The 144179-nt window shown below is 44.7% G+C and overlaps 1 protein-coding gene across 1 annotated transcript; it reads left to right on the forward strand.

The window, feature by feature from the left end:
* The first annotated feature begins 20318 nt into the window (after positions 1-20318).
* Positions 20319-96325, forward strand: LOC126426597 (mucin-5AC-like). The gene is made up of 4 exons (XM_050088491.1): positions 20319-20325; positions 20375-21273; positions 79835-81245; positions 96060-96325. The coding sequence occupies exons 1-4, from the start codon at positions 20319-20321 to the stop codon at positions 96323-96325; spliced, it is 2583 nt and encodes an 860-aa protein (XP_049944448.1).
* The last annotated feature ends 47854 nt before the right edge of the window (positions 96326-144179 follow it).

Here is a 144179-nt window from a genome sequence, read left to right on the forward strand (position 1 = left end):
TGCGAACCTTGCAGAACTTGCACTCCTGAAAGAAAGGATATTGCGGAGACATGGCTTAGCCACAGCCTGGGGTATGTAGATGGTAGAGCACTTGCCCGCGAAAGGCAAAGGTCCCGAGTTCGAGTCTCGGTCGGGCACACAATTTTAATCTGCCAGGAAGTTTCATATCAGCGCACACTCCGCTGCAGAGTGAAAATCTCATACTGATCAACTTGCTTTAAAAAACACTCTATTTTGTATCATCTCTCATATAAATGTAAAAATTAGCCCACCCTTTTCCATATATTACAAGTATGTGTCACGCTTAAAACTTCATTATATGCCTTCGTTACATGTTTAATACAGAGTGTTTGCGTAAGAGCGCGCGCAAATGTAACAGGACATAGAGAAAGCTCCACTGAAAAATTTGAGCTAGGGAACTTGGGGTCAATCTGGAAATTTGTAGTAATTTCCTATGGGAACAAACTGCTGAGGTCATCGGTCCCTAGGCTTACGCACTAATTAAACTAGCTTACGCTGAGGACAACACACACACACACACACACACACACACACACACACACACACACACACCAGGGAGGACTCGAACCGCGCGAAGCGTGGAACCTCAGGTCAGAGAAGCCAGGTTAACGAGACGTGGAAGTAAACTTGCCTACCGCTTTGTCTAGCATTACTGTTTTCTAGCTCGTTTATCACTGACATGCGTACAAGTTTGCACGTCCTGTGCTGTTTGTTTACAAGTGCATTCTAGATTTCCTGCAAGGAACCAGGGAGGACCGGCCTGATGAGCAGAAAGTCACGATGCAGCTCTTGTTTGCTTCAGTCCTAGCCGACCTGTTGGAGAAGGTACCCTCGGCTGTTGGTGAGAGGATGTGGATACAACATGGCGGTCGATCGCCTCACACCAGTATGGATGTCCGCAACCATCTTCGCATTCGGGAGGACGACGGTTCAATCCCGTCTCCGGCGATCCTGATTTAGGTTTTCCGTGATTTCCCTAAATCGTTTCAGGCAAATGCCGGGATGGTTCCTTTGAAAGGGCACGGCCGATTTCCTTCCGCATCCTTCCCTCCCCCGAGCTTGTGCTCCGTCTCTAATGACCTCGTTGTCGACGGGACGTTAAACACTAACCACCACCCACCACCACCGCAACCATGTCAGTGCTGTTTTTTCCTGGTAGCTGGATTGGAAGAAGAGGTTCTATTCCATGGCCTGCTAGCTCACTTCACTTGAATCCCCTCTCATGGGGATATCTCAAACCACTCGCGTATGATACCCCAGTGGGTACGGAGATGGAATTAGTTGCCAGAACTGTAGCTGCCTGTGATGTAATTCGCAACACACCGGGGGTATTTATCAGGGTGCGTCAGAACCTTGTTCTCCGAAATCATGCTTGGACTGCGGTTAACTGCCGACAGTTTCAGCATATTTTGTAAGATACAGTACAAATGGTACGCCCGTTGTCGCAATGATGGTATTAGCACTTAATTAATGCAAATAAAAAAGTACACACCAGTGTGATTTTATTCCTCTTATCTCGTTAAGCCGGCTCCTCCGAACCCAGGTTTCCTACCTAAAATTGTTCACCGAGGTACGCAACCGACTCTGCTATAGATCTAGCGTGCATTTTTGTGTTAGCTGTATGTAATAAAATGCCTCGTTTCCGAATATCTCTGTAAATTCATGAAACACGTTAGGAACACCCTATTTCTCGGCACTTTTTAGCCGTGTTACAGACGCGAGTTTCACTGCGGAACGGAGAGCAGCGTCAGCCATTTTCATACTGCGCATTGACAGCGCGACAATCAGAGCACAAAAACACAGAAACTGTGACTGTAGATGATGTTCGAAATAAAAGCTACGTAGCTAAAGCGTGATGAAGAACAACGTTGAATGCTGTTCATACATTTGAATGTCTTGAAGTTTCATGTAACGTAACTTAGGTCCTACGTATGTATTACGTACATTGGTCCTACTTCCAAGAGCGTAACAACGCCGGCGTGCGAATACTGAGGCTGCCGACGAATCATCGCGTTTATGTTTGTGTACACTAGGTTTATTCTTACGATGAGCGGAATATACAAACGTGACACACAACTGACTGTCCCGTGTGCTGGCACACAATGCGGGTAGCCGGGCTAGCGTAACTAGTCCACTTGCTGCAGCCGGTCCGGCCGGTGGTGGCCGATCGGTTCTAGGCGCTACGGTCTGGAACCGCGCGACCGCTACGGTCGCAGGTTCGAATGCTGCGTCGGGCATGGATGTGTGTGACGTCCTTAGGTTAGTTAGGTTTAAGTAGCTCTAAGTTCTAGGGGATTGATGAGCTCAGAAGCTAAGTCCCGTAGTGTGGTAAACAGTTGAAAGCACGAGGTAAATGGACGCCTGACATTACCGCCCTGCGGTAGCTTACATTCTCGACAGATCAGTAGCGTTTATACAGACCTTCTGTCTGTTGATTTATGTTGTGCCTCGGACGAAACTCCGACTGCAGGCAGTTGACGGGACAGCCGGCTAGCATAATGTTTCCTGTCACCTCCGGTAAGTGGACCGCTCATGTCCACCCCGGGTGCCTGACCTGATTGCAAGGTCGCTAACATGGTACCCCACGAACTATGGAGAAAGGGCAACAGGCTAGATTCCATATGTCCCATCAATCGGTATCTCCTTTCACACAAGTTCAGCCACGGATTTCCCTTTCCTCCAATTCTTTTCAGCACTCCCTCATTAGTTACTCGATGCACTGACCCACTTCTAAGCGTTCTCATTGTATTGGAAAATAAAAAAAAAAAAATAAATGGAGAAGAGGGACCGTGAAAAAGGGAAAGAATGAAAGAAATGCAGATCGGACTTTGTATTACGGAAAAGCTATCGGACTTCGTTATTCGGAAAAGCTATTGTTGGGGTGGTCCTTGTGGCGTTTTTGAGCAAAAGTTAAACAAATTTTCGCTACAAAAGTTATTGGAAAGAAACAGAGAATAACAGAATGTAACTGACAGGGGGAAGTGGCGTAGACGAGAGATCATCCTTTACCAGATTAACTTATCTTCTTTCGGGCGGCGTCCACGTCTTCAAAAATCTCCTTCATTTCAGCGTGAAAAAATCTGCTCCGAAATCTTGTAATAGTCCAGGGATCACTAATTTATACCAATTAAAATCATCTTGATACTGTATGCAATTTAATTCACTTTGCTACTTCCATCCACCGAATTTCTTAATAACTTCCACAATGTCTACACATTACAATCAGATCAAGATTAGCCATTAAGTTTTTACGTCAGCATCCGATCACGCCTGCCTTAAGCTACCGCTATCAACAGACAAATGAAACGAAAAAAAAACAAAAAACGGATAGAAAACAAAAAAGTGTTACCATTTTAGTATTTTCTCTGCCGTCGAGCGCTGATACCGCTGCGACGGGATATTTTTTATCTGAGGGAACGAGTGTAGCGCGGCGAAATTCAAAGTCCCGCTACATCATGTAACACCAGGTTTCTGTGGCTCCCGTTCTCTTCTTCTCTGTGCCGTTTGTCGTTCAAGTTTCACTTCTACACAAGGCTGCACCCCCGACAAACACCGACGAAAAAGACTTGCTAACAATTACAATGCTAGCGAGTCTCACAAACTTTTCTTGCTATGGCGCGTCAACATTTAATATCTTCTAAACCTCAGCCATCATATTTTACCGGCAAAATATGGACACATGAAAAGAAGTTTTGCATCACTCGGGTTCACGGAACTCCTAAAGATAACCGTCGACTGTGGATATTGTATGACAGACAAACTCCCTTTGACTGTTCACAGATGTCACTAAACCTGCCCAAACATGTAAACAGCCGTACACGAGCAGCGCCTGTTAGACGGAGGGGGTCCGACAGCCGATCAGTTGCAGTCATTCCACCAGGGAGGAGGTACACGACTCGTGTTGTCTGTAGTTCAACCATGCCGCGGTTCGATCGCGTCCCCATTGCTACTTTGTGCCAGGAAGGGCTCTCAACAGGGGAAGTGTCCAGGCGTCTCGGAGTGAACCAAAGCGATGTTGTTCGGACATGGAGGAGATACAGAGAGAGACAGGAACTGTCGATGACATGCCTCGCTCAGGCCGCCCGAGGGCTACTACTGCAGTGGATGACCGCTGCCTACGGATTATGGCTCGGAGGAACCCTGACAGCAACGCCGCCATGTTGAATAATGCTTTTCGTGCAGCCACAGGACGTCGTGTTACGACTCAAACTGTGCGCAACAGGCTGCACGATGCGCAACTTCACTCCCGACGTCCACGGCGAGATCCATCTTTGCAACCACGACACCGTGCAGCGCGGTACAGATGGGCCCAACAACATGCCGAATGGACCGCTCAGGATTGGCATCACGTTCTCTTCACCGACGAGTGTCGCGTATGCCTTCAACAGGACAATCGTCGCAGATGTGTCTGGAGGCAACCCGGTCAGGCTGAACGTCTGGGACACACTGTCCAGCGAGTGCAGCAAGGTGGAGGTTCCCTACTGTTTTGGGGCGGCATTATGTGGGGCCGACGTACGCCGCTGGTGGTCACGGAAGGCGCCGTAACGGCTGTACGATACGTGAATGCCATCCTCCGTGTGATAGTGCAACCGTATCGGCAGCATATTGGGGAGGCATTCGTCTTCCTGGACGACAATTCGTGTCCCCATCGTGGACATCTTATGAATGGCTCCCTTCAGGATAACGACATCGCTCGACTAGAGTGGCCAGCATGTTCTCCAGGCACGAACCCTATCGCACATGCTTGGGGTAGATTGACAAGGGCTGTTTAGGGACGACGCGACCCATCAGCCAGTCCGAGGGATGTACGACGAATCGTCGTTGAGGAGTGGGACAGTCTGGACAAACAGTGCCTTAACGATCTTGTGGACAGTGTGCCACGACCAATACAGGCATGCATCAATGCAAGAGGACGTGCTACTGGGTATTAGACGTACTGGCGTGAACAGCAATCTGGACCACCACCTCTGAAAGTGGTACAACATGTATGGTCGTACAACATGAAATGTGTGGTTTTCACGAGCAATGAAAAGGGCGGAAATGATTATCTAGATTTCTAGTCCAATTTTCTGTACAGGTTCCGTAACTCTCGGAACCGGGGTGACGCAAAACTTTTTTTATGTGTAAATAATACACTTTGAAAAAAGCTTACTTGTCAGCCCCCCCCCCCCTCTCGCCTCATGTGGTGTGTACGTGTTTCTGTCGCCACAACACGACGCCGGTTACCTCGACAAGACGCTCCAGCCGTGTGCCCCGTTTCTCTGCCGGCTACGGCAGGCTCACACCTTGCGGTAGGTCACGGGGCCGAGAATTCCCCGCATTCCCGCTGGTGCGGAGTTCTGCACTCGGGACACGCGAGACTAAAGGGCCCATTCCATAAATTGACCGCGCGCGCTCCAAGCCCGGCTGTGGCAACTTGCCTCGCCGATCGGATTTAGACTTGAAAATATCCGTGCCCCGGGCTCGGCATCGGTCCTGCTTTGCGTCTTCACCACTTCTCAGGGAGCCCGCATCTCGTGGTCGTGCGGTAGCGTTCTTGCTTCCCACGCCCGGGTTCCCGGGTTCGATTCCCGGCGGGGCTAGGGATTTTCTCTGCCTCGTGATGGCTGGGTGTTGTGTGATGTCCTTAGGTTAGTTAGGTTTAAGTAGTTCTAAGTTCTAGGGGACTGATGACCTCAGATGTTAAGTCCCATAGTGCTCAGAGCCATTTGAACCATTTGAACTTCTCAGGGTTACTGTTTACTTGCTACCGGCTCTTTACTTCAAGACCCCTCGGCGTATTCAGGCCGGTTGAATTTCGCTAGTTATTTCTGCAGTCACCTACCATCCATTGTCCCAGTGACACAGGGTTTGCGTATTAAAGATATAACCCGCAAAGTATTCGGAGTGAAGCACCTAAAACTCGCACCGGAGATATTGCGGACATGGAAACACCTGTTAACGTGCGGTTTTCGCACAACGGTTTGGTACTCAAGCACTGGTTCTGTTAACCAAAAAACAGATTGTAAGTCTTATTACAAAGTCTATTTTTCAGGAAATACATATTTTTACACTACTGGCCATTAAAATTGCTACACCAATAAGAAATACAGATGATAATCGGATATTCATCGGACAAATATATTACAATTGAACTGACAACTGATTACATTTTCACGCAATTTGGGTGCATAGATCCTGAGGAATCAGTACCCAGAACAACCACTGGCCGTAATAAAGGCCTCGATACGCCTGGGAATTGAGTCAAACAGAGCTCGGATGGCGTGTACAGGTTCAGCTGCCCGTGCAGCATCAACACGATACCACAGTTCGTTGACAGTAGTGACTGGTGCATTGTTACGAGCCAGTTGCTCGGCCACCATTGACCAAACGTTTTCAATTGGGGAGAGATCTGGAGAATGTGCTGGCCAGGGCAGCAGTCGAACATTTTCTCTATCCAGAAAGGCCCGTACAGAACCTGCAGCATGCGGTCGTGCATTATCCTGCTGAAATGTAGGGTTTCGCAGGGATCGAATGAAGGGTAGAGCCACGGGTCGTAACACATCTGAAATGTAACGTCCACTGTTCAAAGTGCCGTCAATGCGAACAAGAGGTGACCGAGACGTGTAACCAATGCCACCCCATACCATCACGCCGGGTGATACGCCAGTACGGCGATGGCGAATACACGCTTCCAAGTGTGCGTTCGCCGCGATCTCGCCAAACACGGATGCGATGATCGTGATGCTGTAAACAGAACCTGGATTCATCCGAAAAAATGACGTTTTACACCATCGCAGGCGCTCCTGTCTGTGATGCAGCGTCAAGGGTAGCCGCAGCCACGGTCTCCGAGCTGATAGTCCGTGCTGCTGCAAACGTCGTCGAACTGTTCGTGCAGATGGTTGTCGTCTTGCAAACGTCCCCATCTGTTGACTCAGGGATCGAGACGTGGCTGCACGATCCGTTACAGCCGTGCGGATAAGATGCCTGTCATCTCGACTGCTAGTGATACGAGGCCGTTGGGATCCAGCACGGCGTTCCGTATTACCCTCCCGAACCCACCGATTCCATATTCTGCTAACAGTCATTGGATCTCGACCGACGCGATCAGCAATGTCGCGATACGATAAATCGCAATCGCCATAGGCTACAATCCGACCTTTATCAAAGTCGGAAACGTGACGGTACGTATTTCTCCTCCTTACACGAGACATCACAACAACGTTTCACGAGGCAACGCCGGTCAACTGCTGTTTTTGTATGAGAAATCGGCTGGAAACTTTACTCGTGTCAGCACGTTGTAGGAGTCGCCACCGGCGCCAACCTTGCGTGAATGCTCTGAAAAGCTATTCATTTGCATATCATAGCATCTTCTTCCTGTCGGTTAAGTTTCGCGTCTGTAGCACGCCATCTTGGTGGTGTAGCAATTTTAATGAGCAGTAGTGTAGAATGGAACAATGCCTATTGACATTAACAAACTAAAAGTAGGGTGAATCAGAATGCCAGTGGTGTTTGTTGCATGATTCTAGAGCGAGACGTTTACGAGATACCGTATGTTGAGAAACTGCCACAGCTCTTGCAGTGAAGTTGAGACACGATGCGCGATGACGTAGGTCCCCGTTGGCGAACCGGAGACAGAAATGCGAATTCGTACGATGGATGATTCTTGTGAGTTGAGATTGCCCGGATATGCAGTAGTTGTTAAATCTTACCCCATCCGCATCGTACACACCACCAATTGCGAGGAAACATTGTAATTATCGGTCTTCTGGTACGTTGTTCGCTCGTTGCTATGGAGTTGTTGAAGCTGTATGAAGAGAGTTCCACAGATACTCTTTGATCACGTCTGAGTGAACCTACGCCGTAATGTTAAAAAAAATGTTCAAAAGTTCTCTTTTCAATTAATGAAGTAGTAGGTGTTTTGATATTGAGATTAAATTGTCCCTGCTGAACATTCGTTTGTTAACTATTATTGATTAAATCGTTTAATAATGTAGTCCACGCTAGATATTTCACTTGGAACGAACAGTTTATTGTTCCTTGGCCACTAAATACTTTATAACTTTCGCACCACACGCAGTTGGTTGGTAAAGTCAGTTGTTGTTAAAATTACGTTTCTTGACAATTGCGACAACTTGACTCGTCACCGTAATTGTATGATCTTCCTGAAGTCGTGTAATTGTGTGCTACTCGAGACTAATAAGACTGTAGTCCTATGATATACTATTCACTCTTCTTTTAGTTCCAACTGTTTGAAAGTCAAGTCCAATATTCACTAGTTTCGTCAATAAAGTTCAATTAGCCCGTTGTGCACGGTTGAACGCGTCCGTCAGTTCCTGTCTGCGCTTTTAGAAAATCAGTTTCCGAAGTTGGTGAATGACGTCACGCAAGAAACACTTCTGAGCGCGAAACAATCTCGTCGCGTTCCGGACTCTCAATAACTAAGACAAGAATTGTTCTCGCACGTCTTTACAGGACGAAAGAGCATTGTAGGCGCATTAAATTTATTCGTTGCGCTTCCAACTGTCTTCAACATAAAAGTTACCTCTGACTAACATCACGTTGTACTTAGCTTTCAAGTTGTTAATTGCGATTATCACTTGGATATTTGTCCATTAATTAAATCTGAGGTTTCTTGCTCCTCTTTTCACAACAAAAACTCTCAGTGGTGTATAATGTTGTTGTTATCAAAACTTCTTGCTGTTAGCTTATCGGTATACATGTCGTATTTGCCAAGGTAAGTCTTCCCTACTTCATATTACGATATTCTGTCTTAATTGACTTCAAGCGCGTTGTTGGGGTCTTATACTATAGTTGAATTCTTTTATCTTGGCGGCTCGCGCATGCCCGCCCTGACGCGGGAGATTGCTGCGTTGCCAGTTGTACGCGCCAAGAGAAGCAGCGCCATAGTATAGTATAGTATAGTATAGTTCGCAAACTTACGTTTAGGGGGGAGCGCGCAGTTTATGAAGTGTTGCCACCACGGCCGCATTATCCCTTTCGCTGCTACAGAGACGTGCTCCCCGCATTTTGTCGTCACTGCATTGCTCGCCTGTGCAGACACATCGTGTTCCGACTGTTTTGACATACTTATCATTCGATTTCACAAAAACTATTTGGCCCAAAAATTTGATTTCTACTCATCTTCTTGACTGATACCTTCCCCCCATAAATGACTTAATTTTGTTTCGATCTTCAACGCAGTTATTGTGCAGCATTAAATGTAGTAAACCATTGCACGAAATTTTGAAGAGTTTGCAGAGGTAAAAGTCCATAGCGTATACTTCCCGTATGGTCGATTTTAGTTCCGACAGTGTTGAGAATGAAATGTGGACAAGATACCTAAATTTCATATAAAATTTACTGTATAACAATACCTCGTTTAATTTAAGTACCAGATAGGTGTCGTATGTAATATTGAGAAATATTCGTCCGCATCTCGTGGTCGTGCGGTAGCGTTCTCGCTTCCCACGCCCGGGTTCCCGGGTTCGATTCCCGGCGGGGTCAGGGATTTTCTCTGCCTCGTGATGACTGGGTGTTGTGTGACGTCCTTAGGTTAGTTAGGTTTAAGTAGTTCTAAGTTCTAGGGGACTGATGACCATAGATGTTAAGTCCCATAGTGCTCAGAGCCATTTGAACCATTTTTTTGCGAAATATTCAGTCTTTCGCGACTGTAATAAAACTTTTATTTATACCGTAATCATTTACCTTTTTTCTAAAAAGTTCTGATTAAAACAAAGTTGGCGAAGTACACAAACCTGAATAGTGGACGTAATAAAGCGTAGAAACTAAAATATATTGTCAATGAGACGCAGTGCGCAAACAATTTGTGTTTGTCACAACGGACAGCAAATACTTGCCAAAACATAGACCAGCCGACGGAAACATTGAATATGACGTTGCCAAAGCAGCGAAGCTAAGAATTGCGTCAGACAGTCAAGTATCTCGGCAACGTACGAGCCGAAATTCTGCTGTAAATAGTAGTTTTAATACTGTCGCAAAAGAACATGTCTCAATATGAATAGTAAAACAGCGACTGCGGAAGAGAAGATATACAAACAAAACAGACAACATGAATATTGTATGTGTGCCTTTTCATGGTTTTTAATTGCCGTGAAAAGAAATATTGGAGTAGAAAATTAGAAAAACCGAAAACTTATTATGATTATAATGAAGAGACAAAGCACTAGAAATTTTAAAAAATTACACTCAAGCGAATAAAATTCATGAAGTAAGACACTTCGATATTGTTTTTAATAAAGAAAATATTAAAAACCAAACGAGGTTTGAACTCAGAATCTTTCACATAGCAGCCAAACACCTTAACCATTACGCTAACGCAGCTAGCCATTCAACAGAAATCCTGGAGGACTCTAAAAATATCACACAAAATACCGACAAACACTGTTGGTATGACTATGAATTACTGACGTTTGGTCGAAGTACAATAGGAAATAAACAATTACCGCTGTTCTCTATTGCGAAAAAGCGGTTCGTGAGAATGATACAAACACCTTTCCATGCTATCGCCTGAATTAGGAGGCTTATTGCTTGTTTGGTTTAATTAATTAATAGAATATGAAGCAGTTGGTATAAAGAATGCTTTTTCCAAACTTTCTACAAAAGAAAGCCTGCTATCAAGACATTGCTTCTGTTCAGTTACTTTATTTATTACTGAACGTTTCTAAAACTGAAGCCACTTGTCCGTGCTCTGCACTGCAGTCGAGCTCTGGCAACGTCGTTCTCTGTTCATTGGCTGACTGTTTTGTGACGTCAGATGCGCAGAACGGACCTAAACTCGGCCGCCGTCGTAAATGACGCGCACATTAGTCACTTAGTGTGTGTCAGTCCAAACAGTAGGACGTCTGTGGCCGATGCGGTTTACCAGTGCATAAAAAGCCATCATGCTAATTCTGTATGGAGAGTGTAGGAAGGACGCAGTTCGTTCTCGTACGGTGTATGGGCCAAGATACCTCAGTCGATGTAAACCATCTCGGCAATTATTTATCAATTCCTTCATCCACATTGGTGTTGTAACAGCTTAACAGTAGGAAACAAGCGATTTCAGAAGAGGGTGGAAATCTGTGTTGTTGTTGCTCCTGTTGCATTTCATCCGCACGTCAGTTCCCGCAGGTGGCCGAGCGGTTCTAGGCGCTTCAATCTGAGGTTCGTATCCTGCCTCGGGCACCGATGTGTGTGCCGTCCTTAGGTTAGTTAGGTTTAAGTAGTCCTAAGTTCTAGGGGACTGATGACCTCAGATGTTAAGTCCCATAGTGCTCAGAGCCATTTCAACCATTTTTGTTAGTTCCTGTGCAAGTGTTCGCGGAGGTGACATGAGACAGCCAAGTGTCCAGCGCTTTCTCCATCGACAGGGGTTCCATACTTATCACAGCTCTCTCCATCAAGAGCTGCATGGAAGCGATATAGAGAATAGTGTTAATTTCTGCACATCGGCATTGAGACAGGATCCTCCAGATGTATCACGCACCTTCTCTAGTGATTTTTGTGTCTTCGTCGCCGCTGTAGGGTCTTGCACCAGGGGAAGCAGGAGAGAGCAAATTGTTTGGTGGCAGGAATCCCCTCTCTATAACACAACTGCACACATGTATTAGCGGGATTCCTTATGTACCAGAACAGAGAGCTACTTACACTATGTGATCAAAAGTATCCGGACACCTGGGTGATAGTGACTTAGACGTTTGTGGCGCCCTCCATCGGTAATGCTGCAATTCAGTATGGTGTTGGCCCACCCTTAGCCTTGATGACAGCTTCCAATTCCTCAGGCTTACGTTCAGTCAGGTGCTGGAAAGTTTCTCGGGGAATGGCAGCCCATTCTTCACGGAGTGCTGCACCGAGGAGAGGTATCGATGTCGGTCGGTGAGGCCCGGCACGGAGTCGGCGTTCCAAAACATCGCAAAGGTGTTCTGTAGGATTCAGGTCAGGACTCTGACATCCCTGTAATGGACTGGCCTGCACATTTTCGTGTAACCACTTCGCCACAGGCCGTGCATTATAAACAGGTGCTCGATCGTGTTGAGAGATGCAGTCGCCATCCTCGAACTGCTCTTCATCAGTGGGAAGCAAGAAGGTGCTTAAAACATCGATGTAGGCCTTTGCTGTGATAGTGCCACGCAAGACAACAAGGGGTTCAAGCCCCCTCCTTGAAAAACACGACCACACCATAACACCAACGCCTCGGAATTTTATTCTTGGCACCACACGCGCTGGCAGATGACGTTCACCGGGCATTCGCCACAGCCACACCCTGCCGTCGGATCGCCACATTGTGTACCGCGATTCGTCACTCCACACAACGTTTTCCCACTGTTCAGTCGTCCAATGTTTACGCTCCTTACACCGAGCGAGGCGTCGTTGGCATTTACGGGCGTGATGTGTAGCTTATGAGCAGCCGCTCCACCGTGAAATAAGTTTTCTCACCCCCCGCCTAACTGTCACAGTACTTGCAGTGGATCCTGATGCAGTTTGGTATTCCTGTGTGACGGTCTGGATAGATGTCTGCCTATTACACATTACGACCCTCTTCAACTGTCGGCGGTCTCTGTCAGTCAACAGACGAGGTCGGCCTGTACGCTTTTGTGCCTTACGTGACCCTTCACGTTTCCACTTCACCGTCACATGGGACCTAGGGAGTGTGGAAATCTCGCGTACAGACGTACGACACAAGTGACAGCCAATCACCTGACCACGCTCGAAGTCCTTGAGTTCCGTGGAGCGCCCCATTCTGCTCTCTCACGATGTCTGATGACTACTCAGGTCGCTGATATGGAGTACCTGGCAGTAGGTGGCAGCACAATGCAACTAATATGACAAACGTGTGTTTCTGCGTGTGTCCGGATACTTTTGATCGACAGCAAGTGCAAAACTGCTGAGCACGTATGGGTTGAGGACAAATGTAAGAATTCAGAACACTAGGGAAAAGACAAATGCCGTCTACAGGAAGATTGAAGAGACCTTTGGGGAAAAGACAGCTCACATCGAGTAGTCGTTCGAAGCAAAGAAGGGAAAGCAGAAAGGTGGAAGGAGTATACAGAGGGCCTATACAAGGGTGAGCGGCAGTATTATGAAAATAGAAGAGGACTTGGATGAGAAGGCTTACATGCTACTGCGTCAAGAATTTCACACAAGTCGGAAAGACAAAACAAGACCCGAGGAGTAGACAACATTCCGATAGAGCTACTGATAGCCTTGTGAGAGGCGGCCATGACAAAACTCTTCCATCTGGTGTGCAATGTGGAGGAGGCAGACGAAATACCCACTTACTTCGAGAAGAATGTAGTAATCTCAATTCCAACGAAAGCAACTTCTAACAGTTGTGGAAATTACCGAACTATCAATTTAATATGTCGCTGTTGCAGAATACTAACACGAATGCCTTACACGAAAGTGGAAAAACTGATAAAAGCCGGCCTCGGGGAAGGTGAATTTGGCTTTCGGAGAAATGTAGGAACGCGCGATGCCATACTGAACGTATAACGTATCTTGGGAGACAGGTTAAGGAAAGGCAAACCTAACTATATAGCATTTGTAGACTTAGAGAAAGCTTTTTCCGATGTTGAGTGGAGCACTCTCTTTGCAATTCTGAAAGTTGCAGGGATAAATACAGGGAGCGAAAGGCTGTTTACAACTAGTACAGAAACGAGATATCAGGAGCACGAAAGGGCAGCAGTGGCTGAGAGTGGCGTGGCGTGTTTGTAGCCTATCCCCGATGTTATCGGATCTGTTCATTCAGCAAGCAGTGTAGGAAACAAAAGGAAAATTTGGAGTAGGAATTAAAATCTATGGAGAAGAAATAAAAACTTTTGAGGTTTGCCAGGGACACAGTAATTCTGTCGGAGACAGCAAAGGATCTGGAGGGCAGTTGAACGGAATGGACAGTGTCTTGAAAGGAGGATATAAGACGAACATCAACAAAAGCAAAACGAGGATAATGGAATGTAGTACAACTAAATCAGGTAATGCTGAGGCAATTAGGTTAGGAAATGAGACACTTAAAGTAGTATAGGAGTTCTGCTATTTGGGGAGCAAAATAACTGATGATGGTCGAAGTAGAGAGTATATAAAATGTAGACTGGCAATGGCAAGGAAAGCGTTTCTGAAGAAGAGAAATTTGTTGACATCGAGTATAGATTTAAGTGTCAGGAAGTCGTTTCTGAAAGTATTTGTAGGGAGTGTAGCCATGTATGGAAGTGAAACATGGATGATAAATAGTTTGGACAAGAAGAGAATAGAAGCTTTCGAAATGTGGTGCTACAGAAGAATGCTGAAAATTAGATGGGTAGGTCACGTAAGTAATGAGGAGGTATTGAATAGAATAGGGAAGAAGAGGAGTTTGTGGCACAACTTGACAAGAAGAAGGGACCGGTTGGTAGGACATGTTCTGAGGCATCAAGGGATCACAAATTTAGCATTGGAGGGCAGCGTGGAGGGTAAAAATCGTAGAGGGAGACCAAGAGATGAATACACTAAGCAGATTCAGAAGGATGTAGGTTGCAGTAGGTACTGGGAGATGAAGAAGCTTGCACAGGATAGAGTAGCATGGAGAGCTGCATCAAACCAGTCTCAGGACTGAAGACCACAACAACAGACCTGAATTTTTTTCTGGAGAAAGAAAAATTTTCGTTTATGGTTCAAATCTCTTAGGTGATTCTTTAATGATTTTAGGTGCAGGTTTTTTCCAGATATGCTTACCTATCTTGAATACATATTTTCAACTTTTGGCTTCTTTCTAAGTGTTAAAATAAATATTTTTGAAATATTCACTGATGTCTTAAATAAAATAATAATTTAATTAGTACGTTGCAAAAAAAAAAGATAGTAATATTCACTTATACAGTGCAGGATAAGTAACTAACTTCCTTGATTTCTGTCGGTCACAAGGTGCTAACACCGCTACATCCACTTGTTGATGTTTTTACAGTGATGCGCAACAGGTGGCAGCACTTGTGTCTGACGGAAATACTGAACATTTACAAATGTGCACACGAGGTTTCAATTCAGGAAAAATATTTCTATTGCAGCTAATACAACTAAATGTTGATGTATACAATTGTTGGGAATGGGTCTGAAAAAGTTAGAAGTTTGATTTATAAAGCGTAATAAAATTAAATTCCAGTGTTAGGTTAAAAGCACAGAATTGCCTGAGATTTTACGAAATTGCTGAATTTCCCTGTGGTGTCACCGCCAGACACCACACTGGCTAGGTGGTAGCCTTTAAATCGGCCGCGGTCCGTTAGTATACGTCGGACCCGCGTGTCGCCACTGTCAGTGATTGCAGACCGAGCGCCGCCACACGGCAGGTCTAGAGAGACTTCCTACCACTCGCCCCAGTTGTACAGCCGACTTTGCTAGCGATGGTTCACTGACAAAATACGCTCTCATTTGCAGAGACGACAGTTTAGCATAGCCTTCAGCTACGTCATTTGCTACGACGTAGCAAGGCGCCATATTCAGTTACTATAAGTACAGATAATATTGTGACTCATGTACAATCAAGAGCGACGTTTATCGTTAATGGATTAAAGTTAAGTATCAAACTAATTACGTCCGCTTTTCTGAATTCTCATTCCTTGTCATGTTCCAGACCTCACGTCAGTATAGTCCTTCCCTCCTCACGCCAGCCTGCGTGACCTAAAACGCGTACATTTCGGCCTCCACTAGTAACACGGTGTTGGCACTTCTGCCAACACGACATTCCCTGAGGTTTCGTTGTTTTTTTTTCTGGGTAAAATGGAGTTCCGTGAGGATTCCAGGTTTTCCAGGGGTATCGGCAACCTGATGCTCTGCGGAGTGGAACATTTTGACTCCGAAGGTTTGCGACACCCCCGTGGGGAAGGGAAGACCCGGGAGCTGAAAGTCTGCGACAGATCGGATAGCTCGCAAGGGCCCTCTGCGGGCGTTGTTTGGCGCCTGGCTCGCCCTTAAGGGCCGGGGAGGGCCCTCAGGGCTGCGGGGCGTGCCCTATCTGCCCTGCCGCGCGCCGCGCCGCCACGACCTGCCCTTCGCGGTCGCCCTTTGCGCAGGGCGCGTCTGGAACCAAGAGGCAGGGAATACTACAGAGAGGCAAACTCGACAACCCTTGACCATGTATTATGTTGTCAAAACAAATGGGCCATGGTAGATAAACCGCGAAAAGAATACACAACTGTTAACGTTCAGCAATTACGCTGAACAATGTATCTGATCGTATGGACTCTAAATCACAGAGGTTGCCAACCTGTCTCTGACCATTACCTCTGTGTGTAATCGGGTATTAGCTATTACGGCCCCCTCCCCTTTCCTCCCATCACCCCTTCACCACCCCCACATTCTCCAGCACCACCAACTTCAGCAGTTAACTAAATGAAAAGGAATTCTCTTAGAACTCTTACTTTTTAAATTATGAAAGTTGAATGATATTTAGATTCTGTAGGAATTAATGAGTCATTGAGACAGTTTGCACTGCTCATGTCCAATAAGATTCTTTATCCTGTACTCTGCCGTTGCACATCATATCGTGCTCCTGTTCAGTTCTTAGTTTTTGTTTTCATTCCTCTCATCCACTTTCTGATGTAAATTTTGAACACCGCTATTGTTTCCCATTTGTTCTGCTCGGCTGGTGTTCTGCTCGGCTGGTGTTCTGCTCGGCTGGTGTTCTGCTCGGCTGGTGTTCTGCTCGGCTGGTGTTCTGCTCGGCTGGTGTTCTGCTCGGCTGGTGTTCTGCTCGGCTGGTGTTCTGCTCGGCTGGTGTTCTGCTCGGCTGGTGTTCTGCTCGGCTGGTGTTCTGCTCGGCTGGTGTTCTGCTCGGCTGGTGTTCTGCTCGGCTGGTGTTCTGCTCGGCTGGTGTTCTGCTCGGCTGGTGTTCTGCTCGGCTGGTCCAAATCCAAATTCCAAATCGTGAAACTCGTCATTCAGCCATGGTCTGAGACTTCTGAGAATAGAGCCCTTGACGTAGGGGAAAAAATCCATGGGCGTGATATCTGGTGACCTTCGAGGCATGTCATCATCTGCTCTTCGACAAATCGTTTTTCTTCGCGAAGTTTCGTTTAAATAATCGTGGACGGCAGTGAAATAATGTGGTGGATCAACGCCTTGTTGCAAGTATATTTCTTGCAAGTTTTCAGCAAGTCCTGCTACCACGTAATTCTGAAGCATATCCAAATAGTTATCACCTGTCACTGTCTCTTAAAGAAAGTATGGTCCAAGTACTACAAATGATGATATTGCTCCCCAAACACTCAAACCAGGTTGATTTAGTGGTTGTTCTAACAAAAGTTCTTAATTGTCAGTATACCATCAAGTGCAGTTCTGTCAGTTAACTTGTCCGCTTAACGTAAAATAGGCCTCGTGAAACCATTCAGTTTTATTGACTAGGCTAGGGTTGCGTTTCTGTTGGTCAAGTATCAATTCACAAAACTGAAGGTGTGACCTGGATTATCTTCAAGTAACCAATGTCCTAAACGTGGAATGTGAACTTCAAATTTCTATTGGTGTAACGTTGGTGATCAATCCAGCTCAGTTTATTTTCGCGGGCTCTGGGTCACAGCTAAACATACCCGCAGTTCACTTTCGTCAGTTGTGATTGTTCCTAGAATGAAATTTTCACTCTACAGCGGAGTGTGCGCTGATACGAAACTTCCTGGCAGATTAAAACGGTGTGCCGGACCGAGACTCGAACTCGGGACGTTTGCCTTGGAAGGTAGGAGACGATGTTCTGGCGGAATTAAAGCTGTGAGGACGGGGCGTGAGTCGTGCTTGGGTAGCTCAGTTGGTAGAGCACTTGCCCGCGAAAGGCAAAGGTCCCGAGTTCGAGTCTCGGTCCGGCACGCCGTTTTAATCTGCCAGGAAGCTTCAGTTGTGATTGCTGTTGGCCGGCCAGATCTGGGTGCATCCATAACAATTCCATGCTCTTCAGAGCTATCTCGTATGTGGTACGCTGTTTGCCTAGAAGGTGGTTTTGATCTATAGCGTCTCCCCCGCTGAATAACAACTGCAGTAGCGCCACTTTTATACAATGTTTTCAACGCGAAAATCCTTTCTTCTTTCACTAACATCGTAACTACAGTTGCAAGCTTGCCCCACAGACCACGTTTTTCAACAACTAGCTGGTTTGGTTATTGTTTGTTTTGTTTCTCATTGCATTGTATCCCAACTTCTCAAGGCGTAATCACCACCATTCGGCAATAACAGCTTAACGGGTTAAAAATTCCTACTGTGCTACGCCTCGCTGTTACTTCTGGCTTCTTTTAACCAACTGCCCAGTGACGTTTTGGCAACGCTACATAAGACGGTCATTCAGTAATTAAATAGACAAATTGGTCTGGAGAAAAAACTGTTAGTAGGGCAAGTTTGGCACTTTTATGGCTTGAAGTTGGCATCAGTGGGATGAGCCCTGACGAGCTGATGTATCAACATTCTTTTGTTTATAACCTCAAAAATACATCTCAAGATGGCGAGTCCGCTTGAACCGTCCACATTAGTTGAACAAAGTTCTGTTATCCCATTTTTTACTTGCTGAAGGCGAGAAACTAGTGAATATGTAATGTAGAATGTCTACAGTTTATGGCGAAGGCTGTATGAATCATGCAAATCTTTTACAAGTGGGTAGAGCGGTTCAAAAATGGTCACGACTCAGTGACTGACGAACACCGTTCTGGACGACCAGTTGCAGTTTCAACTCCCTCACTTGAAAGTCGAATTGGTGACGTCATTCGTGCCGACCGCCGTGTGACTGTGGAAATGATGGTTGATTAGGTTCAAGTCAGTACTGGTGCAGTTCGTAACATTATCTGTAGCAAGCTGAAGTACCGCAAAACATGTGCAAGGTGGGTCCCAAAGGAGTTGACGCGGCTACACAAGGAAACAAGGTTGAGAGTGTGCTCACAGCTAAAGGAACGTTATGAAAGAGAAGGTGAGCACTTCCTCGAAAAATTGTAACTTGATGAAACTTGTGTTCACTGTTGTGAGCCAGAATCAAAAAAACAATGCACGGAGTGGAAGCATACCAACTCACCTGTCAGCAAAAAATTCCAAACACAAGCATCAGCAGAAAAAGTCATGTTGACGGTGTTTCGGGATGCTGAACGTCCAGTTTTTTTGTGATTATCTCAAAGAGCAGCGTGGAATGAACAGCCAGTACTACTCGGATTTGCTTTTAAACAACGTGAAGCCAGCCACGAGAGAGAGAGAGAGAGAGAGAGAGAGAGAGAGAGAGAGAGAGAGAGAGAGAGAGAGAGAGAGAGAGACGTCGTGGACTTCAGAGGAGAGGTGTGATTCTCCAGCAAGACAACGCACGTCCCCATATTGTTCAACGGACCCGTGAAACCATCGACGAAATGGGCTCGGAAGACTGCCTCATCGCCGTTACGGTCCTGATTTAGCACCAGGAGTTTTCCTTTTGTTTGGTGCATTGAAGGAGGCATTATGTGGGAAGAGGTTGCAGGACAACGAGGACGTGAAAAAGTTTGTTGGAAATTGGTTCAAACATCAAGATAAAGAGTTCTCTGCAGCCAGAATAAAAAAGAATATATCCCTTTGGAAAAGTGCATAAATGTTAAAGGGGATTAGGTTGAAATCTAGAAAAACCATTGTTTTGTAAAGAATAAACACTTTTTTTCGGCATACCAACTTGTCTCATTAATTACGGAATGACCCTCGTATATAAATGAGCTAGTGGATAAAGCTGGAAGTTCCTTGAGGCTTTTCGAACAAGGTGTTGGTGGATACATAGTAGTACCAATGCTAGAAAATTCTAGCAAAATGCAGAAAACCTGCAGCGGTTCGATGCTTGCTGTAGGGACTGGCTATTCACCCCAAACACACATGATGTACTGCTCATAAATAGTAGGCGAGAGACTTGTTACTGCACGATTAGACAATTGCAGAACGATCCCTAGAAGCAGTTCACATCCTTAAAATACCTTGATGTGTCTGTACAAAGTGGAGCTAATCGGAGGTAAGACAGATACCAGACTGAGATTGATTCGAAGAATCCTCTGGAACTGTCGACCATCCACAAAGGAAGTAGCTTACAAAACCCTCATTAGATCAATACTCGAATACTGCCTGCCAGTCTGGTATCTATACCAGATAGGCTTGACAGCAGAGATCGACAAAAAGTCAGTCAATAAATTGTTTGCTGCTACGTATGCGGCATGAAAAAGATCATCAAAATTGTTGGTGTTGGAGTTCTCACTGGCGCTTACCTCAATCGTTCTCGTGACCCATTTGGGACTGGAACAGGAAAGTGAGAAAGTGAAGGAGGGCCCAAGGTACCCTCCGGCACACACCATAACGCAGCTTGTAGGTTTAGACTAAAGAACATGTCTGGTAAATTGGGCTCTGTGTCTCAGGAAGACTTTTCTTATCTCGGTTGCAGGGCGGTGCGATGCAGAAGCATCCGGCAGTCGCCCACTAGCCGTGGTCGAACACCGGGGGACCACCTCACCGACGCAGTCTTCCAGCAGCGATTCACCACGACGCCGGCACCACCAGACGCAGCCCGCTCGAAGCACCGATCACACTGGAGAAACTTCCGCACCACCTCGGCGAACTGACGTCACACGGCAGCCGGCTTTCGAGACACCTTACACCAGCCGCTTGGTAGCGACTCTCGAGCCAGCCTGTGGCGAGAGGCAGACAGCGACCTACGACCTCGGGGACGCCACCTGCGCGACTCCAGTTGGAGTACCGCCACGCTTCACCCCACTCAGTCCATCTCAGAGTGAGACTCGCGTGTGGGTAACCTCGCTCCACGGTCTCGGACTCCACTCTGGCCAATCGTCGTCAGGGGAACGAAGTGCACCCTCTGTTTGGGCTTCCGAATGCAGTCTTCCAGGGGAGCCTCTGAGTGAACCAGAAGCGGAGTCGTCTGAACGTATTCGCTGTGTCTGCTCAGATTCGGATAGCCCTTGCGATTATTCGTCGCCGACTCCTGAAGGGAGGGAAGTCGAGTCTGAGGCATCTCCCACTGGAGACGCTACTTCCTCGCCAACTCGTACCACCCCAGCGCCGGACAGCGAACCTCCCGGTCACTACCGTGACGAGTCGGGGCCTCCACCGCAGAGTCGGCGAGCAGAGGCAGTCGGGACTCAGACGGCAGATGGTGGAGACGCTGGACTTGAGCCCCTCCTGCTGGCCAGAGCCGCCGACTCTGCCGCCATCAGAGGCGGCGTCTACATCCTCGTGAGTCCTGCCCGACACCTGCTGCGACAGGAGCCCGGCGAAGGACACGTCCACCACCACTGCTGTTGCTACGCTTTCGGTGGGCCGCTAGAGGTAGGTCACGTCTACGTCTGCATCTGTACTGTCACAACCACTGTGAACTGCATGGCAGAGAGCACTTGCCATTTTAACACATGTAAAATACCAGGTGATCAAAAAGTCAGTATAAATTTGAAAACTGAATAAAACACGGAATAATGTAGATAGAGAGGTACAAATTGACACACATGCTTGGAACGACATGGGGTTTTATTAGAACAAAAAAAAAAAAAAAATACAAAAGCTCAAAAAAAGTCCGACAGATGGCGCTTCATCTGATCAGAATAGCAATAATTAGCATAACAAAGTAAGACAAAGCAAAGGAAATGCTCAATATGTCCACCATCATTCTTCAACAATAGCTGCAGTCGAGGAATAATGTTGTGAACAGCACTGTAGAGCATGTCCGGAGTTACGGTGAGGCATTGGCGTCGGATGTTGTCTTTCAGCATCCCTAGAGATGTCGGTCGATCACGATACACTTGCGACTTCAGGTAACCCCAAAGCCAATAATCGCACGGACTGAGGTCTGGGGACCTGGGAGGCCGAGCATGACGAAAGTGGCGGCTGAGCACACGATCACCACCAAACGACGCGTTCAAAAGATCTTTAACGCATCTAGCAATATGGGGTGGAGCGCCATCTTCCATAAACATCGTACGTTCCAGGAGGTGTTTATCAGCCAGTCTGGGGATGATGCGATTCTGTAACATATCGGCGTACCTCTCACCTGTCACGGTAGCAGTTACAAAACCAGAATCACGCATTTCCTCGAAGGAAAAAGGCCCGATAACGGTAGATGTGGTAAATCCGACCCATACCGTGACTTTCTGGTCGTGCAGTGGAGTTTCCACGACAGTTCTAGGATTTTCGGTAGCCCAAATTCTGCAGTTGTGGGCGTTGACAGACTCTCGGAGCGTGAAATGAGCTTCGTCGGTCCACAACACGTTACTCAACCAATCGTCATCTTCCGCCATCTTTTGAAACTCTTTCACCGCAAATGCCCTCCGCTTCACTAAATCGCCAGGTATCAGTTAACAATGCCGATGGATTTTGTACGGATAGCATCGGGGGGTACGCCTCAGTGCCAACCAAACAGTAGTGTATGGAATACCGGTGCGACGTGCGACTGCACGAGCGCTGACTTCCCCGTGCATAGACGGACCCGCTACAGTCTGCATTTCTTCCTGAACTGTCTCAGCAGCATTACGCCTTGTGTTCGGTCGACCACTACGGGGTCTATCGTCTAAAAAACCCGTCGCTTCGAACTTCGAAATCATTCTCGCCACAGCTGCATTTGTCAACGGACATTTACACGTTTGATTCCCCTTCCCCATTCTGATAATACAGCTTCACTAAAAGCGCCTTTTCAGGTAGCGTCAGCATGCTGCGACTGCTAGTGCATCTGATTCTCTCTCTCTCATTACAGCTGCTTTTATACACGATTGTCATGCGCAGTCACTGACATTTTGCTGTCCAGCGCCATCTGTCGGACATTTTGTGAACTTTGTTTTTTTTTTTTGTTCTAATAGAACCCCATGTCATTCCAAGCATGTGTGTCAATTTTTACCCCTCTATCTACATTATTCCGTGGTTTATTAAGTTTTCAAATTTATACTGACTTTTTGATCAGCCTGTACGTTAAACATAAAATTCACGATACATTTCCTCCACTGGCACTGCCGACCACTAATTACCACCGTGTAATTGCGCGTATAGCCCTACCACTACTATTGTAATTTAGTATGTTTTTGTCTAAATAACAGAAAACCCTGTCTCTGTGTTGCCACGTACACTATACCCCACCAGAACAAATAGTCATGTCACGGGAAAAGCCACGTATAACCCCCTTACTGAATTTAGTTTAGTTTCCAAATAAAGTACACTACGGGAGGATATTCCCGCTAATAGTAAAAGCTAATCACTAGAGTTACCCGTTTGACAGGATTTGTCTGTGTGTTGTGTCTAATAGAAAAGTAAATCACACTATTCAATTCTTTTCCTGAGATCTTACCCAGCGGTTAAATAGAAATGCAATATCAATAATTTTATACTGAAGCTAGGACAACTCAGTTCGAAGTTCATTTAGTGGTGTTAATATTGTACTAACGGTCATCAGCCTATCCAGGTAATGAAACAGTGAATTATTGGAAAAGCACAAGTATGAATTTTGCCTACTTTCTTGCTACTGTTTAAGCTGCTTCTTCAAATGAATACTACTCGACGTAAACAATGTTGGGCTGCACCCCTATACATTACGTTTTTAAAAGAGAAAAAGCCCAGCAGATAACTTCAAGAAAGCTAAAAGGAAATTTGGCCAGGGAGGACCTTTAGAAAAGCATTTACTATACTCAACAAACTGAAATACTAAAGTACTTAGATACCAAACCACATACTTCTTATATACTGAATATTTCACTTCGAGAAAACCTCTTTCTTACAGGAATTTACTTTCAAAAGCTATTATTTGAACTAACTCTGTACAGTCATTTAATAGATTCTAGTGACTTGGCTACACTCAGATTGAATTTTTCATAAGCAAACTTTGACTGTAACACTTTGCAATAGTTGAATCTCTCTACATTAACTTGTTACTTAGTAAGGCCGTAACACAGGACACTTGGATTAATCAAACACCAGGAAGGAACCCTATATAGGTGCATCATTAGGATGAAATAACAGGGCGATCCAGTTTCTTAAAACTTCAAGAATGATTATTAAAACACAGTTTAAATGAATGGTTAACGCTGTACAAAAGTAAAAATACAAAAAATCTTATCTTACGGCTGTAGGCTTTGGTGTGGCGAACAGTTATGGCGGCTACACTACCCACAATATGACCTGCAAGTATTTTGCTGTGGGGGCTCAATATCTCTTCTTGCGGTCGTTCAATTTTACGTACAGTATCCCAACAACTGGCAGCTATGCCGTAAGCCGTTTGCAGTCTCCATCCGAGGCATTTTTGTGCAAATTTGCAGGCAAAACTTCTCCTGCTCCGCAAACGTGTTGCCTCAATCACTTCTGCCTACAGACTGCGTGACTTACTTCCCGCGCTTGCTCGAAAGGTAGCGCGCCAATTCGCCCTTGCCACCTTTTCCACTCCGCAGAGCCACTTTTATTTTAAACAAAAGCACACTGCTTGTAGGCAACACCTATTTCTTACATCGTTCCTAAGCATGACCGTCCCATAAATTGTCAAATTTACGTCAACATGAACAGTTTATAGACACAAATATTTTACATAGAAAATGTCATCAGAAAATTATTTAACGTAATAAACAATTTACGTATTTTACATACATTACTCACATACAATGGAAAGAACTTAAAACTCCGGTATAGCACACTTTGTTGTACACCTACAGAAAATATTGTACCAACATACGAAAATTTTAAAGCAAAAAAATTATAAAAATTTAAATGAACCATAAACAAATAGTTTTACATGTGGTCATATCGTGATTGTATTCAGTGGTATTGTGGGCTACATTGCAAGCGTCTGGCCGCATCTCATTTGGCTGAAGAGCTTGAAAGTTCGTTATATGGGGTGTAACGTAGCAACTACGTTACGTAGTCCTGTATAAATGTTTCACTCTGTTTAGCAATTTTATGTAAAGCCTTAATAATAATAGTAACGTTGAGAGGCACCCACATGCCTTGCTCATACTGTGGCATCAAGCAGTCAGGCCTGCAAGATGAGTGGTCTGCCAAGCGAGTGGAGCCATTCTTAATTTATCGAGTAACATGAACTCCAGTACTCACACTCAAGTTACAAGTTATCCTCCTGTATGAATAATACGCAACGGAAACACGCATCTGACCTATCAGTAATTTACAGAACTCTGACTGAACACTACGCACTGGCAATACCACATTTTCTTCCTTATTTTATTTAGCGGCTTTTGTTAACACGTGGCCACCGCACTGGATATGAATGGCGCACACATTATAAATTCGGGACATTATGACAACATACAATTCGAAGGAAACATCCACCAATCTTTTTCTTTTCACTATCTTATTTATTCCGATAAATTCTCTAACCTAAACACACAAATTCTACAACCTACAACAATAACACATGAGAAATTCCACCCAGTGGGCATGGCTTTACAATGGTGAATCTCTATATTATGGTCTCGTAACTATTTTAACGCTACTGTGCACTTTCTGGATAGGATGGTGGATCTTTTATTATACCTCACACTTCGACTCTCACAATCATCACCACGAAACTTTCCTCCAGACCGAGCGGTACCGAAGGAACAAGCATAACCCACTAATCTTTTGAAACTACCTCGCTACTCTCCCATGCAAAACCACACATACCCAAATTACATGACATACACCACACTACAATATGAAATACTACACAAAGAATGGTTACAACATTTTCACTTTCAGCTTTCCCACTTCAATTAATATTTATCCCAGTTTCACACGACACTGCCCCACTTTGTAATTCTACTTTCCTACTGTGAACTCTGGAGATATATGCACGTCTTCCTGTGCAATGCAAGCCAAGTGGCGTTGCTGGATAGACGGCCGACTCACCTTGCTTCTCTCTAAGAGTTTGAATCTAGCGTCACACGGAATCATATCACGCAAAGTAATATTAAGAACGTATTCATCACACACGCGAGTCCTCAACTGATACCATGGACGAGTACTTCTCTTTATCCTTTGTCTCATACACAGATTGAGACTCACACAGTACTCACCACGTGGAAGTACTCGTCTCTAATTTCAAGTCCTGCACACGCCATTTCTTAAATATTTCCAACTTACAGTACACACGCTAGTAATTCAGCTTACCTTAAGCACTCGGAAGTATTTCAACTTGTTGCTACACCTGGTTTCATTGTGACCGTTGGTCACTTCCGAAGATTACTACGATCCCATTAATATTACCTGCCTGACATTTAATTCTCCCCACAAAAGTTCCTGAAATAGAGAAATTAATATTTCAAACTACTCTTAAATATTCCACATGCATACCATGTCTCCACTCTTTCGTCATTACGGAGCACAACTAAAACAGGTCTTAACAGCACAAGATCCAGCGGCAGAGTGCTGAAACATGGCCGTTCTTTTAGGTTCTCTCACACCTCTGTCGAAGTGGGGGGAGCACCTTCTTACCGTATTGGTCAGCCACATTTCAGGCGCTCAAAGCTCTGGTAAATTTCATCTCTTTGGTCCCACCAAAGGTGGCCAAAGGATCGTCTCAAAGATGATCATATATCCACATTCACTATCTGCGGTTAGCAGACGACCATACATTCATTCATTTCACAGATCTCACCAAACTGGATGTAGGGATTTATTTTGTGGGAGTGCACATGTGATCAATTAAATAAATAGTCATTCTTTCCCACACTGGTATCCGGCTTCGCTGTATTAATTGAAATTGAGTTATTTTACAAAATAAATGTGGTGTTCTGACAAAAATAATGAAGTATGTTGTACCTATTTTCAATGTCGGGCGGTACTGTACCCTTTCAACGTAAGGACTTAACCCAAATTCAAATCAAAACAATTCACGCCAACCGTAAGGCGACGCGAATTAATATATTTTCGTTATTATTCAAATGAAATGCGAATGAGATTATGCAGAAGGCAGTGGGCAGGTACACGTCGAACGGTCGGTATAGAAGGCTCCGAGTCATCTCGAGCGGGAATGCGAACTGGTTGATGTTGCCAGATGTAGATGGCAGTGCCAGTTGCCCAGGAAAGTAAAATGAATAATTTCAGCGTAGTAATAGCTTTCCGCTATCAGAAAGTGCGCGTGATTATGAATGCGAATTAATATATTTAATATATTTTCGTTATTATTCAAATGAAATGCGAATGGGAGTATGCAGTGGGCAGGTACACGTCGAACGGTCGGTATAGAAGGCTCCGAGTCATCTCGAGCGGGAATGCGAACTGGTTGATGTTGCCAGATGTAGATGGCAGTGCCAGTTGCGCAGGAAAGTAAAATGAATAATTTCAGCGTAGTAATAGCTTTCCGCTATCAGAAAGTGCGCGTGATTATGAATGCGAATTAATATATTTAATATATTTTCGTTATTATTCAAATGAAATGCGAATGGGAGTATGCAGTGGGCAGGTACACGTCGAACGGTCGGTATAGAAGGCTCCGAGTCATCTCGAGCGGGAATGCGAACTGGTTGATGTTGCCAGATGTAGATGGCAGTGCCAGTTGCGCAGGAAAGTAAAATGAATAATTTCAGCGTAGTAATAGCTTTCCGCTATCAGAAAGTGCGCGTGATTATGAATGCGAATTAATATATTTTCGTTATTATTCAAATGAAATGCGAATGGGAGTATGCAGTGGGCAGGTACACGTCGAACGGTCGGTATAGAAGGCTCCGAGTCATCTCGAGCGGGAATGCGAACTGGTTGATGTTGCCGGATATAGATGGCAGTGCCAGTTGCGCAGGAAAGTAAAATGAATAATTTCAGCGTAGTAATAGCTTTCCGCTATCAGAAAGTGCGCGTGATTATGAATGCGAATTAATATATTTAATATATTTTCGTTATTATTCAAATGAAATGCGAATGGGAGTATGCAGTGGGCAGGTAGACGTCGAACGGTCGGTATAGAAGGCTCCGAGTCATCTCGAGCGGGAATGCGAACTGGTTGATGTTGCCAGATGTAGATGGCAGTGCCAGTTGCGCAGGAAAGTAAAATGAATAATTTCAGCGTAGTAATAGCTTTCCGCTATCAGAAAGTGCGCGTGATTATGAATGCGAATTAATATATTTTCGTTATTATTCAAATGAAATGCGAATGGGAGTATGCAGTGGGCAGGTAGACGTCGAACGGTCGGTATAGAAGGCTCCGAGTCATCTCGAGCGGGAATGCGAACTGGTTGATGTTGCCGGATATAGATGGCAGTGCCAGTTGCGCAGGAAAGTAAAATGAATAATTTCAGCGTAGTAATAGCTTTCCGCTATCAGAAAGTGCGCGTGATTATGAATGCGAATTAATATATTTTCGTTATTATTCAAATGAAATGCGAATGGGAGTATGCAGTGGGCAGGTACACGTCGATCGGTCGGTATAGAAGGCTCCGAGTCATCTCGAGCGGGAATGCGAACTGGTTGATGTTGCCAGATGTAGATGGCAGTGCCAGTTGCGTAGGAAAGTAACATGAATAATTTCAGCGTAGTAATACCCCTTTCCGGTATCAGAAAGTGCGCGTAATTATGAATGCTGAGAGGGGATCCCCCGCTTCCCCCCCCCCCCTCCCCCCCCTGCAGACTTCGATGACGATATAGCGAGATATCGGAGTCGAGAGAAAATAGTCCCACTTGTTCTTAACCATTCAGCTTAAAAAATATATATATATTTTAAATGTAACCTAAAGCACGTAATTGAGGACGGGGCTTAAGAAAACGATCTCGTCTCGTACAAGCTATTTTCTTCGCCCTAGATCCTTAATGATGGACAGGTCTGTATATGACTGCTCCGATGAAATGCTGATTTTATTCGGCCAGTAAGTACTTTTGCAGTACAAATGGCTTTCCAGGCACTGCTCAGAGTGTCTGGAGTCTGGAACAGCAGTTGTGTTTACGACAGATTATTCCGCAATTTAATACGCCAATAAAAGCGTACGTCACGCACTGAGTTGTTTGACTGCGTGATAGGAAGGCTCATTGGAACTGTGATGAACTTTAGAACTACGAGAGAACGTGAAATCAACGTGCAGTCTCATCTTCATGGAGAAGTGATTTCATCCATGGCTCGGCACCAATGACAATTTCCGATAAGTCTTCAAGGTTTTACTGTGCGATAGATGGCCATAGAGTCGACTGCAGTTGAACGAACCTAAATTCATTGTGTAATGTGGTGATGTTCAGGCGAGCGTTTGTGTTTGTTGTAGTTGCATTATTATAAGTCCCTCGTGTCAGTGCAAAATGAACTGTTTTAAGGTGCTCCGGAAAGGCTCAACATCATGAAAAGTTCAATTTTTACTTTTTTGCGTTTTCTGAATCTGCAGACTATTACCTTTTAATAGATATATAATTTATTCAATTCCGAAGACTACAACTATTTTTAAATTTTTTTTGAAATGTGTTCTACACGGGCGTGACCCACTGTGGCGCTGTTAAACTGCTGTCAAATGGTGTTATTATTAACGTCCGTGTTCATCAGGTACATTTTAGTGATGTGAGATAAAGTATGTGTTGTGGCTAACCTGTGATGGTTCAATATATATCGCTGGTGTGATTGTCGATTGTTTCATGTTTATTCACTCTGTCGTTATCTCGAAAATATTCGTAATTAATTCTGTTTCTTGAGTCTCTGTTTTGTTGAAGTATAATAGTGAGTAAAAGTAAAGTTATTAGAAATCCTCTGAAGGCTTTTAAGAAAAGGAGAAATGTTGGAAAGCCAAAGGTATGTGTTATTACTGTAAAGAATAAAGACGATAACCAAGTGAGTGAACCTAACCTCTCAAGTACACCTGTCCATAGCAGTCAAAGTGGGAAAGAAAATACTTCACAGAAGAAGCTCGGTTCAATGAGTGAAAACTATGAATGTTTTATGGGCGAATCGGATGTGAATGAAATATTTGATATGTCGGTTCTCAAAGGAATTTTTTCAAACTGTGTAAGATGTATTCATTGTAGTGAAGTTGGTCTGGAACTCTCCATAATAAAGCACGTAGGACTTGCTAGTGAAATACAACTGAAATGTGATAAGTGTTCATACATGACCACCTTTTGGAACAGTGTTGCAGTAACTGCAACTGAAGAAAGTGGTAGCAAAATCTACGAACACAACAACGAGCGATGCTTGCTTTAGACAAGGAACGCCTTCGGGCTGCAGACAGGGCTGTAGAGAGTCTAGAAATACAAACAAGAGTAAACAGGACGAGGAACAAGAGGAAGCTGGAGGAGGAGTTTGCAGAGGATGAAGATAATCCATCCTATGGACCTGGAATGCACTAAAAAGTTAATCCAATCTTTGTCGCTCGATTCCCAAAACTTTTATTTTCTCATACTAATTACATGTTTTCTAAGGATCTTCCAAACACATTTGTTTCAAACTTTCAGTAAATGCTACACAGTACCTTCTGCATAATTTAACACAGCCTTTTTTAAAAAAACTGTATATTTTTGAATATATAAATAAAAAATTGCAAAAAAATGTTGTGGATTTTCATTACAATTGAAAAAAAATCATCTTTAATAACTGAACTAAAATTTTGTAAAATCCCTGTGTTAAGTTGTAGCCCATATTCCAATAAATAATCTGTAAAAAGTTCAACTTCCTACCTCAAGTACTTTGTGAGGAAAGATGTAATTTATAAGCGTTATTTTAACATTGCAAGTATAGGGCGTTCCGGAGCCCCTTAACTCTGAGTGAAAGCGGTATATAAATTTTTTGTACGTAAGGAGAAGAAAAACCGCTCTAGAAGGGGCTAGCGTATATTGCATTGTTCTGGCGGATAGAGCCTGATTCAATGTGAAGATAATTTATGAACATAAATGAGAGAGGTGTCATCCTAAGGCGCGTTAGGGAAGAAGTTGTCATTCGTGTGCTCTGGCGTTGACTACAGGTGCCAAACATCACCGTAATAGCAATCCCTTGCAGTTGTAACTCGGGCTTTATTCTAGGAGACTGCGCCTTTGGATTATACAGGGTGATTCAAAAAGAATACCACATCTTTAAAAATGTGTATTTAATGAAAGAAACATTACATAACCTTCTGTTATACATCATTACAAAGAGTATTTAAAAAGGTTTTTTTCACTCAAAAACAAGTTCAGAGATGTTCAATATGGCCCCCTCCAGACACACGAGCAATATCAACCCGATACTCCAACTCGTTCCACACTCTCTGTAGCATATCAGGCGTAACAGTTTGGATAGCTGCTGTTATTTCTCGTTTCAAATCATCAATGGTGGCTGGGAGAGGTGGCCGAAATACCATATCCTTAACATACCCCCATAAGAAAAAATCGCAGGGGGTAAGATCAGGGCTTCTTGGAGGCCAGTGATGAAGTGCTCTGTCACGGGCTGCCTGGCGGCCGATCCATCGCCTCGGGTAGTTGACGTTCAGGTAGTTACGGACAGATAAGTGCCAGCTCTCTGCTAGCTCTGCGAGTCGATTTTCCTGGGCTGCGAACAAATGCTTGCTGGATGCGTGCTACATTTTCATCACTCGTTCTCGGCCGTCCAGAACTTTTCCCTTTGCACAAACACCCATTCTCTGTAAACTGTTTATACCAACGTTTAATACACCACCTATCAGGAGGTTTAACACCATACTTCGTTCGAAATGCACGCTGAACAACTGTCGTCGATTCACTTCTGCCGTACTCAATAACACAAAAAGCTTTCTGTTGAGCGGCCGCCATCTTAGCATCAACTGACGCTGACGCCTAGTCAACAGCGCCTCAAGCGAACAAATGTACAACTAAATGAAACTTTATAGCTCCCTTAATTCGCCGACAGATAGTGCTTAGCTCTGCCTTTTGTCGTTGCAGAGTTTTAAATTCCTAAAGTTGTGGTATTCTTTTTGAATCACCCTGTATTTTACTTATCACTGTAGGTCCGTGTTCTTGTTTGCTGCAACACCCTTTTTCCTTCCAGTGTTACTTGGTTGATTTGTTGCTTACACCGAGTAGCATCAAGAGCAGCAGAGCATAGGTCTGTGGTGCTTGCGACACGTAAAAAACGTTAGGTGGACGTTGCCAGCTGCGCGTCCGATTTAATGCAATCTACACTACGTGATCAGAAGTATCCCGACACCCCCAAAAATATACATTGTTCATATTACGTGCACTGTGCTGCCACCTACTGCCAGGTACTCCATATCAGCGACTTCAGTGGTCATTAGACATCGTGAGAGAGCAGAATGGGGCGCTCCGTGGAACTCACGGACTTCGAGCGTGGTCAGGTGATTGGGTGTCACTTGTAGTCATACGTCTGTACGCGAGATTTTCACATTCCTAAACATCGCTAGCTGCACTGTTTCCGGTGTGAGGGTGAAGTGGAAACGTGAAGGGACACGTACAGCACAAAAGCGTACAGGCCGACCTCGTCTGTTGACTGACAGATACTGCCGGCAGTTGAAGAGGGTCGTAACGTGTAATAGGCAGACATCTGTCCAGACCATCACACACGAATGCATCAGGATAAACATTGGAGGATTGAACACTGGAAAACCTGTTGTGTGGAGTGACGAATCACGGTGCAGAATGTGGCGATGGAATGCCCGGTCAACTTCATATGTCAGCGTGTGTAGTGCCGACAGTAAAATTGGGAGGAGGTCGTGTTACGGTGTGGTCGTGTTTTTCATGGAGGGGGCTTGCACCCCTTGTTGTTTTACGTGGCACTATCACAGCACAGGCCTACACTGATGTTTTAATCACCTTCTTGCTTCCCACTGTTGAATAGCAATTCGGGGATGGCGATAGCATCTTTCAACACGATCGAGCAACTGTCCGTAATGCACGGCCTATGGCGGAGTGGTTACACGACAATAACATCCCTGTAATGGACTGGCCTGCACGCGGTCCTGACCTGAATCCTACAGAACACCTTTGGGATGTTTTGGTACGCCGACTTCGTGCCAGGCCTCACCGACCGACATCGATACCTCTCCTCAGTGCAGCACTCCGTGAAGAATGGGCTGCCATTGCCCCGAGAAACCTTCCAGCACCTGACTGAACGTATGACTGCGAGAGTGGAAGCTGTCATCAAGGCTAAGGGTGGGCCAACACCATACTGAATTCCAGCATTAGCGATGGAAGCCGCCACGAACTTCTAAACCATATTCGTCCAGGTGTCGAGATACTTTTGATCACATCACGGCTAAGTGGCTAAACACTGCCACCGATACATTAATAAAAGCATGCAACTCATGTTATATCGCATTTCAGCAGTGGTGATATAAATCTTCTCCACCGACCCTGCTAACTGCCAAGGGTGAACATTAATAAAACCAACAAACTACAGGGACGGTTTCCTGACTTGAAATAGAGGGGAGAACGGCCCTATGAACGTGGTCCAGAAATGTATCGTTGCCACGGTAGATTGCACTGACGAATGAACTTTCCTCCGACTGCCGACGATAATTCTTACTCTTTGCCAATTGACACGGATAGTAGTGGTTGCCATACTGGATACACGGAACCGTACTTTGGCTTACACCGTATTGGTGGGTCCGTTGCTTGGAGCCTGGACCGGGGTTCGTCTGGACATCCTGGAGAACCCGGTCCTCCAGATCTGGTGTAGACTCAGTCGGCCGCCTCCCTCCTCGTTCGTCTGTCTAGGACCCTCGACCAGACAGACGCCCAAAAAGGACTCGAAATGTCGTGTGGTGTGGTGTGGTTGGTGTCTGTGAAGGTACTTGTTCTGGTACAGCCGTGCTGCCTCTCGGCCGTTTCCATCTACCTACCCGTACACAAACACCACCTCTGCTTGTTCCCGACACCAATACCGGACCAGTCTTCTGCCTACAGTACGCTGAGTCAATGACACTCTGTAACATACAAGCAAAACACGGCGTGTGGTCACAGCAACTGTCATTCGTCAGAGCCGTCAACCGTGACAACGATGCATTTCCGGACACATTTTCAGTCAGGAATCGGTGACTGCAGTTTGTAAGTTTATTGATGTTTACCTTAGCTGGTGGCCTTGCTGTAGCGTTCTCGCTTCCCGCTCACGGGGTCCCGTGTTCGATTACCGGCGGGGTTACGGAGTTTTTCCTGCCTCGAGATGACTGGGTCTTGTTGTCTTCATCATCATCATCATCATCATCATCATCATCATCATTCATCCCCATTACGGTCGGAGGAAGGCAATGGCAAACCACCTCCACTACGGTGATGTGCGTCTCCTGCATCGTCCCCTACGCTCCTCGGAGTATGGGACCTCATCTCCATCATCATCATCATCATCATCATCATCACTTTGTACTAGTGGTGGGCAGGAAATCGCGTATCTGTTACAAATCACAGTGATTGAGAAGTCACAGATATCACAATAACAACTTTACAAAATCTAACTGCGATTTCAGTCACAGTTAGCAGTCGCAAGTAGCATTTCACATTCAACGCCGTGAGCCATCTGTTGGCCGAATTCCATACTCCTTTCTGCGATTTCAGTGACAAGTCGCGGCTAGAAGTCGCAAGTAGCAACTAAAAAGCGCAGTTAACATACTTTTCCTAGTGTCATCTGTTGACCGACGTACGTACTTCGTTATGAGAGCCTTGTGGCTCACGAGATCGATGTGCTGTGTGTGCATATGAAGGGCTTATTTCAATAGTGGTACAAGTCCATTTTTGTTCATTTTGAGATACAGAGTCGTAAAGTTAAATGACCGCTGAAAAATCTGCGGTTGAGATACCAGAAATATTCAAGCATATGGCTTCTTGCTAGAGATGAACCTTTATTTATGTTTGTTAGGATCATTAATTTCAGAAGCATTATAGACAGAAAAGTGGAGGTAATGGACTTGTACCACTATTGAAATAAGCCCTTCATATTACGAGGGTTATTCCAAAAGTAAGGTCCGGTTATAAAAAAAAAATCAAAACTAAAATGTTTTTTCAAAACAATTGTTTTATTTACATTCCTTACATCTTTATCTATTTTTCTACATAACTTCCATACTTATTTAAACATTTGTCACATCGTTCAACAAGCTTTTGAATGCCCATGTTATAGAAATCGGCCGCCTGTGACGATAACCAGTCCTTAACTGCTTCTTTCACTTCATCATCTGTGTCGAAGCGCTTGCCGCCGAGAAACTCCTTTAAGTAACGGAACAGGTGGAAATCACTTGGCGCCAGGTCCGGACTGTAAGGAGGATGGTCCATCTGTTCCCATCCAAATTTCTTGATCAGAGCTTGCGTTTCATTTGCAGTGTGGGGTCTGGCATTGTCATGCAACAACAAGATTCCAGACGACAACAGACCACGTCGCTTATTCTGGATTGCACGTCGAAGTTTAGTCAGGGTAGCGCAGTAGGCGGCTTTATTAATCGTTGTTCCTCTCTCCATAAAGTCGACTAACAATACTCCACGTCTATCCCAGAACACAGTCGCCATAACCTTACGTGTTGAGATTGTCTGCTTTGCCTTGACCTTGACTGGCGATGACGTGTGACGCCATTGCATTGACTGACGTTTAGACTCTGGAGTGATGTGAGAAACCCATGTCTCATCCCCTGTGACAACATTGTCTAAAAGACTGTCACCTTCCTTACGATATCGCTCCAAAAAATCAAGAGCAAAAGCCATTCTTTTCATTCGTTGGGGCTCAGTAAGCAGCCTGGGAACCCAACGGGCACACAATTTGTGAAACTTCAAATGTTCAGACACAATTCTGTACAAAGTTGTTCTACTCACATTCGGGAAATGCATGTCTACGTCTGTAATAGTGAATCGGCGATCTTCACGAATTTTTTTGTCAACCGCATTGACCAAATCGTCTGAAATCACTGATGGTCGGCCACACCGTGGTTCATCGTGCACATTATCCCGTCCTTCATTAAAAGCTCGCACCCACTTGCGCACTTTACTGTCGCTCATTATGTTAGGACCGTACACTTCAGTAATCTGCCGATGGATTTCCGCCGCTGAATTGTTTCTTGCAGACAAAAACCGTATCACTGCCCTTACTTCACAATCGGCGGGCTGATCAATTGTCTTAAACATTGTAAAGTGACACTGTGAACTACACTCAGCAACAGTAACAAAGCGAATGGCGGCGTTTGACGCGCAAGGCTTGCCGGGAGTCGGCGCGCATGCGTGTTTTGTCATTGGCGCCAAATTTCAATAGTTACGGCGAATCGGACCTTACTTTTGGAATAACCCTCGTATATGACGACATGCACATTCAGCATCAGTTATGGTTCGTCAAATACTGCTGTGACTTTGAATGTATTATATTAATAAGAAGCAACATTGCCTTTTTCTCCTGAAAATATCAAGTAACGTAACAAATGTGTTTGATTCTGCTTCCAATATGACAGTTTTGGTTAATACTCCACATGCCTACAGGACTTTGCAATGTTAACACAGCAGAACTCAGACATCTGTATAAGTGTAGAGAAATGAAAACAGTCATATGAATGCCTCACTTTTGTTCCGACACAGTTCAAGACTCGGGAGAAAAGTTTTACACCTGGTGTTCTACATGGCAACTTCACACACAAGAACTTTTTGCCGACACTGCTACCACCTACATAAGTAAGCTTTTCCTGTGCTACTTTCAAGTAATGCACTTAAGCTATTCCCTATTTACCTGGAAGATCTGTACTTCCCACTTTCACATCAACAGCCTCAAAATGCATATTGTAGACTTCGGGATATGTTACAGATCAGTGTCACACCAAGACTGTGGAGAAAGGGGGGGGGGGGGAGGAGGGGCGGCATGTCACTCTCTAACAAGTGTTTACCAATAAATAAGTGGCGGAAAATTACGGGTATTGGACGGCTTAACATGTGGAAAACGAGATTTTTATTATTCACTCACTGTATTTAACATTTATTATGCCTTTAAAATCGCACAACAACTTCAATAAAACACAGTTTAATCATTCACACACTTATTTCACAATTATTTCACTTTTAAACTGCAAATCCTCTAAGAGCTGTCTTGAATCTTCACGAGTCTCTCTCAACAGCCTTGATGGGGATAGATACGTACAGTAACCAGTAATCAGAGTCAGAACTGCGTCTGCAAAAACACAAGGATTATTAAACAATATTTGCTGTCACTAATTACTAGAAATATAATTGACAGAGTAGATTGCTAATATTCGCTATAATGAATGTCACATTTGCAAGAACGATCTCACTGAAGTAATTAAGTCCATCGAAACGCTTAGAAACTAACCTCTCGTCTGACGAAAACGGTCTAAAGACGCAGTGGCAATTTCTTCTGATCAGTTGACAATGATATTTTGAGTTATCACTTTAGTGAGTGACTGAAATGTAGTTCAGGTACCTGTGAGCATAACAATATGTTAGAATTCATTTTCTAAACACGAACTATCACGGTACTGTACGGCTACTTACATATTAATTACACTATTAATATTTTCACAGTTGTTTCTTTAATACAAAATGAAAGCCAACGGAAGAAAAAACGTAAAACATACTTGCCAATGACAGGTTTGTTGCGATGCAATTTTCTGTGTTGACAGATGTAACTTTTTCATACGGTGGTAAGTCACAGAAATCGCAGAAGTAGCAGAAGTCACAGAAATCGCAGAAGTAGCAGAAGTCGCAGAAGTAGCAGAAGTAGCAGAAATCGCAGAAATAGCGGTGGCGGAGGGATACACGACCTATGTTCCTTAACTGCGACAAATCACAGTTAAGAATAACAGATACTGAAAAGTAGCATTCACAGAAATCACTGATATCGGAAAATCGCAGTTTAGCCCATCACTACTTTGTATATTCAAATTCATTTTTGTGTCAGGTTGGTATTTGAGAAATGTGTCGAACTTACAGCCGCAACAGAGCTGTGGGAAAATTTAATTTTGAACAGAAATATGTGGAGTTCAACGCTACACTGGTGCGAAATACAGACTAACCGGCACATCAAACAATTCGACTGCGAGAAAGTAACCTGTCTCCAGTGAAATTTACGTACGCCATTTGAAATATTATGGAAATGGAAGAGGATGTAGATGAAGACGGTATGGGAGATATGATACTGCGTGAAGAGTTTGACAGAGCACTGAAAGACCTGAGTCGAAACAAGGCCCCGGGAGTAGACAACATTGCATTGGAACTACTGACGGCCATGGCAGAGCCAGTCCTGACAAAACTCTACCATCTGGTGAGCAAGTTGTATGAGACAGGCGAAATACACTCAGACTTCAAGAAAAATATAATAATTTTTACCCCAAAGAAAGCAAGTGATGACAGATGTGAAAATTACCGAACTATCAGCTTAATAAGTCACAGCTGCAAAATACTAACACGAATTCTTTACAGACGAATGGAAAAACTAGTAGAAGCCAACCTCGGGGAAGATCAGTTTGGATTCCGTAGAAACACTGGAACACGTGAGGCAATACTGACCTTACGACTTATCTTAGAAGAAAGATTAAGGAAAGGCAAACCTACGTTTCTAGCATTTGTAGACTTAGAGAAAGCTTTTGACAATGTTGACTGGAGTACTCTCTTTCAAATTCTAAAGGTGGCAGGGGTAAAATACAGGGAGCGAAAGGCTATTTACAATTTGTACAGAAACCAGATGGCAGTTATAGGAGTCGAGGGGCATGAAAGGGAAGCAGTGGTTGGGAAGAAAGTGAGACAGGGTTGTAGCCTCTCCCCGATGTTGTTCAATCTGTATATTGAGCAAGCAGTAAAGGAAACAAAAGAAAATTTCGGAGTAGGTATTAAAATCCATGGAGAAGAAATAAAAACTTTGAGGTTCGCCGATGACATTGTAATTCTGTCAGAGACAGCAAAGGACTTGGAAGAGCAGTTGAACGGTATGGACCGTGTCTTGAAAGGAGGATATAAGATGAACATCAACAAAAGCAAAACGAGCATCATGGAATGTAGTCGAATTAAGTCGGGTGATGCTGAGGGAATTAGGTTAGGAAATGAGACACTTAAAATAGTAAAGTACTTTTCCTGTTCGGGGAGCAGAATAACTGATGATGGTCGAAGTAGAGTGGATAAAAAATGTAGACTGGCAATGGCAAGGAAAGCGTTTCTGAAGAAGAGAAATTTGTTAACATCGAGTATTGATGTAGTCAGGAAGTCGTTTCTGAAAGTATTTGTATGGAGTGTAGCCATGTATGGAAGTCAAACATGGACGATAAATAGTTTGGACAAGAAGAGAATAGAAGCTTTTGAAATGTGGTGCTACAGAAGAATGCTGAAGATTAGATGGGTAGATCACATAACTAATGAGGTGGTATTGAATAGAATTGGGGAGAAGAGGAGTTTGTGGCACAACTTGACAAGAAGAAGGGACTGGTTGGTTGGACATGTTCAGAGGCATCAAGGGCTCACAAATTTAATATTGGGAGGGCAGCGTGGAGGCTAAAAATCGTAGAGGCAGACCAAGAGACGAATACACTAAGCAGATTCAGAAGGGTGTAGGTTGCAGTAGGTACTGGGAGATGAAGAAGCTTGCATAGGATAGAGTAGCATGGAGAGCTGCATCAAACCAGTCTCAGGACTGAAGACCACAACAACAACAAATGTATAAGCTTAGGGACTGATTACCTTAGCAGTTACGTCCCATAAGATTTCACACACATTTACGGACTGCAATTTGTAAGTTTATTAATGTTTACCTTAGCTCGTGGTGTTGCGGTGGCGTTCTCGCTTCCCGGGCACAGGGTCCCGTGTTCGATTACAGGGTCCCTCATCCCCATCCCCATCATCACTTTGTATATTCAAATTCATTTTTGTGTCAGGTTGGTATTTGAGAAATGTGTGGAACTTACAGCCGCAACATAGCTGTGTGAAATTTTAATTTTGAACAGAAATATGTGGAGTTCAACGCTACACGGCCGCGAAATACAGACTAACCGGCACATCAAACAATTCGACTGCGAGAAAGTAACCTGTCTCCAGTGAAATTTACGTACGCCATCTGACTACAAAACAAAATATATGAAAGATTAAAATACTGGCCCTGAATATTGCTAATCTTTATCTTTAGTCTTGTAAACAATCACCGTACGAGAGCTGTTACTGAAATTACTCAGCAAACGAACATAAAAATTACCCTACCTGACTTTCGGTTAAAACTACTCTTTGCAAGATAGCACTTTACTGAAATGTTTTACTGGTATTAAGCCTCCGAACTGGTATGCTGTTTCCACAGATATACTCCGTCAGTCACTTTGCCTTACGGTGGACATGAACTTTGATAGTAATTAAATTTGTTGACCTACCTGTGCACACAGAACGCTCTCCTGCTATGCTACTTGTTGCTACTAGAAATATCATGTGTCCGTTGAAAATCAAATTTCATTTGCCGTACTTCCGATGTCCGATGCAAGATGGTATCTTACCAATTCTTATAGAATGCTCCTGACATATACAACTCCAGATGCTACGGTCGCAGGTTCGAATCCTGGCTCCGGCATGGTTGTGTGTGATGTCCTTAGGACATCTGGTGACCTCAGATGTTAAGTCCCACAGTGCTCAGAGCCATTTGACTCATTTTGAACAACTCGAGATTTGCAAAGCCATTGTTCAACCAGAGTCAGAAAGTAAATCAAAATGGGCAACTAATCTTCACGATTGATAACCGACAGCAAAAACTCCACGTTTAACTGTGCTTCATTAAGCCATAACAACAATATACCCTTTCATAAAGTTCTCACACCTACACAAGTTACCGAAAAATGTTTCTTAATGAATCCTCTGTGTACAGTTGCATTCCTCGATACTTGCTTCAACTATAAGACAAGGACATAAGTTGCATTATAATATTTCTACAGCAAGCTTCAACCTTACGCAATGTTCTAACAATAAGAAACTACACGGTAACAAATATAAAAAAACTGGATTAGCTTAAAAGTTGACTTTTATCATTCTTCCATTAATATTATGGGAGCCTTTATATTTTACGAAGTAACAGCTTTTTCAAGAGATGAGAAAACATTTTATTTTCCAAGCACAGATCAAAAACTCACAAGAATAAACAACTCGTAACCAAGCCGACTACGGCAAAGATAAATATCTATCAGCTGCAGCTTTCACCCGCTGTTTTTGGCGCAGTGGATAAATGACGTCGCCACAATATCTTTTCTAAAAATATATGCTTAAAAGATCATTTTTAAGTAATGCTGCCTCCATTACACGGCGGGCCAGCCTCCATCTTTTTTTGAACGAAGTTCATCGCCGCATTGTCCGACACGCATTGCTAATCTCTAACTTACTCTAACATCTCTGGCCTCAAACATAGAGTAAACATCTCTGGAGTCAGCATTGACATGCGCAGAACATATTTTGTGTTGTCAACATACATTGCCGGCTTGGTCACGTGTTTTCGGGACGTCGTGTTTTTGTCCGTATAGCGCCCTGTATATTTCGAATGTCACTACATCCCTAGTACAGATGGATTCTTCTCGTACGTGTCGTGGATTTTATATATATATTGCGCAGACATTTTAACAGTATCCATTTGATACCGGAAATAAACCAGCTATGTAAATTTTAAGGGCAAGTGATATTGTATACTGCTTCTTTGCGATAGGTGTCACAGTTCAGATGCACTCGATTTTTGGTAGTTTTCGGTATGATACGGCACTTCATAGTATTACAGGGCCTGACGTACATTTTTGCAGTGATAGTCTTGCAAAAGGACTTGACAGTACGCTAGTACTTTTGCAAGTGTCCGAAAAACACCGAATTTGCCACACATTAGCGATTATATCCCTGCTAATTCGTCTTTTTTGTGCTATTTCTGCGTATTTATTTTCTCGTTTTTGCGACCTAAAGCACAATTTTCCTTCCTGGTGCACTTTGAAGTGTTTATGTAACGCATTTTACGTACTTGCTCCCAGTTTATTAAATAAATAGTAGCCTGAGTAATCTATATACATAATCGACAACTCATCGATAAATGCATGGAGGATTGTATTTACTGAAATAACTAACCATTCCTTTTCCTGTTTCACTAGCAAATTTACGAGAGGAAGCGATTGTTTGTAAGCTTTTGTACGAGCCGTAATATCTATTATACAGGGTGAGTCACCTAACGTTACCGCTGGATACGCTTCGTAAACCACATCAAATACTGACGAATCGATTCCACAGACCGAACGTGAGGAGAGGGGCTAGTGTAATTGCTTAATACAAACCATACAAAAATGCACGGAAGTATGTTTTTTAACACAAACCTACGTTTTTTTTAAATGGAACCACGTTAGTTTCGTTAGCACGTCTGAACATATAAACAAATACGTAATCAGTGCCGTTTGTTGCATTGTAAAATGTTAATTACATCCGGAGATACTGTAACCTAAAGTTGACGCTTGAAACCTCCGACGTTCAGTTGCGTGTTGTAACAAACACGGGCCACGGCCGACGAGCAGCATCTGCAGGGACATGTTTACGATGACGACCGTGTTTACGAGTGTGGCTGTAGTGCACTGTTGTGGTTTGGTCTAGCTGTCGCAGTGTCCGCATGTAGCGCTTGCTGTTATTGTTATTCTGCATTCGTCTCCGCACGCAGACCAACTGTAGTACACCGTGTTATTCTGCATTCATCTCCGCACGCAGACCAACTGTAGTACACCGTGTTACCAGGCGTCTGTGATAGTGTAGTGTTGTAGGAACTGTGACCATGGTGTATTCGAACTCTGAAAAGGCGGAGATGATACTCATCTATGGTGAGTGTCGACGAAATGCAGCTGAAGCCTGCAGGGTGTATGCAGAACGGTACCAGGACAGAGAGCATCCAACGTGCCGCACATTGCAAAACATCTACCGCCAACTGTACGCAACAGGTATGGCCGTAGCACGCAAACGGGTCTGTAACAGGCCCGTCACAGGAGAATCGGGTGCAGTTGGTGTGTTAGCTGCTGTTGCCATGAACCCACACATGAGTACACGGGACATTGCGAGAGCCGGTGGACTGAGCCAAAGTAGTGTCATGCGCATACTGCATCGTCACCGCTTTCACCCGTTTCATGTGTCGCTACGTCACCAATTACATGGTGATGACTTTAATCATCGAGTGCAATTCTGTCAATGGGCATTAACAGAGAATGCGTTGCAGTTCTACCTGTTTACCGATGAAGCGGGTTTCACAAAGCACGGGGCAGTGAATCTACGGAACATGCATTACTGGTCCGTGGACAATCCTCGCTGGCTCAGACAGGTAGAGCGACAGCGACCGTGGACTGTAAACGTATGGTGCGGAATTCTTGGCGACCACCTCATTGGTCCTCACATCATTGCAGGGGCCCAAACAGCTGCAACATACATCGCGTTTCTACAGAATGATCTGCCAACGTTGCTCGAAAATGTCCCACTGGAAACGCGTCGACGTATGTGGTATCAGCATGATGGTGCACCTGCACATTCCGCAATTAACACTAGGCTGACCCTTGACAGGATGTTCGACGGGCGTTTCATAGGACGTGGAGGACGCATAAATTGGCCAGCCCGTTCTCCTGATCTTACACCTCTGGACTTCTTTCTGTGGGGTACGCTAAAGGAGAATGTGTACCGTGATGTGCCTACAACCCCAGAGGATACGAAACAACGTATTGTGGCAGCGTGCGGCGACATTACACCAGATGTACTGCGGCGTGTACGACATTCATTACGCCAGAGATTGCAACTGTGTGCAGCAAATGATGGCCACCACATTGAACATCTATTGGCCTGACATGTCGGCACACACTCTATTCCACTCCGTAATTGAAAACGGAAACCACGTGTGTACGTGTACCTCACCCCTCATGGTAATGTACATGTGCGTCAGTGAACAAGACCAATAAAAAGGTGTTAGCATGTGGACGTAATGTGCTGTTCCAGTCTCTTCTGTACCTAAGCTCCGTCACCGTTCCCTTTGGATCCCTACGTAATTCGGTGCTCTCCGATACACACGATCGAACAGCGGAGGAGTGGTACTCAAGCGTCAACTTTAGGTTACAATATCTCCGGGTGTAATTAACATTTTACAATGCAACAAAAGGCACTGATTACGTATTTGTTTATATGTTCAGATGTGCTAACAAAACTAACGGGGTTCCATTTTAAATAAACGTAGGTTTGTGTTAAAAAACATACTTCCGTGCATTTTTGTATGGTTTGTATTAACCAATTACACTAGCCCCTCTCCTCACGTTCGGTCTGTGGAATCGATTCGTCAGTATTTGATGTGGTTTACGAAATATATCTAGCGGTAATGTTAGGTGACTCACCCTGTATAGTCATAAAATCGTAGAAAAATAGGTCTACAGAATCAAGCCTTCATTATAATGCGTCTCGAAATTTTTAAACATAGTACCCATGAAAAGTTACTATCCCTCATTTTCGCTTATTTTTCTTTGCATCCGTAGCAACAACAGTAATTCACCATCGCTATTACACTATCAACAAACGGTGAAACACAACAAAAACTCTTCACATTATAAACTTCAAACGCTGCAGAAAGCACACACGCACAGGTAAGTCCCGAAAACACGTGACAATCCTGGTTTAATGTTGACAACATGCGCAGAACGCAATGCTCACTCCAGAGATATTTACTCTATGGCCTCAAACGCAGTCTAACAAAGAATACGATTACATCGATATTACAGAGTACATTTATCAAATTCTCGACTTCATACGCATTTGTAGCCAGAAGTTCTTGAAAATCCTCATGGCAAATCGAACAGTATCCTCTTCCAAACCTGCCAAATGTCGGTGTGGACGGAATGTACGCACTTTATGGCAGTGGTACAAATTACGAGCCGGTACAATACAGTAAAGTCTGCCCTATTCCAATCCCTGTCTTTCCCCTACACTGTTCACCCTCTGCAACCCACCTCAGTGCCGTTAAAGTTATTCCCTTCATGTCTTAAAACAGGTCCCATCATTCTGTCCCTTCTTCTGGTCAGTGTTTCCTATGTATTCCGTTCCTCGCCGATTCTATGCGAAGCTCCTCATCCTTACCTTATCGATCCACCTAATTTGCATCACTCTTCTATAGCACCACATCTCAATACATCAATTCTTTTCCGATTTTCCCACAGTCCATACTTCACTACCACACAACGCTGTGCTCCAGACATACATTATCAAAAATTTCTTCCTCGGCCGATGTTTGATACTAGTAGACTTGTTTCGAATTTGCTTTTTATGCTTTTGTGAGGCGTGTGTGATTTCGCTCCCAAGGCATCAGAATTCCTCAATTTCGTGAGTACGAAGTATACTCACCTACGTTGACCCCAATCTTCTGACTGATCTCATACCTGCTATTCCTCATTACTATCGTGTTTCTTTCTTTTACTCTCAATCCATACTCTCTATTGATTAGGCTGTTAATTTCATTCAACAGATGCTGCAGTTCTTCTCTGCGACTGAGACTACCAATGAGATCACCGAATACGCTATGATGATTGATATCCTTTCAACCAGAATTTGCCGGCCGGTGTGGCGGAGCGGTTCTAGGCGCTACAGTCTGGAACCGCGGGACTGCTACGGTCGCAGGTTCGAATCCTGGCTCTGGCTTGGATGTGCGTGATGTCCTTAGGTTAGTTAGGTTTACGTAGTTCTAGGGGACTGATGACCTCAGATGTTGAGTCCTATGGTGCTCAGAGCCATTTGAACCATGTTCAGAAAAAGGCTCTGAGCACTATGGGACTTAATTTCTGAGTCCATCAGTGCCCTAAACTACTTAAACCTAACTAACCTAAGTACATAACACACATCCATGCCCGAGGCAGGATTCGAACCTGCGACCGTAGCGGTCCCGCGGTTCCAGACTGTAGCGCCGAGAACCGCTCCGCCACACCGGCCGGCGAACCATTTTCAACCAGAATTTTAATCCCACTCCTCTATTTCTGTCATTGCTCTTTTGTACAGATTTAACAGTAGTGGCACAGTCTAGTAAATACAGCCACGGCACACACTGGCCCAACTCCAGCGCTCCAAGTGCCGAAAGAACAGACTGTAACATGCGTCGTCAGGATAATGTTTGTTTTTAATGAGTTTATATTTAACTAATGAATTGGTTGTTACAGTTGTGCCTTAGTAAATTACCAAGTGACATGAATTACCGTGAAATACATTTAAAACCAGTCGAATATCGCTAGTTCAGTGAGACAAGCCACAAGTTATTCATCAAGAAGGTAAGATAATGCACCGAAGACCCAAAGAAACTGCTGCACCTGCCTGATATCGTGTAGGGCCCAGCGAGCAGTCAAAAGTGCCGCAGCACGACGTGGCACGGACTTGACTGATGTCTGGAGTAGTGCTGGAGGGAACTGACACCACGAATCCTGCTGGGCTGTCCATGAATCCGTAAGAGTAAGAGGAAGTGAAGAGATCCTGTAGTGAAGTGGAAGTGGATAGTTCCTGCGAATTATTATGGGTGGAGGTTACACTAAACAACCGAACTAGGTTAATAATTGGCTCCTTTTACCGACCTCCCGACTCAGCAGCATTAGTGGCAGAACAACTGAGAGAAAATTTGGAATACATTTCACATAAATTTTCTCAGCATGTTATAGTCTTAGGTGGAGATTTCAATTTACCAGATATAGACTGGGACACTCAGATGTTTAGGACGGGTGGTAGGGACAGAGCATCGAGTGACATTATACTGAGTGCACTGTCCGAAAATTACCTCGAGCAATTAAACAGAGAACCGACTCGTGGAGATAACATATTGGACCTACTGATAACAAACAGACCCGAACTTTTCGACTCTGTATGTACAGAACAGGGAATCAGTGATCATAAGGCTGTTGCAGCATCCCTGAATATGGAAGTTAATAGGAATATAAAAAAAGGGAGGAAGGTTTATCTGTTTAGCAAGAGTAATAGAAGGCAGATTTCAGACTACCTAACAGATCAAAACGAAAATTTCTGTTCCGACACTGACAATGTTGAGTGTTTATGGAAAAAGTTCAAGGCAATCGTAAAATGCGTTTTAGACAGGTACGTGCCGAGTAAAACTGTGAGGGACGGGAAAAACCCACCGTGGTACAACAACAAAGTTAGAAAACTACTGCGAAAGCAAAGAGAGCTCCACTCCAAGTTTAAACGCAGCCAAAACCTCTCAGACAAACAGAAGCTAAACGATGTCAAAGTTAGCGTAAGGAGGGCTATGCGTGAAGCGTTCATTGAATTCTAAAGTAAAATTCTATGTACCGACTTGACAGAAAATCCTAGGAAGTTCTGGTCTTACGTTAAATCAGTAAGTGGCTCGAAACAGCATATCCAGACACTACGGGATGATGATGGCATTGAAACAGAGGATGACACGCGTAAAGCTGAAATACTAAACACCTTTTTCCAAAGCTGTTTCACAGAGGAAGACCGCACTGCAGTTCCTTCTCTAAATCCTCGCACAAACGAAAAAATGTCTGACATCGAAATAAGTGTCCAAGGAATAGAAAAGCAATTGGAATCACTCAAGAGAGGAAAGTCCACTGGACCTGACGGGATACCAATTCGATTCTACACAGAGTACGCGAAAGAACTTGCCCCCCTTCTAACAGCCGTGTACCGCAAGTCTCTAGAGGAACGGAGGGTTCCAAATGATTGGAAAAGAGCACAGGTAGTCCCAGTCTTCAAGAAGGGTCGTCGAGCAGATGCGCAAAACTATAGACCTATATCTCTTACGTCGATCTGTTGTAGAATTTTAGAACATGTTTTTTGCTCGCGTATCATGTCATTTCTGGAAACCCAGAATCTACTATGTAGGAATCAACATGGATTCCGGAAACAGCGATCGTGTGAGACCCAACTCGCCTTATTTGTTCATGAGACCCAGAAAATATTAGATACAGGCTCCCACGTAGATGCTATTTTTCTTGACTTCCGGAAGGCGTTCGATACAGTTCCGCACTGTCGCCTAATAAACAAAGTAAGAGCCTACGGAATATCAGACCAGCTGTGTGGCTGGATTGAAGAGTTTTTAGCAAACAGAACACAGCATGTTGTTATAAAAAAAAAAAGTGGCACGTAAAGTGCCCTCCGCCACACACCGTTGGGTGGCTTGCGGAGTATCAATGTAGATGTAGATGTAGATGTAGATCTCCTCTGAACAGCACGTTGCAAGGCATACCGAATATGCTCAATAATGTTGACGTCTGAGGCGTTTAGTGGCCAGCGGAAATGTTTAAACTCAGAAGGGTGTTCCTGTAACCACTCTGTAGCAGTTCTGGGTGTGTGGGGTGTCGCATTGTCCTGCTGGAATTGGCCAAGTCCGTCGGAATGCACAGTAGACGAGAATGGATGGAGGTGATCAGACAGGATGCTTACGTACGTGTCACCTGTCAGAGTCGTATCTAGACGTATCAGGGGTCCCATATCACTGCAACTACAAACGTCCCACGCCATTACAGAGCCTCCACCAGCTCGAACCATTCCCTGCTGCCATGCAGAGTCCATGGACTCATGGTTACTTACTTACTCGTTCGGCATCACAGAGGCATAATTTACAGTATTCTTATCACTATATACTAAAAAAGAAAAAAATATAATTCTACACTACATAGATATGTTTTTGAGCCACTCTATGGCTGAGTCACTGAGTCTATGTATGTCCATGAGTTCACCACCATAGCCATACACTTTGCACACGAGTAGATGGTCCATTGTCTGTATTTCACCCCACTCACATACACCGCTGTCTGGCAGGCCCCACTTGTTCATCGGGTGTTTACATCTCCCAACACTCGTTCTGACCCGGTTTAGAGCTGTCCATACTCTTCTTGGTAGGTTGAAGCCATCAATCTTCTTGTTCGGATCGTGTACTAAATTTTTGTTCTTAAATTCACTTGCCGACCATACTTCGTTCCAGGCCGTTCTCGGCTCAAAGGCGTGTAGTTCTTCACCGATTTTCCAAAAAGGTGATCTGGATTTAAGCCTGTTTGTCGGTGTCATGATGATTTCTCGATACCCGTACGCGTCCATCCGTTTGATAAAATTTGAAACTTGACCAGGCAACATCTTTCCAGTCATCAACAGTCCAATGCCGGTGTTGACCTTCCCAGGCGGGGCGTAAAGCTCTGTGTCGTGCAGTCATCAAGGGTACACCAGAGGGCCTTCTGCTCTGACAGCCCATAATGACGATGTTTCGTTGAATGGTCCGAACGCTGACACTTGTTGATGGCCCAGCACTGAAATCTGCAGCAATTTATGGAAGCGTTGCACTTCTGTCACGTGGAACGATTCTCTTCAGTCGTCGTTGGTCCCATTCTTTCAGGATCTGGCCGCAGCGATGTCGGAGATTTGACGTATTACCGGATTCCTGGTATTCACGGTACACTCGTGAAATGGTCGTACGGGGAAATCCCCATTTCATCGCTAACTCGGAGATGCTGTTTCCCAACGCTCGTGCGTCGGCCGTAACACCACGTTCAAGCTCCCTCAAATCTTCATAACCTGCCGTTGTAGCAGCCAGTAACCGATCTAACAACTGCGCCAGACACTTGTTGTCTTATACGGGCGTTGCCGAACGCAGCGCCGTATTCTGCCTGTTGATATAGCTCTGTATTTCAATACGAAAGCCTATACCAGTTTCTTTGGCGCTTCAGTGTATAGACAAATATTTCATGCATGCGAAGCCTATATTTCAGTTATTATTATCATCGGCAGTCTGCTTGACACTTCAACATTTTTCAGACAGTCTAATGATTCATCTGTTCTTACGCTGCAGTCAGCTTTCTAATACGGGAATATTTTTGTACATGTAATTATGTTTGCTTCGGAAGCGAATGTGTCGGTGATTCTTGCCGTTCGTGAATCAAATGTAGGACATATTGTGGAACTGGTTTCTTCTGTGTTGGGAAAACATTTAAATTGGTTTTGACGATTTGTTATCACGTTTGTGTAGTTTTCTCTTAAGCTACGGGTGTGGTGACGTACTTCGTAGGCTAAATAATTCAGATGTTAGATTCCATAGATGTCTTACGTTACAAATTCAATTATTTGTCTGAAAGTGTAGCGAATAAAATTCTGATTTATTGGGTAGAAATACAGTGTCCTTCTGCAAAAGATCAGGTCTTCTGGTGTTAACTAACAGTTTATTGTTATTAAAGGAGAAAGACATTATTCATTAAATAACACTACGTTACACGAGAACCGTAAATAAACTGTCCTCTAATATACCGTTCCGTATATTCGACGGCCAAATTTAGAAAGCCAAATAATCATAAATGTGATGTTATTTTGTAGCTCGTACGGAAAGATATAATTGTTCATTCTTCCCGCGCGCTGTACGAGATTGAAATAATAGAAAAGTGTGAAGGTGGTTCGGTGAACCCTCTGCCAGGCACTTAAATGCGATTTGCAGAGTATCCATGTAGATGTAGATGTTAATGGCGCTACGTAGACTGCCTATTATAAAAATTGTGTTAGGAATCATGATAGATGTTAAGACTCGCATTTATCCGCTATCGTATTCAGCAGTGTGGCTTGCCGACCGCTTGGGGCGGTGCTATCGCTGTAACAAAAGCAAGTCGCAGTGTCGGGACTGTTACGTTAGACTGTGGCAGTGGCGGTAGATTGCATCCCTGTTGTACACTCCTATTAATTCGAGCAGTTTGTTCTCTGCCTTTCAAACCTAGTGAAAGACAGACGCTCATTATTTGGTAACCGTGACTGGAAGAGGCAGAAAATAAATGTTTGTGAAATAATGTAGACCCGACTTCCTTCGCTGCAGTTGGCACAACCGCCGCAGTCGAATGCACTTACACAGCGTCAATCATATAAAATTTGTACGGCAAAAATATTGCGGAAATGGAAAGTGCTCTTGATGTGCGGTTTTTACAGAATGGATCGGTAGTCGTGGCTCATACAGTTAGCCAGTCAACGGATGGTAATAATAGAGTATTTTTTGTGCAAACGCACTTCTTTAACCGCAACAATAACCTCTGACGTCAACACACTAAAGGTTCTGTAAATGTGAGTGAGTGTTGCACGATTCTAGTTAGAGTGCTTTAGAAGATAAGGTATTTTGAAAAGTTCCCACACTGTCACTTGTAAAATACTACGGTAGCCACACACATCATAACAACACAAGTACATACACTCAGTTACGTGCAATCTGACCAGTATCGAGAAAAGTGATCATCACAGGTTGTGTTCAGAATGACCACAGGCAGCGACAGTATACAAGGGGCGTTTCGAAACTCCGTCCGTCTACTTACGCGTTAGGGTTAAACATTCTTCATTTTTCGACGTAGTCTCCTTTTAGACTTAAACATTTTGTCCAACGCTGTTCTAATTTGTTGATCCCTTCCGAATAATAGGAATTGTCCAAGTATGCAGAATAGCTATTATTTCCTGCAATCACCACCTCGTTTGAATAAAATCATAGGCCCACCAGCGATTTCTTTGAGTTGAGGAACAAATAGTAGTCCGAGGGAGCCAACTCTGGAAAATAGGGCGGATGTGAATCGAGTTGGAATCCTGTTTCCATTAATTTTTGCAACCACAAATGCTGAGGTGTGTGCTGGTGCATTGTCGCGATGGAAAAGGACTTGTTTTGCGGTCCAGTCGCCGGAGTTTTTCCTGCAGCTCGGTTTTCAAACGGTCCAGTAACGATGAATACTATGCACCTGTAACAGTTTCACTCTTTTTCCAGATAGTCGATGACGATTCTTCCTTGCGAATCCCAAAAGACAGTCACCATAACCTTTCCGGCCGAAAGAATGGTCTTCGCCTTTTTTGGTGCACATTCTCTCTTGGTAGCCCATTGTTTAGATTGTTGTTTGGTCTCAGGAGTATAGTAATGTACCCACGTTTATCGTCAGTGACGAAACGACGCTTAAAGCCCTGCGGATTCTTCCCAAACAGCTGCAAACTATCGTTGCAGCACTTGACACGAATCCGTTTTTGGTCAAGCGTGACCAATCGCGGAACCCACCTTGCGGATAGCTTTCTCATGCCCAAATTTTTATGTAAAATATTATGTACCCGTTCATGCGAGATGCCCACAGCACTAGCAATCTCGCGTACCTTAATTCTTCTGTCATCCGTCACCAGTCATGGATTTTATCAATGATTTGTGGAGTCGTAACCTCCACAGGGCGTCCAGAACGTTCAGCATGACTTGCGCCCATATGGCCACACCGAAAATTTTGAAACCACTATGAACTGTTCTAATGGAAGGTGCAGGGTCACAGTAATGTTTATCAAGCTTCTCTTTAGTCTCCTGAGGCGTTTTGACCTTCCATAAAGTAATGTTAAATCACCACACGAAATTCTTTTTCGCCCATTTTTTGACAATCAGTCGATTTCCTTGATTCACGCGGTTGCCAAACACTAAGAAATAAACCAATATGGCTGAAACTTGGTGTGTGTTCAGAATGAGATTTTCACTCTGCAGCGGAGTGTGCACTGATATGAAACTTCCTGGCAGATTAAAACTGTGTGCCCGACCGAGACTCGAACTCGGGACCTTTGCCTTTCGCTGGCAAGTGCTCTACCAACTGAGCTACCCAAGCACGACTCACGCCCCGTCCTCACAGCTTTCCTTCTGCCAGTATCTCGTCTCCTGCCTTCCAATCTTCACCTGCGAACCTAGCAGAACTAGCACTCCTGAAAGAAAGGATATTGCGGAGACATGGCTTAGCCACAGCCTGGGGGATGTTTCCTGGATGAGATTTTTACTCTGCAGCGGAGTGTGCGCTGATATGAAACCTCCTGGCAGATTAAAACTGTATGGCCGGCCGGTGTGGCCGTGCGGTTCTAAGCGCTTCAGTTTGGAACCGCGTGACCGCTACGGTCGCAGGTTCGAATCCTGCCTCGGGCATGGATGTGTGTGATGTCCTTAGTTATGTTTAAGCAATTGTAAGTTCTAGGGGACTGATGACCTCCGAAGTTAAGTCCCATAGTGCTCAGAGCCATTTGAGCCATTTGAAAACTGTATGCCGGACCGAGACTCGAACTCGGGACCTTTACCTTTCGCTGGCATGTGCTCTGCCAACTGAGCTACCCAAGCACGACTCACGCCCCATCCTCACAGCTTTACTTCTGCCAGTACCTCATCTCCTACCTTCCTTGTGTGCGTTCTTTCCAAAGATGCTGCTAACTAAACATGCCCTCGATACGCGCCGGTGGTGCCATCTCTCGGACTTTGCACGGACTTTTCAAACGGCCCACGTACGCTTTCAGTCTCGTATGGAACAACTGCGGCACGCACGAGTCCGCCGCTCGTGGTCTCGCGGTAGCGTTCTCGCTTCCCGAGCACGGGGTCCCGGGTTCGATTCCCGGCGGGGTCAGGGATTTTCACCTGCCTCGAGATGACTGGGTGTTTGTGTTGTCCTCATCATTTCATCATCATCCAGGAAAGTGTCGAAATTGGACTGAGCAAAGATTGGATAATTGTACGGGCGCTGATAACCACGCAGTTGAGCGCCCCACAACCCAAACATCATCATCACAACTGCGGCACGCTGCTACAATTTCAACGGAGACGTCCGACCAGGCTGCAGTAACACGTCGTTGCGTTACCATTGGGTGTCGTTGGTGTGTCCTTTCACGACACCGTCTATCAGCGTTCCCCACAGGAAAAGAGTCTACAAGCGTCAAATCCGGGGAACGGACCAGCTACAGTCTTCTGCGTCCAGTCCAACGATTTTGATACAATTCTGAAGAAGACGCGCCGCAGTAATTCGTGCTCTATGGGCTGGACAGCAATCGCGTTGGTACTGCAGGTTCTTCCTACTCTGAAGGGGAACGTCTTCTAGCATCTGTGGAAGATGGTCTGTTAGGAGGCTGCGATACTCCTGCGCATTCAGTATCCCTTCTATGAAAAACGGGCTCGTACAGCTGGTGGTTCACCATCCCACACCAAACGGTTACACTCCAATACGAGCCCCGAACTAACGTCCCACGTGTCGAAGCCAACGGATATTGTGAAAATAGCTATTGTTTCGGCGGTTTACCTCACCACAATTGGTAAATGTGGTTTCATCACTAAACAAGATACATGATACTTCTGGGGTTGTTGTTGTTATCTTCAGTCCTGAGACTGGTCTGATGCAGCTCTCCATGCTACTCTATCCTGTGCAAGCTGCTTCATCTCCCAGTACCTACTGCAGCCTACATCCATCTGAATCTGCTTAGTGTATTCGTCTCTTGATCTCCTTCTACGATTTTTTACCCCTCCACGCTGCCCTCTAATGCTAAATTGGTGATCCCCTGATGCCTCAGAACATGTCCTACCAACCGATCCCGTCTTCTGGTCAAGCTGTGCCACAAACTCCTCTTCTCCCCAATCCTATTCAGTACCTCCTCATCAGTCACGTGACCTACCCACCTAATCTTCAACATTCTTCTGTAGCAGCACATTTCGAAAGCTTCTATTCTCTTCTTGTCCGAACTATTTATTGTCCATCGTTCACATACATGGCTACACTCCATACAAATACTTTCAGAAACGACTTCCTGACACTTAAATCTATACTGGATGTTAACAAATTTCTCCTCTTCAGAAACGCTTTCCTTGCCATAGCCAGTCTACATTTTATATCCTCTCTACTTCGACCATCATCGGTTATTTTGCTCCCCAAATAGCAAAACTCCTTTACTACTTTAAGTGTCTCTCTCATCTGGAGTATCTTACCTTAATTCCAGTGTACACAAGTTAACATGATTCTCATAATAGTTTCCATACAACTCTTGATGGAGAGCTACATGTGATGGGTATGGAACCTGTGTCGATGGAGGATGCATAAGACAATTTCCTAACTCATGCCACTTTTTCTCGTGTGATTGCGCGGGGCATAACGAGCGGATCAACTGCAACTGTAGCAGGAACAGCTGTTTCCCCCCTCTTCTGTTGTCACTTGTTTCCTTTTTTTACGTTGTCTAATTGAAACTGTAGAACTTTAACGTAGCTGTTTAAAGAGGTCGAGATAGTAACTGCCGACATGGTTGACGCCTGTTGGCATTCCTTGGCACATACACCGTACTGCATTCTTCCTACGCTCTCCGTACACCACAAATATGTAGGCTATTTCTGCATCGGTAAATCCCATTGTCCGCTTACGACCTAGTGCTTGGACCGTCACACACGAGTAGAATGTCGCAGTGCACACTCCAGGAACACAAAACCACACTATAAGCAAACGTAACAACATCGTACTTAGTAACTACGCAGGTTGAATGGCACCAGCAAATGTCGGTGTGCAAACTTTTCAAAATGCAATATATCGTAACCGACTCACGCCACAATCCAGCAGCAAACACCACACACACTCTAATTAACCCTACTTCTAGTCTTTTGCCGGCCGGGCTGGCCGAGCGGTTCTAGGCACTTCAGTCCGGAACCGCGCTGCTGCTGCGGTCGCAGGTTCGAATCCTGTCTCGGGCATGGATGTGTGTGATGTCCTTAGGTTAGTTAGGTTTAAGTAGGTCTAAGTTCTAGGGGACTGATGACCTCACCAGTTAAGTCCCATGGTGCTCAGAGCCATTTGAACCATTCTCTAGTCTTTTAACGTCAGTAGGCATTTTCCAGAATGAGATTTTCACTCTGCAGCGGAGTGTGCGCTGATATGAAACTTCCCGGCAGATTAAAACTGTGTGCCCGACCGAGACTCGAACTCGGGACCTTTGCCTTTCGCGGGCAAGTGCTCTACCATCTGAGCTACCGAAGCACGACTCACGCCCCGTCCTCACAGCTTTACTTCTGCCAGTACCTCGTCTCCTACCTTCCAAACTTTACAGAAGCTCTCCTGCGAACCTTGCAGAACTAGCACTCTTGAAAGAAAGGATATTGCGGAGACATGGCTTAGCCACAGCCTGGGGGATGTTTCCAGAATGATATTTTCACTCTGCAGCGGAGTGTGCGCTGATATGAAACTCCTTTCTTTCAGAAGTGCTAGTTCTGCAAACTTCGCAGGAGAGCACCTGGAAAGTTTGGAAGGTAGAGACGAGGTACTGGCAGAAGTGAAGCTGTGAGGACGGGGCGTGCGTCGTGCTTGGGTAGCTCAGATGGTAGAGCACATGCCTGCGAAAGGCAAAGGTCCCGAGTTCGAGTCTCGATCGGGCACACAGTTTTAATCTGCCAGGAAGTTTCAGTAGGCATTGTTTAAAAAAGTGTATATTTCCTCAGAAATACACTCTATAAGTGTTAGTACAGTCTACCTTCTGGCTGACAATGAGCCCCTGTCAAAACCGCACATCAATAACACATTAATAAGTTTTAGATTCAAAACGGTTCAAAAGGCTCTGAGCACTATGGGACTTAATATCTGTCATGTCCCCTAGAACTTAGAACTACTTAAACCTAACTAACCTAAGGACATGACACACATCCATGCCCGAGGCAGGATTCGAACCTGCGACCGTAGCAGCAGCGCGGTTCCCGACAAGTGCCTAGAACCGCTCGGCCACAGCTGCCGGCCTAAGTTTTAGCTGGTTCAACCTTTACAATGATAGCGACCGCATTATATGCATCATAAAAACCTTAAAACATACATGTAAAAATCCCTGAAAAATTCTGCAGACGCATGAAAAGAGTCAAAATATGAAGATAAAATAATTTAAAAAAATACAGGATAGTTACTGCGTGCATTATATCTCAAAGTCGAATATCAGTGCATATCAATTACGAGGTTGATTTCACGGCCGACTTCTACACTGAGCCACACATAACTGATTGAGCAAAGAGTACCGGCCTGAAGATAGCGTTGACGCAACGCCGAAACTAGTAGCGAAGTAAACTAAAAAATCTTAAATACCGCTGGAGGAATTAAATTTTTAATGAAAATTATACCAGCTAAGTTTTCTTTAATTTACGTCTATAGTCACAAACGTTTTGTTAACAGATTACCGTTTTCGGTCTATAATGACCATCGTCAGGTCTGTTATTACAAAAACAAAGCCCTGAAGTACTGCAGCCATAGTGGAATTAGGACTTGCTTTTTATAATAACAGATCTGATGATAGTCATCAGAGACCGAAACCGGTAATCTGTTAACAAAAAGTTTGTGACCATAGACGTAAATTAAAGAAAACTTATTATATATACGGGTCACTGTTTTATTCGCGACTATGTCACAGCTTGTGAAATTATACCAACTGTGTCCCACCTTCATCCAATTTAAATATGGATGTACGAAAATTACGAGGAAGATCGCCGGCCACGCGAAAAATCGGTACGCTTAGAACGCTGATATCATTTTCTGAATAATTTCTGGTAGAGGTTAGGAAGGGGGCCTTTCTGGGATTGCAAAATGGGGACGCAAACCGTGTTTCAAGAAGTCTTCCATCTTTGCTATTGTTGTCGGTAACAAGCGGGTGCGATGCGAGTAGGTCGCGGCGAAACAATCAATATCTACGATCAACTTCGAGATATATCTACATCTACATCCATACTCCGCAAGCCACCTGACGGTGTGTGGCGGAGGGTACCTTGAGTACCTCTATCGGTTCTCCCTTCTATTCCAGTCTCGCATTGTTCATGGAAAGGAGGACTGTCGGTATGCTTCTGTGTGGGCTCTGATTTTATCCTCACGGTCTCTTCGCGAGATCTACGTAGGAGGGAGCAATATACTGCTCGACTCCTCGGAGAAGGTATGTTCTCGAAACTTCAACAAAAGCCCGTACCGAGCTACTGAGCGTCTCTCCTGCAGAGTCTTCCACTGGAGTTTATCTATCATCTCCGTAACGCTTTCGCGATTACTAAATGATCCTGTAACGAAGCGCGCTGCTCTCCGTTGGATCTTCTCTATCTCTTCTGTCGACCCTATCTGGTACGGATCCCACACTGCTGACCAGTATTCGAACAAGCGTACTGTAACCTCCTTCCTTTGTTTTCGGATTGAATTTCCTTAGGATTCTTCCAATGAATCTCAGTCTGGCATCTGCTTTACCGACGATCAACTTTATATGGTCATTTCATTTTAAATCACTCCTAATGCGTACTCCCAGATAATTTATGGAATTAACTGCTTCCAGTTGCTGACCTGCTATATTGTAGCTAAATGATAAGGGATCTTTCTTTCTATGTATTCCCAGCACATTACACTTCTCTACATTGAGATTCAATTACCATTTCCTGCACCATGCGTCAATTCGCTGCAGATCCTCCTGCATTTCAGCACAATTTTCCATTGTTACAACCTCTCGATATACTACAGCATCATCAGCAAAAAGCCTCAGTGAACTTCCGATGTCATCCACAAGGTCATTTATGTATATTGTGAATAGCAACGGTCCTACGACACTCCCCTGCGGCACACCTGAAATCACTCTTACTTCGGAAGACTTCTCTCCATTGAGAATGACATGCTGCGTCCTGTTATCTAGGAACTCCTCAATCCAATCACACAATTGGTCTGACAGTCCATATGCTCTTACCTTGTTCATTAAACGACTGTGGGGAACTGTATCGAACGCCTTGAGGAAGTCGAGAAACACGGCATCTACCTGGGAACCCGTGTCTATGGCCCTCTGAGTCTCGTGGACGAATAGCGCGAGCTGCGTTTCACACGACCGTCTTTTTCGAAACCCGTGCTGATTCCTACAGAGTAGATTTCTAGTCTCCAGAAAAGTCATTATACTCGAACATAATACGTGTTCCAAAATTCTACGACTGATCGACGTTAGAGATATAGGTCTATAGTTCTGCACATCTGTTCGACGTCCCTTCTTGAAAACGGGGATGACCTGTGCCCTTTTCCAATCCTTCGGAACGCTACACGGCTCTTCTTTTAAAGCGCCAACAATTAAATTTTCAATTTAACGGCGACGAGTGTCTATAGTTTTGTCAACTGAAATACAGTTAATTCTGTTCTTGAGCACGCAGAGGGCACGCTCAAAAACTTCATAATATTTTACTTAAAAAAGAACATACAATCATGATTTTTTTTGAACAGCATTAACTTTTAATTACTACAATTGGACCTAAGCATCAGTCACAATTTATTTTACATTTTTGTGCTATTGCAAATATGAACGACCGAGTACTGTTCCAAACGTTCGCTAGTGAGATTGCGTCTTCGATCACTCAAAACATTTCTGTGAGCGGAAAAGGACCGTTCTACATCAGCTGAGGTAACTGGGCAGTATTTCAATTTGGGTGCTATGTTGGCACTTACTGTTTCTGGCAAGAAGTTCCCTGTCCCATTAATGAAACTGTCAATTTGGAACAAGGGTTCAAAGCCTGGGTTATCGTTTAAAAGGTTTTCAAACTTCTCTTTAAGTTTTCTTGGGAACACCTCCGGCAATGAGGAGTTAATTAGAACAATTTTATAGTTTCGTTCAACGCCAAACCGTGAGTTTCAAGCTCTTTAATACTTGCAGGTATGTGGGAAAAATGAGTACTAATTGCGGCAATGTCTTTTTTTTAATACCGGAATCGTTAAAAGCTTCCTTGCACTGACAAACTGCCAAAGCACCTGCACTATCGAAGTCGTTTACTACCCCTCTTATAGCCTCGAAATGTTAATTGCACAACGACACAGCTTCGACCCACGTACCCCAGCGAGTTACCACTCGTTCGCGAGGTAAAGCCACATTTAGTAGGTCTTGATGCTAGCAGGAGCCTGTAGAAACAGTTTCTTTGTGGATGAAATCAGTTTATTCACATTCTCAAACGTGGAAGTTCTTCTCCAGCAAGGCGATGTACTCCACGAGCAAAGCACGTCACGTGAATCAAATTGAGATAAAATACTCGGATGGCTTTTTCTGCTTTGATCATACAGGAAGCAGCTTCTGAAATAAACACAAACACCCTTTAAAATCCACGGAGAAGAAATAAAAACTTTGAGCTTCGCCGATGACATTGTAATTCTGTCAGAGACAGCAAAGGACTTGGAAGAGCAGTTGAACGGAATGGGCAGTGTCATGAAAGGAGGATATGAGATGGACATCAACAAAAGCAAAACGAGGATCATGGAATCTAGTCGAATTAAATTGGGTGATGCTGAGGGAATTACATTAGGAAATGAGACACTAAAAGTAGTAAAGGAGTTTTGCTATTTGGGGAGCAAAATAACTGATGATGGTCGAAGTAGAGAAGATATAAAACGTAGACTGGCAATGGGAAGGAAAGCGTTTCTGAAGAAGAGAAATTTGTTAACATCGAGTATAGATTTAAGTGTCAGGAAGTCGTTTCTGAAAGTATTTGAATGGAGTGCATAGCCTTGTATGGAAGTGAATCATGGACGATAAATAGTTTGGACAAAAAGAGAACAGAAGCTTTAGAAATGTGCTACAGAAGAATGCTGAAGATTAGATGCGTAGATCACGTAACTAATGAGGAAGTATTGAATAGAATTGGGGAGAAGAGGAGTTTGTGGCACAACTTGACAACAAGAAGGGGTCAGTTGGTAGGACACGTTCTGAGGCATCAAGGGATCAGAAATTTAGCATTTGAGGGCAGCGGGGAGGGTAAAAAGCGTAGAGGGAGACCAGGAGATGAATACACTAAGCAGATTCAGAAGTATGTAGGTTGCATTAGGTACTGGGAGATGAAGAAGCTTGCATAGGATAGAGTAGCATGGACAGTTGCATCAAACCAGTCTCGCGACTGAAGACCACAACAACCACCATTTCATTTGCAGAAGAGTCTGCAAATACTTTTCTAATACCCTCATTCACAAATCTGGCGATCGTAGAATGACTTAACTTTTCAAGTTCTTTGCAGGCGGCTAAATAGGAAGAAGAAGGCTCTCCTTTTAAAGCGCCAACAAATAAATTTGCAACGTGATGGCCACGTAGTTTTGTCAGCTGAAATCCAGATAATCCTGTGCTTGAGCTCTTTCATCCACACCTACATCTACGTGATTACTTCGCTATTCACAATAAAGTGCCTGGCAGAGGGTTCAATGAACCACCTTCAGGTTGCCTCTCTACCGTTCCACTCTCGAACGGCACGCGGGAGAAACGAGCACTTAAATTCTTCTGTGCGAGCCCTGATTTCTCTTATTTTATCTTGCTGCTCATTTCTCCCTATGCAGGACGGTGCCGACAGAATGTTTTCGCAATCGGAGGAGAAAAGTGGTGATTGAAAACGCAGGAGGAGATCCCCTCGCAACGAAAAAAAGCTTTGTTTTAATGACTGCCACTCCAATTCACGTATCTTGTTTCTGGCACTATCTCCCCTGTTTCGCGATAGTACAAAACGAGCTGCCCTTCTTTCTACTTTTTCGATGTCATCCGTCAGTCCCACCTGATGCGGATCCCACACAGCACAGCAGTACTCCAGAACAGGGCGGACAAGCGTGGTATAATCAGTCTCTTTAGTAGACATGTTGCACCTTCTAAGTGTTCTGCCAGTGAATCGCAGTCTGTGGTTTGCTCTACCCACAATATTATCTATGTGATCGTTCCAATTTACGTTATTTGTAATGGTAATCCCTAAGTATTTAGTTCAATTTACAGCCCTCAGATGTGTGTGACTTACCGTGTAATAGAAATTTAGCTGATTTCTTGTAGTACTCATGCAAATAACTTTTTCCTTATTCAGGGCCAATTGCCACTTTTCACATAATACAGATGTCATATCTAAATCATTTTGCAAGTCGTTTTGATCATCTGATGACTTTACAAGAAGATAAATGACAGCATCATCTGCAAACAATCTAAGAGGGCTCCTCAGATTGTCTCCTATGTCGTTAATACAGATTAGGAACAATAGAGGGCCTATAAGACTTCCTTGGGAAACGCCGGATATTACTTCTGTTTTACTGGATGACTTTCCGTCTATTACTACGAACTGTGACCTTTCTGACAGGAAATCACGAATCCAGTCGCACAACTGAGGCGATACTCCGTAGGCACGCGGTTTGGTTAGAAGTCGCTTGTGAGGAACGGTGTCGAAAGCCTTCTGGAAATCTAAAAATATGGAATCAATTTGACATCCCCTGTCGATAGCACTCATTACTTCATGAGTATAAAGAGCTAGTTGTGTTTCACAAGAACGATATTTTCTGAAACCCTGCTGACTATGTGTCAACAAATAGTTTTCTTCGAGGTACTTCATAATGTTCGAATTCAGTATATGTTCCAAAACCCTACTGCAAATCGACGTTAGTGATATAGGCCTGTAATTCAGCTGATTGCTCCCACTTCCCTTTTTTGGTATTGGTGTGACTTAGCAACTTTCCAGTCTTCAGGTACGGGTCTTTCTGTGACCGAGTGGTTGTATATAATTGCTAAATATGGAGATATTTTATCAGCATACTCTGAGAGGAACCTGACTGGTATACAATCTGGACCGGAGGCCTTGCCTTTATTAAGCGATTTAAGCTGCTTCGTTACCTCGAAGATATCTACTTCTATGTATCTCATCTTGGCTGTGCTTGACTGGAATTCGGGAATATTTACTTCGTCGTCTTTGGTGAAGGAGTTTCGGAAAACCGTGTTTAATAACTCTACATTAGTGGTACTGTCATCAGTGACGTCACCGTTGTTATCCCGCAGTGAAGGTATTGATTGCGTCTTGCCACTGGTGTGCTTTATGTATCACCAGAATCTCTCTGGGTTTTGTCCCAGATTTCGAGACAGAATTTCGTTGTGGAAATTATTAAAAGCATCTCGCATTGAAGTACGCGCCATATTTCAAACTTGTATGAAACATTGCGAATCTTGTCGATTTTGCGTTCTTTTAAATTTGGCACTCTTTTTTTCGTTGCTTCTGCAGCAGCGATCTGACGCGTTTTGTGTACCGTGGGGGACCGGTACCGATCACTTATTAATTTGTGTGGTATGTATCTCTCAATTGCTGTCCATACTATCTCTTTGAAATCATTCCACAACTTTCCTACGCTTACATGGTCAGATAGGAAGGAGTGAAGACTGTCTCTTAAAACGGCGTTAAGAGCAGTTTTGTCAGCTTCTTTAAAGAGATGTATTTTGCGTTTCTTTTTGATGGTTGTGTGTGTTACGGTATTAAGCCTAGCAGCAACTGCCTTGTGGTCGCTAATCCCTGTATTCGTCTCGACACTCGCTATATGTCCAAGATTATTTGTTGCTAAGAGGTCAAGTATGCTTTCGCAGCCATTTACGCTTCGAGTGGGCTCATGAACTAATTATTCAAAATAATTTTCTGAGAAAGCATTGAGTACAATTTCGGATGACGTTTTATGCCTGCCGCCGGATTTAGACGTATAATCTTTCCAGCCTATCGGGGGTAGATTGAAGTCACCACCAACTATAATTGTATGAACGGGGTACCTATTTGAAATGAGACTCAAGTTTTCTTCGAACTGTTCGCTAACTATATCTTCCGAGTCGGGGGTCGGTAAAACGATCCAATTAATAGTTTAGTCCGATTGTCATTGCGTGTGCCTTCCAGAAAATTTACCTAAATTGTCGGTGTGTACTTTTTACGCATTGTTGTTTCACCTGGTGCATTTTGATTTAAGCAATATTTGCGTAGGAAGCATTTGAGGATAGGGTTTGTAAGTTCGTGTAGAGTAATATTGCATAGATCCATGTTAAATCGACTTTTTGGTTACCTTTGGATAAATCCCTGATCCATCTACATCTACATTTATACTCCGCAAACCACCCAACGGTGCGTGGCGGAGGGCACTTCACGTGCCATTGTCATTACCTCCCTTTCCTGTTCCAGTCGCGTATGGTTCGCGGAAAGAACGACTGTCTGAAAGCCTCCGTGCGCGCTCTAATCTCTCTAATTTTACGTTCGTGATCTCCTAGGGAGGAATAAGTAGGGGCAAGCAATATATTCGATACCTCATCCAGAAACGCACCCTCTCGAAACCTGGACAGCGAACTACACCGCGATGCAGAGCGCCTCTCTTGCAGAGTCTGCCACTCGAGTTTGCTAAACTTCTCCGTATCGCTATCACGCTTACCAAATAACCCTGTGACGAAACGCGCCGCTCTTCTTTGGATCTTCTCTACCTCCTCTGTCAACCTGACCTGGTACGGATCCCACACTGATGAGCAATAGTCAAGTATAGGTCGAACGAGTGTTTTGTAAGCCACCTCCTTTGTTGATGGACTACATTTTCTAAGCACTCTCCCAATCAATCTCAACCTGGTACCCGCCTTACCAACAATTAATTTTATATGATCATTCCACTTCAGATCGTTCCGCACGCATACTCCCAGATATTTTACAGAAGTAACTGCTACCAGTGCTTGTTCCGCTATCATATAATCATACAATAAAGGATCCTTCTTTCTATGTATTCGCAATACATTACATTTGTCTATGTTAAGGGTCAGTTGCCACTCCCTGCACCAAGTGCCTATCCGCTGCAGATCTTCCTGCATTTCGCTTCATTGCGACTTGCTGTTGTCAGAAGTTATCGTGGTCCTTTCTTCTGCATTCGCGCGATATGAAGACTTGCCTTGACATGCTGGTCTATTTGAAACTTTCTTGTGCGCGAAAGGTTTTTCTCGCAAACTCGACAATAGAAAACGATTCCGTTATATGTACGAGGGTGACTCCAAAAGAAATGCACACTATTTTTTTTAAAATCCGTCTTTCATTCTACATGTTTGAAAGTTTTACAGTGTGTAGATACATCCTTTAGGAACAATATTTTCATTTCTCCACATAATTTCCATCCCTCTCAGCTGCCTTACGCCATCTTGGAACCAGCGCCTGTATACCCGCACGGTAAAATTCTGGACCGAGCTGTTGGAGCCACTGTTTGGCAGCGTGCACAAGGGAGTCGTCATTTTCAAGCCTTGTTGCACGAATAGAGTCTTTCAGTTTCGCAAAGAGGTGACAGTCACACGGAGCCAGGTCAGGACTGTAAGACGGCTGTTTCAGTGTTGTCCATCCGAGTTTTGTGATCGCTCCCACGGTTTTTTGACTGGCATGTGGCCGTGCATTGTCGTGCAACAGCAAAACATCCTGCTTTTGCCGATGTGGTCGAACACGACTCAGCCGAGCTCGAAGTTTCTTCAGTGTCGTCACATATCCATCAGAATTTATGGTGGTTCCACTTGGCATGATGTCCACAGGCAAGAGTCCTTCGGAATCGAAAAACACCGTAGCCATAACTTTTCCAGCAGAAGGTGTGGATCTGAAATTTTTTTTTTCCTTGGGTGAATTTGCACGATGCCACTCCATTGATTGCCTCTTCGTCTTATAACAACCCTACCACAACAAAGGTCAAAAAATTAATTATGATTGTAGTGTTGCTCACGCTGCTAAATATTGCATTTTCGGGCAACAACAAAGTTATATTATGTGGCAGGTGTCATTAGAGCTCAGCTAATAAAGTCATTTCATGTAATAAAGTCGTTTCTTGAAATAATGGATAAAGTAGGCACTCATCTTTTCGTGTTTCCCGCGCTGGTCTCGTTGTGAACTCGTGGCTCAATCGTCGAAACTCTAGGTGGTCATGATTCCGAGCTCGGATGCAAAGAGGCCTAGGTGTTACTCTGCGATATTCAAAAGTTTTATACATGTGTTCCATAAACCATTCTTGAAGATTAAACTTTTGCAAGTTAGGACAATTCTGATGTAAAAAAGTAATCAGCACTCCGAATTTGTTACACTTCTTTTTTATTACTTTTGTTGCAATATCACTACACACTATAAAACATACTTGAAAATATCTTCCTCACTGTTAAAGTTCACATTTCATAAACTGACTACAATTTGCGTCTTTTTAACATCACGACCAAAGCTTGACACTCTAATAACCGCTTACGCGCCCAAAAATCTGAGTTACAAGTACGTCAAAGATCATAGTGAGAAAAGAAAGAATACACATAAGAATAATATCATTGCAATATATACACATCGATGTATCAAAGTACCTCTACATTAATGAAATCAAATCTGAATGTTGTCACAGAAATGTGTTAACTATTTTACAGAAACACAGTAGAATATTGCTGGTATCGAGAGGTTGAGGTGAGGTACCACAATGGTTACGTAAAAATGATGGAGCCATGTTTCGTCAGCTGTCACAGTTCTTCCAAGTAATTCAACTCCACCATTCTCGTACTGTTCCAAAAGTTTGCTGCATACCATTTCTCTTGTTTCTTTGTGAACCACCGTCGACATCCCGGGAACCCACCTGGCACAAACCTTTTTCAACGCCAACACTTTCAGTATTCTGCACACACTTCCAACGTAGCGAGACAATTCGTTCACTGTGACGCGTCTGTCAGCAGTCACCAATTCGTTAACTCCCTGCGCATTGTCTGGAGTGTGTGCAGCACGAGGCCTGCCGCTGCGAGGACAATCCTCAATATTGCCGTGCCCGCTTTCGTCACGTAACCTGCTCGCCCACCGACTTACTGTACTGCGATCGACAGCAGCATCTCCGTACACCCTTTCCAACCTCTTGTGGATGTTTCCCACTGTCTCGTTTTCACAGCACAGGAATTCTACGACAGCACGTTGCTTCTGACGAACGCCAAGTGTAGCAGCCATTTTGAAGACATGCTGCGACGGCGCCTCTCACGGGAACAGGTTGAACTAAGTTTGAAAACAAGTGGGAAGGATGTATCTACACGCTGTAAAACTTTCACACATGCAGAATGAAAACTGTATTTTTACAAAACTGGTGTGCATTTCGTTTGGAGTGACCCTCGTAAGTTTTCCGCGATGGTCAGCCATCCACGACGCGACGTTTGTTTTTTCGGGTGACATGGCGCACATCACGTTACACGCTACACGTCGTAAGCACGTTAAACTCTGCTCAAGTAAATAGAAAGCTAAACTGAAACAATGGACGTGCGACTAAAAGCTTGTGTAGTTTAATTTAACTGTTGCTGACGCGTTTCGCGGTCAATCTGTGAGACATCAAAATTAGATGGAGCTAGAGACCGCCGCCCGTCAGAATTTCTAAAATATTGTAAACAAAGAGCGAAAATATGCATTGGCCCTAGTCTTTTTTTTTAAATATGCAGTAACCAGTGAAAAGGAGCTAAAGTGCAAATGTGTTTGCAACGTGCAAATGCATATAATTCGGTCTCTTAATAATGAGAATGTAAGGTCCCCCTTCCCTTCTATCGACAATGTTAGAAATATACACTCCTGGAAATGGAAAAAAGAACACATTGACACCGGTGTGTCAGACCCACCATACTTGCTCCGGACACTGCGAGAGGGCTGTACAAGCAATGATCACACGCACGGCACAGCGGACACACCAGGAACCGCGGTGTTGGCCGTCGAATGGCGCTAGCTGCGCAGCATTTGTGCACCGCCGCCGTCAGTGTCAGCCAGTCTGCCGTGGCATACGGAGCTCCATCGCAGTCTTTAACACTGGTAGCATGCCGCGACAGCGTGGACGTGAACCGTATGTGCAGTTGACGGACTTTGAGCGAGGGCGTATAGTGGGCATGCGGGAGGCCGGGTGGACGTACCGCCGAATTGCTCAACACGTGGGGCGTGAGGTCTCCACAGTACATCGATGTTGTCGCCAGTGGTCGGCGGAAGGTGCACGTACCCGTCGACCTGGGACCGGACCGCAGCGACGCACGGATGCACGCCAAGACCGTAGGATCCTACGCAGTGCCGTAGGGGACCGCACCGCCACTTCCCAGCAAATTAGGGACACTGTTGCTCATGGGGTATCGGCGAGGACCATTCGCAACCGTCTCCATGAAGCTGCGCTACGGTCCCGCACACCGTTAGGCCGTCTTCCGCTCACGCCCCAACATCGTGCAGCCCGCCTCCAGTGGTGTCGCGACAGGCGTGAATGGAGGGACGAATGGAGACGTGTCGTCTTCAGCGATGAGAGTCGCTTCTGCCTTGGTGCCAATGATGGTCGTATGCGTGTTTGGCGCCGTGCAGGTGAGCGCCACAATCAGGACTGCATACGACCGAGGCACACAGGGCCAACACCCGGCATCATGGTGTGGGGAGCGATCTCCTACACTGGCCGTACACCACTGGTGATCGTCGAGGGGACACTGAATAGTGCACGGTACATCCAAACCGTCATCGAACCCATCGTTCTACCATTCCTAGACCGGCAAGGGAACTTGCTGTTCCAACAGGACAATGCACGTCCGCATGTATCCCTTGCCACCCAACGTGCTCTAGAAGGTGTAAGTCAACTACCCTGGCCAGCAAGATCTCCGGATCTGTCCCCCATTGAGCATGTTTGGGACTGGATGAAGCGTCGTCTCACGCGGTCTGCACGTCCAGCACGAACGCTGGTCCAACTGAGGCGCCAGGTGGAAATGGCATGGCAAGCCGTTCCACAGGACTACATCCAGCATCTCTACGATCGTCTCCATGGGAGAATAGCAGCCTGCATTGCTGCGAAAGGTGGATATACACTGTACTAGTGCCGACATTGTGCATGCTCTGTTGCCTGTGTCTATGTGCCTGTGGTTCTGTCAGTGTGATCATGTGATGTATCTGACCCCAGGAATGTGTCAATAAAGTTTCCCCTTCCTGGGACAATGAATTCACGGTGTTCTTATTTCAATTTCCAGGAGTGTATGACCGTGTAAGCATGTGCCTAAACAATTGGAATAAAATTTTGGAAAGGCTATTGTTCCGATGATTCAATAATAAAGTCGATAAATGAGGGGGAGATTAACAAGAAGATGCCTTCTGTTGTTGTTGTTGTTGTCTTCAGTCCTGAGGCTGGTTTGATGCAGCTCTCCATGCTACTCTATCCTGTGCAAGCTTCTTCATCTCCCAGTACCTACTGCAACCTACATCCTTCTGAATCTGCTTAGTGTATTCATCTCTCGGTCTCCCTCTACGATTTTTACTCTCCACGCTGCCCTCCAATACTAAATTTGTGATCCCTTGATGCCTCAGAACATGTCCTACCAACCGATCCCTTCTTCTAATCAAGTTGTGCCACAAACTCCTCCCCAATTCTGTTCAATACTTCCTGATTAGTTATTTGATCTACTCACCTAATCTTCAGCATTCTTCTGTAGCACCACATTTCGAAACCGTCTATTCTCTTCTTGTCCAAAATATTTATCGTCCATATTTCACTTCCATATATGGATACACTCCATACAAATACTTTCAGAAACGACTTCCTGACACTTAAATCTATACCCGATGTTAACAAATTCCTCTTCTTCAGAAACGCTTTCCTTGCCATTGCCAGTCTACATTTTATATCCTCTCTACTTCGACCATCATCAGTTATTTTACTCCCCAAATAGCAAAACTCCTTTACTACTTTAAGTGTCTCATTTCCTAATCTAATCCCCTCAGCATCACCCGACTTAATCCGACTACATTCCATTATCCTCGATTTGCTTTTGTTGCTGTTCATCTTATATCCTCCTCTCAAGACACTGTCCATTCCGTTCAACTGCTCTTCCAAGTCCTTTGCTGTCTCTGATAGAATCACGATGTCAACGGCGAACCTCAAAGTTCTTATTTCTTCTCCATGGATTTTAATACCTACTCCGAATTTTTCTTTCGTTTCCTTTATTGCTTGCTCAATATACAGATTGAATAGCATCGGGGAGAGGCTACAACCCCGTCTCACTCCTTTCCCAACCACTGCTTCCCTTTCATGCCTTCGAGGACAACTTATTTCGCCTACTTAATTACTGTAAAATTTAGTATGTTTATTCGAAATGTTTGTGCTATCATTCAAGTACTGTTCCAACGAGAAGGGGTAGCACGTGGATCGGAATAGAATAATAAGAGTTACTGAAGTAATTACAGGTAAAAGAAATACGGTCGCCAGCGCCAGTTGGGCAACATTTCTGTTCGGTAGGTGAATTAATGAGCCGAACGGTCAGTGTCAAGAACTACTCGAACACGCGGGGCAACAGAGGGCTCCACGCACGTTAACAAAAACAATTTACGTAATAAAGCGAGAAAGAAAGTAGTTTGCACTGGAAATATCAGTAACTAGTAGAGCTGAAATTTTGAAAGCATACAAGGTAACACTTAGATTAGTGGTTACTTACTGTTGTAAGTCACAATGGCGCTACCTCACAATAACGTCTACTATTTTCATATGAATTTTGGAAAATGGCAAAAAGTAATTAAAAGAAGCTCTATTGGTAATTACTGTATCAAAAGGTAATTATTATATTTTTGAATACATTATGGGAGAGGCAGTGATGATTGTCTTACAAATATTTGCTATTAAAAGCAGTCTTGATCACGATTTATTTAGCGAGGTGACCGGTTTCGACCACTACTGTGGTCATCTTCAGACCTACAAGTTGTATACAAGGCTTTAAGCCTCCATTATACAGGATGAGTCACCTAACATTACCGCTGGATATATTTCGTAAACCACATCAAATAGTGACGAATCGATTCCACAGACCGAACGTGAGGAGAACGGCTAGTGTAATTGGTTACTCCAAACCATACAAAAATGCACGGAAGTATGTTTTTTAACACAAACCTACGTTTTTTTTAAAAATGGAACCCCGTTAGTTTTGTTAGCACATCTGAACATATAAACAAATACGTAATCAGTGCCTTTTGTTGCATTGTAAAATGTTAATTACACCCGGAGATATTGTAACCTAAAGTTGACGCTTGAGTACCACTCCTCCGCTGTTCGATCGTGTGTATCGGAGAGCACCGAATTACGTAGGGATCCAAAGGGAACGGTGATGGAGCTTAGGTACAGAAGAGACTGGAACAGCACATTACGTCCACATGCTAACACCTTTTTATTGGTGTTTTTCACTGACGCACATGTACATTACCATGAGGGGTGAGGTACACGTTCGACGGGCGTTTCATAGGACGTGGAGGACGCATAAATTGGCCAGCCCGTTCTCCTGATCTTACACCTCTGGACTTCTTTCTGTGGGGTACGTTAAAGGAGAATGTGTACCATGATGTGCCTACAACCCCAGAGGATATGAAACAACGTATTGTGGCAGCCTGCGGCGACATTACACCAGATGTACTGCGGCGTGTACGACATTCATTACGCCAGAGATTGCAGTTGTGTGCAGCAAATGATGGCCACCACATTGAACATCTATTGGCCTGACATGTCGGCACACACTCTATTCCACTCCGTAATTGAAAACGGAAACCACGTGTGTACGTGTACCTCACCCCTCATGGTAATGTACATGTGCGTTAGTGAAAAACAGCAATAAAAAGGTGTTAGCATGTGGACGTAATGTGCTGTTCCAGTCTCTTCTGTACCTGAGGTCCACCACCGTTCCCTTTGGATCCCTACGTAATTCGGTGCTCTCCGATACACACGATCGAACAGCGGAGGAGTGGTACTCAAGCGTCAACTTTAGGTTACAATATCTCCGGATGTACTTAACATTTTAAAATGCCACAAACGACACTGATTATTTATTTGTTTATATGTTCAGATGTGCTAACAAAACTAACGGGGTTCCATTTAAAAAAACGTAGGTTTGTGTTAAACATACTTCCGTGCATTTTTTATGCTTTATATTAACCAGTTACACTAGGCCCCTATCCTCACGTTCGGTCTGTGGAATCGATTCGTCAGTATTTGATGTGGTTTACGAAATATATCCAGCGGTAATGTTAGGTGACTCACCCTGTATAATGGAGGCTTAAAGCCTTGTATACAACTTGTAGGTCTGAAGATGACCACAGTAGTGGTCGAAACCGGTCACTTCGATAAATAAATCGTGATCAAGACTGCTTTTAATAGTAAATATAAGTAATTATTATACTTTAGCACGACTGCAGGTCAAAATGTGAACCAGAAGTTTACTAACAACAAATTACAATAATCACTCGTATTTGAACTCACTCACTAATTCCAGTTAGTGCTTTTGTTCGTAGTGCGAGGAATCATTTTAACGTGGCTAGTTGATTTACTATTTGCAACAATTAGATCGCCTCAGATTAAAGTTCAAATTTAAAGTTAGTGAGACTGAAATTATTGAATGCTTTAAGTTCAAATCTTTAATCTAACTGAATCATTTAGTTCGTAAGCAAAATTAGCTGGCACTGCAATTTTCATTTTTCGTAAATGGTACTCGGATTATTGTTAACAATAGGACAGGGCAGGAACCTACTCGGTGAATGATTTTAGGGAGAATCACGGGTAAACAGTTTTGATTAAACTGTGGTCATTATTCACTCGCAAAACGCCGCAAAGCCGAGTAACGCCGCTACAAAACTGGTTGACAAGAAGCTGTGACGCCACAATCGTGCCGCAGTCTATTCTCGCCGTGGCGAAGTTGCTGACTACGATACTGCTGCTGGATCCATTCCGTGAGAATTAGCGAGCACGGGAGTTATTGGCAATGATATTGGCGTGGCGGGTTCTCGATGCTGCTGCAGCCAATATTTCCACCGCCCACGCTCGTCACTCGCCACGTGGCGATAAACAATCACTCCTCCAGAACTATAGACCTATATCTGTAACGTCGATCAGTTGTAGAATTTTGGAACACTTATTATGCTCGAGTATACTGACTTTTCTGGAGACTAGAAATCTACTCTGTAGGAATCACCACGGGTTTCGAAAAAGACGATCGTGTGAAACCCAGCTCGCGCTATTCGTCCACGAGACTCAGAGGGCCACAGACACGGGTTCCCAGGTAGATGCCGTGTTTCTTGACTTCCGCAAGGCGTTCCATACAGTTCCCCACAGTCGTTTAATGAAAAAAATTAAGAGCATATGGACTATCACACCAATTGCGTGATTGGATTGAGGAGTTCCTAGATAACAGAACGCAGCATGTCTTTCTCAATGGAGAGAAGTCTTCCGAAGTAAGAGTGATTTCAGGTGTGCCGCAGGGGAGTGTCGTAGGACTGTTGCTATTCACAATACACGTAAATGACCTTTTGGATAACATCGGAAGTTCACTGATGCTTTTTGCGAATGATGCTGTGGTATATCGAGAGGTTGTAAGAATGGAAAACTGTACTGAAATGCAGGAGCATCTGCAGCGAATTGAAGCATGGCGCAGGGAATGGCAATTGAATCTCAATGCAGACAAGTGTAATGTGCTGCGAATACATAGAAAGAAAGACCCCTTACCATTTAGCTACAATATAGCAGGTCAGCAACTGGAAGCAGTTAATTCCATAAATTATCTGGGAGTAGGCATTAGGAGTGATTTAAAATGGAATGATCATACAAAGTTGATCGTCGGTAAAGCGGATGCCAGACTGAGATTCATTGGAAGAATCCTAAGGAAATGCAATCTGGAAACAAAGGAAGTAGGTTACAGTACGCTTGTTCGCCCACTGCTTAAATACTGCTCAGCAGTGTGGGATCCAAACCAGATAGGGTCGATAGAAGAGATAGAGAAGCTCCAACGGAGAGCAGCGCGCTTCGTTACAGGATCATTTAGTAATCGCGAAAGCGTTACGGAGATGATAGATAAACTCCAGTGGAAGACTCTGCAGGAGAGACGCTCAGTAGCTCGGTACGGGCTTTTGTTGAAGTTTCGAGAACATACCTTCACCGAGGAGTCGAGCAGTATATTGCTCCCTCCTACGTATATCTCGCGAAGAGACCGTGAGGATAAAATCAGAGAGCTTAGAGCCCACACACAGACATACCGACAATCCTTCTTTCCACGGACAATACGAGACTGGAATAGAAGGCAGAACCGATAGAGGTACTCAAGGTACCCTCCGCCTCACACCGTCAGGTGGCTTGCGGAGTATGGATGTAGATGTAGATTCGTGCGTCCGAACTTCACCAAGTCTCACACCAGAGTCCTCTCTCTGTGTAGCGCGCGATCTGACGTAACATCCTCCCGCATCCATAGACGCCGCTACTCCAACCATACTTACTCGTTGACAAAAACCTAACGTTTCCCTAACATTCCCTCAGTGATTACTCATAGAGTAAATATCTCTGGAGTGAGCATTGCGTTCTGCGCATGTTGTCAAAATTAAACCTGGATTGTCACGTGTTTTCTGGACTTCGCTGTGCCTGTGTACTTTCCGCAGAGTTTGAAGTTTATAATATCAAGAGTTTTTGTTGTGTTTCAGCGTTTGTTGATAGTGTAATAGCGATGGTGAATTACTATTGTCGCTACGGATGCATAGAAAAATTGTGAAAGGAGGGATAGTAACTTTTCATGGGCACATACCATTTACTCTAATTACAGTTATCATATTATTAAGAGACACTGTATATGTTTAAAAATTTCGAGACGCGTTATAATTAAGGCTTGATTCTGTAGACTTATTTTTCTACGATTTTATGACTATGTAACAGATATTACGGCTCGTACAAAAGCTTACAAACAATCGCTTCCTCTCGTAAATTAGCTAGTGGAACAGGAAAGGGAATGACAAGTTGTTTCAGCAAATACTATCCTCCATGCATTTATCATTGACTTGTCGATTATGTACATACACTTGAAAGACGGGAGACAGATAAATTCAATAGAATTGGGGGTGTGTAATTGTCTCCGTATAATATGTGTGTCCAAACCTTTTTGCTTACTATAAAGTTACAGTAGGAGACCATGTTAAGTCTGTGTAGGACATGGAGAAAGATTATGTGTGATTTATATTTTAGTTTCCCGAACAACGAGCAAAGATATGGCTCCAGAAAATGAGGAGGAGTAATTTTGTCCCCACAAAATGTTCCAAAGTATGTTCAAAACACTTTGAAGAGGAATGTTAAACAGGGAAAAATTTGGACGTGCGTGGCTGAAGGTAGATGCTATACCAACTATTTTTAATTTTCCACAGCACCTACTACCAATTTCTGCATTCAGATTAAATACATTTTCTGCACAAATCAAATAAAAAACACAATAGTGTAGCTAAGCAAAGTACACATTCATCTTCTTTGGTGTATTTTGCCTTGAATTAATTTTCTTCACCATTTGATTAAAAAGCGTAAAATATTAGTAAACATGTCCCCAAACTCTTTCATTTTGTCACTTTTTACTTCTCTTAATGGTGTCATATGGGTTGACTATTACATGACCAACTGTATTTGCTTTACAGTACATTTATTCTCCGATCGCCTTTTTCCCCCATCTTACTGAGTCTACTATTTATTTAATAAACTGGGAGCAAGTACGTAAAATGCGTTAAATAAACACTTCAAAGTGCACCAGTAAGAAAAATTGTGCTTAAGGTCGCAAAAACGAGAAAATAAATACGCAGAAATAGCAGAAAAAAAGGACGAATTAGCAGGGATATAATCGCTAATGTGTGGCAAATTCGGTGTTTTTCGGACACTTGCAAAAGTGCTAGCGTACTGTCAACTGTCGTTTTGCAAGACTAGCACTGCAAAAATGTACGTCAGGCCCTGTAATACTATAAAAGTGCCGTATCATACCGAAAACTACCAAAAATCGAGTGCATCTGAACTGTGACACCTATCGCAAAGAAGCAGGATGTAATATCACTTGCCTTTAACAGTTACGTAGCTGGTTTATTCCCGGTATCAAATGGATGCTGTTAAAATGTCTGCCCGACATATATAAATAATCCACGGCACGTTCGAAAAGAATCCGTCTGTGCTAGGGATGTAGTGACATTCTAAATATACAGGGCGCTATACGGACAAACACACGACGTCCCGAGAACACGTGACCAGGCCGGCAATCTACAGGGTGTTTCAAAAATGACGGGTATATTTGAAACTGCAATAAAAACTAAACGGGCAGCGATAGAAATACACCGTTTGTTGCAATATGCTTGGGACAACAGTACATTTTCAGGCGGACAAACTTTCGAAATTACAGTAGTTACAATTTTCAACAACAGATGGCGTTGCAAGTGATGTGAAAGATATAGAAGACAACGCAGTCTGTGGGTGCGCCATTCTGTACGTCGTCTTTCTGCTGTAAGCGTGTGCTGTTCACAACGTGCAAGTGTGCTGTAGACAACATGGTTTATTCCTTAGAACAGAGGATTTGTCTGGTGTTGGAATTCCACCACCTAGAACACAGTGTTGTTGCAACAAGACGAAGTTTTCAACGGAGGTTTAATGTAACCAAAGGACCGAAAAGCGATACAATAAAGGATCTGTTTGAAAAATTTCAACAGACTGGGAACGTGACAGATGAACGTGCCTGAAAGGTAGGGCGACCGCGTACGGCAACCACAGAGGGCAACGCGCAGCTAGTGCAGCAGGTGATCCGACAGCGGCCTCGGGTTTCCGTTCGCCGTGTTGCAGCTGCGGTCCAAATGACGCCAACGTCCACGTATCGTCTCGTGCGCCAGAGTTTACACCTCTATCCGCACAAAATTCAAACGCGGCAACCCCTCAGCGCCGCTACCATTGCTGCACGAGAGACATTCGCTAACGATATAGTGCACACGATTGATGACGGCGATATGCACGTGGGCAGCATTTGGTTTACTGACGAAGCTTATTTTTACCTGGACCGCTTCATCAATAAACAGAACTGGCGCATATGGGGAACCGAAAAGCCCCATGTTGCAGACCCATCGTCCCTGCGTCCTCAAAAAGTACTGGTCTGGGCCGCCATTTCTTCCAAAGGAATCATTGGCCCATTTTTCAGATCCGAAACGATTACTGCATCACGCTATCTGGACATTCTTCGTGAATTTGTGGCGGTACAAACTGCCTTAGACGACACTGCGAATACCTCGTGGTTTATGCAAGATGGTGCCCGGCCACATCGCACGGCCGACGTCTTTAATTTCCTGAATGAATATTTCGATGATCGTGTGATTGCTTTGGGCTATCCGAAACATACAGGAGGCGGCGTGGATTGGCCTCCCTATTCGCCAGACATGAACCCCTGTGACTTCTTTCTGTGGGGACACTTGAAAGACCAGGTGTACCGCCAGAATCCAGAAACAATTGAACAGCTGAAGCAGTACATCTCATCTGCATGTGAAGCCATTCCGCCAGACACGTTGTCAAAGGTTTCGGGTAATTTCATTCAGAGACTACGCCATATTATTGCTATGCATGGTGGATATGTGGAAAATATCGTACTATAGAGTTTCCCAGACCGCAGCGCCATCTGTTGTTGACAATTGTAACTACTGTAATTTCGAAAGTTTGTCTGCCTGAAAATGTACTGTTGTCCCAAGCATATTGCAACAAACGGTGTATTTCTATCGCTGCTCGTTTAGTTTGTATTGCCGTTTCAAATATACCTGTCATTTTTGAAACACCCTGTATGTTGACAACACAAAATATTTTCCGCGCATGTGAATACTCACTGCAGAGATATTTACTGCATGCGATTACTCAGCGATATTTACATAATTGATTATACAGCAAGATAAACAAATTAATTCATAATCAAAATATCCACGGGTGTACTGCCGGTCTACAGTGTCCAACGGGCACAATATTTCGGCGATCATACATGTCGCCATCATCAGGTGAACTGACGGACTGAGCTCCTGTGAACGTGCCGGCACGGAGATCCGTACGCTATGGCCGCTCAGGGGGAACTGGGTTGGGTCGCGGCGGCGGCCGTTTTAAATACCCTCCGCCCGCGGCGCACTCACTCCACCGTCCGCGCCCCGCGTGGTGGAACAGATTGCGACGGCGTCTGAGATGACGTCGGTGTGATGGCTCTGTCCGCCGTGGTCGTCACAACTATACGTTTGCTCGATTTACTCTCGATTAACCCAATCGCTGGTTCCCAAGCCTCGCTAAGATTATGGCCACAGCTCTGAACTGTATTTGCACGCAGACAGCTGCCACCACCCTTCACAGAGGAATGGGGTACTTAAAACTCTAGTACATAGGGCGCGCACTACCTCCGACGCAGAGAGTCTACCCCAGGAATCGGAACATCTGAGAACTGTATTTCGAAAAAATGGGTACTCAGGGTGGCAGATTCGACGTGCTCTCCGCCCAACCACTGCAGCACAACCTGTTGAGATGGTTGAAGTCACGAGGGAGGTGGCAGGCACAGCGTTTATTCCGTATACAGGCGCACTCTCGGGGAAAATCGCCCGCATTCTGAAGAAACACCGGGTCGGAACTGTGTTTTGTCCTCCGAATAAAACTCGTGCACTGGTGGGGAGCGCCAAAGATGACCTCGGTTTGAGGAAGGCCGGCGCGTACCAGATTCCGTGTCAATGTGGCAAGTCGTATATTGGTCAGACGATGCGTACCGTCGAGGATCGATGCCGTGAACACCAGAGGCACACTCGCCTGATGTATCCGAGCAAGTCGGCGGTCGCTGAACATTGTTTGTCGGAAAATCACGCCATGGAGTACGAACGCACGAGGATTCTGGTACAGACGTCGAGATACTGGGTCAGCGTTGTTAGAGAGGCCATCGAAATTCGCGCCAATGACGACCTCATAAACCGTGACTGTGGCTATAATCTTAGCGAGGCTTGGGAACCGGCGATTGGGTTAATCGAGAGTAAATCGAGCAAACGTATAGTTGTGACGACCACGGCGGACAGAGCCATCACACCGACGTCATCTCAGACGCCGTCGCAATCTGTTCCACCGCGCGACCGTGGCGCGGGGCGCGGACGGCGGGGCGAGCGCGCCGCGGGCGGAGGGTATTTAAATCGGCCGCCTCCGCGACCCAACCCAGTTCCCTCTGAGCAGCCATAGCGTACGGATCTCCGTGCCGGCACGTTCACAGGAGCTCAGTCCGTCAGTTCACCTGATGATGGCGACGTGTATGATCGCCGAAATATTGTGCCATAGCCTTTCGCTCCCTGTATTTTACCTCTGCTACCTTTAGAATTTGAAAGAGAGTATTCCAATCAATTTTCTCAAAAGCTTTCTCTAAGTCTACAAATGCTAGAAACGTAGGTTTGCCTTTCCTTAATCTTTCTTCTAAGATAAGTCGTAAGGTCAGTATTGCCTCACGTGTTCCAACATTTCTACGGAATCCAAACTGATCTTCCCCGAGCTCGGCTTCTACCAGTTTTTCCATTCGTCTGTAAATAATTCGTGTTAGTATTTAGCAGCTGTGACTTATTAAACTGATAGTTCGGTAGTTTTCACATCAGTCAACACCTGCTTTCTTTGGGATTGGAATTATTATATTTTTCGTGAAGTCTGAGGGTATTTCGCCTGTCTCAAACATCTTGCTCACCAGATGTTAGAGTTTTGTCAGGACTGGCACTCCCAAGGCAGTCAGTAGTTCTAATGGAATGGTCTACTCCCGGGGCCTTGTGTCGACTCAGGTCTTTCAGTGCTCTGTCAAACTCTTCACGCAATATCGTATCTCCCATTTCATGTTCATCTACATTCTTCAATTTCTTCGTCATCTGCAGAGCTAGTTGGCATATAAACTTGTACTACCGTGGTACGCATGGGCTTCGTGTTTATCCTGGCCACTATAATACGTTCACTATGCTGTTACCCACGCTCCAATTTTTTTTATTGATTATTAAACCTACTCCTGCATTACCCCTATTTGATTTTGTATTTATAACCCTGTTTTCACCTGACCAAAAGTCTTGTTCCTCCTGCCACCGAACTTCACTAATTCCCACTATATCTAACTTTAACCTATCCATTTCCCTTTTTAAATTTTCTAACCTACCTGCCCGATTAAGGGATCTGACATTCCACGCTCCGACCCGTAGAATGCCAGTTTTCTTTCTCCTGATAACGACGTCCTCTTGAGTAGTCCCCGCCCGGAGATCCGAATGGGGGACTATTTTACCTCCGGAATATTTTACCCAAGAGGACGCCATCATCATTTAACCATACAGTAAAGCTGCATGCCCTCGGGAAAAATTACGGCTGTAGTTTCCCCTTGCTTTCAGCCGTTCGCAGTACCAGCACAGCAAGGCCGTTTTGGTTAGTGTTACAAGGCCAGATCAGTCAATCATCCAGACTGTTGCCCCTGCAACTACTGAAAAGGCTGCTGCCCCTCTTCAGGAACCACACGTTTGTCTGGCCTCTCAACAGATACCCCTCCGTTGTGGTTGCACCTACGGTACGGCCATCTGTATCGTTAAGGCACGCAAGCCTCCCCACCAACGGCAAGGTCCATGGTTGATTAATTTACGTAAAGTTAAAAGCAAGTATATATACAATTGTAAATGGTCAAAGAGCACATCGGCATCAAAGTTTTACAAGCAGTAGATATAAAAAAAAAACCTTCCGCCTGTACATGCTTGGCCGTCTCCTCTGTGCAGGCCTCCTGGATAGTCCCAGAGACTCGGCCCCTCGGCGAGTGGGGGCGGGAGCCGTACCCTGACGGCAGCGACGGTGGGCCCGTCGACGCCCTCGTCACCAGGACCATCTCCGACTTGGACGTCACCGCCGTCGTCACCCGGCTCTGGTCCAAGCAGGCGGCGCGACTCACCAGCGCGCTCTCCCGGGTAGCCGATTCCGGCCGTCTCTTCGGAGCCTCCGAGGATGGTGAAGACCGTGGCGGCGGTCGGGGCGGAGGTCCGCAGGTGAAGTGGGGCAGTGGGGGCGGCGGCGACGACGACGACGACACTGACGGCGACGCCCTCCAAACTGATCCGGTCCAACTCCACCGCCCAACTGGGCAGGGTAGCCCCGGACCGCGCGAATCGCCCACAGCGAGACAGCGCCAGTTGACAACAAAATCGACGAAAAGTCTTCCGAACGACTCCGACGGGGCAGCTGTTCCTCCTCGTTGCCACTGCGGACAAGTAGGGGAACCCCCGACACCGGGCCCTCCGGGCAGTCCCGACAGTGCTGCCACCACATCCGACAGTAAAACTCCCCCGACAGTAGAAGAGGCAGTAGACCGACGACCGTATCCAGTATTATTAGACGTAAACACATCGTACAGAGTAGAAAATTCCTCAGTGGGTGGAGAAAACGCGAGACCTCCGATCAGCCCCAGTAACAGTGCTGGAAAAGTTTCCTCAGATTATGAGGACATCCAGATCTCTCCACATTGTCCTCCCACTGATTACCTCAGTGAAAATTCCCAAGAGTGTGTTCACGAACTTAAGGACGCTCAATACTTAGAGACTACATCCAGTGAGGAAACTGCAGGATCTACAAAATCTGTTCGGGAAACAGACGAACGTTGTGGAACTGATGATGATACTGAACACTGTGTTCCAGTCAGTCCCGAATATTGTGGTGGGGGCAATCCGGTAGCTCTTCCAGTTCTCCCTCAACAGTTCCAGGTACCTCGTGCAGGACAGTACCACGATGAGCAGCTCGAGGAAAGTAGAGGTCCACGAGTAGGATCCGGTAGTGTACAAACTTGCGCTGCGTCAGTTCCTGATGAGACTCCTGGGAGGTTACCGTACCGTAGTGAGAGTGCAGTTGGAGGAGCCCAGACTGAAAGTTCTCCAGCAGCCGCTTACAGTGACACTAGCGACGATGACAGAGTTTCTCCCCCTCTGACGTACTCGGAGAGGCGAGAGAGACTCCAGGTAAAACTCGCACGTCGCATCCCCGTCACCTCTGCGTCGACCCGGACCAACACTGCAAGTTCTCCAAATCCAGGGACAGGAACCACGCGGGACAGAACTGGACGATGCGAGGCTGATCCGTACCGTGACGACCTCGCAGCCAGGTCTGCCCGTGGTTCGACACCCAGTTATCCTTCAAGCATAGGTGAGTACACAGCTTTGTGTCAAGTGGTTGTCATATGGCCTAGCCGACATCATCATCTGCAACTTGACTAATTCATACAGAATTCCAGTATGTAGGAAATGTATCATAAACACCATAATTTATCAATACTATTATCATTTCAGTCATCACCATCAGTCCATATAATCATCACCACCGTCTTGGTCCTCACCGCCTTGGCCCTCACCGTCTTGGCCCTCACCGCCTTGGCCCTCACCGCCTTGGCCCTCACCGCCTTGGCCCTCACCGCCTTGGCCCTCACCGCCTTGGCCCTCACCGCCTTGGCCCTCACCGCCTTGGCCCTCACCCACCATACTGTCCATTGGCTCAAGCATCTACTGACTCTAGCACCTACGAACTCTAGCACCTACTTTCTGCACCATCGACCCACTGTCTCATTCATCCATTGCATCAGCAGCCATAAGATCAAGTATATATGATGTAATAAGATCGATACATCGTATAATCCATCCATTGCATGACCCATAGATCATCTGATCCATCCAGTATATGATTCATACATGATATAAGCCACCATTGTGTGATCATACAGCATACAACCCATCGATTGTGTGATCCTTACATTATAATGATCCACAGTTCTTTTTCTTTAGTTCGTTTTCATGTTTGAGCATAGTATTCGTAACTACTCGGTATGATGGTGAACATGTCAGTACTTTCAAAAATAAAACACGTCTTCTCTGTCGCTACATGGCCGAATTCTCGCCATGTACATAACACAGTTTGTTTTAATCTTAGGTTACAGTTATCAGATTTTCTTGTCGACTTACAACATACATAGTATTTATTCAGAAATTCATCCGCGGAATGGGAGTACTGAAGTATAAATAATTCCTATTTTTTAAATCTCAAATATTTAATTCAGAAGATATATCTTCGTGTATTTTTACGACTGTGTAATTTTCTCCTTTCTGCGGAAGACAAAGGCCAGGTTGTGCTTTCTCCCAGTAGCTGTATTTTTGAGTACTGTTACTGTTTGTAAATAACACCTGCCCCCCACAGCAAACTTCATATGAGGGCAAACGTATTTTGAAGCTATTTTTAGGATGTCTTAATTTTCTAAACATTTGCCAACATGAAGGCACGTGATGGACAGCAGATATTATATTGGGTTGTGGCATAAGTTCGTAGCGTTTTTCCACAAGTTTATTAAACACAACAGATACATGTAACACACACTTTAGTCATCAACAATGTTCTCTCCTTCGGTATTTACAACAATCTGTCAACGCTGGGGTAACTTTTCGATTATGCGACTGTAGAAACCACGTGGTTTGCGAAGAATTCGTCTAGTAATGTTCGGAGCACAATTTCAATCGGAAAGGGAGGTCTTTGAAGGTTGTTCAGTAGAGAGCAGAAAACTTGAGGATGCAAGATCAAGTGAACAAGATGGATGTGGAATGACTTCGCGACCTAACTACTGTATTTCTCCACTTACAACTGCTTTCTAAGAGCATCCACAGCCCCACGCATTATCTCCAAATGACGGAATGACGGCATGAACAGACGTGTTCAAATTATTAGACTAAACGAATTTTTTCTAAACCTTTACCGTTTTCAAATTATTAGACTAAAGGCATTTTTTCCAAAACTTCGCATTTATTACACATTTACATCCACATCCAGATTATGTTTGAACATTCAATACTTTGTATGCATGCCTTTGTTCTTAATCAACATTTCCATCCTGTTTGGCATAGTTTTTACTAACTTTTCACCTGACATTTTAATACCATTGTCACGGTACCAGATTTCCTCTAGTTTCTCCGTGATATCCTGTTTGGTGGTTATTGTAAATTTCCTTATCCTCTGCTTCACAATAGCCCATAAATTTTCAGTTGGGTTCATATCAGGGCTACTCCCCGGTCAGGGCAACACTTTCATTTGCTTTTTTTCCAAGTACTTGGAAACACTTTTGGCTTTGTGGTAAGGTGCCCCATCATGCATAGAAATGGCATATTTTTGGGAAACCACTAATTTACTTGGGGGAAAAGTTCCTTTTCGAGGATTTATTTATATTGTTCTTGCCTCATTGTCCCTTCAACAACGTGTAATCTGCCAGAACCTTTTCAGACATCACGTTCCAGACAATAGTGGGAGTTGGATGCGTCGCACATTACTGCACACATTCAGCTCCGAACTGTTCTCCAGGTCTGCGACGAACGTACTGGCTGCTGTCTTCCATCACAGTGAGTACAGATTCATCACTGAAGCATACCTCAAGCATGTGTGCAAAATTGCAAGTTAGAGAAGCTGGGAATAGTAGCATAGGAGACCTCAACAGTGCCAAAATTCAGATCTGCATTCCTTCAATATCAGTAAAAGATCATAATTTCAACCCAAAATTTCTATCTTCAGAGATAAGACCCACTTAATTTGCCATATCATTGCACATACCTTAGCCCAGAGTTCACACGTCCACTCCTGAAGTCGTTTAGCCCACTGCAATCTTTCGGTTTTCATCGTAGGTGTGGTTTTCTGTTCCTTCCTTCGTCGGCGCGCCTTTAAACTACATTCAAACAGCCTCTTCCTTACTGTCATAGGTGAAACTTAAACTTCCAAACCTTTCAGCTGATGGCTCATGTCTGTAGAAGTAAGTTTACGGTTCACTACTGCCATGTTTATAAAAAAACGAGATCGACCGGAAGAGCAAACTGGCTAAGCAGGGATGGCTAGAGGACAAATGTAAGGATGTACAGGCTTATCTCACTAGGGGTAAGATAGATACTGCCTACAGGAAAATTAGAGACACCTTTGGAGATAAGAGAACGACTTTTATGAATATCAAGAGCTCAGATGGAAAACCAGTTCTAAGCAAAGAAGGGAAAGCAGAAAGGTGGAAGGAGTATATAGAGGGTCTATACAAGGGCGATGTGCTTGAGGACAATATTATGGAAATGGAAGAGGATGCAGATGTAGATGAAGATGAAATTGGAGATACGATACTGCGTGAAGAGTTTGACAGAGCACTGAAATACCTGAGTCGAAACAAGGCCCCGGGAGTAGACAACATTCCATTGGAACTACTGACGGCCTTGGGAGAGCCAGTCCTGACAAAACTCTACCATCTGGTGAGCAAGATGTATGAAACAGGCGAAATACCCACAGACTTCAAGAAGAGTATAATAATTCCAATCCCAAAGAAAGCAGGTGTTGACAGATGTGAAAATTACCGAACTATCAGCTTAATAAGTCACAGCTGCAAAATACTAACACACATTCTTTACAGACGAATGGAAAAACTAGTAGAAGCCAACCTCGGGGAAGATCAGTTTGGATTCCGTAGAAACACTGGAACACGTGAGGCAATACTGACCTTACGACTTATCTTAGAAGAAAGATTAAGGAAGGGCAAACCTACGTTTCTAGCATTTGTAGACTTAGAGAAAGCTTTTGACAATGTTGACTGGAATACTCTCTTTCAAATTCTAAAGGTGGCAGGGGTAAAATACAGGGAGCGAAAGGCTATTTACAATTTGTACAGAAACCAGATGGCAGTTATAAGAGTCGAGGGACATGAAAGGGAAGCAGTGGTTGGGAAGGGAGTGAGACAGGGTTGTAGCCTCTCCCCGATGTTGTTCAATCTGTATATTGAGCAAGCAGTAAAGGAAACAAAAGAAAAATTCGGAGTAGGTATTAAAATCCATGGAGAAGAAATAAAAACTTTGAGGTTCGTCGATGACATTGTAATTCTGACAGAGACAGCAAAGGACTTGGAAGAGCAGTTGAACGGAATGGACAGTGTCTTGAAAGGAGGATATAAGATGAACATCAACAAAAGCAAAACGAGGATAATGGAATGTAGTCGAATTGAGTCAGGTGATGCTGAGGGAATTAGATTAGGAAATGAGACGCTTAAAGTAGTAAAGAAGTTTTGCTATTTGGGGAGCAAAATAACTGATGATGGTCAAAGTAGAGAGAATATAAAATGTAGACTGGCAATGGTAAGGAAAGCGTTTCTGAAGAAGAGAAATTTGTTAACATCGAGTATAGATTTAAGTGTCAGGAAGTCATTTCTGAAAGTATTTGTATGGATTGTAGTCATGTATGGAAGTGAAACATGGATGGTAAATAGTTTGGACAAGAAGAGAATAGAAGCTTTCGAAATGTGGTGCTACAGAATAATGCTGAACATGAGATCGGTAGATCATGTAACAAATGAGGAGATACTGAATTGGGGAGAAGACGATATTGTGGTAGAACCTGACTAGAAGAAGGAGTCGGTTGGTAGGACTCATACTGAGACATCAAGGGATCACCAATTCAGTACTGGAGGGCAGCGTGGAGGGTAAAAATCGTAGAGGGAGACCAAGAGATGAATATACTAAGCAGATTCAGAAGGATGTAGGCTGCAGTAGGTACTGGAAGATGAAGAAGCTTGCACAGGATAGAGTAGCATGGAGAGCTGCGTCAAGCCAGTCTCAGGACTGAAGACCACAACAACAACAACAAGACATATGGACAAAGTTTAAGCTGAGGTTATATCGCAGTCTGGAGAAGTGTGCGGATTAAAGACGGAAAAGACCCGCCGTGGTTTAATAACAAACTTTGGAAAGTCTTGAGGAAACAGATATTGTTACTCTCTTCAAAGAAGAACGCGAAAATGCCAATAGATAAGACAGTAGAAATTCATGCGTCTATAAAACGATCGACGTCCTAGACCTACAACTTCCATCGTCATAGGTTAGAGAATTACCTTGTCGAAAACCCAAGAACTGCGTAAAGTCTCTTAGTGGGTCGAGAGTGGCAGTAGAAGACGGCAAAAGGAAAGCTGAAGTTTTAAAATCCCTGTCTCACAAGCAGTTCACACTGGATGATCATACAAACGCATCGTGGATTGGCCAGTGGAGACACTTCCATAGGGAGGAGATACAGTGAGATGACAAAAGTCATGGGACACCTCCTAATAGCGCGTCGGACCTTTTTTTCCCGGCATAGTCCAGCAATTCGACGTGGCGTGGAGTCAACAAGTCGTTGGAAGTTCACTGCAGAAATATTGAGCCATCCTGCCTCTACAGCCGTACATAATTGCGGAAGTGTTGCCGGTGAAGGGTTATTTGCACGAACTGACCTCTCTATTATGTGCCATAAACATTCGATGGGATCCATGTTGGGCGATCTGGGTGGCGAAATCGTCCACTCGAACTGTGAAGAATGTTCTTGAAACCAGTCGCGAATAACACCCAGTGACGTGTCTGCAAACTTGAGGTCCAATATTGGCTGCAAATGGTCTCCAAGTAGCCAAAAATAACCATTTCCAGTCAACGATCGGTTCAGTTGGACCAGAGAACCCAGTGCATTCCATGTAAACACAGGCCACACCATTACACAGCCACCAGCAGCCTGCACAGTGCCTTATTGACAACTTTGGCCCATGGCTTCATGGGGTCTGCGCCGCGCTCAAAGCATGACATCAGGTCTTACCAACTGGAATCGGGACTCAGCTGACCAGCCCGCGGTTTTCCAGTCGTCCAGGGTCCAACCTATACCGTCACGAACCCAGGAGAGGCACTGCAGGCGATGTTGTGCTGTTAGCCAAGACACTCGCATCGGTCGTCTGCTGCCACAGCCCATTAAAGCCAAATTTCGTCGAACTGTCCTAACGCATACGTCCGACGTACGTCCCACATCGTCTTCTGCTGTTATTTGACGCAGTGTTGCTTGTCTGTTAGCACCGACAACCCTACGCAGACGCCGCTGCTCTCGGTCGTTAAGTGAAGGCTGTCGGCCACTGCTTTGTCTGCAGTGAGACGTAATGCCTGGTAGCTGGTATTCTCGGCAGACTGTTGACAATGTGCGTCATGGAATATGGAATTCTGTAACTATTTCCGGAATGGAATCTCCCATGTGTCTACTATTCTGGTTTCGAAGTCTGTTACTGCCGATCTTGCAGCCATGATTGCGTCGGACAACTATTCACATATTCATGTGAACACGATACTGCTGTCATGTGTATACAGGGTGTTAGAAAAAGGTACGGCCAAACTTTCAGGAAACATTCCTCACACACAAATAAAAAAGGTATGTTATATGGACATGTGTCCGGAAACGCTTAATTTCCATGTTAGAGCTCATTTTAGTTTCGTCAGTAACGTACTGTACTTCCACGATTCACCGCCAGTTGGCTCAATTGAAGGAAGGTAATGTTGACTTCGGTGCCTGTGTTGACATGCGGCTCATTGCTCTACAGTACTAGCATCGAGCACATCAGTACGTAGCATCGACAGGTTAGTGTTCATCACGAACGTGGTCTTGCAGTCAGTGCAATGTTTACAAATGCCGAGTTGGCAGATGCCCACTTGATGTACGGATTAGCACGGGGCAATAGCCGTGGCGCGGTACGTTTGTATCGAGACAGATTTCCAGAACTAAGGTGTCCCGACAGGAAGACGTTCGAAGCAACCGATCGGCGTCTTAGGGAGCACGGAATATTCCAGCCTATGACTCGCGACTGGGGAAGACCTAGAACGACGAGGACACCTGCAACGGACGAGGGAATTCTTCGTGCAGTTGACGGTAACCCTAATGTCAGCGTCAGAGAAGTTGCTGCTGTACAAGGTAACGTTGACCACGTCACTGTATGGAGAGTGCTACGGGAGAACCAGTTGTTTCCGTACCGTGTACAGCGTGTGCAGGCACTATCAGCAGCTGATTGGCCCCACGGGTACACTTCTGCGAATGGTTCATCCGACAATGCGTCAATCCTCATTTCAGTGCAAATGTTCTCTTTACGGATGAGGCTTCATTCCGACGTGATCAAATTGTAAATTTTCCACAATCAACATGTGTGGGCTGACGAGAATCCGCACGCAATTGTGCAATCACGTCATCAACACAGATTTTCTGTGAACGTTTGGGCAGGCATTGTTGGTGATGTCTCGATTGGGCCCCAAGTTCTTCCACCTACGCTCAATGGAGCACGTTATCACGATTTCATACGGGATACTCTACCTGTGCTGCTAGAACATGAGCCTTTACAAGTACGACACAACATTCGGTTCGTGCGCGACGGAGCTCCTGCACATTTCAGTCGAAGTGTTCGTACGCTTCTCGACAACAGATTCGGTGACCGACGGATTTGTAGAGGCGGACCAATTCCGTGGCCTCCACGCTCTCCTGACCTCAACCCTCTCCACTTTCATTTATGGGGGCATTTGAAAGCTCTCGTCTACGCAACCCCGGTACCAAATGTAGAGACTCTTCGTGCTCGTATTGTGGACGGCTGTGATACAATACGCCATTCTCCAGGGCTGCATCAGCGCATCAGGGATTCCGTGCGACGGACGGTGGATGCACGTATCCTCGCTAACGGAGGACATTTTGAACATTTCCTGTAACAAAGTGTGTGAAGTCACGCTGGTACGTTCTGTTGCTGTGTGTTTCCATTCCGTGATTAATGTGGTTTGAAGAGAAGTAATAAAGTAAGCTCTAACATGGAAAGTAAGCGTTTCCGGACACATGCCCACGTAATATATTTTCTTTCTTTGTGTTTGAGGAATGTTTCCTGAAAGTTTGGCCGTACCTTTTTGTAACTCACTGTATGTGGATATCACGATCCCATGAGTTTTGCCACCTCATGAAGGAAAAGCTATCCCTGAAGTCGAGAAGCAACTGAAAACAGTTAAGTCGCAAGACCCTGTGGAATACATGTTAACACTTCTTTACAGTTAGTACTCTACAGCATTGTCCCTGTAGTTAGCTTGTTTGTATAGCGAATCTGTCACCCAGCGTAAAGTCGTAAGCGGATGGAAGAAAGCGCAAATGAGTTATGTATTGACTGCAACGCACAGAGCGTTCGTACGAACATGGGAAAGTGTCACAGAAGTCATTCTTTCATTTGTTGTTCAAGTCGTGCCCTACATTGGTTTGAATGTTTCTTGCGTCGTCAAAGCATTGACCATTCACATGAATTTCGGCAGGCACTTTATTCGTACTGATATCACTAACTCTCTGCAAACGTGATCACTTTTCCAGAAAAGAATTGACTGTTGAAGAATGTCTTCAATGCTGGACTCGGACATGATGCTCCATTACAATTTCTAACACAACTAATTTGACACAATACGGCCGCACGATCACTGTTTAACAGTACCTGTTCACAACTTACTGGTCGAATGCACGTCTGATGCTTAAAGCTTTTATTTCAAACTGCCATCGTAGTTCCTGTGCTGACGTCAGTTATATGCCAGGAATTACATCCGTGTCAGAACTTTTTGGATGGTATATATATATATATATATATATATATATATATATATATATGTGTGTGTGTGTGTGTGTGTGTGTGTGTGTGTGTGTGTGTGTGTATACAGGGTTATTACAAATGATTGAAGCGATTTCACAGCTCTACAATAACTTTATTATCTGAGATATTTTCACAATGCTTTGCACACACATACAAAAACTCAAAAAGTTTTTTTAGGCATTCACAAATGTTCGATATGTGCCCCTTTAGTGACTCGGCAGACATCAAGCCGATAATCAAGTTCCTCGCACACTCGGTGCAGCATGTCCCCATCAATGAGTTCGAAAGCATCGTTGATGCGAGCTCGCAGTTCTGGCACGTTTCTTGGTCGAGGAGGTTTAAACACTGAATCTTTCACATAACCCCACAGAAAGAAATCGCACAGGGTTAAGTCGGGAGAGCGTGGAGGCCATGACACGAATTGCTGATCATGATCTCCACCACGACCGATCCATCGGTTTTCCAATCTCCTGTTTAAGAAATGCCGAACATCATGATGGAAGTGCGGTGGAGCACCATCCTGTTGAAAGATGAAGTCGGCGCTGTCGGTCTCCAGTTGTGGCGTGAGCCAATTTTCCAGCATGTCCAGATACACGTGTCCTGTAACGTTTTTTTTTTTCGCAGAAGAAAAAGGGGCCGTAAACTTTAAATCGTGAGATTGCACAAAGCACGTTAACTTTTGGTGAGTTGCGAATTTGCTGCACGAATGCGTGAGGATTCTGTACCGCCCAGATTCGCACATTGTGTCCGTTCACTTCACCATTAAGAAAAAATGTTGCTTCATCACTGAAAACAAGTTTCGCACTGAACGCATCCTCTTCCATGAGCTGTTGCAACCGCGCCGAAAATTCGAAGCGTTCGACTTTGTCATCGGGTGTCAGGCCTTGTAGCAATTGTAAACTTTAAGGCTTCTGCTTTAGCCTTTTCCGTAAGATTTTCCAAACCGTCGGGTGTGGTACGTTTAGCTCCCTGCTTGCTTTATTCGTCGACTTCCGCCGGCTACGCGTGAAACTTGCCCGCACGCGTTCAACCGTTTCTTCGTTCACTGCAGGCCGACCCGTCGATTTCCCCTTACAGAGGCATCCAGAAGCTTTAAACTGCGCATACCATCGCCGAATGCAGTTAGCAGTTGGTGGATCTTCGTTGAACTTCGTCCTGAAGTGTCGTTGCACTGTTATGACTGACTGCTGTGAGTGCATTTCAAGCACGACATACGCTTTCTCGGCTCCTGTCGCCATTTTGTCTCACTGCGCTCTCGAGCGCTCTGGCGGCAGAAACCTGAAGTGCGGCTTCAGCCGAACAAAACTTTGTGAGTTTTTCTACGTATCTGTAGTGTGTCGTGACCATATGTCAATGAATGGAGCTACAGTGAATTTATGAAATCGCTTCAATCATTTGTAATAGCCATATATATATATATATATATATATATATATATATATATAAAAAAAATCGGAAAAATCATCAAGGGGGGGCAGCAAGCCTTGGTGTTATGAGTACGAACCGAGCAGTAAAAGAAATGGTGAAATTCACGTTGACACTCCTACACTTTCTCAGATTACTATTAACATTGTGTCCATGATCATTAACATGCAGCGTGAACACAAGTGTAACAATACATTTCCCCATGGTACCCCAGAAATTACTCCTACATAATGTCAGCAGCATGTCTGTCGAAGGTACCACGATCTATCGACCGTCCCAGGAAATGCTCAATGCTGTTACTAATTTAGCTTGATACAAAATGTAAGTGTGGTTCTCAGCCGAATTCTTTTTCAGAATGTGTAGGGATCATCGAATCGTGTAATAGGATCATGGTCGGTTTTGTAACTAAGAGGTGTGGAAAATTTCTTTGGCATTTGGCTTGCCGGAAGAGTTGTTACTCAGTTGTGAAGGTATTCAGCATTACCCTAACGTGTGGTATGAGGGACAGTCACATGAAAACCGAAATCCCGCCACAGCCGGACCTCAGAATGGTTCCACTCACAGGTAATGACCACTTGTACCACACAGAGACGACGCGGTCGACTCCTGTTTCCTAGAACATGGTCGGCCGCTGACGCATCCGTAACCACACACAGCCTCGCACTTCGTCATCCCACTGAAACTGAAGTCCATGCATGTGTGTCTTGAGGCCGCCAGAGATGGAAAAATCACACGATCGAAGATCCAGCCTGCACTGTGGGTGTTCCAATGTTTCCCAACCAAATCGCCGAAGCATAGCCTTCATCCGATTAGCAGTGTGGGTGCGCGCAACAGGATGATGCAGTGAGACAGCCTGTGGGCAAACCCCAAGCCCAGCGGTTTAAACATCACACATCTCCCCCCCACCAAAGAAATCTGAAGCTGTTCACACGAGTTCCAGTAAGGTCATTGCACCATCAATTAGGGCGGTTCACAGACAACAACTCAAGGACACATGTTATTCCAAAACGTTATCGTGGAAGTAGGGGCCAGGAGGTGCTGGTGAAATAAAACACACTACTAAAGACACCTTTTTATTTTAAAGACTTTCTCAATAATAAATTTTTAAGTCTGGCATTTAAAAAAAAAATTTCCAATAGCTGACAAATTTTCTTTATGAAAAGGAGATTTCAAGGTATGACGTTAACAACTTCCCAATAATAAGATTTTAAACTTATCACATATATATATATATATATATACACAGGGTGTTTCAAAAATGACCGGTATATTTGAAATGACAATAAAAACTAAACGAGCAGCGATAGAATTACACCGTTTGTTGCGATATGCTTGGGACAACAGTACATTTTCAGGCGGACAAACTTTCGAAATTACAGTAGTTACAATTTTCAACAACAGATGGCGCTGCAAGTGATGTGAAAGATATAGAAGACAACGCAGTCTGTGGGTGCGCCATTCTGTACGTCGTCTTTCTGCTGTAAGCGTGTGCTGTTCACAACGTGCAAGTGTGCTGTAGACAACATGGTTTATTCCTTAGAACAGAGGATTTTTCTGGTGTTGGAATTCCACCGCCTACAACACAGTGTTGTTGCAACAAGACGAAGTTTTCAACGGAGATTTAATGTAACCAAAGGACCGAAAAGCGATACAATAAAGGATCTGTTTGAAAAATTTCAACGGAGTGGGAACGTGACGGATGAACGTGCAGGAAAGGTAGGGCGACCGCGTACGGCAACCACAGAGGGCAACGCGCAGCTAGTGCAGCAGGTGATCCGACAGCGGCCTCGGGTTTCCGTTCGCCGTGTTGCAGCTGCGGTCCAAATGACGCCAACGTCCACGTGTCGTCTCATGCGCCAGAGTTTACACCTCTATCCGTACAAAATTCAAACGCGGCAACCCCTCAGCGCCGCTACCATTGCTGCACGAGAGACATTCGCTAACGATATAGTGCACAGGATTGATGACGGCGATATGCAAGTGGGCAGCATTTGGTTTACTGACGAAGCTTATTTTTACCTGGACGGCTTCGTCAATAAACAGAACTGGCGCATATGGGGAACCGAAAAGCCCCATGTTGCAGTCCCATCGTCCCCGCATCCTCAAAACGTACTGGTCTGGGCCGCCATTTCTTCCAAAGGAATCATTGGCCCATTTTTCAGATCCGAAACGATTACTGCATCACGCTATCTGGACATTCTTCGTGAATTTGTGGCGGTACAAACTGCCTTAGACGACACTGCGAACACCTCGTGGTTTATGCAAGATGGTGCCCGGCCACATCGCACGGCCGACGTCTTTAATTCCCTGAATGAATATTTCGATGATCGTGTGATTGCTTTGGGCTATCCGAAACATACAGGAGGCGGCGTGGATTGGCCTCCCTATTCGCCAGACGTGAACCCCTGTGACTTCTTTCTGTGGGGAGACTTGAAAGACCAGGTGTACCGCCAAAATCCACAAACAATTAAACAGCTGAAGCAGTACATCTCATCTGCATGTGAAGCCATTCCGCCAGACACGTTGTCAAAGGTTTCGGGTACTTTCATTTGGAGACTACGCCATATTATTGCTACGCATAGTGGATATGTGGAAAATATCGTACTATAGAGTTTCCCAGACCGCAGCGCCATCTGTTGTTGAAAATTGTAACTACTGTAATTTCGAAAGTTTGTCTGCCTGAAAATGTACTGTTGTCCCAAGCATATTGCAACAAACGGTGTATTTCTATTGCTGCTCGTTTAGTTTTTATTGCCGTTTCAAATATACCGGTTGTTTTTGAATATATATATATATATATATATATATATATATATATATATATATATATTTAAAATCCCTTAAAAAAATCTTTAAGTAGCTAGTTTTTACTAAAGTTAAAACAGTTGTGTCTTGCCAATTAAATAACTTATATTACACCTGTCAATTGTTACAAGATAAATGTGAATGAGCCAGGACACAAACCTTCACCCCTTAAAGGTAGTTCCCAAAAAAAATGTTCCTTAGCTTGGTGGGGGAGTGACACGTCTATAGGGGCCCAGATCACAATAGTCGGAATAGTTACCGGTGGTCTACAGGGCCGCAGCAGATCAGCCCCAAAACTTGCATTGCAAGCCGCCACCTCCCCGAGTTACCCAAAACCAGAAGATGTAGCGAGGGCGGTGGCTGCACGGACTCCGAACCACAGGGACACACGACAGCGACCCTAAATCACCCAGTCAAGGTGTAACGAAACATCTCGACCGAGAAGCAGTTACCACATTCCTGCGGACGATATATAAAACAGTACTCAAATTCTCACACTCCACCCCAGTGCCGGGAACACTTTGCACTTCCGTATGTTCGTCGGAGCCAGCCGCTGCCAGTGGTTTCAGCGGCCGATAAGAAGACACACGGTCCCACGCGCTGATCTCCTGCACCACGGCCTCTAAGCTTCACGAGCCGCGTACTTGCGGGTCAGGCAGACTCAGCCCCTGACAGCCGAGAGGTCGGCCACAGCACGTGGCGAGCAGCTGACGACCCCAAACAACAGGGGGCCCGCTCACGCCACCACCTCTTTCGGTCACCGCTCAGTACGTACTCGTCGATCTTCACGTGACTGTACACGTGCGCCGGATGGTGGTAGCGATCCACCAAAGGACGTGCCAAACTGAAAGGGCCACTGCAAACACTAGATGTGAAGCGCTTTTGGAAGAGCCGGACAAAACTACAGCTCAGTCACGGTGACCGCCCCCTTCGTCTACAGGGGCTCTCGTGCTCGAGCGTGCAGCCGCAGTCAGGCTGCAGAACTAAAAACACAGTATGTGGAAGCTGCAGTGTGCCACGAAGTCAAAACACGAATGCAGTCTGGCAGAGTCACCCTCTTGCACGACGGCACCTGGCCCCGCACTGTCAAGTGATTGGGTTGAGCAACTTTGGAACATCCTCTACACAGCCCAGATCTTTCACCGTGCGATTCTCACATCGTTGGCCACCCAAAGGATGTCGGTTTTAGTCAGACGAGGAAGTCTGCCGCATGTGGGTCGGGGTCGGGTTGTTTCAGGGAAGAGACTAAACAGCGAGGTCGTCGGTCTCGTCGGCTTAGGGAAGGATGGTGAACGACGCTGTGCCCTTTCAAAGGTACCATCCCAGCATTTGCCTGGAGCGATTTAGGGAGATGACGGGAAACCTAAATCATGATGGCCGGACGTGGGATTGAACCGTCGTCCTCCCGAATGTGAGTCCAGTGTGGTGACCACTGCACCATTCGCTCGGTAGACGGGGAAGTGGAAGAGTTGGTGCAGTTGTGGATTTGCCAGTGCTCGGCCACTTTCTACAGAACAGGAATTCACTCTGTCACCTCCAAGCACATGGGGTAGCCATATGGTCCGAAGCGCCTTGCCACGGTTCGCACTGCACCCCCCCCCCCCGTTTGAGATTCGAGTCCTTCCTCGGGCCTGGGTGTGTGTGTTGTCTGTAGCATAACTTAGTTTAAGTTAGATTAAGTAGTGTGTAATACTAGGGACTGATGACATGAATGCTTTTGTTGGTGACTTACCACCACCACCACCACCACCACCACCACCACAATAACTGTCTTGATGCATGTGGTGATTACTTTCAAATGGGAACATTCCATGGTCCCATTGAGGTAGGTCTTTGGGTTTCATTCGACTTCCCCTTATAGAGTCGTAATTCCCCTCCGCGGTCCACCTCGCAGCAGTTCCTCAGGCAGCGTAGTCAGTGGGGCATAGCTGGTGTGGTGTTGTGCGCCCGAGCATGTCGCGAGACCTCCAGTGCTGATGACCTCAATGGTTTCGTCCCATAGTAACCTACCGCCACCACCACCACCACCACCACCACCACCACCACCACCACCACCACAAGCACAATAACTATATTGATGCATGTGGTGTTTACTTTCAAATGGAAACATCCCACGGTCCCGTTGTGGAGGGTCTTTGGGTTTCATTCGACTTCCCCTCGTAGAGTCGTAATTACCCTCCGCCGTCCACCTCGCGGCGGTCCCTCAGGCAACGTAGTCAGTGGGGCGTAGCCGGTGTGGTGTCAGGAGACCGCCAGCGGTGCCAGCGCGGAGTACCGCAGGTCCGCGTGCTGTGCCGCAGGGAACACCGCGGACGGCAAGCTCTCGCCGCCGCCGGCGTCGGCGTCGGACGACAGCTCGACGGCGGGCGTGGCCGTGGGGGCGGGCGATGCCGCCCCCCTAGTCCGCCGCCGGCGACAGCGCACGCCCGCCGCCTCCGACAGCGACGACACCGACGACGACGGCGTGCGCCTCTCGCCGGCCGACATCGAGCGCTACCGCAAGCTGGTGCTGCTGCACGGTGCGTACCGCAGCCCCGGCGGGCTCCCCGCTGCATGTTTAGCCTGATGCGTTTCGTCCGCAATACGGTTCTCCCTCTTCAGGAGCTCACTATCGACGTATTAAAGCGATCCGGATTTTCGCCGGCCGACTTCCAGTGGTACTGCGAGCCGGTGTCGCTCCACAGTGCGTACCACGGCACCGTCAGTCTGCTCCGCTGCATGCCTAGTCTGACACTTTCCGTCCGCAGTGCGGTGCTCCGTCTTCGAAGATGTGGTCTGTGAATCTGTGAAATTAGTCTCTACACTTGTCAGCCAACAGTGGTGTTGCTCACGGTAAGTACTTTATCCCAGCAGATTCCTCTGTTGCATATGTAGCCTGACGTTTCTTCCACAGTGCAGTTCTCCATCCTCAGGAATCTGCTCTCAGTATATTAAACTCATCCAGACTCTCACTGGTCAACATGCTGCACAGCCACAACTCGTGCTGCTACAGAGCTGCTCTGCTGCATACCTACTCCTACGTTTCGAATGCAATGCGTTTTTCCATCTTTGTGGATGTAAACCAATCCAGACGCTTGCAAGCCAACATGGAGCGCTACCGCAAGCTGGTGCTGCTCACGGTGCGTACCAAAGCCCTAGCCTTGTCTGACACATTTCTTCTGCTGTACAATGCTCCATCTCTGTGAGTGTACTCTCCACATATTGAACCACACTAGACTCCTGCAAGCCGACATAAAGCGCTGGTGCTGCTGCACAGTGCCAGCAATCTTCTCCACTGCATGCCCAGTCTGTCACGTTTCATCCGCAGTGCAATGCTCCACCCTCAGGAATGTATGAGGGGAATTCCGGGAGGTGGTGGCGCTACATGTAGTCTTCAAAATGGCGCCTCTATCGGCAGACCATGGAGCTGTTATTGAGTTTGTTTTGATGGGAAACCAGGGCATGACAGGTATTCATAAGCGCTTCCAGAATGTATATGGAGACCTGACAGTGAACAAACGCGAAGTGAATCATTGAGCAATGCGTCTGTTGCAGTTGCAATGAGATCTCACAAACCTGGCGGGTCTACCACACGCCAGCCTCTTTAATGTCGGAAAGTGCAGTCTCTCTCATTCGAGGTCACAATTGAACATCTTGCTTCACAATTGTACATCTGTGCTGTCGGTGCTAAAACACACTTGTTCACCAGTTTGGGTACTCAAAGGTGTGAACCTGTTGTGTTCCTCACTGAAGGACGGGAAGCAGTGTGTGGAGGTTATTGATGCAGCAACATTTTGTCTCCGATGTTAAACAGTAGAGTGGTACCGTGTGGTTATACGGGCTCTCTCAGCAAGGAGCCGTAAGGAGATAACGTTGAAAACTGGGTTTTGTTGCCGAAATAGTGAAGGATAGTATTGTGTAATGGAATCTTGAATAAAACCAAGCTGGTTTCAGAAAAGAAATGTGTTACAGAATGCCCCTCTTACTGTTGATAATAGAAAGCAATCCTGACTTTGTCGGCCAACATCGAGCAGCACCCTAACTGGTGCTGCTGCACAGCATACGTAGTATACAGTGTTTCATGTGCAGTGCATTGCTCCATCTTCAGGAATGTACTTTGTAAATATGTGATCCGATCCAGACTGTTGCCGGCTGACATCTGGCACCTCCACAACCTGCTGGTGCCCAGTAGCGTGTACTATAATCTCAGCCAGGTTCTCCACTGCATGCGAAGTCTGGTACATTTCTTCTGCGGTACTGTGGTACATCTTCAGGACCGTAGTTCCAGTATTTTTAACCTTGAGCATGACTGCTGCTAGTGGTGATCTATGGTGCATACGAGAACACTCACAGTCTTCTCAACTGCATGTCTGCTCCAAGATATTTTATGTGCGGTGTAATACTCCATCTTCAGGAATGTACTCTTAATATATTGAACCAACTGAGACTCTCACTTGGTGACATTCAGTGTTGCTACAAGGTTTATTTATTTAATCGTGTCAGAAGCATTGTACATAAAATCAAGAATGATTAGCACATACATATCAAGTATATAACAAATACAAAAAGAGTATAATAGTATGCAGATATATAACCAGGGTCAAGTAGTTTTTATTTTATGAAGTCTTGGACCAGAACCTGGCCACGTCCAGCTCTTCCGGGGTGTCATTCATCAAATCCTTCACGGTGCAGGTGCTTGGGCACAGCACACACTGCGCGAGGTGGATGGTGGTTTGAGTGTGTCCACAGTCACACAGCGCCGGTTCATCTGAGAGGCCCCATTTGTGCATATTCTTTTTGGATCGTGTGACACCAGAGCGCAGCCTATTAAAAGATTTCCTTGTCGTCCATCCTTCCATATGGCCGGGAGGGAGTTCTTCGTTTGGGACTAACCATTCCCCGAGGTGCGCGTTTTCTTCTCGCCACATTGCCAGCCTCACTTGCTGCGGCGTCCCGACGATGTTTTCTGCTGTGTGCAGGAAGCTTCTTCTGGATTTTAGTCGACGGCGGGCTGGCTGGTGTTTGTACAGCGGGTGGGCAGGTGGGGTCGACGCCTTTGTCTTTTCCTTCTAATATCTGGTGGGACCACGCCTGCCAGGCAGTACAATTTATCAGTCGGGGTTGGTCTCAGACAGCCTGTGACGATGCGGCAGGATTCATTAAGCGGTATGTCCACTTGCTCGGTGTGGCTAGAATTATCCCACACCGGGCACACATACTCCGCTGTTGAACAGCGCAAAGCAAGAGCTGTGGTTCTCACTATTCCAGGCTGTGCCCCCCATGTAGTGCCCGTTAGTTTGCGCACAATGTTGTTTCTCGCAGCTACTTTGTGTTTAGTGTTCATGCAGCGCTTTTTATAGGTGAGGGCTCTATCTGAGGTGACGCCCAAGTATTTCGCAAAGTTTCAGGGGCACTCCTTCCCAGTTAAGTTGTAGTCTTCTTGCAGATTGTCTGTTCTTTAGGTGGAAGGTGCTGGTTTGGGTTTTCCCTGGGATGGTTCCCCTTATAGTAGGTGGCAAGGTGTTCCAGGGCTTCTGACCGATTCTGTTCAACAGTTTCAAAGCTGCCTGCTTGAGCAGTAATGGTGCAATCATCTGCATATATGAAGCTTTCGGTGCCTTGGGGGAGGGGCTACTCGTTAGAGTATATATATGTGTATATATATATGTGTATATATGTGTATATATGTGTATATATATGTATATATATGTGTATATATGTGTGTATATATATGTATATATATGTATATATATATATATATATATATGTATGTATATGTGTATATATATGTGTATATATGTGCATTAAAAAGTGTTGGGGTCTTACTTGGGGAGGCCATTTTTCTGTATCCTCCACCGGCTACAAGGTGGTGCTATGCCACACTGCATATCACAGTGTTGGCAGTTCCTAGGCAGCACGTGCAGTCTACCCTGTTTAGTCATCACCCCATGACTCAGTTTTCAGGAACACACTGTCAATGGATCAAAGCGGTCGAGACTGTTGCTGCCTGGCGTATTCTACTGGAAGCTGGTTCTGCTGTGTGGTATGTACAGAGCCCCTTCCAGCTTCTCTACTGCATGCCTAGTGTGGCATGTTTTGCGCACAGTGGAGTCTTCCATCTTCGAGGACATACTCTGTGAGTATATGAAACCAGTCCAGCCTATAGCCAGCTGTCATCAAACACTACATGCAGCTGGTGCTGCTCCACAGTATATGCCAGAATCGTAGCGGGCTAGTTCCACTGGATGCCTAATCTTCCACAGCCTATTTGCGAATACCTAAGTACATCTCCTGTACATTTTTATTAATCAGAGCAGTGGAAGAACTAAGCTCCATGTGAACATCCTCTGAGCCAGTTTGCACTGCGGTTAAGGTGCTGAACTTCATCCGAATGAGGTAGTTTCCATTCCCTGTTGCAGTTTCTCTGTGTTGATCAGTGCAATAGTAGCCACTATCGGCCACAACATTTTACCTCTGCAGGGTGTCATTATAAAGTTTGCCTACTTCATGCAGTTATAGTTAAATTGTGAGTCTATAAAATAAAGTGTGCAGACATACAGCTACTGCAGTGGTAGTAGGGCTACCGTTAGTATGAATTTTTGATTAATTATGCTGCTTCTTTTTTGGGTACTGTATGTCAGTCAGTAAAAAGGCAACAAGTATAATATCGCTTTGTTGTCAGTCTGTCTGACAGTTAAGACCTCTTTTTCTCAGGAGCTGGAAGACATACGAAGTTCGAATTTATGCTGCATACAAAGGTCTGTCGTCCCTTGTGGCTGTAAAAAATTCAAGTTTCTAACTAAGTACAGTGAAAAAGATATGGCCATCCATGTCAAATATTTTGGTTCTCCAAACTCATTTATAAAAACTTGTAAGGTATTTTCCATTGACCTACAATCACGAAATTTGGGAAGAAGTAGGTTTTAAAAGTACAAATAAAGGGAAAAATCGGAAAATTGTAAAATTGTAAATTATATCACGTAAAAATATTTTTTGCTATTGCAAATTTACATTGCATACCTAACTTGTCAAAAATCTCAGGAACTACTGTAGGGATTTTTATCCGATTTTTAACAATAGGTGATGTACAAGGGAAGGCTGTGTATGTAATTTACAAATATTTTGTGCTAACTGGTAGAGCTACGATGAAATGAAATCTCTGCCAGTGTGGATGTAATTGCCATGTAGCGGTGATAGGTATAAGGCTGCCCAACTACCACACTGACGGTCTATGCCTGTGACAGCACGGCATCTGTAATGTTTTAGAGCAAAATAATTCTGATAATTGATGCAGGATTACACTTCCATGGCACAGGATGGTGTTCTGATATCCTATAACAGTGCCATTGAAGCTTTCCACAAAACGGCTTGACATTTGCATAACAGTAGTCCTATAGCTGGCTGTACCCTTTTCTTCTCTGAAGACTTCAGTCAAATCCTACTTTTAATCAGAACACGGCTGAGAGCAGACGAAGTATGTATGTCGGCAATTGCCAGTTAGCACAGTGTATTAATATAATTCCAAAATTAATAAATTAAATGATATTTTACGATAGCAAATGTGAAACTGCACCAAAAATATAAAATTGAAATTGAAATTACAGCATTCTTGAAGGTCTTTGAATTCCTAGGACTGATACAGTGCCAGTTATTGTATTGGTAACAGGCAAAAACCGGCGAGATTCTCGATACCCAGGCTGATAAATCAGTATTCACTGACTTTCTTACAACTTTAGTTAAACATGTTTGGGTAAACATTGACACACAACTTCACTTTGCTATTTGGTGGACCCTGTTATCTGTACTGTCCATTTAATAGGTGCTACATCTGGCAAATGACACCGAATGATTCTGCTCACTTGAATATTTTATCTCAAAATCCCAAATACTGTACAGTGTATGGAATCAGATTATAACTCACAAACAGGGAACGAGAGATAGAGAGACACCCGGAACAATATTTCTGATGATGTTAAAAGATGTGTAAAATACGATACAGACCTGAAAGAATGGCATTCGAGTAGGGCTTGCTATCTATTGCCTTAAATTAGAATGAAAACTGAAGTAATAGTAGAAATTGGAATGAACATAGAAATATGAAAAAGGAAAGATTGTCGCTAAAAGTTAAGAGCTACAAATCAACAGGATCAGGAAGTGTAAAATTACTGGCATGTGCCTATTGTATAAATTGAACAAGAAACCAAATATTACTGTTGGGGATTTCGTCTGGTACTGTAAGTAGGAATTTTCATCTGCCATATTTTAATAATTTCTAATTCCCAGCTAAATAAATTGTTTTAGTGCTAGCTTTAGCAGTTCAAAATTATATGTAGCATATACTTACTAATGTTTAATTCCGAGCATACTGAGTTACTTTATTTGTGGCTTTGTTAGAAATTTTTTATTATTTACAAGACATTTGTAAATTAATAGGGCATGCCAACTGTTTATCTTTTCTAGTTTCCATATTTACATTACTACATGCATTTGTTAAATTTTTTAGTGTTTTTTACAATGTAGATATATTTAAATTAGATCAATTATATAAATTGTTATAATGCTTTAAAAACATATATCTAAAATTATCTAAAATTTAAATGATGTACTCCATCTGCATTAAACTGGATTAAAGGCCACTTGTAAATTGTAACAAAATAAGCAAATAAGCAAATAAAATATAAATGAAAACAAAATGTGTCTTATTCCTATTGTTGAGAACCTCATGGTTCTATGTGTAAGATGCAGCCTCCCTTCCCCAGTAACATGTGTTGCAGTTCACATCCCACAGTTTGGACCCCATTCTAGAATTTCCGTTCAATAGATATTCTGTTTCATTGACTACCATTGCGTTACCAAACTTCATCTCTTTCGTATTAAACTAGGTAATTCTCAGTAACAGTTGAATTTGAATTTACTTAAGTCGTTACCACTTCAGCTTATGACTATGCATTCTGAGGATTTCCATTCAGATAGAGATATAACCAGTAATTCCCCACCCCCAATTGTGTAAAGAATCAAACACCCATGTATAAAACAGCTTCAAACATCTGATTACTTTAAAAATGACAAGTGTGTTAAACACTTGAATTTAAGTATGTTAAACCTTTGATTACATACACAAAACCGGTATTTTATTTGTTTTAGCAGATTCTGATTGTGACCCCTGAAGAAGTTTGGAAGAGGTCTTAAATTATCTTTAAAGTTTGTTGAAAGTCACTAAACACTCGTTAGCAAATGCTGGAAGAATATAGTCTCGGCTATTTGTGCACCATTTTAAAAAGAAACTAGTCTTTCATGTATTATAATCTTGATGATGTCATATCTCAACTAATGTCACATGGTGATATGATTTGCATGTACACTCAGTGTTAATTTGGGTAGTGGACGCAAAATATGTTGCAAATATAATTAGTTCTAAATCTGTAATAAATTTAAAACTCTTGTCTGTTGCTGAATTTTGACTGCATGATCAGCGAAAACGTAACAAGTGACGAGCTCTTTTGCTTTAATCTTTTTGTGGGTGATCTCAAAAAACGTTTTGTGAAGGTTCGATGTTATGCATAAAGTTTGTCAGATTTTGGTAAATGCTCTCATTATCAAGTCCTGAATAAATATACTCTGGGTAAATAGCACATCATGAGGTAGGCGCGCGCACGCACACACACACACACACACACACACACACACACACACACACACACACACACACACACACACACGTTTCCAGCTGTAATACTTCATCTTACTGTGTTAAACCTTTAACATAACATATATCTCTTAATTAGTAGAGTATGACAACATCTTCCAAATTTTTTAAGTTTGGTCAGTAACTACACTGAAGCGCCAAAGAAACTGGTATAGTCATGCATGTTCAAATACAGAGATATGCAGACAGGTATAATATGGCTCCGCAGTCAGCAATGCCTACTTAAGACAACAAATCTCCGTCACATTTGTTAGATCAGTTACTGGTGCTACATTGACAGATTATCAAGATTTAAGTGAGTTTGAATGTGGTGGTGTAGCCAGTGCACGAGCGATGGGACTCAGCATCTCCGAGGTAGCGATAGAGTGGGTATTTTCCCATATGGCCATTTCACAAGTGTACCATGAATATCGGGAATCTGCTCAAACGTCAAAACTCCAACGTCGCTGTGGCCGGAAAAAGATCCTGCAAGAATGAGACCAACAATGACTGAAGGGAATCGTTCAAAGTGACAGAAGTGCAACCCATCCGCTGTTGATGACTGGAAACATGTTGCCTGGTCAAAAGAGTCTCGTTTCAAATTGTATCGAGTGTATGGAAGTGTACAGGTATGGAGACAACCTCATGAATTTGTGCACCCTGCATGTCTCCAGGGGACTGTTTAAGCTGGTGAAGACTAATGTTGTGGGGCATGTGCATTTGGAATGATAGTGACATCTGATATGTCCAGATATGAGTCTGACAAGTCGGCCGGTCGTTGTGGCTGAGTGCTTCTAGGCGTTTCAGTCCGGAACCACGCTGCTTCTCTGGTCACAGGTTCGAATCCTGCCTCGGACATGGATGTGTGTGATGTCCTTAGGTTGGTTAGTTTTAAGTAGTTCTAAGTCTAGGGGACTGATGACCTCAGATGTTAAGTCCCATAGTGCTCAGAGCCATTTGTACCATTTTTTGATCACTTGCACCCATTCGTGTCCATTGTGCATTCCGACAGACGTGGGCAATTGCAGCAGGACAATGTGAGACCTCACACACCTAGAATTGGTACAAAGTTGCTCCAGGAACACTCTTCTGAGTTTAAACACTTCTGCTGGCCACCAAACTCCCCAGACATGAACATTATTGAGCATATCTGGAATGTCTTGCAACGTGCTGTTCAGAAGAGGTCTCCACCCCCTCGTACTCTTATGGGTTGATGGACAGCCCTGCAGGATTCATGGTGTCAGTTTCATCCAGCACTATTTCAGACATTAGTCGAGTGCATGCCATGTCTAGTTGTGGAACTGCTGCGTGTTTGCGGGAGCCAGGCATTTGTTCCAGTTTCTTTGGGTCTTCAGTGTATATGACCTACTGAAAATAAAACTTTTGTTTCCCAGGAAGCCAACCTGACTCTATGTATATTGCACTATGTTACCTATTTGGTAGTATAGCTGATGTTTATAAAGGAGGTACTATTAACCTATTATATATGTAAAGCAGAGTGTACGTGTGCGTCTCCAGAATCCAATCCCTAACCTCTGGATAGATTTCTGCCAGATCTGGCACAGAAGTGCAGACCTCTGGAGTATCAGCACTGTGGGCTTCATAACCTCCTGTCTCCAATAGGAAATGAGATATGTGAGGAAATGTGTTTTTTTTTCAGCCCCTGGCCCATAGGCTGCTCTCCATAACAGGCATGTTGTGCAGGAACGGTATCGGCCTGCCCCTGATTTGCAGGGCAGCCTACATGTCAGGGGGTAAGGAACAGTTTTACGGGCTCTGACTTGCAGGCTGCCTTGTGTGACAGACTGTGGCGTTTCTGGGTTAAAATTCACGTAACTGCTTACTGCTGTACTGTCAACCCCAAAAGTTCCACCTACCTGAGTAAGGTGTCTGGTCACCAACCCGCTTTTCTGCAACGTAAATACCATTCTGACAACGGTAAAAGCACAGTCCACATTAACTCTGTAGCTAATTGTCATGTAAATGTCTTCTAACAATTTTTGGTTGGAGGGCGACTGTTTCACCTCTCAGAAAAATGTCAAAATTCGGCAGATAGTTCTTTATTGTACTTTAGATGCCAAATCAAATACGTGCCATCAGCCCGTATTTAAAACTAACACCTACAGATGGGAGGGAGGAAGAGATGTGTCCAACATATGTGCTGAAAGCATATGGGGCGAAGCTGCAGTAAAAAGGACATGCAGGCAATAAATTACAAGGTGACGACGACTGCGAAATGTTTGTTTTATTGAGATATCAAGGTCCTCCAAAGATGGGTGTACCCTCATTTCATGATGAGAATTTCATTTCTCTATTTTTAACCATTTGGACTCCTATCCCAGATAACTGGGCATCAGTGACACCATATAGGTTTAATGGTTTATTGAAACAGGTTTTCACAGCCTGTAGAAAAGTACAGGCTGACAATTATTAACTATGTGAAATAAAAGAGTCATAACTTCAGAACAGTTTTTGTTTGAACATTCAAACTGGACATTTGGCTGCAGGGCACTATGGGAATTAGATAGTGCGTGTCAGTTCGGTTTAGCGACAAAGCCCGCTTTCATTTGGATGGGTTCGCCAATAAGCAAAATTGACGCATTTGGGAGACTGAGAATGCTTATTTTTCAGTTGACAAGTGTCTTCACCCTCAATGGGTGACTTAGCGGTGTGCAATGTCCGGTCGCGGAATAATCGGTGCGAAATTCCTCGATGGCACAGTGACTACCAAACGCTACGTGAATGTTTTGGAAGATGATTTCATCCCCATTATCGAGTGTGGCCCTAATTTGGACAAAATATGGTCCGTGCAAGACGGAACTCGACACCATCGAAGCAGGAGAGTGTTTGATGTCGTGGGACCGAATTTTGGCTCTGGGGTACCCAGAGGACAAGCCTTCGTGCAGGTGTTCGCTAGGTGTGTAGCGTTGTAGAGAAGTAAAACGAGGGCTATAACAAGTTGAGACAAGAAGGGAATAGAAGCTTCTTAAATGTACTGCCGTAGAAGAATGGTGAAAATTAGATAGGTTAATCGCGTAACGAATGAGGTGATGGTGACTGTGAGGGTTGGGGGGGGGGGGGGGGGAAGTAAGGAATTCAAATGTTGTCGCTCTAAACACCACAACAGCAGCAGCCAACTGACGAGTTGTTTCCAAGTTGTTTCGATCAGTTGTAAGCGTCTTGAGAATGCCGTGTGTAGCTTCATCTAGTCGCCAAAAATTGCATTTCTTGTGACGTATGGCTAAGCATTGGACACTCACAAGGGGAGGCCGCCAATTGTGAAATTCAGGTTCGATTCATACTGCGCATAATAAAAGCTCATGGCCAGAGGTGTAATGTGGCAAAGCACCAAGATGCACTTCTCAGCCGTTGTCGAGAAAATCGACAGTTAAAAGAAACCGTTCCAGTGAAATACTCTCGACGATTAATAGTTTTCCACAGCGTCGTGGCGCAGCGGTAAGCGCTCTGGTTTGTAAACCGAAGCTCGCCGGGTCGAATCTCGCACCATGCAAATTTTTTTTTTAGTATTTGTTTTCTGTAATTCAAATGTGTACACACACACACACACACATATATATATATATATATATATATATATATATATATATATATATATATAAATAATTCCCGGCAATCAGTTGCAACAATTATGCATATAATAAGTTGCTGAATGTCGTTTGTCGTGGAAAAACTGGCGACTTCGAACATCATTATGTTTTCCGCAAACAAAGTTGTATTTCACAAATGTCATTAACTGTCTTCATAATGTTAACCACGTATAGTTAACGGAAGACGTGGAAACGATAGTCCCAAACGCATACGTATAGCTTAAGTCAAACGTTCGAATTAGAATAGAGACCCCACGAACACACATTCGCTGTGGCAGGTATGAAATATAAACTCCGTTACTCGCTCGTTAGACTTGAAGGACAGATGTTGACTGGGCCGAAACGAGCCGCCGCATAACAGCGTAGTTGCCTGCTAACTTCGAAAGAAGGTAGATGCGGTCCCTAGCGCAACTTATAACATCGTCGAAAATCAGTGCGGACGGGAGAGCTTTGGTACACCCTGTTAAAAGAACGGAAAAATGGAGGCGGTACAATTGGAGAGCGAGCCGCCTTCACCAACATGCATAAGCAATTCATTAATAAATATACATATATATATATATATATATATATATATATATATATATGTATTTGAATTACAAAAAACTAATAATAAAAAAATTGCATGGCGCGAGATTCGATCCGGCGACTTTCGGATTACGAACCCAAGTGCTTACCGCTGCGCCACGACGCTGTGAAAAGTTATTAATCGTAGAGAGTGTTTCACCGCAACGGTTTCTTTTAACTGTCGATTTTCTCGACAACGGCTGAGAAGTGCATCTTGGTGCTTTGCCACATTACACCTCTGGCCATGAGCTTTTATTATGCGCAGTATGAATCGAATCTGAATTTCACAATTGGCGGCCTCCCCTTGTCAGACGAATACATTGTCTGTATGTATAAAGAGAAATGTGAATTATCATCACGTGGCTGAAACCTCTAACTACAGAAAATTTGAAACCTGGTGTTTACTTTATTTCTGTAGTCGTCATTTAAGAACGGATTGATCGCAATTACACTCGTAAGAGGATTCAAATAGAGGATGAATGGTTTCTCAGAAATATGTCACTGTTAATGAAATTTTGACGCTAGGACTACGAGAGTTGGCATTTGGTTTCTCAGTAAGAAATAAAGAAGTAACTGTTTCGCGCATTTTGGAAATTTTGTCACTGTAGGATGAAACAGTTGGCGAAAGTGTTTTTTTACATAAATCATTATTAACGAGGTACTAACGCATTTTGAAGCCTATATTTATGAAAACCGGTATTTCATTACTCTGCTACAAATAAAAAAGATGTGATTTTTCAAATTCACCCAGTAAGGGAGTGAGATAGGCGAGAAAAAGTATTTATGTATACATTTCATGATGAAAGCATTTTCGACAGTAAGTCAATGAGAATTTTTATGTGGCTTCTCTCTTAGAAATTAAAAAAAAACGCATTTCACAGTTTTTGAAAAAACAAGAAGTGGGTGAAGTATCGGGTGAAATGTTTTATGAAAATATTATATTGTTTTTGGAAATTCAACCCCTAAGGGATGAAATAGGTGATGAAAATTTTTCAGAAAACATTTCGTTGTATTAAAATTGTTTAAAGATAAATCTGTGAAACCTGGAATTTCACTTCTCGGTTAGATATGATGAAATATGTGTTAGGTGAGGAAAGTTTGCATAGGAACTTCACCCCATAACGCAGGAGGTATGATTAACAAGAACCTTGGATTGCAGCTAGCAGAATCGCTTTTTCGTCAGAAGTACATTCAGAATAGACCATGGTTCTACCTGTACCGTAAGGCCATAATAAAGGTGAAAAGTTTTGAATGTGTTGCAATTTGTGAACAACATAAAAAATTTGATCAAAGAAAAACGAAAAAAGTGTTTGCGTACCATACAGTCTACCAAGCAGAGCAACGGGCGCTAACGCAGTGTTTTACATACGCGGGTGACTGAAATATAAAACGGAATTTTTGTTTCGCAAGCTTAATTGTAAACGGAGTGCAGTGCGACCTCTGCTCATTGTTGCTTTCGTCTGCAGTGATTGTTGCTTTCGTCTGCAGTGATTGTTGCTTTCGTCTGCAGTGACTGTTGCTTTCGTCTGCAGTGACTGTTGCTTTCGTCTGCAGTGACTGTTGCTTTCGTCTGCAGTGACTGTTGCTTTCGTCTGCAGTGACTGTTGCTTTCGTCTGCAGTGACTGTTGCTTTCGTCTGCAGTGACTGTTGCTTTCGTCTGCAGTGACTGTTGCTTTCGTCTGCAGTGACTGTTGCTTTCGTCTGCAGTGACTGTTGCTTTCGTCTGCAGTGACTGTTGCTTTTGTCTGCAGTGACTGTTGATTTCGTCTGCAGTGACTGTTGCTTTCGTCTGCAGTGACTGTTGCTTTCGTCTGCAGTGACTGTTGCTTTCGTCTGCAGTGACTGTTGCTTTCGTCTGCAGTGACTGTTGCTTTCGTCTGCAGTGACTGTTGCTTTCGTCTGCAGTGACTGTTGCTTTCGTCTGCAGTGACTGTTGCTTTCGTCTGCAGTGACTGTTGATTTCGTCTGCAGTGACTGTTGATTTCGTCTGCAGTGACTGTTTATTTCGTCTGCAGTGACTGTTTATTTCGTCTGCAGTGACTGTTTATTTCGTCTGCAGTGACTGTTTATTTTGTCTGCAGTGTTTGTTTAGCAAAGCTAGAAGGTTGTCGTATCGTTTCTTTCATAGACATAGATAATACAGACTGCGCATGACGTTATACTGCTGAAACAAATATGTAAGTCACGTGACTCGGGGGACGGAGCCGAACATGTCATTACGTATTTACAGTGCACTATTTGACATTTTTGTTGCAGATCAAATTTGTGCTTTTTACTGGATGCAAAAGCAATAACCTTCACATATGTTCAGATTTGTTTTGTTTTGTGTCTTACAGATCAGGTAAAGTGACGAAAATCTGAGCTGTGTAAGTGAATTACTTTAAAATACTTGCAGAGGTATTTCAATAAGTTGAAAGTTAGAACGGATGTTGGTCGTAAAACTTGGAGAATGGCTAAGATTTTGAGATGACACATCGTTAATATCTAGCTCATTACATCAGTGTAGTCAACGTTTCGTAATATATTAACTCTTGCTATCTCGATATCGTTTCGTTGTCGGTACTGGATTAAGCAAGAGTCAGAGAATATACGTGTTTATTTTGCGTAAATACCTGGCATTATACTCATAAACGAATTTCGTTTCTTACAAAAGCTTACTTAAGGATTTCACACACATTCTTGCGGAATCTTTGGAAAACTAGTGCTGCATTCGAAATTGTTATTTTGTCTTCCACTGCCTGTGCAACCGGCGAACTGCGAGAATTCACAGTAGTACAAAAAAATCATTCTGTCGCTTTTTAAAATAACTTTCAATACGTTTCAAATTGACTACATGTAAAAACGATAACTGCTGCTTCATTATCAGGAATTTCGGAGAAATTAGTGTAACTACAGTACTGCATGCGTAGGAGTGGTACTACAAAAAATTGCCTACATCAATACTTGATTTCAGCTACATATGAGAGAAACTGTAGCTGTCAGCGCATAATGACAGGAACTCGGCTTTTTGCCCCGAGTCACGTGACTCAGATGTTGGTTTGAAGCGTTAGCACGTCACAGATAGCGACATGGGCAGTCTATGTTACATATGGTCCGTCGTTTCTTTAGTCAGAAGCGCAATATCAGAGCAAGAGGTAGCATGATCTGTTGCGTAACCCATGAAAGTCGAGTTCCTCTCAACAGAGGACGTTAACAACGTCCGAAATTTTGAAAAGACTTTCGGCACAATTCTGGGATAACACACTGAGAAATAGCAAAGTGTACGCTTAGCACAAACTCTTTACGCGGGGACGAAAAACATTTGAGGGTGCAGCACACGGACGTCGCCCGAGTAGCAGCAAGACAGAGGAGAATATTCGCCTTCTCGGACAGCTTAACGGAGACGATTGGCGAGGAACAATGTTGCTGAAAATGCTACTGAGGTTGGAATAATGCTCAGGCCATCATTCAGGACAACACGGATTTCGGAAAGTATGCGCAAAGGGAGGGTTTCATGTTGTCAGCGCAAAGCACGAGAAATTCAGGAATTGTTCTGGACCACACTAGAACATCCTCACTGGAGTCTGCGCTTGCTGTGGTGCGATCTGCAATATTTTTTTTTTTTTTTTTTTTTTTTTTTTTTTTTTTTTTTTTTTTTTTTTTTTTGACCACTAAATGAAGGAGTCGGAGGACGCGTAGATTTGACGACGGTGGCGCTGTAAGTGGTTCCTGTCAGAGCCACGTTCATTTTACGAACAACGGGTTTCGAGGACCTTTCCATGTGCTGGGAAAATGTGCCCCCCCCCCCCCCCCCTCCGTTCAGGAGGCTATATACAAGATGATTCACGAAGATATGCAAATATTTCAATATGTCATTCTACAAGTAAAACTAAAGAAAAAAGTTCATATGTACATAGGTCCGCAAATGTTTAGGTCCGGCTAATAAAAAATTTTGCCTGAAATTTATCAACTTCCATCATTTTGATTTGCAAGCGCCTTCTATTGGCCGTATTTCCAGTTAAAATTGTTGGATTTGAGGTCCGCCAGTTATCCAAAACACCGTTTTTCCCCAGTACCCAAACATGTTTCGGCACCACTGTGCCATCATCAGTGGGTTTTCGTTTTTATTCATTGTGCAGTGTGAACAATTTGTTAAATGATTTATAAAATTAACAAAAATGTTCACATCGCAGTATAAATAAAAACGAAAACCCACTGATGTTGGCACAGTGTTGGCGAAACATGTTTGGGTACTGAGAAAAAACGGTGTTTTGCATAACTGGCGGGCCTCACATTCAACAATTTTATCAACTTCGCTAAAATTGTACGAGGCTATAAAGTAAAGCACGATTTCCATTTATTTTGTAGTTGTTAGTCTGGTGAATCTAATAAACCATGTACCAGACGTCTATCTGCGGTAGTTCTCCAGAACAGCCTGAGAAGCAAAGAAATACCTTCGTGAAATTTTTAATTTATTAAATACTTGGCCCAATTTGTTTTTTAAATTCCAGACAACTGCACAAAGTTTTCAACAGAAGTTGTAGAGAATTCAGTTTTCGAAAACTGATGGTAATAACATTAACTGAAACTGTATGAATGTGTTAGATAATCTGCTTTTATTAATACCATAGCACGCCTGAATTAATGTTAAACCGGAAAAAACAAACCTAACTGTTAAGGTAGTTGTACAGTGTACATACAATTTCACAATACATCCACAATAAATGTTCAAACATGTCTCCACCGAGTTCAGTGCATTTAGCTGCACGTGTATGAACAGATTTTGTTGCTCCTTTCGGTTTCACAGGGTTGTTCTCAATTTCGTCTTGTTGTTGTTGTAGTTGTTGTTGTTGTCTTCAGTCCTGAGACTGGTGTGATGCAGCTCTCCATGCTACCCTATCCTGTGCAAGCTTCTTCATCTCCCAGTACCTACTGCAACCTACATCCTTCTGAATCTGCTTGGTGTATTCATCTCTTGGTCTCCCTCTACGATTTTTACCCTCCACGCTGCCCTCCAGTACTAAATTGGTGATCCATTGATGCCTCAGAACATGTCCTACTAACCGATCCCTTCTTCTAGTCAAGTTGTGTCACAAATTTCTCTTCTCCCCAATCCTATTCAATACTTCCTCATTAGTTATGTGATCTACCCATCTAATCTTCAGCATTCTTCTTTAGCACCACATTTCGAAAGCTTCTATTCTCTTCTTGTCCAAACTATTTATCGTCCGTGTTTCACTTCCATACATGGCTACACTCCATAGAAATACTTTCAGAGACGACTTCCTGACACTTAAATCTATACTCGATGTTAACAAATTTCGTCTATTGCATTCATAGTGCCAGAAAGTAATGCCTCACGTGTACTGATTTTGTCGCCCTAAACTACATCTTTCATCCATCCCCATACACACAAGTCCATTGGTGTTAAATCGATCGATCTTGGTGGCCACAGACGTATAGACCACGACCAATCCATTTGTGGGGAAAATGTTCATTTAGATGCGTAGTAAGGATGTTGGTGAAACGTGGAGACGCGCTGTAACGTTGAAAATTCATTTGCAATCGCGTAGCAAATGGAACATCCAGCAAGCGGGCGTTTCTTCTTGAAGGAATTGTAAGTACGTCTCGCCAGTTACACGTCCTGGGAAAATGAATGGTCCAATAAAGTGTGTGACGATTATAGCACGCCACACATTTATGGTAAATGGCTGCTGGAAATAGTGTTGCACTGTTGGGTTTGTTTCAGACCATACGTGCTCGTTATGTAAATTGTTTATACCATCTCGAGTAAATTGTGTCTCATCAGTAAATAAAATGTATTTGTGGAAGCAGTTGCTTAAGCAGTTGCACAACTCCAAGCGAAGGGCAGCACCGCCTGGATGCAAATGGTGCACTTTTTGTTTATGGCACTCACTCCGTCTTGAGGCCACGAGTGGCCTGCCGGGACCATCCGACCGCCGTGTCATCCTCATGGAGGATGCGGATAGGATGGACGTGTGGTCAGCACACCGCTCTCCCGGTCTTTATGATGGTATTCTTGACCGAAGCCGCTGCTATTCAGTCGAATAGCTCCTCAATTGGCATCACGAGGCTGAGTACACCCTGAAAAATGGCAACAGCGCATGGCGGCCCGGATGGTCACCCATCCAAGTGCCGGCCAGGCCCGACAGCGCTTAACTACGGTGATCTCCCTGGAACCGGTGTATCCATTGCGGCAAAGTCGTTGCCCTTTTGTATACGGTACGGATACAGATTATTGTACATCAGTGTACGCCGTACTTTCGATTGTGAAATGCCTAATCGTTGAGAGATACGTCGTGTGCTGGTACCCTGGATACGTTGAGCAGCATCCATAATATCCTCGTCATCGTCTTCACGTATCGAGCGCTAGTACTGATTATGAACGTCAGGTAGAGAACCTGTCTCCCGTAACATTTGAAATACTCCGCAATGGTTCGTACATTCGGAATCCTCCGAGTTGGATAACGTACGCTATATTCGCTTTACTGCAGCCGTTGCATTGCCATCACATTTGCCATAAATAAACACCATATCGGCGTATTCCTCTGTCGTAAATTTGAAAGGCATCCCTATTTCATAAATAATCTTCAAACTACAACAGGTACTGCGTTCAAATGGCTCTGAGCACTATGGGACTTAACATCTGAGGTCATCAGTCCCCTAGAACTTAGAACGACTTAAACCTAACTAAGGACGTCACACACATCCATGCCCGAGGCAAGATTCGAACTTGTGACCGTAGCGATCGCGCGGTTCCAGACTGAAGCGCCTAGAACCGCTCGGTCACTCAGGCCAACAGGTACTGTGTGGTTTCACTTAAATACACTGTTGTTGCAACGTTCCTTCACTGAACAATACAGAGAACTAACTCGTTTCAAGATTAGACAACGACTCAAACAACTCACGATCTGTTGCCAACAATGACAGAAACATTTCTATATTGTTAATGGAAAGTAAACAAATTTACTTGTATAATAATCTTTGCTCCTCTGGATGTGCTGGAAAACTACTGCAGATACATGCCTGGGACATATGTCACTTGATTCACCAGACCAACAACCACAAAATAAATGGAAATCGTGCTTTAACATCCTGCAGTTTTGCGGTGGCTTCATATTAGCCAAGTTGCTAAATTTCAGGCAAAATCTTTTATTAGCCGTAACTCCGTAACTAAACATTTGCGGAGGTATGTTTATTCGGACTTTTTTCTTTAGTTTTACTTGTAAAATAACATAATATTTGCGTATCTTCTAGAAAAACCCTGTATGTTATCCATATGCCGGCCTCGGTGGCCGAGCGGTTCTAGGCGCTTCAGTCCGCAACCGCGCGACTACTACGGTCGCAGGTTCGAATCCTGCCTCGGACACGGATGTGTGTGATGTCCTTAGGTTAGTTAGGTTTAAGTAGTTCTAAGTTCTAGGGGACTGATGACCTCAGATGTTAGCTCCCATAGTGATCAGAGCCATTTGAACCATTTTTTTGCTATCGATAATCGCTGATCTCAATTAGTACTTTTAATGCGTTGGAACACGAGGCAATACTGACGATACGACTTATCTTAGAAGAAAAGTAAAGGAAAGGCAAACCTACGTTTCTAGCATTTGTAGAGTTAGAGAAAGCTTTTGACAATGTTGACTGGAATACTCTCTTTCAAATTCTGAAGGTGGCAGGGGTAAACTACAGGGAGCGAAAGGCTATTTACAATTTGTACAGAAACCAGATGGCAGTTTTGAGAGTCGAGGGACATGAAAGGGAAGCAGTGGTTGGGAAGTGAGTGAGACAGGGTTGTAGCCTCTCCCCGATGCTATTCAATCTGTATATTGAGCAAGCAGTGAAGGAAACAAAACAATAATTTGGAGTAGGAATTAAAATCCACGGAGATGAAGTAAAAACTTTGTTTTGCCAACGACATGGTAATTCTGTCATAGACTGCAAAGGACCTGGAAGAGCAGTTCAACGGAATGGACAGTGTCTTGAAAGGAGGGTATAAGATGAACATCAACAAAAGCAAAACGAGGATAATGGAATGCAGTCGAATTAAGTCGGGTGATGCTGAGGGTATTAGATTACGAAATGAGACACTTAAAGTAGTAAAGGAGTTTTGCTATTTGGGGAGCAAAATAACTGATGATGGTCGAAGTAGAGAGGATATGAAATGTAGACTGGCAATGGCAAGGAAAGCGTTTCTGAAGAAGAGAAACTTGTTAACATCGAGTATAGATTTAAGTGTCAGGAAGTCGTTTCTGAAAGTATTTGTATGGAATGTAGCCATGTATGGAAGAGAAACATGGACGATAAATAGTTTAGAGAAGAAGAGAATAGAAGCTTTCGAAATGTGGTGCTACAGAAGAATGCTGAAGATTAGATGGGAAGATCACATAACGAATGAGGAGGTATTGAATGGAATTGGGGAGAAGAAAAGTTTGTGGCACAACTTGACTAGAAGAAGGGATCGGTTGGTAGGACATGTTGTGAGGCATCAAGGGATCACCAATTTAGTATTGGAGGGCAGCGTGGAGGGTAAAAATCGTAGAGGGAGACCAAGAGACGAATACACTAAGCAGATTCAGAAGGATGTAGGTTGCAGTAGGTACTGGGAGATGAAGAAGCTTGTACAGGATAGAGTAGGATGGAGAGCTGCATCAAACCAGTCTCAGGACTGAAGACAACAACAACAACAATGCGTTGGAGGTTACAGTTTCCTCACACAGTCCACTCGCTACACTCGCGCGTGTCTTTGTGTATTTTTAAGTTCACCTCCGCCACCACCTTCACCTATTGCGTTTTTGAGACGGACGCGTTTCTAACCCCGGGCCGCGCTCCATTTTCAGGAGGCTGCGGCGGCGACCACGATGAGTGCACGTGCGACCGCTACTGCCAGCACTTCTCGCCGCTGGAGGACATTCCGTTCGAGTCGGACGCGCAGATCAGTGCCTACATGAAAGTTGTCTTCGAGAGGAACAAGATGAGGGTCAAGAAGCAGCAGCAGCAGCAACAGCAGCAACAACCACAACCACAACAACAACAACAGCAGCAGCAACAGGTGAGCCGTCCGGTCCTTTGTGCATCCACAGTAGTAACAATCATGATAGCTGAGGGGGGTAGGGCGTCAAACGGGCCGGCTTGGAGCGGGATAGGCACCACAGGACATTTTAATTTCCACTCTCTATACTTTTACAAGTAAATTCATAAAACTTTGTCAGCATGACCAGGAATGATTCAGAATTCACACTCATAGCAGTGGAAATGCAAAAATATAAGAAAAAAATATATTTTTTACATGTGAAATGTCATCATTTTTTCACTTACTATTGGCTGCATTTGTTGCTATAGGTACACTTTTCTTCATGAGTAAGAGAGACTGTTCGATGAATTTTGCACAGCATACAAACCGTACTTACAGGTGTATGAAACTCTAGAATTTTCCAAATCTATTAAAAACGTAAAAATTGAGATAATTAACCATAAAATTTGATTTTTTTTTATCCAAACATAAAGTTTAAAACGTAAAAGCTCATTCATTTGAAATTTCCTGGCAGATTAAAACTGTGTGCCGGACCGAGACTCGAACTCGGGACCTTTGCGTTTCGCCGGCAAGTGCTCTACCAACTGAGCTACCCAAGCACGACTCACGCCCCGTCCTCACAGCTTTACTTCTGCCAGTACCTCGTCTCCTACCTTCCAAACTTTACAGAAGCTCTCCTGCGAACCTTGCAGAACTAGCACTCCTGGAAGAAAGGCTATTGCGGAGACGTGGCTTAGCCACAGCCTGGGGGATGTTTCCAGAATGAGATTTTCACTCTGCAGCGGAGTGTGCGCTGATATGAAACTTCCTGGCAGATTAAAACTGTGTGCCGCACCGAGACTCGAACTCGGGACCTTTGCCTTTCGCAGGCACACTCCGCCGCAGAGTGAAAATCTCATTGTGGAGCTCATTCATTTTTTCATACATTAAATAGGTTCTAGAGTTTCAGACACCTGTAAGTATGGTTTGTATGCTGTGCAAAATTCATCGGACAGTCTCTCTTACTCATGAAGAAAAGTGTACCTATAGCAACAAATGCAGCCAATAGTAAGTGGAGAAAAATGATGAAATTTCACATGTAAAAAAAAAATTATTTTGTTATGTTTTTGAACTTCCGCTGCTACGAGTGTGAATCCTGAATCCTTCCTGGTCGTGCTGACAAAGTTTTATGAAGTTACTTGTAAAAGTATAGACAGTGGAAATTAAAATGTCCTGTGGTGCCTCTCTTGCTCCAAATCGGCCCGTTTAACGTCCTACCCCCCCCCCCCCCCCCCTTAAGCTGTACACGGAGTTAGGCGTATAAGTACACGGTTCGCGCGCGCGGCTTCGCCCGTCGGAGGTTCGAGTCCTCCCACGGGCATGGGCGTGTGTATTGACCATAGCGTGAGTTGGTTTAAGTCCATTAAGTAGTGTGTAAGCCTAAGGACCGAGGACCTCAGTAGTTTCGTCCCATAGGGACTTACATACATTTCCAGAGATACTTTTGCTGGTGACTAAGGACAGTGTACTGAACAAATTACGTCAGTATTTATGTCATTTCCGCACTAATAATTATACTTGCTAGGAGCAGTATGTTTTTACTTTGGTTACTGTCTCCAAGTATATGTGACACTGCCAAGCTATTAATGCATTAATGTAGCAGGCCAGACGATGATGATGATGATGATGATGATGATGTATTTGAAGTATTCCTAAGAATACTCCAACAAGATCACAAGTAAATGTAACTAATTTTTGTTTCGTAAGTTTTCCAATTTCAAGACGTTACTGTTGACAGTTCACTGTGTGTCTTAAGAGTTGCATCTCGAAATTGGGTTTCGATCAAATATATATAATTAATGACGGAAGAGTAATAGTGCTTCATGGCAACAAGGGCAAACAAGATGGAAAAGTGGGAAGCAAAAATGTCGGAACATAAAAACACGCTAATGTTTCGTAAATAGAACTGTAGTGGAACTTCCATCATGTGACCAGATGAGATGAAACGCAGATACCTACCAGAAACACGAAGAAACATCCCACTGATGATGCCTTAAACTGAAAAAAGGCGAAACGCGTCTTGGAGAAATGAAATAGAGTTCAGCAAGAAACGACTGGTTTTTACATACAAAAAAAAATTTTCTGTGTTTGCTGCGTAGGGTGGCTACGCAGACAAACTCGGTAAATGAAACTAAACTTTATTTGAAACAATAAACTTGGAGCACTGTCTGCTGTTTCTGATGCAGTTCAAAATAAGAAAACAAATGTTTTCCAGAAATTATTCTAAGTAATGTGAAGGACAAGTTCGTCAGCTCTTCAACGAAACGAAAATAGATCCTTGAGCGCGTAGATTACGTTCTCTTGAACAGTGATACTCTGCAAATGACAGTTAGGGGCCAGGCAGACGATTCATCGAATCATCTTTACAATTCTCTATTATTCCAATCTCGTACAGCGCACGGAAAGAACGAACACCTATATCTTTCCCTTCGAACATTTATTTCGCTTATTTTATCATGGTGATCGTTTCTCCATATGTAGGTTGGTGTCAAGAAAATATTTTCGCATTCGGAAGAGAAAGTTGGTGATCGGAATTTCGCGAGAAGATTCCTCCACAACGAAAAACGCTTTTCTTTTAATGATGTTCAGCCCGAAACCTGTATCATTTCAGTGACACTCTCTCCCCTATTTCGCGATAATACAAAACGTGCTGCCCTTCTTTGAAATTTTTCAATGTACTCCGTCAGTCGTATCTGGTAAGGATCCCACACCGCGCAGCAGTATTCTAGAGGAAGGACAAACGTAGTGCAGGCAGTCTCCTTAGTAGATCTGTTACATTTTCTAAGTTTACTGCGAATAAAACGCACTCTTTGGTTAGCTTTCCCCACATTTTGTCTGTGCTCGTTCCAATTTGATTTGTCCGTAATTGTAATTCCGAGGTATTTAGTTGAATTTACCGCCTTTAGATCTGACTCATTTATCGTGTAACTGAAGTTTAACGGATTCGGTTTAATACACATTTTGATGACGTCACACTTTTCGTTATTTAGGGTCAACTGCCAGTTTTCGCACCATACAAATCTTTTCTATATCTTTTTACAATTTGTTTCGATCTTCTGATGACTTTATTAGTCGATAAACGACAGCGTCATCTGGAAACAACCGAAGACGGCTGCTCGCATTGTCTCCCAAATCGTTTATATAGATAAGGAACGGCAAAGGGCCTATAACACTACCTTGGGGAACGGCAGAAATCACTTCCGTTTTACTCGACGCATTTTCCGTTAATTACCACGAATTGTGACCCCTCTGGTAGGAAATCACGAATCCAGTCACAAAACTGAGACCATATGCCATAAACACGCAATTTCACTACAAGCCGCTTGTGTGGTACAGTGTCAAACGCCAAGAAATACGGAATCTGTTTGAGATCCCTTGTCAATAGCACTCAACACCGCAAGCGAGTGAAGAGCTAGTTGTGTTTTGCAAGAACGATCCTTTGTGAATCCGTGTTGACTGTGTGTCAATAGACAATTTCCTACGTGGTAATTCATAACCTTCGAACATAATACATGTTCCCAAATCCTGCTGAATATGGACGTTAACGATATGGGCCTGCAATTTAGTGGATTACTCGTACTACCTTTCTTGAATATTTGTGTGATCTGCGCAACTTTCCAGTCTTTGGGTACGGATCTTTCGTCGAGAGAACGGTTATACACTCCTGGAAATTGAAATAAGAACACCGTGAATTCATTGTCCCAGGAAGGGGAAACTTTATTGACACATTCCTGGGGTCAGATACATCACATGATCACACTGACAGAACCACAGGCACATAGACACAGGCAACAGAGCATGCACAATGTCGGCACTAGTGCAGTGTATATCCACCTTTCGCAGCAATGCAGGCTGCTATTCTCCCATGGAGACGATCGTAGAGATGCTGGATGTAGTCCTGTGGAACGGCTTGCCATGCCATTTCCACCTGGCGCCTCAGTTGGACCAGCGTTCGTGCTGGACGTGCAGACTGCGTGAGACGACGCTTCATCCAGTCCCAAACATGCTCAATGGGGGACAGATCCGGAGATCTTGCTGGCCAGGGTAGTTGACTTACACCTTCTAGAGCACGTTGGGTGGCACGGGATACATGCGGACGTGCATTGTCCTGTTGGAACAGCAAGTTCCCTTGCCGGTCTAGGAATGGTAGAACGATGGGTTCGATGACGGTTTGGATGTACCGTGCACTATTCAGTGTCCCCTCGACGATCACCAGTGGTGTACGGCCAGTGTAGGAGATCGCTCCCCACACCATGATGCCGGGTGTAGGCCCTGTGTGCCTCGGTCGTATGCAGTCCTGATTGTGGCGCTCACCTGCACGGCGCCAAACACGCATACGACCATCATTGGCACCAAGGCAGAAGCGACTCTCATCGCTGAAGACGACACGTCTCCATTCGTCCCTCCATTCACGCCTGTCGCGACACCACTGGAGGCGGGCTGCACGATGTTGGGGCGTGAGCGGAAGACGGCCTAAGGGTGTGCGGGACCGTAGCCCAGCTTCATGGAGACGGTTGCGAATGGTCCTCGCCGATACCCCAGGAGCAACAGTGTCCCTAATTTGCTGGGAAGTGGCGGTGCGGTCCCCTACGGCACGGCGTAGGATCCTACGGTCTTGGCGTGCATCCGTGCGTCGCTGCGGTCCGGTCCCAGGTCGACGGGCACGTGCACCTGCCGCCGACCACTGGCGACAACATCGATGTACTGTGGAGACCTCACGCCCCACGTGTTGAGCAATTCGGCGGTACGTCCACCCGGCCTCCCGCATGCCCACTATACGCCCTCGCTCAAAGTCCGTCAACTGCACATACGGTTCACGTCCACGCTGTCGCGGCATGCTACCAGTGTTAAAGACTGCGATGGAGCTCCGTATGCCACGGCAAACTGGCTGAGACTGACGGCGGCGGTGCACAAATGCTGCGCAGCTAGCGCCATTCGACGGCCAACACCGCGGTTCCTGGTGTGTCCGCTGTGCCGAGCGTGTGATCATTGCTTGTACAGCCCTCTCGCAGTGTCCGGAGCAAGTATGGTGGGTCTGACACACCGGTGTCAATGTGTTCTTTTTTCCATTTCCAGGAGTGTATATGGTTCTTAAGGATACAGCTATTGCATCAGCATATACTGAAAGAACCTAACTGGTACACAGTCTGCACAAGAAGACTTGTTTTTGTTAAGTGATGTAAGTTGTTTCACTACCCCGAGGAGATTTACTTCTACGTTATTAGGCGCTGTTCTCGATTCGAATTCTTTGTCGTCTTTTGTGAAGGCATTTCGGAAGGCTGTTTTGTTATAACTCTGCTTTGGCAGCACTGTCTTCGGTAGTATCTCCATTGCTATCGCGCAGAGAATGCATTGATAGTATCTTCCCGCTAGCGTATATCACATACGACCAGAATCTCTTTGGATTTGCTGCCAGATTTCGAGACAAAGTTCTGTCTCTCAAGCAGCGCGACTTGCTCACTGCGCACAACGCCAAGGCCAGGAGAAAAATTCTTGGGAGCGCAGTTTTTGGGAGGCAAAGACGACATCCTATCCGAGGCGACATCCAAACGGTGTTCGTTCATAGGTCGCTGGCTGGGGAAGATGGAACTGGCAAGAAGCCGCTCCGCGCCCCCGCAAATACTCGCTGAAGGTCACAGCTTTGCTATTGGCTATCGAAGTTTGCAGCTTATGCATTGTCTCCAATGACCCCTGTTGATATCTTCTGCGCCCCATGCCTGGTTACTGCGATGGACTCCGGAGTCTGAGGCGGTTACCGCTAAACCAGCCTCGACGCAGGGGTTGATCTGACAATAACCCGCTAAGCGTAGCTGCGTTGCGGGTTGGCCGGGTCGAAGGCGAAGCCGATAGAGACGCCACGGTGGACGCATGCACGCACATCGGTTAGTCTATACTGACAGGCGTAGTCCACTTACAGGCGCAGGTAGAATCATTATGCGACGCGTTTGCGGCAAGGCTGTTAGAGGGAGAGAAAAAAGCGGCTAACACACTGAATTCGGTGGATATTAAGGTAGTAGTGATAACAATGTTTGCACTTATACCCTTAACTACCTTTTACAAGCACCGCCTGCAAAAAAGGTGAAGCTCTCAGAACAAGAACAAATGAAACGACTCAATTTCATACACTTTACTGGTCTCATACGATTTTAGGTATACAGGGTGGTCCATTGATCGTGACCGGGCCAAATGTCTCACGAAATAAGCGCCAAACGAAGAACCTGCAAAGAACGAAACTTGTCTAGCTTGAAGGTGGAAACCAGATGGCGCTATGGTTGACCCACTAGATGGCGCTGCCATAGATCAAACGGATGTCAACTGCGTTTTTTAAAATAGGAACCCCCATTTTTATTACATATTCGCCTAGTACGTAAAGCAATATGAATGTTTTACTTGCACCACTTTTTTAGCTTTGTAATAGATGGCGCTGTAATAGTCACAAACGTATAAGTACGTGTTTTCACATAACATTCCGCCAGTGCGGACGGTATTTGCTTCGTGATACATTACCCGTGTTAAAGTGGACCGTTTACCGATTGCGGAAAGGGTCGATATTGTGTTGATGTATGGCTATTCTGATCGAAATGCCCAACGGACGTGTGCTATGTTTGCTGCTCGGTATCCTGGACGACATCATCCAAGTGTCTGGACCGTTCGCCGGATAGTTACGTTGTTTAAGGAAACAGGAAGAGTTCAGCCACATGTGAAACGTCAACCACGACCTGCAAAAAATGATGATGCCCAAGTAGCTGTTTTAGCTGCCGCCGCGGCTAATCCGCACATCAGTAGCAGACAAATTGCGCGAGAATCGGGAATTGCGAAAACGGCGGTGTTGAGAATGCTCCAACAACATCGATTGAACCCGTACAATATTTCTATGCACCAGGAATTGCATGGCGACGATTTTGAACGTCGTGTACAGTTCTGCCACTGGGCACAAGAGAAATTACGGGACGATGACAGATTTTTTGCAGGCGTTCCATTTACCGACGAAGCGTCATTCACCTACAGCGGTAACGTAAACCGGCATAATATGCACTACTGGGCAACGGAAAATCCACGATGGCTGCGACAAGTGGAACATCAGCGACCTTGGTGGGTTAATGTATGGTGCGGCATTATGGGAGGAAGGATAATTGGCCCCAATTTTATCGATGGCAGTCTAAATGGTGCAATGTATGCTGATTCCCTACGTAATGTTCTACCGTTGTTACTACAAGATGTTTCACTGCATGACAGAATGGCGATGTACTTCCAACATTATGGATGTCCGGCACATAGCTCGCGTGCGGTTGAAGCGGTATTGAACAGCGTATTTCATGACAGGTGGATTGGTCGTCGAAGCACCATACCGTGACCCGCACGTTCACCGGATTTGGAGTCCCCGGACTTCTTTCTGTGGAGAAAGTTGAAGGATATTTGCTATCGTGATGCACCGACAACGCCTGACAACATGCGTCAGCGCATTGTCAATGCATGTTCGAACATTACGGAAGGCGAACTACTCGTTGTTGAGAGGAATGTCGTTACACGTATTACCAAATGCATTGAGGTTGACGGACATCATTTTGAGCATTTATTGCATTAATGTGGTATTTACAGGTAATCACGCTGTAACAGGATGTGTTCTCAGAAATGATAAGTTCACATAAGTACATGTATCACATTGGAACAACCGAAATAAAATGTTCAGACGTACCTACATTCTCTATTTGATTTTAAAAAACCTACCTGTTACCAACTGTTCGTCTAAAATTGTGAGCCATATGTTTGTGACTGTTACAGCGCCATCTATCAGAAAGCGAAAACAGTGGTCCAACTAAAACATTCATATTTCTTTACGTACTACATGAATATGTAATAAACATGGTGGTTCCTATTTTTAAAAAAACGCAGTTGATATCCGTTTGACCCATGGCGCCATCTGGTTTCCCCCTTCAAGCTAGGCGAGTTTTGTTCTTTGTAGTTTTTTCGTTTGACGCTTATTTCGTGAGATATTTGGCCCGGTCACTATCAATGGACAAAGTGTTTGTGGTGTACGACATAGAAATGGAGATATTTTTTTTTTTTTTTTTTTTTTTTTTTTTGGTGACTGAGAACAGTGTACTGAACAGCATTAATCAATATTTACGTCATTTGCAAACTATTAATTGTTGCTTTTGGAAGTAATATGTTTTTAGGTTGAGTAGTACCTCCAAGTAGGTGTGGCAAGAGCGAGCCATTCAGGCTTATTTTCCCCTAGGCAGCAGGTCAGCTGTCGAAGTGCGCGTGTGTGGACGCAAAGCAGTTATCCTGTACTGACGTATGTAGTCGGCTTAGTGAAGCAGTTACGAATGTGCAGAAAGCATCAGGTCGTGAAGGATGTGATGATGTGATGGTGTGTGTGTGTGTGTGTGTGTGTGTGTGTGTGTGTGTGTGTAAAGTCTGTTTGACACACGGGAAAAAACAGCTAAACGTGCTGGAGCGTGTACATATTAACGTGCCACATATAAAAAATATCTGCACGTACACCTGAACACCCTGTGTGTTTTACCTGCCCTATGTTACTGTACTGTATGTAAAATACTGTACACTCTCTAAAAATTAAAAAAAAAATTAATTTTCTGTTTGATGTTTGGAATTTTTGCGTTATCACTTATCGTGAATACTAGCATTTTCGTGTGATCGATAATTTTGAAAGTGGCATTCTTATTAAAAATTATAACTGAATGTTCGTCAACTAACATTTCTATTTATTAATAAACATAATTCCAAGTGTAAGTAAAAAGATAACATTACCAGCCAAACTTAAACCAGCCACTAAATAACTAAATTATTTGTGCTTTAAATAATTTTCTTGTAGGTGGGCGCCGCAGTTTCGATAAATTTGAAGGAGGACATTATTCCAAAGGGCTGTATTTCAGATTATATTGTTCCGCGCTACGAAACGAGGACTATGTATCGATACCGGTTGTTGTTGTTGTTGTTGTTGTTGTTGTTGTGGTCTTCAGTCCTGACACTGGTTTGATGCAGCTCTCCATGCTACTCTATCCTGTGCAAGCTTCTTCATCTCCCAGTACCTACTGCAGCCTACATCCTTCTGAATCTGCTTAGTGTATTCATCTCTTGGTCTCCCTCTACGATTTTTACCCTCCACGCTGCCCTCAAATACTAAATTGGTGATCACTTCATGCCTCAGAACATGTCCTACCAACCGATCCCTTCTTCTGGTCAAGTTGTGCCACAAATTTCTCTTCACCCCAATCCTATTCAATACTTCCTCATTAGTTATGTGATCTACCCATCTAATCTTCAGCATTCTTCTGTAGCACCACATTTCGAAAGCTTCTATTCTCTTCTTGTCCAGAATATTTATCGTCCATGTTTCACTTCCATACATGGCTACACTCCATACAAATACTTTCAGAAACGACTTCCTAACACTTAAATCTATACTCGATGTTAACAAATTTCTCTTCTTCAGAAACGATTTCCTTGCCATTGACAGTCTACATTTTATATCCTCTCTACTTCGACCATCATCAGTTATTTTACTCCCTAAATAGCAAGACTCCTTCACTACTTTAAGCGTCTCATTTCCTAATCTAATTCCCTCAGCATCACCTGACTCAATTCGACTACATTCCATTATCCTCGTTTTGCTTTTGTTGATGTTCATCTTATATCCTCCTTTCAAGACACTGTCCATTCCGTTCAACTGCTCTTCCAAGTCCTTTGCTGTCTCTGTCAGAATTACAATGTCATCGACGAACCTCAAAGTTTTTATTTCTTCTCCATGGATTTTAATACCTACTCCGAATTTTTCTTTTGTTTCCTTTACTGCTTGCTCAATATACAGATTGAACAACATCGGGGAGAGGCTACAACCCTGTCTCACTCCCTTCCCAACCACTGCTTCCCTTTCATGTCCCTCGACTCTTATAACTCCCATCTGGTTTCTGTACAAATTGTCAATAGCCTTTCGCTCTCTGTATTTTACCCCTGCCACCTTTAGAATGTGAAAGAGAGTATTCAAGTCAACATTGCCAAAGCTTTCTCAAAGTCTACAAATGCTAGAAACATAGGTTGGCCTTTTCTTAATCTTTCTTCTAAGATAAGTCGTAAGGTTAGTATTGCCTCATGTGTTCCAACATTTCTACAGAATCCAAACTGATCTTCTCCGAGGTCCGCCTCTACCAGTTTTTCCATTCGTCTGTAAAGAATTCGCGTTAGTATTTTGCAGCTGTGACTTATTAAACTGATAGTTCGGTAATTTTCACATCTGTCAACACCTGCTTTCTTTGGGATTGGTATTATTATATTCTTCTTGAAGTCTGAGGGTATTTCACCTGTCTCATACATCTTGCTCACCAGATGGTAGAGTTTTGTCAGGACTGGCTCTCCCAAGGCCGTCAGTAGTTCTAATGGAATGTTGTCTACTCCCGGGGCCTTGTTTCGACTCAGGTCTTTCAGTGCTCTGTCAAACACTTCACGCAGTGTCGTATCTCCCATTTCATCTTCATCTACATCCTCTTCCATTTCCATAATATTGTCCTCAAGTACATCGCCCTTGTATAGACCCCCTATATACTCCTTCCACCTTTCTGCTTTCCCTTCTTTGCCTAGAACTGGGTTTTCATCTGAGCTTTTGATATTCATACAAGTGGTTCTCTTTTCTCCAAAGGTCTCTTTAATTTTCCTGTAGGCAGTATCTATCTTACCCCTAGTGAGACAAGTCTCTACATCCTTACATTTGTCCTCTAGCCATCCCTGCTTAGCCATTTTGCACTTCCTGTCGATCTCATTTTTGAGACGTTTGTATTCCTTTTTGCCTGCTTCATTTACTGCATTTTTATATTTTCTCCTTTCATCAATTAAATTCAATATTTCTTCTGTTACCCAAGGATTTCTATTAGTCCTCGTCTTTTTACCTACTTGATCGTCTGCTGCTTTCACTACTTCATCCCTCAGAGCTACCCATTCTTATTCTACTGTATTTCTTTCCCCCATTCGTGTCAATTGTTCCCTTATGCTCTCCCTGAAACTCTCTACAACCTCTGGTTCTTTCAGTTTATCCAGGTCCCATCTCCTTAAATTCCCACCTTTTTGCAGTTTCTTCAGTTTCAATCTGCAGTTCATAACCAAGAGATTGTGGTCAGAATCCATATCTGCCCCTGGGAATGTCTTACAATTTAAAACCTGGTTCCTAAATCTCTGTCTTACCATTATATAATCTATCTGATACCTTTTAGTATCTCCAGGATTCTTCCAGGTATACAACCTTCTTTTATGATTCTTGAACAAAGTGTCAGCTGTGATTAAGTTATGCTCTGTGCAAAATTCTACAAGGCGGCTTCCTCTTTCATTTCTACCGGTTATAAGCGCACTAATATGTGGGCCGCACCGAAAATTAGTAATACTGAACAAAGTTGAAACGTCCCGTTAGAAAAATTTCTGAATTACTGTGCTGATAAACTTCTTACATTATTTGCTTTTCAAACAGCTGAGCAAAACTGAACGTACTCAAACATTCACTAAAGTGACACACAATACTTTTAGCGCAACGCAATCTGACTTTCAAAAATCCCTACAAAAGAATGGCCCTGACTAACATTAACCTATACCTTTCATGAATCACTTATCTCACAAAAATCTTTGTTACTCGAACTACTGCAATACAGCGAGCGCCAATACTGCCAGCTAAATAAAAGATTTGAACTACTGAAGGCACTAACTACTGATAGGCATAGTTGGCAAATGAAAGATTTTGATAGGGAACAAACAATGTATTTACCTTAATAATGTTGAAAAATCATAATATACATTGCAGTTCATGACATCCAGTCTTACAAATTTCAAAACTCCGCCATCTCTCTCCCCACATCCACCACTGCTGGCGGCTCACCTCCAACTGCGTAACGCTACGTGCTGTTCACATCCAGCTGCCCAACACTACAATGGCAGACAACAATGCAAACTAGCCACAGATTGCACACAGCACAGCCAGTGATTTTCATACAGAGCGCTATGTGGCGTTGCCAATAAGAAAACATAAACAGCCTACTTACAAAGTGATTGGACATACAGCCGACTGGAGTAACACCCTTCTTAGAATTGTATGCCAAGTTTCAGCTGCTGACCGTTACGTTAATAATTTACCAATGTTTAACTTTTAACACTGCTTCGGAATCTTGTAATCCTTTTTTTGAAAATTGCCTCCTACTGATCAACGCTGCCCAGTACGCTGTAGTCAGTCGCCAAGAATTGAACAATGGAAAGTAGTGCCACCTTTGTTTTTTTTTTCCTTCATAAAACGCATTTCAATGCTCTTCTGTTCTCGGTTCTCTGTCGCCTGTCCCTAGTCTTCATACAGGTGCCAAACCACGGAGAAAGTCTTTCGAAAATGCATCAGTAGATGGCCTGTGGTCCTTGTGCCAAGCTATGCTTCCTATGGAATTTAAAAGTTTAAAAGATATGAGAAGTGGTTTTTGTTGTCTACTGGTCTACTAGTTAAGCACCTAATGCTTTGCTCCTGCTCTTATCACAAGTGAAACTTAGTACCTTAATGTCAGTAGCACATGGAATGTAAACTTTTCTCCCGCCATTCTGCCGAAAAACGACAGTTTTCAACGTACAAAATACAACTGTGTACCGAAAAAATGCAGGTGTGTACCGAAAAAATGCAGGTGTGTACCGAAAAAATGCAGGTGTGTACCGAAAAAATGCAGGTGTGTACCGAAAAAATGCAAGTTGATACTTGCAAACAAAAGAATTACAACCAGACACTGTCTATAATGCTGTTTATTTGCGCAAATTGGTTTCGAACCAATAGGTTCATCTTCAGACGGCTGTTACAGTTTGTATCACATTTGTTCTCGATTACGTCAGTTGTTGACTGTATTTCTTTCGACAACTAATGTAAACAATAACAGGTATAATGTGAACGTGAGTAACTGCCTCAAGACGAAATTGCCGCTTCGAAACGGATAACGGTGCAATTTGTATAAACAAATAGCATTATTAACAATGGATGGTTGCCGTTTCCGTCTTTGCAAGAATCAACGTGTTCAGACGTTGTTACTGGCAGTCACGAGCAGCCAGCTTCCTGCTACGAAACCTACACTGAAGTGACACGAAGGTATACATCTAGATCTGACGGTGTGCGGCGGAGGGTATCTTGAGTACCTCTATCGGCTCTCCCTTCTATTCCAGTCTCGCATTGTTCATGGAAAAAAAGATGGTCGGTATGCCTCTGTGTGGGCTCTAATCTCTCTGATTTTATCCTCAGGGTCTCTTCGCGAAATATACGTAGGAGGGAGCAATATACTGCTCGACTCCTTGGTGAAGGTACGTTCTCGAAACTTCCACAAAAGCCCGTACCGAGCTACTGAGCGTCTCTCCTGCAGAGTCTTCCATTGGAGTCTATCATCGTAACGCTTTCGCGATTTCTATATGATCCTGTAACGAAGCGCGCTGTTCTCTGTTGGATCTTCTCTATCTCATCTATCAGCCCTATCAGGTACGGATCCCACACTGCTAAGCACTATTCGAGCAGTGGGCGGACAAGCGTACTGTTACCTACTTCCTTTGTTTTCGGACTCCATTTCCTTAGGATTCTGCCAATGAATCTCTGGCAACTGCTTTACCGACGATCAACTTTATATGGTCATTCCATTTTAAATCACTCCTAATGTCTACTCCCAGATAATTTATAGCATTAAATGCTTCCAGTAACTGACCTGCTATATTATAGCTAAATGATAAAGGATCTTTCTTTCTATGTATTCGCAGCACATTACACTTGTCTACATTGAGATTCAATTTCCATTCCCCGCACCGTGCGTCAATTCGCTGCAGATCCTCCTGCATTTCAGTACAATTTTCCATTGTTACAACCTCTCGATATACCACAGAATCATCCGCAAAAAGCGTCAGTGAACTTCCGATGTCATCCTCAAGGTCATTTATGTATATTGTGAGTAGCAACGGTCCTACGACACTCCCCTGCGGCACATCTGAAATCACTCTTACTTCTGAAGACTTCTCTCCATTCAGAATGACATGCTGCGTTCTATTATCTCGGAACTCTTGAATCCAATCACACAACTGGTCTGATAGTGCATATGCTCTTACTTTGTTCATTAAACAATTGTGGGGAACTGTATCAAACGCCTTGCGGAAGTCAAGAAACTGGGCATCAACCTGGGAACCCGTGTCTGTGGCCCTCTGAGTCTCGTGGATGAATAGCGTGAGCTGGGTTTCACACGATCGTCTTTTTCGAAACCCATGCTTATTCCTACAGATTTCTACTCTCCAGAAAAGTCATTATACTCGAACATATTACGTGTTCCAAAATTCTACAACTGTTCGACGTTAGAGATAGAGGTCTATAGTTCTGCACATCCGTTCGACGTCCCTTCTTGAAAACGGGGATGACCTGTGCCCTTTTCCAATCCTTCGGAACGCTACGCTCTTCTAGAGACCTACGGTACACCGCTGCAAGAAGGGGGGGGGGGGGCAAGTTTATTCGCGTACTCTGTGAAAATCGTGCGACATCCCCTAATGTCGGTAGGACCTCCTTTGTCGCTGCGCAATACAGCACCTCGGCCAACGGCGTTGCCGCAGTGGTAACTCCGGTTCCCGTCACATCAGCGAAGTTAAGCGGTGTCGGGCTGGGCTAGCAGTCGGATGGGTGACCGCCCAGTCTGCTGAGCGCTGTTCATAAGCGGGGTGCACTCAGCTCTTCTGAGACAAAACTGAGGAGCTACTCGGCTGAGAAATAGTGACACTGGTCTCGTAAACTGACACACGGCCGGGAGAGTGGTGTGCTGACCACATGGTCCTCCACATATGCATTTGGTGACGCCCGTGGGCTTAGGATGACACGGCGGCCGGTCGGCGCCGTTGGGTCTTCCAAGGCCTGTCCAGACGTAGTTTTAGTACAGCGCCTCGATGTGGCACGGACCCAACTAGTCGTTGGAAGTCCCTTGCAGAAACACTGAGCTACACTGGCTTCACAATCGTCTGTAATTGCGAAAGTGTTGCCGGTGTAGGATTTTGCACGCGGACTGACCTCTCGATCGTGTCCCATAAATATTAGACGAGATCGATATCGGGCCACCCGGTGTCCAGATGATGCGCTCGAACTGACCACAGTGTTCTTCGAGCCAATCGCAAAACTTCCGTCGTAGTTTACGAACATGAAGTCCAAGATAGTCTCCAGGCAGACGAATGTGAAGTCCAAGATAGTCTCCAGGCAGACGAATGTGAAGTCCAAGATAGTCTCCAGGCAGACGAACGTGAAGTCCAAGATAGTCTCCAGGCAGACGAACGTGAAGTCCAAGATAGTCTCCAGGCAGACGAGCGTGAAGTCCAAGATAGTCTCCAGGCAGACGAGCGTGAAGTCCAAGATAGTCTCCAGGCAGACGAGCGTGAAGTCCAAGATAGTCTCCAGGCAGACGAGCGTGAAGTCCAAGATAGTCTCCAGGCAGACGAGCGTGAAGTCCAAGATAGTCTCCAGGCAGACGAGCGTGAAGTCCAAGATAGTCTCCAGGCAGACGAGCGTGAAGTCCAAGATAGTCTCCAGGCAGACGAGCGTGAAGTCCAAGATAGTCTCCAGGCAGACGAGCGTGAAGTCCAAGATAGTCTCCAGGCAGACGAGCGTGAAGTCCAAGATAGTCTCCAGGCAGACGAGCGTGAAGTCCAAGATAGTCTCCAGGCAGACGAGCGTGAAGTCCAAGATAGTCTCCAGGCAGACGAGCGTGAAGTCCAAGATAGTCTCCAGGCAGACGAGCGTGAAGTCCAAGATAGTCTCCAGGCAGACGAGCGTGAAGTCCAAGATAGTCTCCAGGCAGACGAGCGTGAAGTCCAAGATAGTCTCCAGGCAGACGAGCGTGAAGTCCAAGATAGTCTCCAGGCAGACGAGCGTGAAGTCCAAGATAGTCTCCAGGCAGACGAGCGTGAAGTCCAAGATAGTCTCCAGGCAGACGAGCGTGAAGTCCAAGATAGTCTCCAGGCAGACGAGCGTGAAGTCCAAGATAGTCTCCAGGCAGACGAGCGTGAAGTCCAAGATAGTCTCCAGGCAGACGAGCGTGAAGTCCAGGATAGTCTCCAGGCAGACGAGCGTGAAGTCCAGGATAGTCTCCAGGCAGACGAGCGTGAAGTCCAGGATAGTCTCCAGGCAGACGAGCGTGAAGTCCAGGATAGTCTCCAGGCAGACGAGCGTGAAGTCCAGGATAGTCTCCAGGCAGACGAGCGTGAAGTCCAGGATAGTCTCCAGGCAGACGAGCGTGAAGTCCAGGATAGTCTCCAGGCAGACGAGCGTGAAGTCCAGGATAGTCTCCAGGCAGACGAGCGTGAAGTCCAGGATAGTCTCCAGGCAGACGAGCGTGAAGTCCAGGATAGTCTCCAGGCAGACGAGCGTGAAGTCCAGGATAGTCTCCAGGCAGACGAGCGTGAAGTCCAGGATAGTCTCCAGGCAGACGAGCGTGAAGTCCAGGATAGTCTCCAGGCAGACGAGCGTGAAGTCCAGGATAGTCTCCAGGCAGACGAGCGTGAAGTCCAGGATAGTCTCCAGGCAGACGAGCGTGAAGTCCAGGATAGTCTCCAGGCAGACGAGCGTGAAGTCCAGGATAGTCTCCAGGCAGACGAGCGTGAAGTCCAGGATAGTCTCCAGGCAGACGAGCGTGAAGTCCAGGATGGTCTCCAGGCAGACGAGCGTGAAGTCCAGGATGGTCTCCAGGCAGACGAGCGTGAAGTCCAGGATGGTCTCCAGGCAGACGAGCGTGAAGTCCAGGATGGTCTCCAGGCAGACGAGCGTGAAGTCCAGGATGGTCTCCAGGCAGACGAGCGTGAAGTCCAGGATGGTCTCCAGGCAGACGAGCGTGAAGTCCAGGATGGTCTCCAGGCAGACGAGCGTGAAGTCCAAGATGGTCTCCAGGCAGACGAGCGTGAAGTCCAAGATGGTCTCCAGGCAGACGAGCGTGAAGTCCAAGATGGTCTCCAGGCAGACGAGCGTGAAGTCCAAGATGGTCTCCAGGCAGACGAGCGTGAAGTCCAAGATGGTCTCCAGGCAGACGAGCGTGAAGTCCAAGATGGTCTCCAGGCAGACGAGCGTGAAGTCCAAGATGGTCTCCAGGCAGACGAGCGTGAAGTCCAAGATGGTCTCCAGGCAGACGAGCGTGAAGTCCAAGATGGTCTCCAGGCAGACGAGCGTGAAGTCCAAGATGGTCTCCAGGCAGACGAGCGTGAAGTCCAAGATGGTCTCCAGGCAGACGAGCGTGAAGTCCAAGATGGTCTCCAGGCAGACGAGCGTGAAGTCCAAGATGGTCTCCAGGCAGACGAGCGTGAAGTCCAAGATGGTCTCCAGGCAGACGAGCGTGAAGTCCAAGATGGTCTCCAGGCAGACGAGCGTGAAGTCCAAGATGGTCTCCAGGCAGACGAGCGTGAAGTCCAAGATGGTCTCCAGGCAGACGAGCGTGAAGTCCAAGATGGTCTCCAGGCAGACGAGCGTGAAGTCCAAGATGGTCTCCAGGCAGACGAGCGTGAAGTCCAAGATGGTCTCCAGGCAGACGAGCGTGAAGTCCAAGATGGTCTCCAGGCAGACGAGCGTGAAGTCCAAGATGGTCTCCAGGCAGACGAGCGTGAAGTCCAAGATGGTCTCCAGGCAGACGAGCGTGAAGTCCAAGATGGTCTCCAGGCAGACGAGCGTGAAGTCCAAGATGGTCTCCAGGCAGACGAGCGTGAAGTCCAAGATGGTCTCCAGGCAGACGAGCGTGAAGTCCAAGATGGTCTCCAGGCAGACGAGCGTGAAGTCCAAGATGGTCTCCAGGCAGACGAGCGTGAAGTCCAAGATGGTCTCCAGGCAGACGAGCGTGAAGTCCAAGATGGTCTCCAGGCAGACGAGCGTGAAGTCCAAGATGGTCTCCAGGCAGACGAGCGTGAAGTCCAAGATGGTCTCCAGGCAGACGAGCGTGAAGTCCAAGATGGTCTCCAGGCAGACGAGCGTGAAGTCCAAGATGGTCTCCAGGCAGACGAGCGTGAAGTCCAAGATGGTCTCCAGGCAGACGAGCGTGAAGTCCAAGATGGTCTCCAGGCAGACGAGCGTGAAGTCCAAGATGGTCTCCAGGCAGACGAGCGTGAAGTCCAAGATGGTCTCCAGGCAGACGAGCGTGAAGTCCAAGATGGTCTCCAGGCAGACGAGCGTGAAGTCCAAGATGGTCTCCAGGCAGACGAGCGTGAAGTCCAAGATGGTCTCCAGGCAGACGAGCGTGAAGTCCAAGATGGTCTCCAGGCAGACGAGCGTGAAGTCCAAGATGGTCTCCAGGCAGACGAGCGTGAAGTCCAAGATGGTCTCCAGGCAGACGAGCGTGAAGTCCCAGATGGTCTCCAGGCAGACGAGCGTGAAGTCCCAGATGGTCTCCAGGCAGACGAGCGTGAAGTCCCAGATGGTCTCCAGGCAGACGAGCGTGAAGTCCAAGATAGTCTCCAGGCAGACGAGCGTGAAGTCCAAGATAGTCTCCAGGCAGACGAGCGTGAAGTCCAAGATAGTCTCCAGGCAGACGAGCGTGAAGTCCAAGATAGTCTCCAGGCAGACGAGCGTGAAGTCCAAGATAGTCTCCAGGCAGACGAGCGTGAAGTCCAAGATAGTCTCCAGGCAGACGAGCGTGAAGTCCAAGATAGTCTCCAGGCAGACGAGCGTGAAGTCCAAGATAGTCTCCAGGCAGACGAGCGTGAAGTCCAAGATAGTCTCCAGGCAGACGAGCGTGAAGTCCAAGATAGTCTCCAGGCAGACGAGCGTGAAGTCCAAGATAGTCTCCAGGCAGACGAGCGTGAAGTCCAAGATAGTCTCCAGGCAGACGAGCGTGAAGTCCAAGATAGTCTCCAGGCAGACGAGCGTGAAGTCCAAGATAGTCTCCAGGCAGACGAGCGTGAAGTCCAAGATAGTCTCCAGGCAGACGAGCGTGAAGTCCAAGATAGTCTCCAGGCAGACGAGCGTGAAGTCCAAGATAGTCTCCAGGCAGACGAGCGTGAAGTCCAAGATAGTCTCCAGGCAGACGAGCGTGAAGTCCAAGATAGTCTCCAGGCAGACGAGCGTGAAGTCCAAGATAGTCTCCAGGCAGACGAGCATGAAGTCAAAGATAGTCTCCAGGCAGACGAGCATGAAGTCAAAGATCGTCTCTAGGCAGACGAGCATGAATTCGAAGATCGTCTCCAGGCAGACGAACACCGCCATTTCCAGTCAACGATCGGTTCATTTGGACCAGAGCACCCCGTCCATTCCGTGTAAACAGAGCCGACACACCATTATCGAGCCACCACCAGCTTGCACAGTGCCTCGTGGACAACTTGGCTCCATGATTCGTGCTGTTCGAAGCCACTCCCGAACCATCAGCTCTTATCAACTGAAATCTGCACTCTCCTGACCGGGCCAGTGTTTCCCAGTCGTCCAAGGTCCAACCGGTATGCTGTTAGCAGAGGCACTCGTTCGGCCTATACTCGAGTATTGCTCGTCAGTGTGGGATCCGTACCAGGTCGGGTTTACAGAGGAGATAGAGAAGATCCAAAGAAGAGCGGCGCGTTTCGTCACAGGGTTATTTGGTACGCGTGATAGCGTTGCGGAGACGTCTAGCAAACTCGAGTGGCAGACTCTGCAAGAGAGGCGCTCTGCATCGCGGTCCAGGTTTCGAGAGGGTGCGTTTCTGGATGAGGTATCGAATATATTGCTTCCCCCTACTTATAACTCCCAAGGAGTTCGCGAGTGTAAAATTAGAGATATTCGAGCGCGCACGGAGGCTTTCCGACATTCGTTCTTCCCGCGAACCGTACGCGACTGGAAAAGGAAAGGGACGTAATGAGAGTGGGACGTAAAGTGCCCTCCGCCACACACCGTTTGGTGGCTTGCGGAGTATAAATGTAGATGTAGGTGTAGGTCGTCTACTGCCACCGCCCACTATAGCCAAGTATTGCCGCACTGTTGTAACGAATACGTTGATATCTGCAGTTATTTCACACAGTGTTGCTGGTCTGTTAACACTGACACTTCTACGCAATCGCCGCTGCTCTCGCTCGTTAAGTGAAGACCGTCAGCTAAAAGCTTGGGCCGTAGTAAGAGGTAATGCCTGAAATTTGGTGTCGTCGGCTTACTTTCGACATTGTGGATCTCGGAATACTGAATTGCATAACGATTTCCGAAAGAGAATGTTCCATCCGCGTTCAGAGTTTGTTGGCTCCCGTCGTGCGGACATCATCACGTCGGAAAGTTTTCACATGAATCGGCTGAGTGCCGGCCGGTCTGGAACCGCGCTGCTGCTACGGTCGCAGGTTCGAATCCTGCCTCGAGCATGGATGTGTGTGTTGTCCTTAGGTTAGTTAGGTTTAAGTAGTTATAAGTTCTAGGGGACTGATGACCACAGATGTTAAGTCCCATAGTGCTCAGAGTTATTTGAATCTTCTGAGTAAAATTGACAGAGCTTCGTCAATCCACTGCCCTATTACACCGTGTGCGCTTGATCCATACCTCCATCTGTATATGTGCTTTAGCCCTACCTACCTGGTATATTGTTATTCCAGACTATTGACAATTGTCACATATGGCATTCAAATTCCGCTAATCAGTTGTCACTAGCCTGGCCTTCGAATGTTGTAAATATGAAGTAAATGTTTATGTGCAGACTCCTAACTAAGGTACGAGCATATGGGATTGGTTCCCAAGTATGTGACTGGCTCGAAGATTTCTTAAGTAATAGAACCATAGAACCCAGTACGTTGTCCTCGACGGTGAGTGTTCACCGGAGGTGAGGGTATCATCTGGAGTGCCCCAGGGAAGTGTGGTAGGTCCGCTGTTGTTTTCTATCTACGTAAATGATCTTTTGGATAGGGTGGATAGCAATGTGCGGCTGTTTCCCGATGATGCTGTGGTGTACGGGAAGGTGTCGTCATTGAGTGACTGTAGGAGGATACGAGATGACTTGGACAGGATTTGTGATTGGTGTAAAGAGTGGCAGCTAACTCTAAATATACATAAATGTAAATTAATGCAGATGAATAGGAGAAAGAATCCCGTAGTGTTTGAATACTCCATTAGTAGTGTAGCGCTTGGCACAGTCACGTCGATTAAATATTTGGGCGTAACATTGCAGAGCGATATGAAGTGGGACGAGCATGTAATGGCAGTTGTGGGGAAGGCGGATAGTCGTCTTCGGTTCACTGGTAGAATTTTGGGAAGATGTGGTTCATCTGTAGAGGAGACCGCTTATAAAACACTAATACGACCTATTCTCGAGTACTGCTCGAGCGTTTTGGATCCCTATCAGGTCGGATTGAGGAAGGGCGTAGAAGCAATTCAGAGGCGGGCTGCTAGATTTGTTACTGGTAGGTTTGGTCATCACGCGAGTGTTACGGAAATGCTTCAGGAACTCGGGTGGGAGTCTCTGGAGGAAAGGAGGGGTCCTTTCCGTGAATCGCTACTGAGGGAATTTACAGAACCATCATTTGAGGCTGACTGCAGTACAATTTTACTGCCGCCGACTTACATTTCGCGGAATGACCACATAGATAAGAGAGATTAGGGCTCGTACAGAGGCATATAGGCAGTCATTTTTCCCTCGTTCTGTTTTGGGAGTGGAACAGGGAGAGACGATGATAGTTGTGGTACGAGGTACCCTCTGCCACGCACCGTATGGTGGATTGCGCAGTATGTATGTAGATGTAGATGAAAGCGAGGAATCAAAATTTGTAATGAGGCCAGGATTTGAACCCGTGACTCCTGCTCACTACGCAGATGCGCTAAGCACTACGCCAGCCTGCCACAGTGGCTTCGCACAGCTGGTCGCACTTCCCTAGTACGGCTGCCTCCTCAGCTGAAATTCCTATTCGCGACTGCCGCCCCCCCCCTTCCCACTTGTGTATTCCCCCTAAAATCAGAACAGTCTGGGATTCATGCAGGATTCTCCGTTTCGTTGAGGTGCTATTCCAATACAGTTGGAGAGCCTTTCCAATGTTGCTAGAGTGTTGGGGGAATATCAAGTGCGCTGAGGCGTGAATGGGAATTTGGGTCGAGAACAGAGACGTGTTAGGTCAGTTCGTGCAATTGCGAATAGCCATTGTGCCAGGGTGGCGTAGTGGTTATTTATTTTTTATTTATTTACACGTTAAGTTCCGGAGGACCAAATTGAGGAGCAAATCTGCAAGGTTATGGAATGTGTCAGTACATGGAATTACAACATAAACGCCGCCCGGAGTGTCCGTGCGGTTCTAGGCGCTACAGTCTGGAACCGAGCGACCGCTACGGTAGCAGGTTCGAATCCTGCCTCGGGCATGGACGTGTGTGATGTCCTTAGGTTAGTTAGGTTTAATTGGTCCTAAGTTCTAGGCGACTCATGACCTCAGAAGTTAAGTCGCATAGTGCTCAGAGCCATTTGAACCAGCCACAACATAAGCGTAATAACAGATAAAAATAAATGTTCATGAACCTGAAAAAGGTCAGTCCATAAGTTTAGGTAAACGCTATCAGCAATACAGTAAGAATCAGCTTAATTTTGTCAAGGAACTCCTCGACAGAATAGGAGGAGTGATCCACGAGGAAACCCTTCAGTTTCGATTTGAAAGCGCGTGGATTACTGCTAACCTATTTGAATTCGAGTGGCAGCTTATTGAAAATGGATACAGCAGTATATTGCCCACCTTTTTGCACTAGAGTTAACGAAAGCCGATCCAAATGCAGGTTTGATTTCTGCCGAGTATTAACCGAGTGAAAGCTGCTTATTGTTGGGAATAAACGAATATTGGTAACAAGAAACGACAATAAGGAATATACGTATTGAGAGGCCAGTGCCAAAATACCCAGACCCGTGAACAGAGGTTGACAAGAGGTTCGTGAACTCACACCGCTGATTGCCCGAACCGCCCGTTTCTGAGCCAAAAATGTCCTTTTACGATGGGAAGAGTTACCCCAAACTGTAATACCATACGACATAAGCGAATGAAAATAAGCAAAGTGGACTAATTTTCGTGTCGAACGATTACTCACTTCTGATACCGTTCGAATAGTAAAAATGGCAGCATTAAGTCTTTGAACAAGATCCTGAATGTGGGCTTTCCACAACAGCTTACTATCTATCTGAACAGCTAGACATTTGAACTGTTCAGTTTCACTAATCATATGCCCGTTCTGAGAAATTAAAACGTCAGGTTTTGTTGAATTGTGTGTTAGAACCGGTAAAAACTGAGTCTTACTGTGATTTACCGTTAGTTTATTTTCTACAGGCCATGAACTGAGGTCATGTACTGCACTATTTGAAACCGAGTCAATGTTGCACACAACATCCTTTACTACCAAGCTAGTGTCATCAGCAAACGGAAATATTTTAGAGTTACCCGTGATACTAGAGGGCATATCATTTATATAAATAAGGAACAGTAGTGGCCCCAACACTAATCCCTGGGGCACCCCCCCCCCCACCCGCCTAGCGAACTGGGGATCTGGGTTCGAATCCCGGCTTCGGTACAAATTTTCATTCATCCCTTCAGTCTATGTATGTACATCGTAGATGTTTGAGACTTGTAAAGCCTTCTGGAATCCATATCATTTCATGTTACTTAATTTTATCCATTGTTTTTCAGTGTTACGTCCGCGACTGTTTTACTTTCGTAAAATGAAGAACAAATCGCCTTCAGTCACAGGTTGCGTTTATTTACTGCACTATGCGTTTCGAGCCCTGGAGGCTGATCGTCAGGTGCTTTTTAGTGATTTGCGTCAGGTTTTTTTTAGTTGTTTGCAGTTTAACATTGCATGATGTCTGCTTCTGTTGTGCAGTTGCCATGCACAATATACATCCTTTAATTTTGCATTACATACTGGGATATATACATAGCCCCACACTTTTTCGCACATTGTAGCGGCAGAACGTAAACATGCCTGTTTACATGCATGTTTACGTTCTGCTAATACTGCTAGTACATACTGGGATATATACATAGCCACACACTTTTTCGCACATTGTAGCGGCAGAACGTAAACATGACTGTTTACATGCATGTTTACGTTCTGCTAATACTGCTAGTACATACTGGGATATATACACAGTCACACACTTTTTCACACATTGTAGCAGCAGAACGTAAACATGACTGTTTACATGCATGTTTACGTTCTGCTACTACTGGTAGTATATACTGGGATATATACACAGTCACACACTTTTTCACACATTGTAGCAGCAGAACGTAAACATGACTGTTTATATGCATGTTTACGTTCTGCTACTACTGGTAGTATATACTGGGATATATACACAGTCACACACTTTTTCACACATTGTAGCAGCAGAACGTAAACATGACTGTTTACATGCATGTTTACGTTCTGCTAATACTGCTAGTACATACTGGGATATATACACAGTCACACACTTTTTCACACATTGTAGCGGCAGAACGTAAACATGACTGTTTACATGCATGTTTACGTTCTGCTAATACTGCTAGTACATACTGGGATATATACACAGTCACACACTTTTTCACACATTGTAGCAGCAGAACGTAAACATGACTGTTTACATGCATGTTTACGTTCTGCTACTACTGGTAGTACATACTGGGATATATACACAGTCACACACTTTTTTGCACATTGTAGCAGCAGAACGTAAACATGACTGTTTACATGCATGTTTACGTTCTGCTGCTACAATGTGCGAAAAAGTGTGTGACTATGTATATATCCCAGCATGTAATGCAAAATTAAAAAATGTATGTTGTGCTTGCCAACTGCACAACAGAAGCAGACATCATGCAATGTTAAACTGTAAACAACTAAAAAAACATGATGCAAATCACTAAAAAGCTCCTGAAGATAAGCCTCCAGGGCTCGAAACGCATAGTGCAGTAAATAAACGCAACTTGTGACTGACGGCGGTTTCTTCTTCATTTTACATATCACTTCATTTTAAAGTGATGGTACCATTGCAAAAGGAGAATGCAGTGTGGGAACTGGATGAGTTGTGAGGGAAGGGGAGGCATTTGGAATGAGGTGGAGATTGCGTGTGTCTAGAGGATTCCAGGGACCTTTTACTACTACTACTACTCGTACTGGAGAAGTGCGTTAGCCTACATATCTACTGCATCCAGTTGTCGGTAGCACGATGCCAGTGTGGCGTTTTCTGTCCGCAGAGCATCATCATCAACAACAACAACAAGGAGCTGTCGGTGGTGAGCGGGGGCGGAGAGGCGGGCGACGGGTCCCCGGGCGTGGCGCTGGACGCCGTGGCCAAGGACGCGCCGCTGCCCCTGCCCCCGGCCGCCCCCGCCGCCCCCGCCGCCCCCGCGACCACGACCACCAAGTCGATCCTCAAGTCGGTGCTGAAGCGCGCGGGGAGCAAGAAGGCGGGCAAGGGATGCCCCGCGCCGCCCCCCGCCGCCCCCAGCAACAAGCAGCTGCAGAAACAACAACAACAGCAGCAGCCTCAACAACAACAACAGGCCCAGCAGCAGCAGCAGCAGCAGCAGGACCAGCAGCAGCCGCAGGTGCGCAAGCGGCACCGCGTCCAATTCGACGAGTCGCTGAACAGGTTCTTCGACGCGGACTACGTCATCCTCATCAGGGAGGCCGAGGAGGGCGACGAGGAGTATGAGGAGGACGACGACGAGGACGACGAGGGGTGAGTCGGCCTGAACTGACTACACCCTCAAATCGCGACCTCATTTGTACGTCCCGCATACCAGTCCAATCACCTTCCATTCGCCTAGAGACGTAGCGATCCATTACGGTACACTGATAATTTTTACTAAACTTAATCAAACACATGTTGTTGTTGTTGTTGTTGTTGTTGTTGTGGTCTTCAGTCCTGAGACTGGTTTGATGCAGCTCTCCATACTACCCTATCCTGTGGAAGCTTCTTCATCTCCCAGTACCTACTGCAACCCACATCCTTCTGAATCTGCTTAGTATAGTCATATCTTGGTCTCCCTCTACGATTTTTACCCTCCACGCTGCCCTCCAATGCCAAATTTGTCATCCCTTGATGCCTCAGAACGTGTCCTACTAACCGGTCCCTTCTTCTAGTCAAGTTGTGCCACAAGCTTCTCTTCTCCCCAATTCTATTCAATACCTGCTCATTAGTTATGTGATCTACCCATCTAATCTTCAGCATTCTTCTGTAGCACCACATTTCGACAGCTTCTATTATCTTCTCGTCCAAACTATTTATCGTTCACGTTTCACTTCCATACATGGCTACACTCCATACAAATACTTTCAGAAACGACTTCCTGACACTTAAATCTATATTGGATGTTAACAATTTTCTCTTCTTCAGAAACGCTTTCCTTGCCATTGCCAGTCTACATTTTATATCCTCTCTACTTCGACCATCATGAGTTATTTTGCTCCCCAAATAGCAAAACTCCTTTACTACTTTAAGCGTCTCATTTCCTAATCTAATTCCCTCAGCATCACCCGACTTAATTCGGCTACATTCCATTATACCCGTTTTCCTTTTGTTGATGTTCATCTTATATCCTCCTTTCAAGACACTGTCCATTCCGTTCAACTGCTCTTCCAAGTCCTTTGCTGTCTCTGACAGAATTACAATGTCATCGGCGAACCTCAAAGTTTTTATTTCTTCTCCACGGATTTTAATACCTACTCAGAATTCTTCCTTTGTTTCCTTTACTGCTTGCTCAATATACAGATTGAATAACATCGGGGAGAGGCTACAACCCTGTCTCACTCCCTTCCCAACCACTGCTTCCCTTTCATGGCATATACAGGGTGAGTCACCTAACGTTACCGCTGGATGTATTTCGTAAACCACATCAAATACTGACGAATCGATTCCACAGACCGAACATGAGGAGAGGGGGTAGTGTAATTGGTTAATACAAACCATACAAAAATGCACGGAAGTATGTTTTTTAACACAAACTTACGTTTTTTTAAATGCTTCTACGACGAATCGACCTGTCATTGAATGTTCTCTTTAATACCGCTTCAACTGCACGCGAGCTATGTGCCGGACATCCATCATGTTCAAAGTACAACGCGTTTCTGTCACGAAGTGAGTCATCTTGTAGTAGAATCGGTAAAACACTAATTAATAAATCGGCATACATTGCCCCATTTAGACTGCCATCCATAAAATAAGAGCCAATTAGATGTCCTCCCATAATTCCACACCATGGATTAACCCACCAGGGTGGCTGATGTTCAAATTGTCGCAGCCATCGCAGATTTTCCGTTGGGCAATAGTGCATGTTATACCGGTTGACGTTACTTCCCTTTGTGAATGACACTTCGTCACGAAGTAGAACTATTGGGGGAAAAAAAGGCCTGTTACCGTGTAGTAATTCTGCCCAGTGGAAAAAATTTACACGAAGTTCAAAATTATCGCCCTGCAATTCCTGGTACATATAAATATGGTGAGGTTGAAATGTATGATCCTGTAGAATTCTCAAAACCGACGTTTTTGAAATTGTCTATTCCTGCTCAGTTTCTCTGCTACCGATGTGCGGACTAGCCTCAACTGCAGCTAAAAC

The sequence above is a fragment of the Schistocerca serialis genome, chromosome 11 (genome assembly GCF_023864345.2).
Source record: "Schistocerca serialis cubense isolate TAMUIC-IGC-003099 chromosome 11, iqSchSeri2.2, whole genome shotgun sequence".
NCBI lineage: Eukaryota > Metazoa > Arthropoda > Insecta > Orthoptera > Acrididae > Schistocerca > Schistocerca serialis.

Excerpts from the sequence above, each read along its gene's own strand:
- LOC126426597 (XM_050088491.1), top strand. Across the intron at positions 21,274-79,834 it reads CTTTCGGTGGGCCGCTAGAG|GCCTCCTGGATAGTCCCAGA; the intron begins GTAGGTCACGTC and ends TCCTCTGTGCAG. Across the intron at positions 81,246-96,059 it reads CAGTTATCCTTCAAGCATAG|GGAACACCGCGGACGGCAAG; the intron begins GTGAGTACACAG and ends GCTGTGCCGCAG.